Below are 121896 nucleotides of genomic sequence, written 5' to 3'. Positions count from 1 at the left end.
AACGCGATATAAAAATGATGACAAAACATGCAATGATCTTAGGCCTATTTGGGCAGAAGTTCGCGTTATGGGCAATTGTGTACAAAAAATATAAAGGAAAAAAAAAAGTTCAAAGTGGCCACGACTCAATAGAGAAGTGATTGTTGAAATCTTAACCCAATAAACTTGACACAAAAGAAGGTTGAGTTCATTTCCCGCGTTGATTGTTATAAACAGAAAGATTCACAACTGATGCAGTGCAGTCTTTTCTATTAATACAGTTTTGTAATGATCAATGAAACGGAAATGACAGGATTTTTTCTTTTCACCAACGAAACCTCCGGCGAAACCTATACCCCAAATCGACCAACGAAATGTCACTAGAAATAAGTCTTTGTTGGCCTTGCTCGAGGACAGAAATAAAATCGTTGGTGGTATGGAGATGTATCTCGATGATGAGTATACTCAACTTTCGATATTTTTGAATATCTTTTTGAATATCTATTTTGTTAATTTAAGTTTCGTATGAAACATACAACGAAAGCAAAAAGAGATATAAGGCCTATTATTTTTATCCATAATTTTATATAGGCCTATATAAGTATAATTGCTCTCCTATTACTCTGAATGATGAGACCATGCGTGACGATTTTCGTGATATTTTCGGATTATCTAATAAAAGAAAAGACATCCCTCTTCCATAGGCTAATATTAAAAACAATAGTAATCGAAATTGAAGGTGGGTGGGGGGGGGGGCTGGTGGGCACATCGCCACCATATATAGGCCTATGCGTTTGTTTACAACCACAACCCAGCATGGCACGAAACTGCTGCTGTCAAGCTCAAGCCCAAAATGTTCTACGCAAATGAACCCGGAAGTAACCGGTACCGACAAGATCTCGTGAGAGCTAGCTGAAAGAAGTCAAGGCAAACTATGTAATTGTCGTTTTCAATTCCTCGTACAAATTTTCATCATCTATCTGCCTAATTTGTGTGAACTGGATCTTTATACGGATAGTTTGCTAATATAATAGGTAACCAGCATTTTTCTATTTATCTTGGTTGGGAAAAAAGGTCCATAAATTACATTCCAACGTTAGAATCTGGATCACTCTGGAGCTGGAGTTGGAGGAAGTAAATCGCCTCTCTGAACACGGCGCTCGCTCTCGCTGAGCTGTGGGGGGATCACATGTCAACGTTTGTGTAGGTCACGCTGCAGCCAAGTCGGATTTCCAGTGTATGATTTCAACAACAACAAGGACCTTTTTGAAATTTGGGGCTTACTTTTAGAAGTTGGCGTTCACCAGCCACAACACTGTACATGAAATGAGGCTGGAGTTGATGTTGGAATTTACCTTGGAAAATATAATAGGACTTTTTATGGCAGGTTACTGCACTGCTTGTACTTGAGAAGTTGAGTCTTGAGTGCTGTGGTGTGACTAGCCAGGCGGCTTCTTGAGAGTACAAATCATTTAGTACTGACGTAGGCTTACTCTCAATGAAGCCAGGTCTTCCTCCTCATTCACCTACACAGAGGACGCCAAAACCTGAAACTTTCACCCCGAGATTTCTACTTTCCTTTTGAAAGATCTAGCCCTAAATCATGTAGGCCTACATGGAATAAAACTTCATTTCCGACATTTCTATGCTCTCGGTGTTATTTTCGAACAAGAATTCATCAAAAAAATGAAAAATATAATGTGAAAAGATGGAAGAGACTTGCCCGATGTTTACGCCGCCATCTTGTTTCCTATTGTTCTTCGCAAACGTTACAGACGCGTGCATCCTCTTGTAGGTGAATGAGAAGGAAGACCTGGCTTCATTGAGAGTAAGCCTACGTCAGTAAATGATTTTTACTCTCAAGAAGCCACCTGGCTAGGTGTGACTGAGAATTGAGAATGCTGTCTGCTGAAACGAAGACTAACTTGTTAATAGTATTAAAAGGGGCCATCCACTATCGTGATACCTTGATCAGTCCCGATCATTACTAGATCAGCGGAGAACGGGATAGGAATCAGTTGAATTTGGGAGCAGTGTAATTACAATGTTTCAAAAACTTGGTAACGGCGTAGCCTTGAGGACTTTGTGATGATATTTTTTAATATTTTGACATTTTCTTTCATCACGTAGCCTTGAACCCCCTCCCATATGCATAAAAGAGACAGTTGTAATTTGTAAACAAAGATAGAAATCACCTAAATTTCTATTATTTCATTTATCTATACACCTTCATACACCTAATGTGTATGAACGTGCAAAAAATATGTTTAAAAAAAGGTTTAAAATGAGTGTTTTTTACCAGACCGATCTTGTGTAGATCCCTTGATCCATTCTTATACACCGCACATACAATAGGCTTGAGCCTCGAACCGCTTCGTTATGATGTACATACTGTACATGTATGTAGCATCGATATAAAGCAGTGTTACAAAATGCAGTTTAGAAGAACAATTTATAGATGAAATTTTTTTTGCGAGAGTGATCACGAATTTCCTAGAAAGCCTGTGAACACTTTTTGCGAGAGTGATCACGAATTTCCTTGTTGACCATAGTAGATTGCGAGACAAATGAATACCCTCTAGAGATTATTTCAATCCGCAATAATGAACCTATTTAGTATTAGTAGTATGAAAATTATTATTTAACAAATAATAAAATTTGGAACTTGATTATGAATATCATAAATAATGTTCAGTTGTGCACATCAATCCATATTCAGAATATTCTCATTTTAACAAACATATCTGAGTGTTCAGTGTTGTGCTCACTCTTTGGTCAGGGAATGAAACACTATGTAAAATGAGCTCAAATACATACATGTACATGTAACAGTAGTACTTGAATGAAATAGATGTGTTACACAAGCACAATAATATTTTACAAATAGACTGTGAAATTGACTGACATCATACTCTTGAGGTACACACGAAAGGAGGTGAAACTTAATGCTTCGTAAAGATGAAGAAAAGTACTTTAAACATCAGATAGCAAACCTTAACCCTAACAATCCCAGGGGATCTTAATGGCCCCCTCAAAAATTTCTATGATAAATCCATAAACACGACAGGGCCACGCCATATCGTTCAAGACTATTTTTGGGATGTATGCACAGGTGCGAAGCCGGGGGGAGGGGGGCAGTCGCCCCCCCCAAAAAAAATAACGCTAAAAAAAGAAAAGGAAAAGGAGAAAAAGGGAAGAAAGGTATAGCTTTTGTTGTTTCCTTCTTTTTTCTGTCAAAAGAATAACAACCTAAATGAGACATTCTTCTCTCTTCATGCTATAAATTTGCTTCCGTGCTTGACGCAGGAAAAAATATCAGAATTGCCATTCCCTTTTGTGTCCCACACCTGTTTTCTATTCCGTTTTCCCCCTTCCCAGCCGTGTGAATCATATATTCTTGCCAGAAATTATAAGTATACATGGGTGTAAAGAGTATGAAAGGTATTTTTTTTATATTGCATTGATACAACATTTGGGCTCTTCTGTTCAGAGCAGGTAAACATTACCGTCGCTCCCGAGTCCCCAAATGCTTCTTTCTTCCGCTTTTCAGCAAGTATTTTTTGGCAAAGTGTCTGCTCAAAGGGGAGGAAATAAATGTGTGCCGTTCTAGTTGCAATAGTGTGTACGATATTAAACTTTTTCTATATCACTGCACATACATCTCCTGTCTTGTTTTACGTCATTGATATGAAATTTGAATATCACAGAACTTTTTGATAAAAAAAGAGGCGCTTAATATGAGCGAAAAAAATTTTTCTACCAAAATAAAGTCACAGAGGTTTCCGTGCTTTGCGAGCATGGGAAAGGAATGTCTCTCTTCTAGCTCTCTCGCGGGAAGGAATAGGGCCTATTTTCTTTTGTATACCCATTTTCTACTCTGTTTTGTGACTTGAGTTAACAAAATTGAATATGGATAAACTTTTTACACTCAAATCTGATGTGACCAAGATATTCATAATTGTATAATTTCTGTTCTCTATTTTTATAAAACATTTTAAGCTTCCATGCTTCACACGGAAAGTGGAATTATTTCAAATTCTCCAATCTTTTCCTATTTTTGGGGTAGCTCATTTCTTTCGAAAACAATTGTTTTTAATCACAGCAAGTCAATATTTGAGTTTAAAGGGTACTAGAGATGCAAGAGACGCCTTCTTTTGATTTGAACTTGATGAGATATCAAAAACTTTGCGCTCCTCAGAAACCCTGATTCTGGTCAAACAACGTTTTGAAGCATACCTCTTTGTAAGTTTACGATTGGTGTCCTGAAGCGTTTAAATGAGAGTAAGCTTGGACGCAACCTCTTTTTTTACTAATCACGTATGAAAATGCTGATTCTGGCTGAAAAAGTGTAAGCCTAAATAAGCCCAGATAGAGGTCTAGATAATAGATCAGTAGCGCAGTGGCGTGAAGTTATGAGCTATCAATAACACAATTGGTATTGATCATCTGAACCTAGCTCAGTCCAGCAGCCTTTTCATGCACACAACACCAACACTGAACACTGTTTGTTAATAGATAAACCATTGTGTTGTGGATTGATTGCTTGATAATTTGTGGTATCACGTGCATAAACATTTTTCCCCATAGAAAATATTTGAGGGTCATGGTCACAGATCGAGCAATTTCAATTGCTGTGTTCCACAGCTTAGGAACAGGGGAGGGGGAAAACAGGTAGATCAGTAAAAAACGATATGCTGGCAAGACGTGAAATGTGGATCTTGATGATCAATCCATGCTGCCATATGTGGAAGATGCACCCCGTAAAATTGTAACAAAAGAAGACTAAGACAAAAATGCTTTCCCGTCATTTCATTTTGGAGTAATGACTTTTTTTTTGCTTGTCAATTTTCCATTTTTTCTGGGTGCCGAACGTCCTTCAAACAATTTATGAAACACTTATTGCTCTCTCTTCTTTCTTTTCTCTATTTTATCTTTCATTCATCGCCTCCAGACGGCACCATGCCGTACCTTGACATCCAGGGAAGGATATGTGGCTTCATGAACTTTGAGCAGGATGAGGAGAGCGGGCGCTTCTTCCGGAGGTACTTTGTCATTTCGCTGGAAGATGACTGCATACTCTGTTATATGGATAACCCTACGGTAAGCCAAAGTTTGTCTGGTTGGTGGGGGATTTCATAACACAGTAGACTTTTTTATTTTAAAAGGAATTAGTTTGATTTAAAAAAAATGATTGTTCTTCACAAAAGCTGATCCTAAACGTATATGATTTTACTAAGAACAAAGAAACTACAAAATAAACAAAAATATACATTCTGATTTTTTAACACAAGGGTATTGAGAGAGGATGGGGGGGGGGGTTGATATGTTACTACACATACCGCTACACCAAGTAGTGATTGCATTAATGTCTGTTTGTAGTCTTGTGGGGAACTAAATAAAAAATACAGTAATTGCAGGTGTGATAAAGTGCATGGGTATCGGCCCCCATTCTACAGAATGGAGACCATTGAAAGATCACTAGGTGGTTTCAAACCGCCTCGATCATAAGAATCCCGTTAAATTACAAGAACTATTTTGGCTAAAAAATACATATTTATTATTCCTGCATTCACACTGCTCCGAAATATACCCATCGGGATAAGTTCCTGAAGTTATGAGCATGCGCAGTATGGTCTGATAACAGGCAAGGCGGGAGATTCAAAATCACTAGCCCAGCAGCCACCCACGGCGCCCGCGCCCAACGACACGCTAGGCTAAAAGTTCCCGTGAATTGCTTTCACATTGCCAAAATACCTGCGACCTTGGAAAAATCCCTGCGAAAGTTCTCGTAATTTCGCAAAATACCTACTATTGAGCGGGTATTTTCTTTCATTACCAAAATACCTGGTATTTTCTGATCGGGATAAATTTCCCGATCAGAGAATACCTGGAACTTCGAGGCGGTCTGAAACCACCTACTGAAAGACTAAAAGTTGGCAAGGTTTTTCAGCAGTTTCCAGTATTACTGAAATTTGTGACCCATCTCTGGAATGGCTCTGAAAATCTCTGAAGTCTAAACAAAAATTTCAGCGAGATCACATTTGGACCTTGAAGACAGCTGTAAGTTTACTGAGAGATCAAAAGACTAAATTGAGAGATCAATGAAATATATGCTTGTAACCTAATCAAGGCTGATGAATTATAAAGCAAGCGGTATGCTTTTTTGAGGCATCAGACTGAGGCTTTTAGAGCTGCGCCTTTAATACAGATATAGATTATATGGGAAAGCAGGTTCTGTGAAAATTACCGGTAGGATTCAAAGGCTCAATAAAAATTTTAAAGATTCCTATATTTGTTAATAAAACTACTTCTCATGCATGAAATTTTATGGAAATAGTCTTTACAAAATGGCTTTGATAGACCAAGTGATGTGTACATGTAGACCAAATGGGATTAGTCTGTGTACTATTGCAGGTGGACCATCTGAAAAGCAAACCAATTGCTTGCTTACCATGTGAATATAAATTGCATTGTAAGTTCCGAATTCAAAGTTAAAACATAAAGAAAATAGCCCCACAAAAAATTCTTTCCCTTAATTTTGATATTTGGTGATACAATTGACTCCCATATTTTACACTCTCTGAAGTGATCTCATGTAACTGAACATTTAGTAGAATTCCATGGAAATATAGTTACATACCAGTGCAAAATTTACATGAAGGTGAAGGTGATATCAAGACTGTAGAGGTTATATTTCAGTGTTAGCATAATGCCAGTTGGAAGCCTCTTTCAGCATTCTATTTTTGGCACAATGCGTTCATGTCCGTGATTCCTGAATGTTCTTGGTTCTGCTTAGAGCTGCCAAATCCTTATTAAATAGGAAGGTACATTGTCATGCATCCAAAGGAAAAGCTCCCGTAACAACGCTGTTCCAGTGGCCCACACATTTTGAGCTGATCGTTGAAAAGAATAAAGCTAGCATTTATCAAAAATATGAAAAGAAGTTGTGCATTGATATAATTCATCCTGAATGTCATAAAGCAAGATACAAATTTATTTTTGAGAATGTCAAATCTGTCATAGTGGTCACCTGTTTATATATTAAAAAAAACCTTGTCTTTCAGAAGTTTCGGCCACAATAATTGTCTCCCAGTTGTGAGTTCACGCCAATCAGTGATTACATGTAATGAGCCAAATTTTTTTGAGGGGGCCAGATATGGCTTACATGTATTGGCAAACTGTTTTAAAAGTTAAGAGCAAAAATGTTGACACTTTTATTAACAAAAAAGCAATTTTGTGATAGATTTGGAATTTTTTACATAATATTCAGAAAATAGTCTCATATTTCACCCTTCTCTTTTTCCAATAATCTCTCTTTTTTCAGATTTTTATTTTGGGGGGATGGGGGCAAGTATCTCCAGCCCCCACTGATGCTGATGGGGTTTGGCTTTGTGGTATTACATGTAGACTATCTGAGATCTAGACCAACCGCTTGCAGACCAAATGATTATAAGCCATACCTTCAAAATGTTGAAGTGTGGTATGAGTCACCAAGCACAGGATGGGGTGTGGTGTTCTGTTGCTGTTCCTGTAGAGAGCCTTTTACACAGACCTTCAGTAAACTTCAACGTTCTTGTTTTGAAAAGGAAAGAAAGAAGTAACTAACATATTTTACTATCAATGAATAAATGGAAATTTAGAATTTATGTGTAAGATAAAATAAATTTAAAAGAGAATGAATCCCTTGGATGAGGCTTTTGTAAAAAAAAATTATGAGTGGAATGTGATCAATAAAAGTTTGAGAACAATTGGACAAACAATATAAGAAAGTTACGAGCATTTGAACGTCGAGATCACCAGTGCTATGAGGATCCTCAAATTGGCAATGCATCCAACTTTGTGATGTCACACATGAAAAACTATACCCAAAACATTCTCCTTTAATTTTCATTTTGTCGAAGTATACATATGAATATACATATGTATGTTATGGTTATAACAGAGCTTGTGAACTTTTAAACTTTCATCCAAATAAAGTTAGAATTTCGAGAAAGGAACTACATTGTACAAATATACAAAAGAATCTGAGGTAAATTTAACCCTTTTTTTCACCGTAGGCTATTGGGAATAGCTATTGGCTGACCTGTGCATGAGAGAAAAGTGTACATGTAGTTTGTGACTTCCTCATTTTCTAGTCTGAAAACTGAAGCATTTATAAAGTAAAATCCTTCAAATCTGGGGAAATTACAGGAATCCTTATCTTTCAGTTGGAAGATTACCCACTATTTTGTACAAAATATTATGTATATTGTTTGAATTTGAATGTTTTTTGTTTGTTTGTTATTTGCCAAGGTTATGCATCAGTTCATATAGCTTGACTGGATACATGAAAGATACATTGTAATTAACATTTATATAGCGCTTAATACAACAGTTTCTAAGCACATTGGAAAGAAAAAAAGAAGTAGCAAAATACAGTGAGAAAGAACAGGATATGGAATTAAGAGGACTGCTTAATGAGGTAAGATTTGAGGAGTGTTTTGAAAGATTTGACAGTGGATGCATTATGGATGGAGATGGGGAGATTGTTCCAGAGTTTAGGGGCAAGAGTACAAAGACGTACTAAACAGAAAAAATAAATGAGTACACATTTCTACAAAACACATTTATAAATGTAGGCCTAAACAAATTGGAACATTAACTATCATTCAGAAGGCAAAATAATCAAATGAAGAAGAAAATTTATGTATTTGAAGTAAAGAAAGAAGAAGAAGAAAGAGTTAAATGTAAGAGAGAGAGAGAGAAAGAAAAAGAAGAAAGAATGATGATAAAGGAGAGAAAGGTTAAATAGCTATTTCTGAAAAGTACCGTCAAATATTCTAATTATTCATGTAGATCACTTTAAATTGGAAATGGAATTCAAATTCGTGTTAACAGTCATATAATCATCCTACAGTTTAATATGATATCAATATATGAAAGAATCACAATTCAAAAATTGATTTTCCAAATTTCTGTTTTTTTCTATATGTGTTTCGCTATCAGATAGGCCTATGTGACTTTTCTTTGCTTATATTACGTCAAGTAAGTACTGCATTTTATCAAGCAAGAAAATTCTGTTTATTGGGAAAAGTAAGGGGAAAATCAGGACGTGTTTATTTGATGATGTTCACTCATGCCAGCCACGCAACGGTTGGCACATTACAGTTACATGTACGTATTCATGAATGAAGGTTTCCAGGGTTACCCTCAGAATAAAAGTAGGGAAAATGGGGTAAAATGAGGAAAAATCAGGGATTTTTTACCCAGTTGTAACCAGTTAAAGGCCTACATGTATGAAGCTGTAAAATACCGTGGAGTACAGTATTTTCATGAATCTACATACCGCCACTTTGAGCCTCATTTCATTTTCCTACAAATTACTGTATAAAAATGATTTATCTACTATGATTTTTCTAAAGTTCTTTGATTATTTGTTGTGCTTCAAGGTGCCTGGAGAATTTTATTATTACTGGTAATAAGAATAATGGGTCTTTTTAGTGCTCAGCTGCCTCAATTGATATACAAACTGTACATTCCCTCAGCTGAACTATTAGATCTAATTTAAGGGAGAGAGAATAAGAGAAAGAGAGAGATACAGTACAGATAGTGATTTCTCCTCTAACTTCGTCAGTGAATTTACGAACTTGTTCATACCTCGGCTGGTCTCCAAAACATGAAAATATCAAGATAATCACGTTCAAAGTTTGGAGGTTTCTTAGAAGCTCATAACTTCGCACTTTGAAAGAAACCAGGTCAGTTATTTATACCAAAAAGCACAAAATTTTGTCCGCAGTTCGTATTCATTATTTCAATATTTTGAAATGATGCATATTGCATTTCAAAAGCTGATAATTCTTACCAAAACTGAGTTTGAGTCACTTTGTAAAATCATTCTTGCCATGCATGTTTTTTTAGAGGCAGAAATCACATACGTGCCGAATATGTGCAGCATATACATGTAGGGTCTTTGACCTGTGCGCACCATTCCAGAGACTTTATAGTACACAAAGAATGGTTTGAGCCAATTCGTGAAATCAAAGGAGGGGGTTGAGTCAGTTCATAAGAAATTTGAATGCTCTTTTTAAAAAATCTAATGCAGATTTTGATCTGAAATTTGGCAAATTATTCAAGTGAATCACAGGCTTTCAGAATATGCAAAAAAAAAAAATTCAAAAATTTGATCAAAAATTAGGTCTGAGCCGGTTCACTGACGAATTGCGCTATAACTTGTCAAAATTATCTACAATTTAAAGCTGCAAGACCTTTTATAGACACTGCTCCATGACATGATATAACTAACGTCATGGTGTAGTGGTTCAGATTCTCCCTTTCTAATAATCTGAGGGTTGTGTGTTCAAATCCCACTACGGGCCAGCGTCCTTTGACTTCTTCCGCAGTGCGTCAATCCACACTTAACCACTCTCCACCCAGATGGGTGCATGGAAGAATGTGAAAGCCTACATGTATGTAGTAACTAGTATGCCTAGCGATGGAGTCTTGTAAGTTTTGTTCGAATGCTCCCCAGGGAGTGGAGAACAAGCATACAATCCTCTGACTTGGTAATGATAATTACAAAGAAAAGCGCCTCTATTTCAAATGGTGTACATGTACCACTGGTGATTGATTCACATTGTAGAGTTCTCTATCCATAGTATTCCATACATGTACACCTTCAAGCTCCCCCTTCTATCTCAGGCATTCATGCATTGTTCTCTGATGGGATTTTTCCTCTAAATTTAAACTTCAATAACAATGTATCATTTCCTGCTACTATCACCATCGAAGGCCAGAACCTGCATACCTTTGTTTTATCAAATAAATCTGTATTCTATTTTACACAGCGAACTTACAATGTAGGCCTCGTTTTAATGCGACCTCAAGCCAGAATCATGATTGAAATCATGATTTGAATCATGATTCAAAACACAAACATGAATCGCAATACCACAGAATCAGCGTTTAGACGACCTTCATTCTAACGCTGTTTCTCCTCGGATTCTGGCCGATCCAGTGCGCATCACAGTGCGCAGTTTGACTTAGGAAATATATAGGTTTACTTTTTCACGCATGTTTCAGCTCTCAAAAAAATCAATCTTTTGCTTCCAGAATTCAGTTTAATATTGTACCTCATTTTGCGTAATTTTATTTATCTTGTCAGTTCATCGAAAATGGTGTTTGGAAGTGAATTTCAGCATAATCCAATTTAATATTGGCATTGTCAACTCAACAACAACTGAGATCATGTAATTGATCATTCAGATCTACCATCCCTGGATCTACATGTATCTTGTAGTTTATGGCCGCTACTAAAGTACCAAACTACGTACATGTAGAACCCTCTTGCACTCCATCATATATTTTGAGTTAAAAAAAAACTAATTGTCTGTCAATTTGGACAGGAAGACTTCCTTGAGCACCATTTCCCTGCGGTCCAATTAGATTCCCCAAATCTTCAGACGTCTAAATAAGCATTGGTCAATAGCCAAGCTTGTGTAGGCTGACTCTCCGTTGGAATCCTTCTAAATTTAGAAATAACTTTGAAATGCAGTCTAATATGACCACTTCCCAGTGAACTTGCCGAGACCTCCATCTTCGGAGAGTTTGTTCACACTGAAGAAAACGGTTCAGGCTTTATATTCCAAGAAACATGCAGTTAACGGAGCACCAAGTGAATGAATGTGGAAAATCACTATTTTCCATGCTTTGATATTTTTTCATATTTGTATGTTTTATTAAATCATGAAGCAGTTGTGGTCACACTTCTTATTATTGTGTTGAAAAAAAGGAATATATATGTTTAAAAGTTTTGCAAACCAGTTAACTTCTCTTCTGAATGAGTTGAGTATCCAAATGTGGTGCATGGGAGTGTTAGTCTGAAAGCACAGACTCATATCTGACACTTAAAGAGAAATGCCAGTAGTTGCAGTAAACACTGATTTCATGAGAAAGTCTGTAAAACAAAGCTTAATTGTCAGTATATCATTTAGGATCTAGATCTGGTACAGTTACATTAACTGAACTTTGTGAAATCTTGAAATCTACGCTGAAAAATGTTCACACCGAAGATCCCCAACACAAATAAGAGCACGTGGGACAATGTATAATTATTGCTTAGAGCGTCGGGCCCGACGCTCTACCCGAATCCTGTGCTTATTTGCTGATTTCTCAGCAATTACACAATTTCTCCCAGAATCCTTTGGCACCTATTCTTTATTTATACAAACAGACACTTTGGTGGTCATTTCATTGGATTCTGTACGAACTAATTTTGATATCGTTACCAAAACTGGCTTTACTTTTAACCCAATAACGGGTCTAGAGTGAAGACTAGACTCCAAAGACTCTGTGTCAAGTAATAAGACTGGAAGAGCCAGCCACAGTACATAGTGAATCTCATGATAAATGCTCCCTAGATTTAAATAAAAAATTATTAACTTTTCCTTTCACAGAAGATCATAAAGAAAGTTTTCCCAGTTCTGGAATGATCTTCCTTCCATATTTTTTTGCCCATGAGAATTTTCTTTTTCAAAAAGGTACATTTTTAAAAAAGAATTGTGTGCCCTTGACCAATTTCCAAACCATTTACATGAATTCATTGATATGCCTTATTTTTATTTCTAACAAAGGAGAAAATATTTCTTTATATTATTGTCTTTACACCTGTATTATTAAAATCCTTTCAGACTGAAAAATGAATTATAGTTAATAATAATAATGATATAGGATTTGTATAGCGCACATGCTAGGTGCTCAAGGTTCTCCTATATTACCCCGGCCAAGCTAGTCTACTGATTCTGGTGCACACAGCTTTTTGAGGAATTACTCCCTGCGGGTACCCATTTACCTCACCTGGGTCAAGTGCAGCACAGTGTGGATAAATTTCTTTCAGAAGGAAAACACACCATGGCTAGGATTCGAACCCATGTTTGAAAGGCGAGAGTCAGAACCACTAGACCACAATGATTCAAACAGTGAATTTGGATAGTATGAACACAGGGATAAAGAAGAACAGTGTTGGCAAGCGTTGGTTAGTGGACCTAGGAGTAAATTGAAACAGGAAGCAAGGCCAAGAAGCCAGGGATAATTTTATCCTCAGTCAAGGAATCGACTTTGGATATAGTGACAGACAAGCTAGTAGCAACTCTAGAGAAGTATAACCACTTGATCACCTAAAAGGTGTACTTTGTAGATCATGACTGAAGTACAGCATTAGGCGGTGCTGCACCAGCCCGAGTTTGCTCAATCTCGAGATTTTAGCTCGATCGGCCCTCTTCGCGATTAATCTTGAGATTCAAGAAACCCCGTCTCCACCATCGTAAGAAGAGTGATTCCTTCTCGAGCGAGGCATCGATGCATTATGGTCAGATGCCGGGCATAAATAATCCTGAGTTCGTCCGCACCTGCAAATTAGCGGAATAATTTGGAAAATAGCACGCTGTTGTGCAAATAATCGCGATAATTGCGTCTCCATTACAAATAATATCGAGATCGGGATAATTTGCCAGATCAGAAATAGCGCGCTAATTTGAAAAATCAGAATGGTGGAGACGGCCCTAATGTGATGTGATCCATCATACCTTGAACGGGAAACATATATGCTGTCAGAAAACATGAAAACAATCTTTCTGATGTCTTGATGTCTTGAGCTACTTTGTAGTCATGTTTATAGTTGGTTTGTTTACATTGCATACTATATGACTTTGCACTGTAGAGTTAATTTATAATGATTTGATTATTCCAAAACTTTGCAGCATATATGTAATTCTGTAAATACCATCCCACTACTTGGAGAGTTTAGGTTTTTTTCAATGAAGGAATTTCATGTTTTAAAGAATTGTCATATCATTGTGTGCATATTAATTGCAAAAGTGATGTTGCATTTTAGGGGGTAATGAAATGATTGCATTTTTTGTGCTAAAATTACATTTGATATTAGTATGGATGCAATCATGTAAGATGCGCATCTTATTCTGGCATGCAGACATTCAAACATACAGATGAATTCAGACATACAGATGTAGTCTTCGATTATGACTCTGCCTCGCATCTTAATCACCCTGATCATTTCAAATATTCATGATGGACTCATCGCTTCACCAACCCCCGCCTCTTTCTTGTCATCTTGATCTACTATCAATTAAAACGGATACTTGGGAGTTATGTGATCTTGATCTTATCCTGCAAGAATCCAAGACAGGAGTTTCGAGATCTTGGGACTAATCCCCTGCGGTCTAAAACCATCATCACTTTTTTTTCTTTTCCACGCCCACTTACAGAAAAGTCTGTTAAAGGTACATTATAATCTAATTTTAATGCGAGGGGACTTCTTCAACTTTCTTCTTTTTGTGATTTGTGCACCATCTCCTTTTTATGAGCTTGTAACTTATGGTAAATTGCCAATTCTTCTATTGCCAACTCGTCCACAAATCACATGGTCTACCTTCATTTAGTCTAATGACATTCCGTCCATCAACATTTTGTCTAGCAACCATTTGGTCCAATCATCACTTTGTCTATGACCATTTCGTCTTATAACCAGTTGGTCTAATATCCATTTTATTTTCATTCATTCCGCCCAATTAACACTTACTGTAGTTCAATTAGACCAAATGGGATATGGACTAGATAGCTATGGGACCAACTGGTTATTAAACAAAATGGCATTTTGACCATGTGGATAGTAGACGATCTGATGGTAGACCAAATGATAGTATACAAGTTGGTAATTGGACGAAGTGGCACTACACCAATTGAACATAAACCATTACCCCTACTATGTATTCACTTGCAGTCTTTAGCTATCATTACCTTTTCACTCTTTTGCACCTAAGTCTGTGATACATGTAAGTAAATTATGAAGGAATTTCTAAAACCACTACTTTTTTCTTGTTTTGTCCACCCTCAATATTTGTGTACTCCTCTGTTAGACCAGAGACTGTGGTCTAAAACTACCACTTCTTTTTTTTCTTTTCCACCCCTACTTAATAACGATAGTCTGTTAAAGCACCTTTAATGGTAAAAGGTAATCTGAAGATACTTCTAAGAGGTCTGTTACATCTGAAAGTTTCCTACCCGAGACCCGACCGAGTCCACTTGCAACTTTGACTGGATTACTGGTGGATTAGCTTCACGAACGGACCGAGTCCTAAATTTGGTCTGTTAACATCACAGCATTCATTCCTCCCCTATCGGTACGGTTTCGAGCCGTATCTGATTGCTGACACCAAAGGGCACTCTCGATCTAGGCTCTGAATAATTTGCGTGCGCTAATTTAAGTTGTTTACATTTTGTTACACTTGTCGGCTGCTAGCTCGCCATTTGGTTATGATCAAATAGCGTACGTTCGTTGTTATTTCTAGGTATTTAAAACCCTGAAAAGTACAGACCCTCGAATACATAATGAAAAGGATACGTTTAAAATGCTTCCTTCTTTCCACTCAAATCAAAGACTTTATCAATCACAATGCACATGTTGCATGCCCCAAAGCATTCGAAGAATGACGGGGCTGGGGAGGGGATAGCGCGCTATGACGTAATTTGACAGCTGGCGAACGGACTGAGATAGGTTTGAAAGCTCGTGTGCATTTACATCTACGAATCGGTGGACTGGGGCCGGCTCGATACCTACCCAAGACTACCTCCGTATGTGGTCTTGGGTAGGTTCGCTAAAAGGTGGCCCGAGGTAGGTTTGGGAAGTTTACATCTGATTTCTTTCCGACCCGAGGTAGGCCCCGGGCCGGCCCGAGGTAGGGAATGTCTCAGATGTACATGTAACAGGGGTCTAAGTTCTAACTGTTGAGTTTTGTATTCCCCTCCTATTTCTGACTGGAATTTTGTGATCGGAATTTTGTAATCTTGCATTCTTGTGACTATGCAGGGCCGTCGCCAGGGGGGTGCGGAGGGTGCGAACGCACCCCCCTTCAGAACCAAAAAAAAATAAATAAATAAATAAAAAAAAAAAAAAAAAAAAAAAAAAAAAAAAAACAAACAAAACCGGAGGGGGGGTGACATCTAGCAATGGTAAGCCAGTATCCTTCACAGACACCGAAACTGCATTGAGGAACAATAGGCATGTTGACCAGTATGTACTTTCTATATCCATTCTGGCCGGCGGGCTATATAACTGCATGAAATTGAGTTAATACGTTGTTTTTTGTGTTTTTGTTTTTTTTTTTCATAAAAAGCACCCCCCCTAGAAAAAAGCTGGTGACGGCCCTGCTATGGTCTATAAAAAAACCAAAACTATGACCACTAAAAAAAATATTTTCCACACCCAATGTCCGTAAAAATTCTGATATTGATAATCTGTACATATATACTGAGATTGTTCGCAAACTCGCTTTGATAACCAGCTTTGCAGAAATGCGAGTGAATAGGAAAAACAGATTTACCTACTCCCCAATAATGATGTACATGTATGAAATGCTTATTTTGTTCGAAATATAGGCCTACATGTATTTTTATGTTGATACCAGTTTATCTATAAATATTTTACTATATAATTGAATTTAATAAATCACTTGGAGCATTGTAAAATTTGTGTTTGATCCGAAAGAGAACCTTGGATTATCTTTAAACGTTTGTGAGAATGTGTGATAAGATTCTTGTCATTCCTTGAATCCAAGACTGCCTTGAACATTCACTACCCCTGGAGAACATGAGTGATTAGAGTGCGTGGGAAGAGGTACTGTTTCTATTACAGGATGTACTGTGGTGTATAGGGGAGTTACAGGAGGGGGCAGTAGCAATAGAGGCAAGGTGTACCCCCAATCAGGAGGACCCCATCCACCAGAAAAGGTGTACAAGAATGAAAGAAAGTGAAAATGGAAAAGGGGAAGTGAAAATGGAAAAGGGGAACTGAAAGGGAGATTTTCAGGGTTTAAGCCTTTATAAAGGGTCACCCCCCCTGTCTCAGTTAGTAGGCCTTAAATAGGCTATATACTTGTAAGAAAAATAACAAAGTGGCAGAGGGGCCTTGTAAATAATGGAGAGATGTATTAAGGCGACCGCATACCTTACGATTGGTCTGCGACCCGATTTCAGAATAAAATGTACATGTAGTAGCTGCTAATATTGAGACTTGGAATATCTTACTTTGTAATGTTCTAAATCATCATACGAATTACGAATACCTATGTTCAAATCTGTGACTATGCTATCATCCTTCTTAGAATAAAAGCAAATTTAATATCGAGTCGTACTGACGTCATGGCAGTCGAATGATTGGTTACGATTTTAAACTTATTTGGCCTTTACTCCAAAATAAAGGCTTGCAATCTTTCAAAATTTTTATGTTAGTAATCTTTCAATTAATTTTAACCTCAAATATAAAAATGATATGTTCCATTTACATTTTCAGAAAATGAGAAAAATGTGATTTGTTCCAAAATCTGATCGCGAACAGTTGTAAGTTGTGCAGTGGCCTTTAAGAATATTACCTGTAGAGAAATGTCTCAAGAGTACTTGTATCTTTATTGATCACAAAGAACTTATAGGTGTCTGGTTTAGATGAGGGCAGGTGGGGGGGGGAGAGGGGGTGGATTTAGTGGCATATGTGTAGAACCTTTATACATTATACTGAACTGGGATTGTGGCAAGATTAGGGCAACAACATTGCCTGATTGCCTGCATAGAGCTAGAGGCACAGAAGTCCTTACTCTGTGATTGTTGTAAGAACCATCTCAACAGCAGCAGGAGGATGGGCGGGGGGGGGGGGGCACCCAGTATATGATGTGGTAGGTATGTGCCGCAAAGGGGACCCCCATTTTTACAATCAAATTTCCGTTCCAAGGCGTAGCATTTCAATAAAAGAACAAAGAAAGCATTTTCTTCTCGTCATGAAAAAAAAGAAAGAAATCGGTTCCAGAGCTTCGCATATTTTTCGTTACGCTGTTTCGGTTGCATTGATTTGATCAGCTTCAATGAGCTGCAATTTTGGCGAAAAGGGGCCACAGCACAGCGCTCTCTGACCATTGCCTCTGCGCGAGCGCACCTGGCGATCGTGCAGCCGGGCTAGCTGTATGCACGTATGCCCGTTCCATCATTGGGATGCCCACGCACTCACACACAGGCGATCCGTATCTAGTACCCCCGTCTTCACAAACAATCGTTCCAAAGCCTGTTCCAAGGACCCTCCTTTTTAATAATAAGCCTGCTTCAAAGCCCCCGTTTATTTGTCTCGCCTGTGGCACATATCTACCACTTTTTTGGTCGAGTACCCCCCTCCTCTCCCCCCCACCCCCCCTGGGATCTCTTCGTAGGATTTTTCTTGGTGTCCTTTTCAATTGGGATGGCTACATGTATGTTAACAAAAATAAACAGGGTCTATTGCAGATTCATAACACTGGAATGACATTATTGTCTACATGAAATAGCATGTGATCGGTTCCTTTAATTAGAACTGTGACATTTCCTAGTAGGATGCGTAGGTGTATGCCTTTATCTCCGTCAAGAAAATCGAAAATGAAAGTTATAATGGGATGTCTCTTGTGAAAGGCAATTTTTAGATGATTTCACTAAAAGAAGAAAGAAAGGAAAGTGGTAGATGAGTCATAAACTTGTTCAAAATGCAGAATAGAAATGTAATTCTTCATTCCACAGAGTCAGCCATTATACCTCGGTCACATTTGCTCTACGGCGGCCGTATAGCGAGTCGAAAACAGCCGTTTTATTCACTTTTATACAAACCACCTATTATGTAGCTGGTACAAAAAAATGTTAAAATGGCTGTTTTTTGCGACTCGCCGTAGAGCAAATGTGACCAATGTAAAATGTGGTTTTTATAATTTTCCTGCATTGTGTGGCACTGGCATTTGGGTGTATTTTTTTTGAGGGGGTGGTGTAACTGTTCCCAAAACTTCAAAAATACAAGCCTGTTTAAGAAATTGGCTGTTTATCTATTACTTGTATAGTGCAGTTTCTCTCCACCTCTGGTGCCTGGAATATTCACCCCAGCTAAAAATATAACATTTGAGACATTCTTTACATTGGGGAAAATTTGAATGATATTCCAAGCAAGATTAAAATTAGGGCATTTTTTGAGAAAATCCGCGGATGAACACAGGGTCCACCTTGTAATGATGGTGAACCCAAGGTGCGTGTGATAGTCTGTAGTACCGGTACCTGTACAGGTTTGAACCCAGGTAACATACATTGTGTAGGCCCTACTTGTTAGAGTGTGTGCTGTAATAAGTTTAAGAGTAAGCCTGTTTCACTTTCTGGTCAAGTGTAGCTCTTGTTGATGTGAAAAGCATGCCTTCGCTTCATATAGGTCATTAGAGAACAGTGTGAGAATTGGGAATTATCCAGGGTTGCTTACCGGCTTGATTGAGTGGAATTTTAAAGGGCAAGTCCACCCGAACAATGGCTTGATTTCAATAAAAATTGGAAAATTAAATGTGTTTTTGAAAGCTTAAAATTTTATAAAAAATGGGTGTGAAATATTCAATTTTTCAAATTTCACTTCATTTCACAAAACAAACATTCTGGTCAGAAATGCAAATGAAGGAACCAATGTCACCCAAAACACATTTACTAAATTTCTTTTGTATTTTATTATATAAAATATGAATTATTAATACCTATTATAATTTTCTCCCAAGTATGATATGAAATGTTTTTTTATTCCTGCTGAAAATTTGGCATTGCCAAATTAAACCATCAGTGATTTGATGAAGAGTTACCTTATTGTCAAATCAGCAAAAATTGACATTTTGTACAATTCAAACATTAAAATACATATATATTATAATCACCCAATAAATGAATAATTTTATTTTCCCTATTTACAAATACTAAAGAAATGGTGAGTGAATAGAAAAAAATGCCACCCTCACGTTCATATCTCTGTTCTCTTGTGAAAAGCAGGCAAAACTAGAAAAAACACTTTCTCATTTTACATCAGAGTTGGATAAAGTTTAAATTCAGTGTGATGCTTTTAAAAACTTCCTCTCTTTCTACTCGAATCAACTTTTTTCTGGGGTGGACTTGATCTTTAATACAAGGTGAAAATGACATTCCTGAGAGAAGGAGGAGGGGGAGGGGTGAACATTTTCATTTTCATGATTTGTCTTGAGAGATCGTGTCTCCTCAGAATAAAATGAAAATAAGAAATGAATAGATAAAATGAAATAATTAATAAAATGAATAAATAGGTGGGTGGGTGGGTAGGTAGGTAGGTAGGTAGGTAGGTAGGTAGGTGGGTGGGTGGGTGGATGGATGGATGGATGGATGGATAGATAAATAGATAGAAAAATGAATTGAACAAATAAATAATTTGAACTTGGAATGAAAGAAAACAGGAGAATGAAGCAGCTATATGGCAGTGGAAGTTTGAACAAAAATTATCAAACAACCTGTGTATGAAATGGGGCCTTTGTATATCTTAGTGCAAGGGAAAATAGTAACATAAGACTGCAGGAAATGAGAAATAACCAGTTGTTGTATTTTTATACAGAAAATTATCAACATATGTGTTGAATGTCAAGGTGATCAGAGTTCAAATATGTGATAAAGTAGAAGCATGAGGAAAGCGTCAGATTACAATTGTTATATTGTAATGTAGGCCTACATGTATGACGGAATATGAACAAACACCTCAGCTTATCAAACAGTCATGACTTTAATATTGCAAAATTATTTATTAATAAAACCATATGTTCATTTCATACCCTTTTGATATGAAGGAAACAGAAGGCCTTTGAGGTTAAAATGGCTTGGACCGCAACCAAATTATGTAGTAGCACATGACTTATGACCAGATAGAAATCCAATATCCCCCATGATATATCGACTGATCGCACGTTAGAATTGCCTTCCCCCTGTGCTCCTCCTGCAATATGTTTGTGTAATTTATACAGACTTTTTAAAATTCATGTTTGTTCAATTATAATTTAGGACTGATCGAACTTATAGACATGACCGAGGGCTCGAATCTCTGGATACAGGCATAGCACGGTTTTCTTAACCCTTTCCATTTGAGGAAATGGGTCTATGATATGAAGAAAAAATTTGTGAAATAGGTATATTCATTTTTTTCTGATTTTCATATGGCAGATGATGCAGGTCTGTACTTTATTCAATAATTTACACGTAGTAATAATTAAAAAATCAATCTTTTCTCTCTTACAGAATTTACCCGGAGCTGCCAGAAGACCTATATTAGAAATTCAACTTACAAATATATCAAATGTAAGTACATACTGTATATATATTGTAACCAGGAGGGAAAATGACACTGGGGCTCAGGCTGAATTCATTCCTGAGATTCCCAAATGGGCCCTGGAAACTGAAAAAAGAGCTCCTGTTATTCCAATAGGTTCCAGTGTATAAATACAATTTTAACAAATTTGGGCTGGTGAGCTCAAATATAGCCCTTGGAAAAAGAATTATTTCCCTGATTGTAAATAATAATGGAAGTATATGATTATATAAATAAGTAATATGAAACTTTGAATATATTAGGGTATTCTTTTCAAATATTTTATTGTGTATTAATTACATGAAGGCCAATATGACTAGCATTCAGAGAGGTTTACTACAGTTATGCCTCGTGTTCATTTGGTCTATGATAGTTGAAGGTTGCCCGTAGGGTGATTGTATCCTGCTAGTAGGGAGTTTTGCTCCGCGACGCAGGGATGGTTCAAGAAATTAAAAAATGCCTGTTTGGTCCTAGGTTCCAGAACTGTTACAAAATCGCAGATATGTCGTTTGTCCAGAAGACTCCATAGTCAAGGACGAAACTGCTGTTTTGAATGTACCAATTTACAACAAAGACTTCTTGGTTGTCATGAAGGGAATTTTATAATACATTATCTATGTTCTTGAACCCTGTGAAGACTCCCTTCACATGGACTTGAATAAACAAATTTTCAGAATTGAAAGATCATAGCCTTTACATTATAGAGACAAATAAACGATCAGCACATGGTCATTGTTGATCAGTGCAGGGGCATTGGATGGTATCAGTATCAATACTGTACAGCCTCTATTTTGGCTAAATCAGAGCTAACCCACTGACTTCTGCATTAGGTAATCCCAATAAACTTTGTACAATGACCTAGTTTCTGTAGGCAGTGGCTTAAAGTAGAAATATATTGCAAATCCTAAAAATTGAGAATTATATATCAAATTAAAGAAGAAAATAAGAACACGATGGTGTAAATCAATATCATGGAGACCGATGAAACTTGGTTAATTGATAGTTAAAAGTTCTCTCTCTGAATGCTTCAAACATGCAGAATTAGGTCTGCGAAATTTGGGATTTTTGATGATGTGCATGAGTGTACGTGAGAAGTGATTGGCTCTCCCACGTCAAGCTCCACTTGCATGCAAAACCTGTTGCGAGGGTACGTTTTCTCCACACTGTCACTGAATACTTCGATCACGAAATGAAAGAAAACCCAGAAGTTTATCTAGATTTGGATTTTCAAATTGATGATTTTGAAGATGAAGAGAATGATGATGAAGTTTCCAGCTCTAGCTAGTGAACAACAAAGTGACGTGGATGGAGGTAAATAAGGGGAATTACGCCGGTGATGATGAGTCGGACAATTCAACTTGCATGCCGATTCGCTACCAACTCATGCAGCTGCTATACAGTATGCACGCTGCACCGCGGGTCAAATCCATGAAAATGAATTACAGCATGACCACATCCAGACAGAGTCCCAGGACAGAGTCTCTTCCCTCTATCAACAAAATTTACTCTAAAGAAGGAAAATAATGATATAACTGTACTTACAAACAAGTGAATATATCCAAACCTAAAGGCAAATCAACTCAACAAATAGCAGCAGACGATATGCACCGACAATGAACTTCACGTGGCTGGGATAAATTGTCACTCGTTCTGTTAAAAAAATTTCTATCTCATTATTTTGACAAAATTACGAAGCTCTCAGAATTATTTTTCTAAATAAAAATAGAGTAACACGTACTATTTTTTGAATTACATTGAAACATTTTTAAAGCAGAAAATTGAGGTAAATTAAAATTAGATTTAAAAGATCATGCAAAATGCGAATGATCTTTTATTTTCGTTATTTTGAATGACCAATTGATAATCCCCACATCATTACCTTTTCACTGATATGTAATAAGGCCATATTCATCATAATCAATATATGTCTTCTTTAAGAATTATGCCTATTTGCTATGCTATGACCTTGGACTAATTATTGTTTAGCCCAACAATTGTGACTGGAGCAAACATGAACTAAGTATCTGAAGGGGTCCTACTTCACACATTTGTGATTGACTCACTGTTGAAGTGTGCATCCAGGCACATCCTGTGTGAGATGGCATTCTCGAGGATGTACGCAGGTTGACCTGGGGCCCCAAAGCAAAAACCTAAGCGATCAAGGGATTGATTTCTACGATTGATTGCATTGATTATTTTGTGTGATTGGTTGTATAAATACATGTAAGCCCAATGATCAATCACTAAGTTTTATGTTACTGGGCCCTGGTTGGCATATCACCAGTACCTACTCTGAGAGAAACCTAGACTAATCTCAAATGAGGACCAGACAGGTATTGATTAATATTGAAAGCATCGTCATCCATTTTAACCATGCTCTAGATCTACAGTAAAACTTTGTAGTGAAATGTGTGCAAACCTCACATTTAGCACTCCAATAAATACATGTACAACTGTCTTTGAATGATAGTTTTCTTCTCCACTGGAGAAATGAACTTAGCAAACTCATGAAATATACATTGGCAATTCAATTTTCCGATAATATAAGCCCAGAGGTGGACCATGGCCTAAAGTTTAACCAGGTTATGACCCAACGTGTGGACACTAATGTACAAAAGAAAGAACTATTTAATTTCCTTAAAAAAAACTCTTTCCATATCAGGAATCCCAGTATAGGGGAGATCGGGGTTAGTTGGAACGCGGGGTTAGCTGAAACATTGTAATTTTCTTTAAAGGGGAATCCAACCCAAATGAAAAATTGTTTTTATAAGGAAAAGAAAAATCAGACAAGTTGATAGTTGAAAGTTTGAACAATATTTGACAAACAACAAGAAAGTTAAGAATTTTTAAAAGTTGTAAATATTGGTAATCACTATACCCATGGAGACTTCAAATTGGCCTCATATGGGATGTCATAGTGATGTAAGGCAAGGACTACTCTTCCATGTACTCCAATGCATATTATGGCTAAATTATAATTTCAAATCCCAAAAGTTTTATTTCAAATTATATTTTTCTGTCATTAGGACATAAAAAAGGCTACCTGGGTTATATTTAGATTACAGCCCCAGGGTAATGGGTACTTGGGAGAAAACCACAAATCCCTGATAGTAAAGTACATGGCCTATGGGAAAGTTGTCCTTGCCCCTTGTCATAATTTACTTACCTAGTTGCCAATTTGAAATCTACATAGTATTAGTGATCTCAATTTTAAAACAGCAATAACTTTCATGTTGCTTGTCCGATTTCTTTCTAACTTTCACCATTCTGTTTACTTTATTTTTCTCCTTCCCAACACACCATTTTATGGCCAAGGCTGGATTCCCCTTTAACACCTGTAAAATAAATTTATGCAATCCTGGCCTCAATTTATTGCTATTAATAATACAACAGTAAATAGCAATAAATTGAGGGCAGTATTGCATGAATTTATTTTACAGGCGTTAAAGAAAATTACAGTGTTTCAACTTATCCCGTGTTCCAACTATCCCTGATCTCCCCTAAAGATACTATGACTTTTACATACATGTATATCCTGCATTTCCCCATTTTGACTATATGAAATGTAAGAAATGGAAATGAAAAGCAAGCTCTTTGTAGGTTTGTTGGGGAGAAACCAGTGGCTCTGACTTTTTAGCTGATGATTCAGATAAAGCCCACCAGATGGCTCAGGTCTTTCAGATCTTCTTGAGAGGGGCAAATGTATGCAAATGCTGCAGATAACACTGACCCTTGAAAGTCAGAGGTTTTCTATCCACTTTTGTCAACCGCGTAGCCAGGATTTCATTTTGGAGGGGGCGGTAAATGCACGCGAAGCGTGCCAACACTTACAGAGCGCGCGAAGCGCGCTCCCTAGGGGGTGGGTGCAGGGAGGGGGAGTTTCCCCATTCCCGCGCGAAGCGCGAAGCTTTTGGTGTTTCATAAATTAAAATGAAAAGGAGCCGTCTGTCTTGTCTCTAGTGCCTATTTCAGCTCCAATTCAGTTGACTCATTGTAATTTTGAATATTGTTTTCATGAATCTAATTTGTTTTCAAAAAGTGATTGTGAACGCACAAAAAAGGAATACATTGGAGGAAATTAAAATAATAATACCCTCGCGCGAAGCGCGGAAGCTAAAGCGTTTTATCATTTTTTTTGCCATGAAAAGGGTCACGACTAAAGGGTCTTCTCAAAGATATATTGAATACTTCCCTTGGAAAGATCAGATTTGATTACAAACAATTTAGCGACAGTGCATATCTTTAACTTGCAAAATAGAGGAGAAGAAGTGTATATATTCCGGGAGAAAGATATTCAGTCCCGCGCAGAGCAATGAAACTCTGAAATTTCAAAGGGCGGACGTTTCATCAAAATAATGCAGATACGTCTAATACCACCATCGGCTCTAATTAAAATGATTTTCTAAGATTATTGAACTTCTTTATGAGGAAATAATGCGCAAAAAAGTTGAAACTTCTGTGATTTATTGAAATTGAATTTAAAAAAAAAGAGGATTCCTAATTTCTTTGACTTATCATCCTGAAGTGCTTCATTTTGAATAATAAAGAAACTTAAGTGTCATTCAAAATTTCAAACTGAAGGCGCAAAACAGGGCAGGAGATGAATGTGAAGGGAAATGACATGAAGTTTAATAGAATTTGATAAAAAAAATATTGTACTTCTTTATTTAATACGACGCGAATTTTAGGAACCTGTTTGCCCCAGAATTATGGTTGATTGGTAATGAGCTGAAAAGCAGGAGAAGTTGACTTTATGGAGGTTGCGGCAGAAATTGATATAAAATTTTACCCGCCCGGAGCCGACCCGACCAGAAGTTGCACGATCAATTAAAAAAAAAGATAACTTCATATACTTTGGCGTAGCCTTACTCTAATTCCATGCCCTAATGGATACATTTGAACTTTAACCGGTAAGAAACACATATACCTGAGGTGGAAAAACTGGGTTAGAGAAAGGGTGGGGAAACAATTGAGAATTGCAATATTGTCATTTAACCGCGCGCAGCGCGGAAGAAAAATTCATATATAAATTTAAAGCAAGAGTGATGGAGTTTCTCTTTTAAGAAAAAAAAAGAATAAAAAGAAAAAAAACACAAAGCTACCTTTCTTCCCTTTCCTCCCTTCCCTTTTTCTTTTCTCCTCTCTTTTTTCCCTTCTTTTTTTTCTTTTTGGGGACGTTTTGGGGGGGGCGACCGCCCCCACCGCCCCCCCCTGGCTACGCGCTTTACTTTTGTAGGAGTATGTAAAAGTCTGTACTGATACGTGGGCTTCTTTGTCTGCGGGCTCGTCCTAGAGTCCGTGTGTTGGTGACATGGGCTGCCATGTACATTGTACATGTAGTATCTACTTGAAATATTTCTGGTGAACTCTTAGCCTTGTAGACTTTTAATCTAGGCTATCATAAAGATCTTAATAGGGATCATTGCTGAGGCTTATTGAACATGTCTACAGATCTCATTGGATGTCACTCTCCCAACAACCTACTGGCTCTGGGTTGTCTTACCTATTCCGCAGGTGTTACGCATTCTGTATTGTACCAATTGCACCGTCACCCCGATAACAGGTGTCCAACTGAAACCTAGAATAGCCAATAGAGATCAAACACTTGACTGCAGAGTTGTGCGATTCCATAAGCTAAGGTTAAGGATCACCTTGATCCAGTAGTCAATGGGTTATTGGATTAATCAGTAGACCCTTGACAGTGCAGAGAGGAAACTCTGTGCAGGCCTTAGATTTCTAGTTTTTAAGGCAAGGCCACTTTCCTAGAATGCACATTTCTGGAATGGGGACAAAAACCAAAAGAGCAGCGAAACCCCACAACCGCAGCTAGCTAGCGTTAATTAGCCCGATATGAATCTAGCAAGTTGTGCACACGTTTTTTAAATGGCCGCTACATAACTTCTACCATGCTACACCTACGATCTGATAAGTACCTGAGATCCCCTGTTTTTATGTGGTCAGTTTCAGAGCATTGCATTTTAAAGCAATCGTTGATCATAGAGCCATTCCCGAGACCTCTGACTTTGGTGCGGCACATAGGTACCATGTAACAATTCAAGTACCCCCCCCTGCGGTCATTGAGGCCAATCACCAAGGCATCCACAGCCATTTCCTTCAATGACCTTGGATTAATTTCAGTCCTGCGTGTGTGAGTTACGGTTTCAGAACTCCCATGAACCTCCTGGATTGTAGATGTATACCCTGTATGCCACAGTGATCAAGAAGTTACATTAACTTGCTCTGATAATACATTCCCTGGGAAACAGAGAAGCTGATTAGAGCTTTCATCTCAATTATAGAGAGGGGTATATCAGGAGAGGCTTTGAAGAGGATCTTGTTCCCGGTGATGACACCCCTTCGAGACGAGGTGATTCAGAGTTTCTTATCGAAGGATGACTCATAGCCACGAAGTATGTTCCCCTGCTGATGTGGGTCAGGGGGGATACGGGGGTGCCCCAAGAGTGCGCGTGTCTTCCCATCAACAGCTGAACTGTCATTTGCCTTGAGGAAGCAGAAGCAGTAGCCTAACCTTCAACGGAGGGATCTGCTTTCCGTTGCACTTCTTGTCATTCCTTGATGTTCCCTGACGCTATCAACTCTTTGAAGGGGTAGATACATGTAGATACATATTCCTCTCCTTTCTTGTATGTTTGGATTGGAAGCTAAGCACTTGATAAATGAGCTGCGTGAGAGAGTATTTCAGAGATTTAACATACATATAACGTGAGCTTTCAGCATTGCGATTCTTTCTGGAAAGAGTTGGAAACTGCAGGAGAGAACTGGAAACTTGAGGTTTATTCTTGAAACTCATTGGGACATTGTGTTTTTAAACAGAATGTTTGACATTTTCTGAGTGAGAACTTTTTCAAAGTCGTGAAAAGTAGCGGTAAGTTATTTGAGTCTAAGTCCCATTTTAGGGGTAAAATGTTATTTTCAAAAACTTTTCAACTTTGCAGTAACCATGGCGTTATGTCACACTTTCTATTCCCATTTCTCAGGTAGTCGATGAGTTGAGAATTGTAGCATGAAAGAGATTCTACTGGTATTTTTCCTGTGAACCCCATGCAAGAAAAGATTTTAAATTTGCTGTCAAGAAATAAAACAAGATGTAATCAAAACAATTTATCATCTGTCTTTCTTATGCAGGCTCGAATAGCTGAAAAACAAAGGCCTAAAGTGGAATATTGTTTTGGTAAGTAAAATACTTAAGAGGGTAGGGGGTTGTCTGCAAGCACAAACTCATATTTGACACTTCAACCAATAACAGGTAAAGAGTGAGGACTAGACTCCAAAGATTTGGTCTACAGGTGCCTTGGTAGAACCAGCCCTAGGACATGGTGAATCTAGTCTCACTATTTCAGACTCTACATTATACACTCTGCAAATTGCGAAAAACAAGGGTCTGTGCCTACAGACTAGGTAGCTGGGCTCTCATATCAAGTATACATTTAGATCATGGGAGAGTTCTCTCCAAAAACAGTTGCTCAGCTGGTGAAAAATATTACATGATTTTTGATATTTGATAATAATCACTACTCTGTTTGAGATGCACAATATCTTCTTTTTTCTGTTTTTATTATAACAAATTGAAATAAATCACAAAATTTACAAATGATTATTAGGTGATTGCAAATCACATAAACACAAGTTGGTTACACAAAAAATACAAAAATAACAACCATAATGAGTAAAAAAAAACCCTTACACTTATCCTCCCCCACCCCCCAAAAAAGGAATGTGGCAAAGTGATGAATTAATATCAGTGTTATCTAAACAAAGATTTGGTAAATAAAGTAGACAAAACAAAATATACAAGCTATGATTATGAAGTGGTTTCCCAACAACTATTGATAGGATTAAAAAACACAACTGGTTATCCAAGACGACATAATTATGGAGGTTTTTAAACGAACAAATATATCAAGATGGTGAGATGCACATTATCTTTTAGCAAGGATGCAGTTTTTTAATTTTACCATATGAGAATAAGAATTGAGTTTACCCCAACTCCCCTACAATGCTACGTGTATGTAGTGTTCATGTCTTAAATATCTAGTACAAGTTAAAATGCTTTGTAGGCCTACTCCCTCTGCATTTTTTTTCATAAACGGAGCAAATCTGTGTTCACTGCATCTGCAATGCCTTTATCACAATATTATTTATATTCCTTATGAGAGTAAAATAATATGTTTTCATTCTTTTTTATGAAGACAAGTAATATAAAAATGTAAGGATTAAAAAAAAGTATATGTATATTTTTTTGTAATATCAATTCCCAATATTTTTGTTGCATGGCAGATACGTTTTGTGATTTTTTCTTCCATTTTTGGAGGGGATTACGATTTGAAAAATTGCATGCTTTGTCATGTCATAAATTTTGTCTTCAGTTTATGCAATTAGGCATATTTTTTTAATCTATAGAAATGATTACTGTTTGCATTTTTGTTCTTAAATGATTTAGAAAATTGTATACTTTCACTGGACTGGTATTGGGGATTTTCCTACTGTTCCCCTTCAATTCAGAGTGTTTACAAGTCAAATGAAAGAGTTATGTTATTTGTAACCATACATTTAGTTGTTCTTGTGGAACGCATCAAGATTATTGCACCTAATTTACATTGTATGGTGTAACCGACATTCTGGGACTTCCCCTATAGTTCTTTGCATTCTTGTCACCTAATGTTTTGCTAATGGGCCTACCCCTTTCTATTATTTTGCTTTGTCACAAGCACTTTCCTGTTGAAGCTATGCTTAGGCCATGATTCACCCAGAACAGCATGTTTGGGAACACAAATAGAGAATGTCTATCATCGCTTCTAAAAAATAGACAAAGGACTTCTTCAGACTACTATTTATGCAATTTTAAAGCCTTCTGGCAGCTAGGCTAAAGCCACTATAATTATTATGGAGTACTGGAGTGCTTTTTTTAGAGCCCACTTTTATTTTTTATTGCAGGCATTTTAATGACAGTGTCTGTCTTTGGTACAACTGGCCAAGTGTTCTTTTGATGTTGCAGTGTCATCTTTTTTTCACCAATAGGTTTATATGTACAACGAAGATGAGAATAAGAGTCAATGACGTCACAGCTTCACTAGTTCTTTTTTATTTTACTATATTACAAAATATGGAATTATTACATTTTTTCCCAGATTTTATGGTAAGGTCCCTCTTGATTGAATCACAGTAGTGCAACTATGGGAGATCCAATTTTTCAAGATGAATCAGACTTTGTTTCACATAATAAGGAAAAAGATAAATATATGAAATAAATAATCAAGCCTTGACAGCATGCACGCCTCTCTCATTTACAGTTGTGCTGTAATGTACAGGGGTAACTTTTTTGTGAAAATAAGCGAAGCTCTGAAATGTCATATACTTTTATTCTATTGTACATCCATTTTTGGTGAGTTTTTCGATATTTTACGCTTTTATTGCGACCTGAAATCACCATCTCGCAGATCATACTTCCTCAATATTTGCCCAATGCTCATGATAGGGTTATAGGAATCAACATACATTTTGGTAGGCTCTTAGTCTAATGTAAATTTTGTAGATCAAATTACTACCTCAGTTTTTGCCCAGTGCACATACATATACATGTATTGGTCTTGGAATGAAGGATTGCAAAGTACATTTTTCAAATATGTGTTGGTGCTGCCATATTATTAAAGGTCAAGTCCACCTCAGAAAAATGTTGATTTGAATCAACAGAGAAAAATCAGACAAGCACAATGCTGAAAATTTCATCCAAATCGGATGTAAAATAAGAAAGTTATGACATTTCAAAGTTTCGCTTATTTTCAACAAAATAGTCATATGAACGAGCCAGTTACATCCAAATGAGAGAGTCGATGATGTTACTCACTCACTATTTCTTTCGTTTTTTATTGTTTTAATTATACAATATTTCAATTTTTACAAATTTGATGATTAGGACCTCCTTGCCTGAAGCACAAAATGTTAAAATAATGGAATTCCACGTGTTCAGGGAGGAATGAAACTTCATTTCACATGACAATGATGAGAAAATAAAAATACTTCATATAATAAACTACATGTACAAAAGAAATAGTGAGTGATGTCATCAGTTCTCTCATTTGGATGTAACTGGCTCGTTCATATAACTATTTTGTTGAAAATAAGCAAAACTTTAAAATGCCATAACTTTCTTATTTTACATCCGATTTTGATGAAATTTTCAGTGTTATGCTTGTTGAATTTTTCTCTTTTTATTCAAATCAAGTTTTTGTTGGGGTGGACTTGTCCTTTAATGATAGTTGATACATAACAATGATTAAAGGCAAACACCATTCCTCAAATACATGAGGTCATTGGGATTGGGCAGAAATGTTAGTCATCTTCAATTCTAGGTTTATTAACATGGGTTGAAAAATGACATCATATCTATTACAGGCACTATCTGTAATCAGTGTATGTGTGAACTGTAAAGTGAAATTCATTAGCACTAACATTCTGGTAATGAAACTGACAGAATTTCATCACACTCATCCTATGATTCAGCATTACCGTACTCACTTCTTTCAGACCTGACTGGTTTTATTACTTCATAGTCACACTACTTTACATGCAATTTAAAAGTCATTAAAAGTCACACATCGATGTGTATGTCCACACTCTGTTTCTTTTGGCAAGGGTAACATTTCTTTGAGAACTTTGTTAGACTTTAATACCAGATAGCATGTCCATTTAGACAGCCAAGAACTGATTTTGTTTGTTCATAGTTATTTGCCCAATGGCTTAGTTAATCTACACTGTCTGAAAATAATAAAAGTATCATTAAAATATTGGTTGCCTGTTGCAACTCCAGTAGCATGCTGTTAATATAATATTAAAATCTTATGAAAGAGAAGGGTGTTAACTCAAGTTTTCGAGAGTGATTAAAGAAAGGATGATTTGAAAGCAGATGTATATCATGAAATTTCTGTATTAGCATATTTCATGAGAGAACATCACCTTTGCCTCCTGAGGAGCATATTATGAAAAAAAACTGACTCACTGAGTCCTTCATATGATTGGCTCAGAGCAAATTTGTCAGTGATAATCGGTTTTGTGAAACACTCCCCAGGACAAATTGTCCTGGGTCCCCTGATTGCATTACAGAGTATACAGTACAGTATGAAGTTTCACACATTTGCTTTTTGTTCATAATCATAGAGGTAGACATGAGTAGCCCCAAGTCGTATCTGTTGTGTTACATTGACATTTTGTTTTGTTCTTCAGTCGTGACGACAGCGAAGCGAGACTTCTACTTTCAGGCCGACAATCACAGAGACATGGAGGATTGGGTGAATAGAATCAACAATGCCAGTAAAATTACAGTGAGTGATAATTGTGAAACCGACTCCAGGGAAGTGTTTCATCAACTTTTTTTGTCTGTCAAGTCATCAGATCTGACAACTTTCGTTGAATCTGGTCGACTGAGAAGCACAGTTCCTATGGTTACTGTCGGATAAACCAGGATTTGTCAGATAAAGCGTCTGATAATACCTTTGGTGAAATGCTCCCCGGAGTGTTTTATGAAAGGACTTGTTAGACGTTTGTCAGGATTCCATGACATTTGCTCCGGTGACAGTTGCTCCGTTGCAAATTCCCCACATTAATGGAATGGCCAACTTCCACCCTGGATTTAACACTATACCCTATCCTAAACCTAACGTAAAAACCCTATTGCAACCCTACCCCTGTATCGTAGACGAAAAAAAGCCTGGAACATTTGTCACTGGAGCAAATATCGTGTCACCTTTGTCGGAAGCAACTGTTGATGAAACACACACCAGACTGGTCAAAGCTATTACGTTTTATTCAAATGGCAATTTGAATGGCATATTGTTTGTCAGTTTGCAGTCGATTTCATTGGTATGGCTAGAGCATGAAGGAGGTAACACTGGGAGTGGTGGTATGATGGGGGTAAGGAAGGGGATGTAGAAGGGGTAATAAAGAGATATTGGGTATTAAAAAGAGTGAAGGAAGTGATATGATATGATAGCTTTGTTGCAGAGCTCAAGAGTAATGTACATGTAAATGCTCCTTTTTGGATAGGTGTCACTTTAATCCTTGTAAGAAAGCGGAATAATTTTCCTGGTATCGCATTTGCCCGCTCCACATTTTTTTAGAGACTGCTACGCATAAAGTCTTTTGTATAGCATATTTTTACATAGGACTGTAGAGCTTAATTTTCTTTTGACCCAAAATGCTATTCAAATTTGTAAAGCAAAATTATTCCCTGGAAAATCCAATAACTCATAACGAATAGATATAGAATGCCTGTAGTATGCACTCTCAGACCATAAAAGCCACTTGGAGTAGCTGCCTTTTCCACCTATGCACCTACTTGTGGTCAAATCAATCATATGATAAATCACGATTCAACTTAGGCACGTCATCAAAAATCCCTTATGCGTCGCTACCCGTCGCGACGCAAAAACAGGATGTAAATTCAATGCCCCGTCGCCCCTCGTCGCTTCCCGTCGAAGTCCGTCTGCTTTTTATTCAGCCGAGGCAGTTTATTGATTGGTTTCGGGACGCCCTGCGACGGCCCAATTAACGCCTCTAATCCAATACATCGCAACCCGGATATATGTGAGCCTCGATCTCGCTTCAACTGTACTATTTTTTCTGATCGGGAAGACGGCTTGTCGTGCGTGCGCAATACTTCCATTCTGATCGCTTCTGCACGAATCTTTTCTTGATTTATGTATTTCCTTCTCAATTTGTTTTTATATCAACAAGTGCTTTTCCCTTTCCGACTTTGTTGGAAAGTTACGATTATTTTGAAAAACGGTGTTCGACAGCTTTAATTCGATCGAACATCGAATTTTGAAGGCGGAGAAAATTGGGTCAATTTTTTTGCTCCGGCGTCGTCGCGTCGATGCGGCTATGCACGCATGAGCTGCATGCATATGCACTGACGGTATGCGCTGGCCGGGTGAGCGTTGCACAAGCAGATGACAGAGCAAAGTTCTTTTGTATTTTCCATAACAAAATACAAAAAAAGGCCGGGGACCAATGTAGAATTCTTCCCGAATTCTTCTCAAAATATCTCCAACAATTATATTTGCAGATGAAAACATATAAGTTTAAAATGAAACAATACTAAAGACATGAATCACGCAGAGTCGATCCGAAAGATTTTACTCACTCTCACGAAACAACAGGCGTGCTTGTCAGCGCCAGCAAACAAGTACAAACAGCGGAGAGCGCTGTAACTTGCCTGAGATTGTGTAGTTGGATCCAAAATGTGCTCCAAATAAATTGATGGGAATAAATATGTAATCTTCTGTGGATGGTCATTTGGATTGCTATTCAATGTTGATATAAAGATTGTGAGGAAAGATTGTGGATATGAGTTATGACGATGTTCGAGAATTAATCCTGATAATGACAATCCATTTTTTTAAAACAAGAGCATGCGATCGAAATAAATATGAATGTCTCGGATCGAGCCCTAAATTCATCAGTTATAATTACGATTTAATAAGATTTTATGGTCATACTAAGAATATTGACGATGTCATGCAGCAAAGTATGTTATGTTCATATGGAAGAATTAATACTGGCATGTTTTTTTTTTTATTGACGACGTCAGCAGAGTTTGTTATGTTCATATGGCAGAATTATTTTCATTCCATCTCTGGACGTCTCATAGTTCCGAGCTCCGAGAAAAGAAGCAAAATGCGCATGCGTGTTCGATGACGTATGGCATATTTCCATTCAAGAAATCAGAGCCCAAAGTTGGGCACAAACTAGCTTCAAATCGATGGGGGAAAATATCAAAAGCAATTTTCTCTGTTTTGTCATGTGAAATGTTATTATTTGGTGATATTACGATTTTGAAAAGAGTTTTTGCATGGAGACAATGTTCGAGAATCAATCATGACGTGATAATCATATTTTTCAGGTGCACTCAAGTCGATCGTCATATGATGTCCTCCATTGAAAATTGAAACGAAATACAAACGTTTCGCCAGGGTGACCAGATTTCTCAAAATGAAATACGGGACAATCGACAAAGATACGCGTAGAAGGCTACACAGTGTTAGACTTGTGAAAAAATATAAAGAATTGGAAGGGAAGGTGAACGAAAGAATGAAGGAGAGAAAGAAAAGAAATGAATTGAGAGGAAAGAAAAGAAATGAATTGAGAGGAAAGAAAAAATGAAGGGGGATTAAATGAAGGAAAAATAAAAGAAAGTTAGTATAAAAAAAGGTTTCCGTCAAATCATTGTTAAATATTACGATTAAATAATGTTCTATGGTCATGATATTAATATTGTTCTTGAGAGCAAGATTTATTTCACGTTGATCGCGTCAATTTCCCGCCATTTTCTGGTTTGATTAAAGAACAGTACTGCGCATGCACGATCGATGGCGATGCCATTAATATTCATGAATTCATCTGCATGAATTATCTCGGCATGAGCAGACGAGTAAGACTCTAAATATGATCGAAATAAACTTCAAAGTAATGATGAATAGCTATAGGCAGGCATAATTACACAATCGGTTTCATTTTGGGGGGAAACAAATCAAGTATTGAGTAGTAGTCAAGTTGGACATTACTGATATTTTGATGATTGATTGTTGTGAACCAAACGAATCGGCCGAAGTATTTTTTTTCGATCCACCGATTTTGCAAACTCAGGCTTACAAATAATACTTCTTCCGAGATAGTAAGCGTGTGTTCTGCCAGGTATATGAAAGTAATTTGACATCACAAGCAACTCGAACGAACTTTAATAACGGTAATGTCAAAGCGATCGGGCATTAATTTGGGATGGTGATTGCATCTACTGCATTTTAGTTAAAAAGTTTCCAGACTTTGTTTAAAAGTTACGTAAATCGTATTTTACACAGGATAGTAGAGAATTCATTCTGCCAGGCAAAGCAACCTGAACGATTTTTAATAAATGTCCGAACGATCGGACATTAATTTGGGATGATGATTGAGTCTATTCCATTGTAGTATTGTTCCGACATTGTTGGAAAGCTACATAAATCATATTTTATACGGGATAGTAGGGAATTCATTTTGCCAGGTATAGCAACTTGAACGATTTTTAATTAATGTCCGAACGACCGGACATTAATTTGGAATGATTGCGTCTATTCCATTGTAGTATAGTGTAAGTGTTCCGACTTTGTTGGAAAGCTACGTAAATCATATTTTATACAGGATAGTAGAGAATTCATTCTGCCAGGTCTAGCCATTTGAACTATTTTTAATAAATGACTGAACGATCGGGCATTTATTTGGGGGTGATGATTGCGTCTACTCAAATATAGAATAGCTTTCCGACTTTGTTGGAAAGCTATACGTAAATCATATTTTATACATGATAGTATAGAATTAATTCTGCCAGGTCAAGCAATTAGAACCATTTTTAATTAATGACCGAACGATCGGGCATTACTTTGGGATGATCATTGCGTCTACTCCATTAAAGTATAGCTTTCCGGCTTTCAAAAGCTACGTAAATGATATTTTATACGTACAGGATAGTATAGAATTCATTCTGCCAGGTACATACCTTGAACATTGGCGGCGGAGCAGAAGATTATCTTTTGTGTGGGGGGCGGCTATTGTTGCGTCCCCCCAAACACAAAAGATAATCCTCTGCTCCGCCACCTATGACCTTGAACATACCTTGTCAGGTAAATACCTTGTAGTAGTAGATAATTCATTCTGCCAGGTATAAGTAGTTTCATATCGCTATAGCAACCTGAACGATTTTCAAGAAATGTCCGACGATCAGGTATCGATTTGGGGGTGATGATTGCGTCTATACTCCTTTCCGACTTTATTGGAAAGTTACGTAAATCATATCTTATGCGGGATAGTAGAGAATTCATTCTGCCAGGTATACGAAAGTACTTTCATATCGCTATAGCAACTGGAACGATTTTCAATAAATGTCTAATAAATCGGGCATTATTTGGGATGATAATTGAGTCTTCCATTTAGTATAGCTTTCCGACTTTGTTGGAAAGTTAGGTAAAATGTTATGAAATTATATTAAATATACACAGTGGACAGTATGTTGCCATTCATTTTAAGTGTGTTGAGATGTATTTAGGGTGGCGGGTGTTCTCAACCGCCGTCGATCGCGCCGAAATTTGGCACGCACAAGCATCACACATTACCCCTACCAGCCATTGACAATATATATATAATTTTGTTGAATCATTATAAAGGAAACATTACTTGCATAATATATATTAACACCCAATTTCACGTAAGATGTTTATGTCAGTTTTGGAATATAATTTATAGCTTTGGCAAAGAAAAAGGGTATTTTTTTAATTATGCAATTATATGATTTTATAATTTTTTATGTATATTTATTTTATTTCATCTTTGTATTTCAATGTTTTATTAACAATGGAAATTATTACAGACTATTCAGCGGCTAAAATCAACCCTAATTTAATTACGCAGACCAATTAGAATGAGAATTGAACCCATTCTGGTTTTGTACTACATAAGCATGTTCTCAAGTCTTTACCGGGCTGAGAATATATCAATTTAAATAGAGTAAAATTCACAAAGTAAAATGCTGAAAATTTCATCAAAATTGGATAACAAATAACGAAAATAACGAAGTTATTGAATTTTAAAATTTAGAAATATCCTGTGAAAAGAGTTATATGCACATCGTCATTAATATTCATATTCGAGTCTATCAGTGGACGATTTAATTAAGGAGAGGGTGGGTGGTTTGGTAATAAAATACATGTTAGTTCTATATAGATTTTGAACATGTTCGTAATAAAGCCATGCCTTTACGGAGCTTTCCGGCTTCTATTCACGAGAGTATCAATCAAGTTGCGGTGGGGGACAGTAGCGGACCGTGACCCGGAGGAGACAAAGCATTGGGGGGGAGGGGGCACTTCATTGTCTGTGAACAATGCTGTGCCCCCCGTGCTTTGTCTCCTCCGGATCACGGTCCGCCACTGGGTGGGGATAACGGACTATCAAAGAATATCTGTCGTCTTTACGTGATGAATGGAATGGCAATACCAAGGGATCGTGCATAATGTTCATTAAAACATGCCTTTGCGGAGCTTACCGGTTTCTATTCACGGGAGTATTAAAGCGAGTTGGGGTGGGGATTACAGATTATCAAAGAATGTCGTCTTCGTGCGTTTAGATGAAAAGATTGACAATGCCAGGGGATTGATAAACGCAGGGGATGAACAATAGCTTGAGATTTGCTCTTTGCAGGGTCAAGTGACCCATATTTTTAGGCCCAAAGCATTTTTAATATTCAATGTATACTAATATTTATACGTTTCTCTGTATTTAATATTATTGCGTGTTTTACTCAATATAACTCCCATTTTATTGTAACGGAAATACTCATACACTGGTAGACGCGCATTTAGCTGATTTCGAGTCGTTGATAAAGGATCCCGCTCTTAAAAAAAACTATTACTACACAAAATGTCAGCGGGGCAAAATTTGTGTTGACTTTAAATGTGGTTTTAATTGAAACTTTAACATACTTTTCCAAATTGATCTATTTCTGCTCTATACAAATAAGAAAAGGGAAGTTTAACCATATAACGAATTCCCCAACATAATTGTTTTATAATCGAACCCTATTTTCAGCGTGCTTAATTCTTCTCCAAGGGCCTCATTCAAAGAGGATAAATTATATGGGGTATAACAATAAAGACAACTTCTCCTTTATATTATGGAAAGTATTCTTATTTAGTATCCACTTTAATTATCGAAGGAGTACAAAATGAAAATAATCTTGAAAGAAAAAAATAACAATGGAGTAGGTTGAACGGGGAAAGGTTCATTTTTAATTCAAATAAATTCAGTCCTTAGACATGAATATGCACCTGAATTATACAATGTTATACATATTTTCATTGTACTGTCACTTAGAAAACAAAGTAAAATGTGTAAGAAAATCGAATTCAGGGTAGATTCCGATAGTTATAACAAACATTATAATTATCTGATATATTTTTATACCATTTTAGATAATACATATACTTTTTATTAAAATTCAGGTATATATATAGGTAAGCAATGTCGGGGAGTACATATAGCGCCGACAGCGCTAGACATCGGAATATAATCTATGACGAGGTAAGAAATATGATGACCAAGATAAACATAATTTAAATGACCACAGAATGCGCTCCGTGGGTGGTTAGCGACGTCGGGGAGTAAATAGCGTCGACGACGGTAAGTACGCAGACATCCGAATATAATCTATGACCACGGAAAGGATGTCGAGGTAAGAAATATGATGACCAAGATAAAAATAATATAAATGACTACAGAATGAGCTCCGTGGGAGGTTAGCGATGACGGGAAGTAAATAGCGCCGACGACGGTAAGTACTTCGACATCGGAATATAATCTATAACCACGGAAAGGATGTCGAGGTAAGAAATATGATGACCAAGATAAAAATAATATAAATGACTACAGAATGAGCTCCGTGGGAGGTTAGCGATGACGGGAAGTAAATAGCGCCGACGGCGGGAAGTACTTCGACATCGGAAATTAATCTATGACCACGGAAAGGATGTCGAGGTAAGAAATGTGATGACCAAGATAAAAATAATATAAATGACTACAGAATGCGCTCCGTGGGTGGTTAGCGACGTCGGGGAGTAAATAGCGTCGACAACGGTAAGTACGCAGACATCGGAATATAATCTATGACCACGGAAAGGATGTCGAGGTAAGAAATAATGATGACCAAGATAAACATAATTTAAATGACTACAGAATGCGCTCCGTGGGTGGTTAGCGACGTCGGGGAGTAAATAGCGTCGACAACGGTAAGTACGCAGACATCGGAATATAATCTATGACCACGGAAAGGATGTCGAGGTAAGAAATATGATGACCAAGATAAACATAATTTAAATGACCACAGAATGCGCTCCGTGGGTGGTTAGCGACGTCGGGGAGTAAATAGCGCCGACGACGGTAAGTACTTCGACATCGGAATATAATCTATGACCACGGAAAGGATGTCGAGGTAAGAAATATGATGACCAAGATAAAAATAATATAAATGACTACAGAATGAGCTCCGTGGGAGGTTAGCGATGACGGGAAGTAAATAGCGCCGACGACGGTAAGTACTTCGACATCGGAATATAATCTATGACCACGGAAAGGATGTCGAGGTAAGAAATATGATGACCAAGATAAAAATAATATAAATGACTACAGAATGAGCTCCGTGGGAGGTTAGCGATGACGGGAAGTAAATAGCGCCGACGGCGGGAAGTACTTCGACATCGGAAATTAATCTATGACCACGGAAAGGATGTCGAGGTAAGAAATGTGATGACCAAGATAAAAATAATATAAATGACTACAGAATGCGCTCCGTGGGTGGTTAGCGACGTCGGGGAGTAAATAGCGTCGACAACGGTAAGTACGCAGACATCGGAATATAATCTATGACCACGGAAAGGATGTCGAGGTAAGAAATAATGATGACCAAGATAAACATAATTTAAATGACTACAGAATGCGCTCCGTGGGTGGTTAGCGACGTCGGGGAGTAAATAGCGTCGACAACGGTAAGTACGCAGACATCGGAATATAATCTATGACCACGGAAAGGATGTCGAGGTAAGAAATATGATGACCAAGATAAACATAATTTAAATGACCACAGAATGCGCTCCGTGGGTGGTTAGCGACGTCGGGGAGTAAATAGCGTCGACGACGTTAAGTACGCAGACATCCGAATATAATCTATGACCACGGAAAGGATGTCGAGGTAAGAAATATGATGACCAAGATAAACATAATTTAAATGACCAAAGAATGCGCTCCGTGGGTGGTTAGCGACGTCGGGGAGTAAATAGCGTCGACGACGGTAAGTACGCAGACATCCGAATATAATCTATGACCACGGAAAGGATGTCGAGGTAAGAAATATGATGACCAAGATAAAAATAATATAAATGACTACAGAATGCGCTCCGTGGGTGGTTAGCGACGTCGGGGAGTAAATAGCGTCGACGACGGTAAGTACGCAGACATCGGAATATAATCTATGACCACGGAAAGGATGTCGAGGTAAGAAATAATGATGACCAAGATAAACATAATTTAAATGACTACAGAATGCGCTCCGTGGGTGGTTAGCGACGTCGGGGAGTAAATAGCGTCGACAACGGTAAGTACGCAGACATCGGAATATAATCTATGACCACGGAAAGGATGTCGAGGTAAGAAATATGATGACCAAGATAAACATAATTTAAATGACCACAGAATGCGCTCCGTGGGTGGTTAGCGACGTCGGGGAGTAAATAGCGTCGACGACGGTAAGTACGCAGACATCCGAATATAATCTATGACCACGGAAAGGATGTCGAGGTAAGAAATATGATGACCAAGATAAACATAATTTAAATGACCAGAGAATGCACTCCGTGGGTGGTTAGCGACGTCGGGGAGTAAATAGCGTCGACGACGGTAAGTACGCAGACATCCGAATATAATCTATGACCACGGAAAGGATGTCGAGGTAAGAAATATGATGACCAAGATAAAAATAATATAAATGACTACAGAATGAGCTCCGTGGGAGGTTAGCGATGACGGGAAGTAAATAGCGCCGACGGCGGGAAGTACTTCGACATCGGAAAGTAATCTATGACCACGGAAAGGATGTCGAGGTAAGAAATGTGATGACCAAGATAAAAATAATATAAATGACTACAGAATGCGCTCCGTGGGTGGTTAGCGATGACGGGAAATAAATAGCGCCGACGGCGGGAAGTACTTCGACATCGGAATTTAATCTATGACCACGGAAAGGATGTCGAGGTAAGAAATATGATGATCAAGATAAAAATAATATAAATGACTACAGAATGCGCTCCGTGGGTGGTTAGCGATGACGGGAAATAAATGGTGCGGACGGTAGCAAGTACTTAAACATCGGAATATAATCTATGACCACAGAAAGGATGTCGAGGTAAGAAATATGATGACCAAGATAAAAATAATGTGACTACAGAATACCCTCCGTGGGTGATAAGCGATGTCGGGGAGTAAAGAGCGCCGACGGCGGTAAGTACTCAGACATCGGAATATAATCTATGTCGCATTTATATGATGAAATCGTTTATTTCATATAAAAATCGCAATTAATGCAATAAAAAGGCATGCCTGTGCAAAAAATAGATATATGCAATCACGTTCGCTTCACGCAACCCGGATGTTGTTAGCAGTCTTATCGATCCGTCATTGTTATTTGCGACGAAGCGAGACGCTCCAATTAGCGAGTCGGCAAGATAAAAGGATGTAACGGGAAGGGATATCACCCAAAATGAATGGGAAAAGGGGGGTCGTCGGGTTGCGTCGGCTCTCGTCGCTCCCCGTCTGGAATCAGACCCGGATCTTGATATTCCGTCGCGACGAGTAGCGACGCATAAGGGATTTTTGATGACGTGCCTTAAAATGCAGTTTTGTTTCCGTATTAAGATTGGCTTTCCCATGTGTTTTCTACTTTTAATACATCCCATATCTTCCATCCCCACTGCTAGGTACCATCATCAGTAGCACCAGGGGGCACACTTCCTCTCGGGGACAAGAATGGAGGCGACGCGAGGGCGGTCAGTTACAAGACGGAGGTTGTCGGTGGGGTCGTCATCAGGACGCCGGTCCAGGTGAGTGGGTCATGGCATGATGGCGTATGCGACTGCCTCCTTCCCTAACCCAGCTTCTTTGAACCCTAGCTAAAGAGACGTTGGCAGATTTCAATCCTTAGTGTTAATATTGATGTTTTGTAGAGTGTGGTCAGTCTGCCTGACCTAGCTCCAAAACCCAACCTAGCAACAACCCCCCTGCAGGTGTTTTAAATGCTACCAATCATAATATTGATACTGTACCTGTAGTTCACCACCTTGTGCAGTTAGTTCTAACACCAGCCCTGTTCTTAAGTTTGGAGCTGTAGCTGATGTAGACACCAACCCAACACCAGCTGTCAACACAAAGGTGTTAACACCAAACTGGAAATCACCCATTGCTCCATGCTATTAGCCCATTGTTGTTCACTGGGTGTATATGTATATTTCCTGGTGTACATTTTAAGAAATAGTGTTCGTTCAACACCTATTGCCATCGTAAGAGGAGAACAAATGTGTTAAAAAGTACACAATGCATTTTGAACATAACACCAAAGAGTGTTATAATAACAAAGAGAGGTGTTTTTCTGCCATCTTTCATTATTTTTTTAGTTGATATTTCCTTGTTTCTCTGATTTACTCTAATAATTCATGTAGATAATTGTGATTTTCATGATTTTTCGCGATTAAAACAAAATTATAAAAACAAATACAAAACTAAGAGAGGTGTGGTAATATAAAAAGTGGATGGTAAAGTAACATGTTGTTTATTTACATTGGTGTTGAATGATTAGTGTGGTCCATTATGTAAATTTACACCACTGTTTTGCAGTGTTACTAGTCCACCTCAACACCTACAGTCATCTATACCAAGAGGACATCATTACAATGTTTATAATACAGACCTTCATTTTTTGAGGAGCGCGATGGCGCCAACGCTCCTACCATGTTCCTAAAAAAATAAGGAGAATAGAAAATCGCGCTCCTAAAAAAATAATAATAAGAAAAAAATTGCTAAAATTTCACATTTTACATCTTTAGATCCATGAAACGGCCATCTATTTTCCATAATTCCTTGAAATTATTTTCATTTAGTTGAAAACTTTTAGAAAAATGATGAATATTTACCTCTTTCCCGACTCTGATTTGAATTTAAACACGGTAAATATTGTAGTCCCACGTGTAGATTTTCATGGCAGGAGCGCGATATTTTGTAAACGTATTGACCCAGGCCTAGATTCACAACTGATTAATCAATAGATACACAGCTATTGCATATACATGTAAGATGTTAAGAAAAATCTACAATTTATCATACATGTATGTGTATTGAATTGACTTGAGCTTTCCTCAAGGAAAGCGATTCTAAGGAGCTCAATTGAGCTCCTCAAAAAAATAAGGAGAGCGATTTATTGAGCTCCATGAAATTATAAACGTGAAGGACTGATAATACTGACATAAATTATTGACATCAAACCTTTCCTTCAAGTTATTAAAAGTAAATTGCAAAAGAAATAGCAATGGTAAATGAAAGTCACGGTCCTTGCATGTAAAAGCTTATTATCAGTCTAATTCAATCAACTATTAGTATATGATATGACATTGACTTTATTCAGTTGACATCAACATTATATATATATTTATCATAGTATTTTGCATGTCCATTGAACTGTACAGAAGTGAAAGTAATATAAAAATGGAAGATGATTTTTTTCCTGTTCTACTGTTTTTATTCATAATGATGTTGATGAAACTTAAAACCTGGATATAGTTTTAAAAGGAAATAAATATTTTAGGGTTCATTCTTTAAATCAGGTCTGCAGCACACATATCTTGCTATTTGATTAAAAGAGAAACTGAAATTGAATTGTACCTACAATACTCTCTATTAAGAGAGCTCTTCTGTATGTAATCAGTTATTCTTTTTTGTGTTAGTACTTAGAGCAACCAGAAAACAGAATGTGATGATTATAAGGCTGATATGGTTATTTCATAATAAACAATCATTTATATTCACATGGCAGGTTTCATATTCCAGTCACCTCAAAAAGTATAATTTATTTCAACTCCACGTCAGAAAAAAAGTTGTCTGTCCCCTTGCAACACAAATGTGTGATGGCTTACAAATTGGAAAAAAAAACGACAAGAAGAAGAATTCTGATTGGTTAGTCACTAGTGCTTCGAAGAAAATGCCTGTGCAACAATGTCATAGATTGGTCACTGCAATAAAGGGATTGATTGCAAACTTCTGTGTAGCGGGGCTCTGAATTGAAAGGTCATGTCTACATGTAGTTCTGGTTAGTAGTTTTATTTATGAAATATGTGCTAGGTATTGAGAAAGGTTTAAAATGCACATAAGAACTTATCTTTTCTTTGCCTTTATATATATTGAAATCATTTCTACAATGTTGCCAAGAGTCACATCCACAACACAAAGGTATGGGACTATACCACAGTAGTTAGCCCAACTGTATAAACTGTTTCAGCTTTTTCTTATCATAATAGGAATGTATTTCTTACCATATCAGGAATGTGAGCTCATTTGGAGAGTGATTGTTTTCAAAGATATTCATGGGATTGAAAAGAATGTGAAAGTGCAATATTTATTTCATCTTTCTTACAATGTGTACATAAAAATTATATAGATGAAGATTAAGCACATTTTTTGTGGCTCATTACCACATTGAAACTAAAATTATTATTTTCACGATGATCCCCAAGGAGTTTCTTGTTCATGAAGAGTTACTGTAGAACCTCAGGTCCTCTAATTGTCCTTTGCAGTCATTGGCCTATAAAACCGCAACGCATGCGTCATGTGACGTACTTGCTGTTTCCCACCATGCACCTGTATGTATGCGTTTCCTATTGGATCTGTTGGCCTCTTTCTGGGAAGTTGTAATCCTATTGCGGCGATTGTCCTTGCCTTAATTGATTACTGTAAATTTCATTAGGGTTATTGGGTTCATGAAATGTTTGATACTTTGTTTAATGTCTGACCAGTCTTATTCTTTTACAGATCTTTTTTGAAGGATTAGGTAACCTTAGAAGTTTTGTTTTTATACGGTAGTAGATTATTTTTGGTTATAGGAATGATAGTGATCTTATGAAAAAATACACAGCCAGAATAAAAGATTGTCATATAGTCTAATAGCATTAATATCACTTCTTTAAAATGTGCACTTTGAGACTCCAAGCTTTTGACATCCTAAACACATCACCTGCGTGTTGTGTAGTCATTCAACGAAGATGCATTTTTATGTATTTTTTCCTGCCAGTGCATGACATATAGTTTAGAGGCCCCCTCCACCCCACCCCCCCCCCCCTGGTTACAGCAAGAGACCTTTGTTTTTAAATTGAGTTAATGAGTCATATAAAAAAAAATGATGCCACAACATTATGTTAGTAATAATAAGGTGGATCATGCTCGTCCACAAAACCTTGTTAGAATAAGTGTTGCTTTTCATGATCGGCCAATGTACATTTTTTATTACGCATGCCTACAGTAATCAGTATCAAAATTGTCAATATATGGAGAAAAAAATTGTACTCTTTCAGAAGTTTTGTGCTCTTGTGGGAAGGGTCCATATTTCACTATTTTGTAAAAATAGAAAATTTGAGAAATCATTGAGGTTGAAATGTGACAAAGATTTATTTTGGGTACTCTGAGATTAGAGCAAGGTTGGTCCTAAATGAAAGCAATATGGTGTCCACCTTGTAATGATAGTGTCCTCACCCCACACCACCCCCCCAGCACTGCATTTAACGAAATATTGAAATGAAGTTTAAAACTGACTGGGATACTGAGTCTGCTCCAAGAGGCGGGTCTGCCCTGTGAGCTGGGGTAGCATGTGCACATGGTAGGAGTCACATACATGTACATGTAGCTCCAAATATTGTCATGTCTTCAAAGTTCATTATATGAGCCTCCAGGAATACGTTAAGTGAGTCATATGTCCAAAGTCCATCAATATCTTGAGAACATGTCTGTTTCCCTGTTTTGGTTTGCCCTCTACTAGATTGCCACTTGGTCTACCCCTGCTTCGTCTACTTTTCGATGGCTCGCATTCCACATGGTCTAATGACTAATCCTTGTTCATCCATTTGATCTCATTGCTATTCAGCCCCGGGGGGCCACTTCCATTGACGAGTGGATACCATGTGCGACCACGGGGTCTTGAAAAGCACCCTAAACACGTATTTTTTCATTTTCTGAAAATGCACCCCTTAACAAGTATTGGCATGTGAAACCCTACCCTTAACAAGTATTGGAAACAAATACTATTTGCAAGTATTCCCAGAATTGAGCCCCTAAACAAGTACACCAATATATTTTCCATATTCTGAAAATGCACCCCTTAACAAGTGTTAGAAACAAAACGATACTTATATAATACTGGATGGCCTTGAGGTTAATACAAGGAAATATTGGACGAGCTTTGCATAAATATTGGACGAGTCGAAGACGAGTCCAATATTTTGCAAAGCGAGTCCTATATTTCCTTGTATTGACCGAAAAATGGGACATCCAGTATTATGATTATTATTCATACAGAGAATTTTAGCAAATAATTTTTAACTTACCCTCCCGCCCTGAGACTCTGACTCTGCTGTATGATGGGGGGACCTAAAGCTACGCACTTTGCTTTCAAACAATAAAAACTGTCCCAATTTTAATATTTCAACAAATAATTATATTTCACTAATTTGTGGCAAACATTCTAAAGATCATTAACCAAGTAGAAAATATCACAAAACTCACTAATACGAAAATCCCGTCGTGTTTTTCGAACACCTCTTGATTTCGCCGCCCGATGTAGAAGGGGTCCTAAAGCTACGCACTCGATTTATCATGCAAAAAAATAGTATTTCCTGTGCCTCAATTTCTAAAATACATTCAAATTATTATAGGATAAAATGAAATGAAAGCGAATATAACTCCAAACTTCCTAACAGTTGTTGGTTTTCTCTGCATTTAGAGATTTACTGCAGCCTCTGTAGAAAAAATTTAATAGGAATTGTTCATCACTCTGCAGTCACAGTTAAGTTCCACACACAGTGCGCATTTGCCATTGAAAACTGCATGCGCGCGCGATGAGTGGTGCGTACACTTCGGGAATTCCCCTTCTAGTCGTCCAATATTTTCAATATTGTGTCACCTCGGAAAAAAATATTAGGCGAGTTCAACAAACTTTTTAAGTGGGTCGAGTGCACCAACAAAATAACACTTGTATTTGGACTCTAAAATTGTCTGTATGAATAATAATATTAAGTATTTCCTGACATGAACCCCTAAACAAGTACAGTGATAATTTATTGTTATGTCACGGGTCCGTTGGTCGTCGGTTTTACATTTTCACAACATTACTTTGGTTCAGTACGGCCCCACCTTTCACACCTCGCGCAAATCGAACTCTAAACACGATCTAAATTACATGTAGATCGTATTGATTGTAGACCAATCAGATTTAGCCCATGGAGACCTACTGTATGTAGACCAAGTGAATATAAGCTTGCTCTTTTACCATCATCATTTTCTCCCCCCCCCCCCTCCAGAAAAAGCATGAAATGAGACAGTACATGTGTGTCTTCATGAATGCCTTGTATATTTACAATGAAACAAACAATGCACAAGAAACTACAGATCCAAGCAGGAATTTTGGGACCGAAACCCTGCAATCCACGCTCACTTGAGAAATACTTTGCATTCATGAACATGCATGGATTGTATTGTTTAGAGCAGGAAGTACATCTAATTCAGATCATGCTTTATTGTTTCTGAATAAGAACACTTTGGATTATTTTGTCTTGGATGGCTGGCCAGTATGGAGTTATATTCTTTACAGTCAGCTTTAGGCAGAAATGTAAGGCCCATGTAGGTACAGTTAAAAAAAAAACAATTACACACAGCAAAAACTGTGGTGTTAACCGGTGTACATAGAGGACCACACCAGTTATTTTACACCGGTGTTAAATTGGTGTTAATTTTACACCTATAGGTGTTATTACAACACCTTTTGTTGTTACATTTACACTATTTGGTGTTTTTACACTCTTTGGTGGTGTTAATTTTACACCTATAGGTGTTATTACAACACCTTTTGTTGTTACATTTACACTCTTTGGTGTTACGTTTAATCTCTAGGGTGTAATTTTAACACCTCAGGGTGTGGTCCTCTATTAACACCAATTGGTGTCAGTTTTAACACCGCAGTTTTTACAGTGCAGCATTTACCTGTCAATTAAAAAAAAAACAAGCAATGTGTAAATTGTCCCCTCAATGTCAAATTGTGAAATTCTTAAAACCATTACTAAGGAAGTGATTGGAGGCTTGATAAGGAGATGAGATGGATGCTGAGCCATAGCTGCCCCACCCCCCCCCCCCCCAAAAAAAATGCAGAAAAGTAATAAAAAAGGTTGATATATTCCTAGGTCCCCATATGTTTCCAGACAATGAGTGCAATGTATTACTCTCATGAAAAGTGAAGGTAGCTCTTGAATGATCTTGCAGAGCAATCCCTCAAGCATTGGGGGCCAGCCCTCCCCTCCCCCTTCTCCTCCCACCCCGCAATTCTCCCCCATAAAACTGCTAATAGCAAATGACTAATCGGACAGACGTGGGCAAATCAGTCTGTTGCTAGGTGATGCGGTGGGTTCTGTTTAACAAGATTTGGCCATATATCCTGTATTGCACTGATCATGAACAAAGAAATACATCATCTTCAGGTTTTCGATGATTTTAGGGTAATAAAAGTATTTTTGGGGTGAAATCTTACTGAAAGCTGGATTGTTCATGGAGAGATCACACCTCTGATGCCTTGATAATTTTTTGTATTACATAAAAAAATAGTGTAATACAATGATAGAAATGTTTTTATAGCCCCCTTAGCTACAGTATAAGCTTATCCGATATTGATCGTACAATATTTTGTATTGAGTTATTAACATATTGCATGGACAACATGGTATAATCAGCTGTTTTCTGTTCTGAATATGCTGAGCACCCGGTTTAAGGCTAAAGGTCCCTTTTTAAAAGACCTTTGAATGAATCAACTGGGAATTGAAGCCATGACCCTCTCTCTGTTCATGACATAGATGCACTACCACTGGGCCTACATCCATCTTAATGATGTCTTTATAAAGCTATTCTGTAATTTACCCAGAGAGGAATATCATGCCTGATGCTGATATTCATAGGTGCTGAAAAAAGGTTAATACAATATTGTGTTGCAAAAACTATTCACCTGTGTTTGAGCTTAAAACTTTACACTGTCTTGCTGAAAACCTAGCTCGTCAGACTTCGGACTTCGTCAGAAAATCATTTTCTAGCTTGAAATTTTTCTGGCAAGGTTTCGAGCAGCATGATAGGGAACTTGATTCTTTTTTAAAGCGTCTTGAGCTTGTTTTTTGTTTGTTTTAGTTTGCGGTTTTGAAAAGCAATTTGGCAACAGCCATAAGTCATTAAAAACACATGAACTATAACTTTGTTTCATAACTGATTTGTAAGTATTGTGTGGGAGAGAAATGGTCCCTTTTCAATCAAATAATTGATTTTTTCAGAACATTGTCTTTCACTTGTATAGAGGTGTGTGAAAGCATAATTGCTCTTGAAATGTTCTAGGTCCGTAAACATGCTTTACTTTCAATATCATTTTTAATTTCCCCATCTCTTGGTTTCTCCACTCCATAACCATTCTCCCAGCAAACGTTAAGTAGGCCGCAGACAGTTAATGTTCGGCAGACACCGATTCGCTGGAAGTTTCATTTTCCATGGCGATTCTTCTTTGAATTCCGCAAGGTCATCAGCCCGTGTCACATGATGGTGGGAGCCAACGGCCACAAGAACAAGAGCAACGAGAAGCAGAAGGAGAAATCGCAGAATGTAATTTTCAATAGAGAAAAGGGAGAAGTTATCTGTGATTAAGTGTCAGTCATGTGTGTCCTTATACCAATAATTTTTCCCCAAGTAAAACAAAGATGCATTGTAAAATGCATTTTGAAAAAACAGCATACACGCATATATGTGATTTTAATGCTCCTTTCCTCAAAGTATATATCAGGATGTGCAAAATATATTGACAATTGGGAATCCAAAATAGTGTTTAATTTTGGGGGGTGGATATTTGTTAGAGTAGATATCCTGATGTATTTATTGCACAGTACTGTAGAAATTTAAACAAAAATATGAGTAGATTGATGTTCAGATTATTATGTGAACATCCATGATGAGCCAAAAGAAAGTATGAAATGTATGGCAAGCAAAAAGATACATGTTTATCAGTGTATTTCATTTTAGCCATTTTCAAACCAATTTAGCTCGAACAAATGTAAGCAGCATTTAAAATATAGTATATAACATCAATATGTAGTCAGTTTAACACTAGCCAACCAGACAGTTCTGGAGCAACAACTCTCCCACTGCTGAACGATACCTTTAACTTGCAATAGCTCACACAGAGCCTCTCTCCAATTGCAATTACACCTGTGTGGAGAGCGGCAACTCAAGATGCCCTCCCAAATGGCATTAACTAGTACAGCGGTAAGATTCTATTACCAGGATTTTAGAAGGACATACGAACTGGTGAAATACCTTGAAATCTGCCTCTTTCAGGGTAACTTAACAGTATAATTCCCTATGAATTCTTATTTAGATTGGAATATGCTTGAGGCTCAAACCAATTAGGGATGCAAACTGTTAAAATTGCTTTGGAATCAATCTTTGAGGGTAACTTGTAATCCTCTATCACCTCCTGCTTGGAAGATTGTTCAGATAAAAACCATTAGGGAACACAACTTGTTGGAAATTTACTTCTTCGAGAGTAACTTAAAAGTAATTCTCTTTCAACCTTTGCTTGAAAGATGGTTGAGGTTCATAAGGAACACAAACGGGTAAAATACCTTGGAAATGTACTTTTTTGAGACTCTTTACTTTCCTCATACTTGGCAGATGGTTATGAATATTCCTGGTAAAATACAGTGAAATTCGCTGTTTTTTTTAAAAGGTAACTTGTAATTCTCTATCATCTCTTGTTTGAAAGGTGATTGTTAGAGGAAATCACATGACTGGCCTTCACTCATCTCAGATACTCTCTCAATTCCTTGATACGTTCATACTGCATCTTGTGCATCTTGCTATGGCCGCTGCTCCTACCTAACCAAAAAAAATGAGGCTGAACAAAATTATGCTGTTATTATTAATTGGATTGCCTTATTATTTTACCCTCAACTTTATTTCTTTTCTTTATTTCTTCCTTTTTTTTCATTTTGGTATTGTATTTTTGTATTTCTTTCCATTAATTTGATAAAATCTATTTTATGTGGCTAGAATTCAGTAAGCCAAATGATATGGTTTGTATTTTTCCTGATTGAAAGAAAGTTTTTAGCAAATTTTTGAATAAAGTTTAATATCATATACATGTATTTATGTTTACTTTACAAAAAAAATGGTTGAAACAAAAATTTTGACGAATCTCTATACATTTGAGTGTAATCTGAATATTTGGAAGGGGGGGGGGGTAGGCATTATGCCAGCCAGGTGACATAATATTTAGAGTGTTGATGAGAGCCTGTGCCGGCAGACTATCAAGAACTCACCATCTATCTTCATATGAAACTGAAATGTGCACTTGAATCAATCAAAAGTCTACCTTCAAGTAATATCAAAATCATATTTGATTGATCTTCCTTTTTAAAAATTATCCAGTGTCCTCTTAGATTCATAACGTTATCTCACGCCTTACAGTTATGTTTCTACCCTTTCATAATTGTGTTCAGTTTTGATAAGGTCCTTTTGACCATGAAATTAGATATCAAATTGCCCAATCAGTTAGACTCAAGTGATCTATGAAATTTTGTAAATGATCATGTATCATTGGTAACCTCATGGGTGACAGTTGTGTCAAATGCTACTTAATTCTTGAAGGATACAGCTCCTTTCTAACGTTTGCTCTATTACAGCACATTGGAATGTAGCTGCTTCCTAGTATCCTTGTCCCAGCGGAAATTGTTGAGGTCCGTCCAAATGAAAGCCGTTTCCTCTTTATCGATGTCCACTCTGTTGGTCTTGCCAGTTGATCCAGACCATTACGTGCAAAGATTTGTACTGTAGATCCCCACTGCAGAGGACATTGCTGATAGCTGACATTTGAAAGTGATTTGCTTGGATTTTATTTGATATTTCCTTGAAGGAACTACTAGCTGTTTCCATGATTGTGCCACCCTCTTGGATAGTTCTGTTGGGAAGTTCTTGTTCTTGAGGATTCATGAAAGATTTTCAAGGTGCTACCTTCAACTGCTTCCTTGCGGATTTTGTTCGAGTTAGCACATCCTTGGGAGGTTTTAGGATATGTAGGCCGATTCTGTAGATCTCCCTCCAATTGACAGATGCCTTGAAAGTGTATCATACATTAATTAAAGATACTTTTGGAAAGAACATTCATGTGCTGTACTGTGATACATGCACTTCATATCAACTGGTGTATTGGTGAGCTGCATGTTTGAAATGTCATTTGATAAGTGCAGGAATTCCTGTTTAGTGTTAACACAAACCTGAGAGATGTTAGAGTATATATGCTTTTGGGATTGCTCACTGATTTAGCTGATATCAAATTTTAGAAGCTTTGGTCCAGTCAAATCTCACGAAATTGATTTTATCTTACATTAAATTGATTTGACTTGTGGTAAACTATAGTATCATTGTTTTATTGTCTTTAGATGATACAGTAGTTGCAGCTTAAGAGAGTAGTTATTGCATATTAAAATGACTATCAAGGTAGAAAAGAAACATGATCTATGCCATGCAAAACCACCATAAAATCACATGGTATGGCTAATATATTCATTTTCTTTTACACTTGAAAAAAAATCATACAGTATGCTAGCATAATCTGCTTAAAAATAATACAATTTATAGAGGTTTCTGATTTAGAAATGATGCAGAAAAAATTAAATAAGGAAGTGATCTACATATTTTTATTTGCCAATGAAAGTTCAGGGCATTTGTATTGTACTTACTGGTAGTTTCTCTCTGAATTAGAATACTGAACTATCTAACAAAAAAAATCATTTTCAACTCTTCAAATCTCTAAAATAGCCCTCTCCCCCCCCCCCCCCGGCAGGGTATGAAATTAACAAAAAAATCCTTGACTTTTTTGAGTTCACAAGCCCAAATTTGCTACATTGTGTTATTGTTAATATTGGACCCTACAGAGATTTTCAGGGGCTCTGTGGAGCGTTGTGGCCCAGTGGATTAGTCGTCGGACATTGAAACAGAGGGTCGCGTGGGTTTGAATCTCAGCCATGGTGTAATTTCCTTCAGCAAGAAACTGATCCACAATTGCTGCACTCAACCCATGTGAGGTAAATGGGTACCGGTAGGAAGTAATTCCTCAAGAAGCTGTGAACGCCTTGCTTAGCCGGGTAATATACATATAGGAGCGCCTTGAGGCCTTGAGCACCTAACAAGGTGGATGTGCGCACTATAATACCCTATATTATTATTTATTTGGGGGTGTGAATTCGCCCCAGCCCCCTGTAATTTTTTCCATGCCCCCCCCCCCATGCATCAATTAAATTTTTAAGTTTTAAGCAGTCATTGGTGCAATTGCAGCACTGCCTTACAATTACCAGATGGATTTTATACATGTAGCCATATATGTATACAGTACAATGTATTTTATTGCGTGTTATTTGCATTAGACTTTACAACATCATAAATGGCTATTAGAATTAGTCAGCTTGCTGAAGATTGTAAACTTCTAAGAAATGATGAAAGGGTATTTTTGGAGAAAAATGTTCGTATTGCGCACTGTCTTTTGATAGCGTGTGAAAACATTGACAAATGAAATTAAAATGGCTAGTTCTAGAATCCTTCTTCATTTTTACATGAAGTGATTATGCTTTGATACACTGGTTAAAAGAGCTGCTGGCAAGTGAAGCAGTGTACTATACTTCAGACATGTGAAGCTAATTATAAATATGTCCTGTAGCAATAATGTTAGGAAATTTGATAATTGTTTCAGTCTATAAATAGAGCTCTGGACATCACTACATGTATACAGGGTGTAAAAAAAAAGAATTGTCCATGTATTATCATAACTTAATTACAAATATAGTTAATGAATATCACTACCCGTATTAGACATCTGAGCTGGTCATTTACAAAACCGTATTGCCCTATAGATTTTCTAATTATCGGGAAGGGATAGGTATATATTGCTTTTAGCATATCCGGCCCGAAGGGCAAGATGAGCTTATGCCGTGGCGTCCGTCCGCAAAATGCTACTTCTTCGCCATTTCAAGTCCGATTTCAATTCTGTTTGCTTTATATGATAGCACTAGGTGGGGAATTCAAAACTTCTACACAGAATTTTGAAATTCATTAAATATGTTAATTTGTGCCCATTTTCAAAGTTCACAAAAAATGCTTCTTCTTTATTGACCGATTTGGAATTTTTTTCTTCCATCTGGTAGAACTTCATGAGGTTCACCATATTTTTACACAGAATTTTGAAATTTTCAGTGGAAAATTATTAATGCTAATTTATGCCAAAATTTATTCAGAAATCACAGAAAATGCCTCTTTATTTGTCGACTGATTTTGATTTTTTTTCTTCCATCTGGTAGAACTTCATGAGGTTCACAAACTTGTACACAGAATTTTGAAATTTTCAGTAGAAAATAATCTATGCTAATTTATGCGAAATTTATTCATAAATCACAGAAAATGCCTCTTCTTTATTTGTTGACAGTTTTGATTTTTTGTCTCGCCTGCGTAGCGGAGCGAGACATCAAATATGAGTCGAATTTGAATAAGGTCAAAGGTCAATGATCTTTCCATGACTGGCACTGTGCTGTGTTGCACACACAATAACTTTCTATAGCTTCGAGGTGGGATCGCCAAATTCATAAGAGAGGCCCATCTCTTGAAGCTGCAGGTCAAGTTCAAATGTGAGCCGAATTGGAATAAGGTCAATGAACTTTCCATGACTTGCACTGTGCTGTGCTGTACACACAATAACTTCCTATATATTCGAGGTAGGATTGCCAAATTCATACAAGAGCTCCATCTTTTGAAGGTGCAGGTCAAGTTCAAATGTGAGTTGAATTTGATTAAGGTCAAAGGTCAATGAACTTTCCATGACTGGCACTGTGCTGTGTTGTACACATCATAATTTTTTATATCTCCGAGGTAGGATTGCCAAATTCATACAAGAGGTCCATCTCTTGAAGCTGCAGGTCAAGTTCAAATGTGAGCCGAATTTGAATAAGGTCAATGAACTTTCCATGACTGGCACTGTGCTGTGCTGTACACACAATAACTTCCTATATATTCGAGGTAGGATTGCCAAATTCATACAAGATCTCCATCTTTTGAAGGTGCAGGTCAAGTTCAAATGTGAGTTGAATTTGAATAAGGTCAAAGGTCACTGAACTTTCCATGACTGGCACTGTGCTGTGTTGTACACTAGGGTCAGTGATTTTCCGTTTCAAAATATGGCCTTTTCTGTTTCAGAAAATCTCAAATTCCGTTTCAGCATGTCAGAAAACGGAAATTCTGTTTCCCCATAGACTTTGTACACATGGAAAAGTGACGATTCCGTGTACACATTGAATAGCAAAATCACAGCGCCTACACTCGCACTGGTCAAAATTTATATCTGCTACTGTACGAACAACACAATAGAATCCGTTCTAATCGAATCTATGCTAGTGCATTTAATAATTTTTCAAACACATTTAGCATGCATACATCCTCACCTTTCACATTATTAGCATTATTTTACGGTGAAATTAAATTTCATCTATAATTTTTGGATTTATTGGACATCGTTATCATCAGACAACGACTTTCGCCAATCCGCCATCTTGGATTTTAAGACCACGATATCGTGCTGTTACATTTTCAAACGTAGAGGGCAGCAACACACGACCGTGCAGTTGAGCGATATGTGTGCATGTGAAGCTCAACCCGGCCGGGTACGGCACGGGGTATGGTACTATCGAGTGCAGAGCTACCAAGTCTCACGCATTATGCGTGAGACTCACGCATTTTTTACTCTTGTTCATCCTCTCAAATCTTTGTCTCACGCAACTATCACAGCCTATCCCCATATACTTTGTACACAATGTCTGTGATCTCACTCAGATTCACAGAAAATCTCACGCATAGCTCGTCTTTGAACTTGGCATCTCTGCGAGTGTGCTGATGTCGAGAGCAGTCACGATGTGTGAATTGTCATGATTATAGCAAAGTGAGATCGTGTATTCTGGGGTTTTGTGGCCATTTAATATTCTCATTTTGTTGTTATTGTGGATAATTTCTGTTGCTATTCTGTGTATTCTGAGGGAAAATACGTTTTCCGTGATTTTCCATTTGAAATGCCACTTTCCGTTACAAAAGGCCTTTTCTGTGAATTCCGTCCGTTTTCCGCGATCGCGGAAAATCACTGTCCCTAGTACACACAATAACTTTCTATAACTTCGAGGTGGGATCGCCAAACTCGTAACAGAGGTCCATCTCTTGAAGGTGCAGGTCAGGTTCGAATGTGAGTTGAATTTTATTAAGGTCAAAGGTCAATGAACTTTCACACTACTTTGTTCCTCTAATGACATGAACTTTATAATTTTATACTTTTTAACACTAACATTTTACTTTAGAACTCAGTACACTCTATACCTGAACCAGATTTTGTTTTTTACTTGTTTATTCTTTAAAAACTGTTGTTTTTTATTTAATGAGCTATAGTTCGTGGCACCATTTATAATATTCACACAAATTTGCCAATGGTACAATAGAAAAGCTGTCGAAGTTTCTTAAATGTTATAGCTTTAACACCATTCTTAGTGTTATCTGATTTTCTAGGGATAAAGTAGGCCTATACCATTAATGCATATGTAAACTGTCAGAACCACGATTCACCCCCTTAACTGCTGACAGCCTCAGAAGTCACATAGCATAGTTTTGACATGCAGTCTCTTCATGACTGCAATATGTAGGCGAGACAACGCTTGGCGTTTGCCTTGTTTTCTTCCATCTGGTAGAGCTGCATGAGGTTCACTAAACTTGTACACAAAATTTTGAAATTTTGTCTGGAAAATTATTTATGCTTATTTATGCAAAATTTATTCATAAATCACAAAAAATATTTTTTCTTCTTCATTTGTTGATCAATTTCAATTTTGTTTGCTTAATATGATAGCTCGAGGTGGTGATACAAAATTTCAACACAGAATTTTGAAATTCATTTAATATGCTAAAAACTCCCCAAAATTATTTATTTGTTAATTGATTTTGATTATTTTTGTTCCATCTGAGAGCTACATGAGGTTTACCAAGTTTCTACACAGAGTTAAGACATTTTGACTAGAAAGTTATTTATGCTTAATTTATATCAAATTTATTCATAGATCACAAAAAAATCTATGTCATTTCTTCATCAATTTCAATTCTATATCCTCAATTTATGTTACCAATATAATTCACTACAGTGTCAACTGGGCTGAAATTAAAATTGTGTTAAATTTCGTTGCAAAATGCCGGATGAGCTCCACATCATTGATGTGCTAGTTTGTTTTGCTCAGTCTCTATGCGTGTGGAGATGACACAAAATATACCATTGTATTTTTCCTGGTCTCACATCCAGGCATTTGGGGATGCATATAAACAGATATGTTTCATAATGATTCGCGCACCAACAATATACCAAATGATAAAGAATGATGGATCTGGGTGCGTATGAATTCATCATAATGGTAAAGTGCAGAGCCTAGACCCTGATATTAGTAATTTAACATGACACAATAGAATTCTATAAGCAATATCACCATTATCATGATTTGGATGATAATAAAAGTACTGACTGGCTATTCTTTTGGGAACATCAAATATATTGCCCTTAAAGACCCATATTGCCCTCGTCTAAAGACTCGGGCCAATATGATTCTTTTGCTGGCAATATGTTTGATGTTTCCCTCAAGGCCAGTCAATATTATATAAATATACCGTGGGAAATAAAACTTAAGATTCTACTTATATAACATGATATGATTATGATACTTATCTCAAGCAAAAGTGAGTACAAATAATTTGAAACGTGAAAGTAAAAACACCCTGTTATTTCAGATACTTAAAATTTATGGAACAGATTATGGATTGGTATGATTTTCTTATAGAAATTTACATGCTGTCTGCCAAATTCCTTTTTGTATCCTCTCTCCAAAGTTTTTTTTAATTACTCATGTGTGAATAAGGTAGCATATAAGCTTTCTCTTGATATGTCATGCACAAGGTGTATTGATTTTAAAACTAATAATTCTTGGTTTCATTTTTATAGGACACAATGTCTATATAAATTGGATAAAGAAATATTACCCTTCCGTGTATGTACAAAACTAATGTAAGACACTCAGAAAGTATTAAACTAATTTGAAGTGTTTGCGGACAATTGATTTTTCAGAATTAATGATCTTTCAGTTTTCCTCCTCACGTGTAATATCGTCGGCTTCCCGCAAGAAGGGACTTAGTGTAACATACACAATTATTGAATATTGAATTAGTACATTGTAGGCAATCCGATGATGCAAAAACTATTTTGAAATTTCAAGTAAAACTCAGAATATCAGCAAATTAAAAGGGGCGCATTAAAATAAAAATGATCATAAAAATTATCCTAAGTCCCTTCTTGCTGGAAATCGAAATTTGCACCTCTGAAGAACAATTTAATTATGGGGGGCAATTATATTTCATCATAAATCATTTTGTATCCATGTTTCCATTGCTCATTATAGTGTCTAGTTTCTGTAATTGTTTTTTCTTTGGAGCACACCAACCCTGTGAAACTTTTTGCTTGTGTGGAAACAAAGTGATGAAATCATACTTCAAAAAGTATGGGCCAGGGACCTGTTGCATAAAGTAAAATGTCTGACATTTTTTTTGTCAGAGTTTTTTTAATGTTTTAAGTGTCAATGACATAAATTTGTTGCCAGTGTTTGTTAATTTTCCAGACCTTTTTTATGACAAAATTAATTTTTTTTTTCATACACCCCTTTTAAGTGGGAGGAAGAGAGTATCATCAAGAGACATAAATGTGTTCCTCTCATTTTCTTTAACAAAACCAACATGGGTGAACTACCCCTTTAAATTTGGATTTTCATTCTTAATTTTAGATGATTATTACTTTCCTTTCAAACTATTCACATGCATCCGTTCAGTGGGATGAAAAGAGTATCATCAAGAATCATTTGGAATCCTTAGTCAAGGTAAGACAGGTCTTGATGTAAGTTGTGCCTGCATCAGCTCGCAACAGATCCAATATTAGCCTGCACTTTCCCCTGCTTTAGCCTGGGTGCGTGGAGTGAGAACTGGACCTGGGGGTGGTTTCATATAAAGACTTAATGTACGACTATCGACCTTTGCTAGGATGCTAAATCAGATTATCAGTCATTAAGATTCCTATCAGCTACAGTCTCTGTAATTTCAAACTTTTTTATATTGCTGTCATCTCACTGGAAAATTCAGTATTTCATTTAGAAATTTCACTTGGTGTTTGTCATTTAGCACAATAAAGAATTACCAGTCAATCCCAAAGTCATGGTAAGTTTAATACAAGTGAATTTATGAAACAGCCCCCGGATACATCATTTGTAGTCTACCTGGAAATTTGCTCACCCATTGGCATGAAAACTATTATTAAAGCAGAGACCTCCCTACAAGCTCACATGCTTCTAAACCTGCAAAGTCATCTGTGAACTGATATAGTTCATCATCTGATGCTCATTGACCGCTGCCAAACTGACTGACTTGATCAAGATATTTTCTGTAAGGTCGGTCTTGCTAGGTGAGGTAAGCAGCCTGGGTCAATCTACCATGATCAGCATCAGTCTATCTTGATCGATATCTCTCTGGTTAACTACCCAAACGTTTTGAACATGTCCAATATTTAAAGGACAAGTCCACCCCAACAAAAACTTGATTTTAATAAAAAGAGAAATATTCAACAAGCATAACACTGAAAATCTCATCAAAATCGGCTGTAAAATAAGAAAGTTTCGCCTCATTTCACAAAACAGTTATATGCACATCTTGGTCGTCACGCAAATGAGGAACTGATGACATCACTCACTCACTATTTCTTTTGTATTTTATTACATGAAATATGAAATATTTTTATTTTCTCGTCATTGTCATGTGAAATGAAGTTTAATTCCTCCCTGAACACGTGGAATTCCATTATTTTAACATTTTGTGCTTCAGGCAAGGAGGTCCTAATCATTAAATTTGTAAAAATTGAAATATTGTATAATTCAAACAATAAAAAACAAAAGAAATAGTGAGTGACATCATTGACTCTCTCATTTGGATGTAACTGGATTTGTTCATATAACTATTTTGTTAAAAATAAGCGAAACTTTGAAATGTCATAACTTTCTTATTTTACATCCGACTTTGATGAAATTTTCAGCATTGTGCTTGTCTGATTTTTCTCTATTGATTCAATCAACATTTTTCTGAGATGGACTTGACCTTTAAATAGGGAGCCAGACCATTCGTGATTACAAGGATCGAGGTAGATTGACCAAGACCAACCATCTTTTTACAGATTGATCAAGCTGAGCAGGTACCCATTTCATCAAGAGTTACTTTGCCAAATTTGCTAGTATGGTAACTACCCTGGAAATGTTGATATTGGTTGGCTGTTTTTGACTTTGGTAGTTACTGTAAGTGAAAAGTTTACCAGAGTTGTAAATCTTATTGAAATGGCCCCAGTTCAGCAGTAGGAACCTAGCAATAACAAACTGTCTCAGCCACTTTTAAGCCATGACTTAAAGCAAGCATCCTGTTTAGTGTGTTCTTCATCCTGGTCGTCTATTTTCTGCAAAGACGAGACAGTCGGGCATCAGGGAAATCCAATGTGGAATCCCATGGACACAGTCTTGACTGTGAGGTCATTCATTGTCATTAGAATTAGACCTTGGTGCTAACTTGACTACAGTAGGCTTGTCAGGTCTTGGTGGTTTCTGAGACCACAAGCATCCTGATACACTCACATCTCAAGGACCTTTCATGAATCCTTGTAGGACAAAGTGTCCTTAAACCTCACTGCACATTCATGTTGGTTCCATTTGCCTTTGTGTCTGTCAACATTGAAAGGACTTTCATATTAAGGCTGTGAGACTGGCAGTGATAATTTTGTGGAGTTCTTGGATCAGAGATATTCTGATGCACTCCCACACTTCAAGACTGACATAGTTGTCGTCAAGAACCCTTGTATAGTCATTTATCTGTAAATTCACAGTACCTTCATACTTGTCATCAACATTTTTTTACCACAATCTTCCTATTTTTCCTGGGTATTTGTGAATTGTTTGTTGGTGGGAGAAACTTGGTGTGAGAGTATTGCCAAACCCCTGGTCAAAAGCTTTTCTGGATTAAAGAAGAGTGGATATCTTATCTTCTCTTTGCTTGTAATTTATATTGCATTAAAGACTTATGTTTTATATTGCATCAAATTGTTATTTTTTCATCATCAAATCTTGAAAATCTGAAAATAATTGATCTACCCTTATAATTGTATTTGGTGTGAAATTCTTTCCTTTGTTAGGATTTCGAAGGACAACCCTCTTGAAATATTTTCTTGTTCTTTCATGTGGTTTCACATCCAATGCATGTTCCATTGTCCTTTCTTCACATTCTTTTCATTGTGGTTTGGTTTTCAATACTTCATCAATTGGAAGTAAGCCCTACATTAATACAGAGATATTCTACTCATTACATGCTATATTTTCCATTTGTTTCTGTATGATCTGGGGGAGGGGCCATTCAGCTAATCTGAAAACACGTTTTATCATGTAATATTGTAATTCCATGCTTTTCTTTGTATATTTTACTCTTTAAAGGGGTACTCCAGGCTGAAAATAATTTGATTTTGACGGATAAAGAAAAATCAAACAAAAAACAGAAAATTTTATCGAAATTAAAAGATGAAGTTGTGGCATTTTAAAGATTTGAATTATTTCGGTGAAAAAGTGGTGTGTATGTCTTCATGAATATTCAATCAGGAAACTGATGATGTCATATCCCCACATGTTCTTTTGTATTATATTATATGAAACTATGTTTATTCAAATAGTCCCCACCAAGAACTAAAACAGCTGGATCAACAATCGATTTAATGCATTAGATATTCTTTGCTGCAACTTATTTTATCATAAGGGAGACATTTTATTCACACTTGTTTGAAAAAAATGAAATAATTATGATTTCATGTAATAACATAAGAAAAAGGAAGGTGGGGATGTGACATTATCAGCTCACCCAATGAATATTCATAACGATGTGCATATATCTGTTTTTTGTTGTTGTTTTTTTACAAAATATTGCTTCATTTTAGAATTCAATAACTTCACTTAACTATTTGTTATCAGGTTTTGGTGATTTTTTTGCATTTTGCTTGGTGAATTTTACTCTATTTATGTAAATATGAATACTTTCAGCCCAGAGTACCCCTTCAAAGTCTTGCAAAACATGTCCAAATGAGCATTATACAGGGGTTTTTAAATTGCCCCCAAATCCAGATCAATATGGGGAAAAGATCCATATACTGAATAAAAAAACTCCAGAAAGATATTCATTTTCTGATACTTTTTGTTGATTTTCTGAGAAAAAAATAACCTATGTCTAATATGGGAGTTTATAGCACCCTGGATGAACTACATGCATGATCACTACATCTTACATGTGATTTCCTTATTAGAATTTTTTTGTTTCTGGCCAGGCATGTTCATATACACCAAATATAGTTGATGCCCCCCCCCCCCTCCTCGATACTATGTGTTACAGTGGACAAATTTTCTGGCATGTTAAAGATTAAATGAACATTGCAATAATTCTTTAATCTCGGGATGTGCATGTGCTTGTGTTGTTTGCATGGACCATATATTTATAGAACTTTGAATTTCCTGCTTTTAAAGTTCACAATAATTTACTTATCTCAGTTTTAAGAGTAATAGGGTTTTGTTTTATGAGTGTGATTAATTTGAATACATGATGATATGAATTCTTTGCCCACAAAAAATATGAAAAAGGTTTGTAAGATTTTTACACCAGTGGCCATTCTTTAAAATGTGTATTGTTTTATGAAGGGAAGAATATAAACATCATTCATTGACATTTTTCATGTACATTTATCACAAAAATCCTGGTCTATTGCTGTATTTAGTTATGCAAGCCATCTTTGAGCTCAGGGGGGGGGGGTATTCTGAACAGTCTCGTAAGTTTCCACTTAAATATCCTTTTAAGTTACCCATTTAATGGAGCGCTAATGTATCTCCAAATTTATATTCTGAAAACTCTATTAGCGCTCAATTAAGTCCCTTTAGGCCACTCCCCTACTGAGCCGAATTAACCAATCAAATGCGCTCTTACAACGTAACTCTTTCTCCTAGCGCGCAGTGTCTCTTCACTTTGCTGCCTTGCAGCGCAGCGCCCGGCTGCTGCAGGTGCACTGCACCACGATCTTGATACAAAGAATTTTTGCTGAAAAATAATGCTTAAGCATATTTGCATCGGAGATTAGAGGTTCGTTATGTTGTTGAAATTAACTGTTGTCTTTTCCCTTTCTCTCTCATTTATTGTACCTTTGTGCTTTTCTCTTTTTTTTGAACGCGTTCTGATTTTCACAACCCCCTATCCATTGAATCCATTTGTAGCTTTCTTTTTCTTTTTTTTTACAATATTTTATTTGCCTCTGTCTCGGGGACATGATGGGGGGGGGTCTTCTTTAACTTAATTCCTACTTATTCTAAAAACTACATACTTTTCATTTATATGAGAAATCTTCTCCAACAACATTTGAATAAACATATTTTAAAAATCAAACAAGCATAATTTCAAAAAAGCCGAAATTTTATTGAAATTTGATGTACAAACGTTATGACATAGGTTTTTATAGGTGGAGAAAACGATGGCATCACTTCACTATTTTTTTCTTTTGTATTTTATTCTATATTCGTTTAAATACTAAAGGGGTCTATGCTTATTTTTCATTGTCAGAAACAAGGTTTAATTCACTCCTGCACATTGCTGCATCTGCCGTGATTTGGCAATTTCATTATTGTCAAAAAAAAGTGTGCAAAAACAAAATAGTTTATGATGCTAATAATAAAAGAAAATATAGAAAAATAATAATATTTCTGTCTCCCTTTTCCCCCTTTTCTAATTTATTTATTACCAAATATAGTCCCTAGGCCTTATTCCTTGTTTTACTTGTTTCTATACACCACCTTTTCCCCCTTTATTCTATTCCCTTTTTAGCTCTCTCCTTTATTCTCTTCCTTCCTCCTAGTATTAAACCGATTTGATGATATTTATACGAAATGGAAGCAACATTTAGCAAGATATGGTGAGACTTAATGGACATCTTATCACCATTATCTTTCCCCACTGGAAAGTCCGTTAATTGAGCGCTATGAGACTTTTCAGAATACCAAAAGTCTCGTAACTACTCAATTAAGTCTTCGCGCGGTCATAACGCGTAGTATTGCAAGTGCGCGCAACGCAACCCTGCCAAATAAGGAAAGGGGCACTTAAGTGACTTTTCAGAATACCAAAATGCTAATTTAGCGCTAATTGACCGCTAATTGAGCTTTCAGAATACCGCCCCAGGTGTTATATTTTAACCAGTAACATTTTATTCCTCACCCTTTTCTTTTTTATGACACACTACAATAGACCCACCCAGGTCTTCCCTTCCCTTGGCTTTTATAAAGTTTGAAAAGCCACAAATTCTCTTAAATTCTCACAATTCCAGGTACCAAACTGCTCATGACCAAGTGAGCTTTTTCACCCCTTGCCTGCATAAAGAAAGAGACGGAAAATGTATCCCTAGATTTCTTTCTATGGCAACCGCAATCCCTAATGACGCAAATTTCAGTTTCTTCCAACCAAGAGAGATTGTGAGTCACAATCCGAAGGTTTTTCATCCAAAAACTTTGTAAGAACAGGGTTCCCAGTCCAGGGAAATTAGGGAAAAATCAGGGAATTTTGATTGGCCCAAAACTCGAAAGCACAGTCAGTTATACTCCTTTCATAAACCCAATTACTATGAATTAGGCGGCTAATAGCAGCATAATTTGGTCGTAAAATTGGTGGAGGACAAGAGTTATCCGCATTACTCTGATGCTGCTATTATCCGCATAATAGCAGCATCGGGATAAGATTTTGAGTTTATGAACGCATTTCCAAATAATGCGGATAATTGCCGTGGTGTGGTCACAAGGTCACCCTTTTCCAACACAACCGCATCGGAGGGGGTGTGTCCAGTTGTCATGGCGATTATCCGCCTGTTTCAGGACGGGCGCTCGTAAAAATAATGCGGCTTATTTTTGGAGTTTATGAACGCAATTTTTATTGAATTATCCGCATTACTCTTAGGCGGCTAATTGGAGGATAGGTTTATGAAAAGGGTATTAGACTGTTACATGTAAATTTTGTTGCATATCAAAACAACATCCATTGAATGACTACATGTTGTTAGGGTGGTTATGGTGCCTGTGTAATAGTACTGTATAGTTTAACATTATTGTTTTTATACTGAAAATACATGTAATTCACTGAAACAACTTAGAAAACATGCAAAATTGGGAATGGGTTTAAATAATTATCAGGGAATTTTCAAACATCAGGGAAAAATCAGGGATTTTTTTTTTTAAAGCTGGGAACCCTGGAGAAGCAAACAAAATATGTTGGGTGGCCAAGGGAGACATTTGTGAGAGCCCCACTCCACCAATGAGAGTTTGGTTTAAATCATGATTTCTACCCTTGCCTTTATAATACCTCAAGTATGGTATGGTATCAGGAGTACTCATGGGGGCTGCTCAACTTTCGGTAAACTCTGTTCAGGATGTTACCATCGTAGTATATGCGAAAATGATTATTGGATAACTTCAGAATATTTGATGAGTTGCCAAACATTGCATATATTTTTGCTCAGTCGGGTAGTATTCAACTGTGTAATAGATTGTCATTTCATGGTGAAAAATAAATGTTTCTCAAGATAGCTAATTTCTACAATTTGATTCATTTGAATGAATTTACATGTATATTTTAACGCCACAGAAATTAGGTACCTTGTCAAAAGTCTGTCTTTTAGCAGAGGCCCCAATGTAAAGTTACTTTACATCTTTTCATAACGGCTTTTCAGCATTCTCCATTATGTTGTCTAAATGATGCAATGTGCTTAATGCTGAAAGGCATTTTCAGGTTCTCTGCAGAAGAGCTTTTTCTTTTACTTCAGACAAAGTGTCTAAAATTTTATTCTTAGCATCACGGTCAGAATCATTCACATGTAGGGGTGGATCCAGGGGCCGATTGCACGAAAGGGTCTTTGCAAGGACCGTCTTTCGTGTCGCCCATCTTTTATGATGCGCCATGTGAAACGCATTTTAAATAAATCATCTGCAAACATATTTCTTTCGTCCGTAAAAATAAACAAAATATTTGTTTATAAAATGATGTGATATATCATGAAATTGAATAAAATCTGATTTAAAAGCAAGGTAACAAATTATATTTTTCATCATAAATTTCAGAAACACCCCGCTTATAGTGTATCATAAAAGATGGGCGACACGAAAGACGGTCCTTAGAAAGACCCTTTCGTGCAATCGGCCCCGGAATTACATTAAAAATTTCAATCTAGTAGATTTGAAAAACGATCTTTTCTTCAATGTAATTTTGGATTGGTCTACATTGTCCTGTCTTGATGTACAATATATTGATGTCAGATGTAAAGCAATAAAAATGTGTGTGTTTTAAAATGTAATTGGACATATTTCTTAATCTTGATGAAAATAGTACCGAATGTTGCTTCCATTTTCCAGTTCTTTTTTTGTTCATGCATTGTGGTAATGACGGTTGACCATTTTTTTCTCCTCTTTTTATATTTTGCTCTTTTTGTTACCAATCACATGGGCTCCTCTTTGCTTTCTTTTTCTTCATAATTGGCTTGAATCAGATTGAAATATTTTTACTTATTTCTTTCTTGTTTATTTGCTTATATACATGTATTTTATGAATGAAAATCAATGGTTTGTTGATCTTGCCAGTCTGCATGCCCTTCTGAAAATATACATCACAATTTAGGTTGTCACCACTGTCTAAAGGGGGTTTCAGACCACCTCGAAGTTCGGAAGTTCCAGGTATTTTCTGATCTGGAAATTTACCCCGATCAGAAAAAACCAGGTATTTTGGTAATGTGAAAGCAAACTACGCGTAATTTCTCCGAAAGAAAATACCCGCTAAATAGTAGGTACTTGGCGAAATTACGAGAACTTTCACGGGGATTTTTCCAAGGTCGCAGGTATTTTGGCAATGTGAAAGCAATTTACGGGAACTTTTGGCCCAGCGTGATGGGTGGCTACTGAGCTAGTGATTTTGAATCTTGCGCCTCGCTTGCATATCAGACCTTACTGCGCAAGCTCGTAACTTCAGGAACTTATCCCAAAAGGCATGTTTCAGGGCGGTGTGAATGCAAGAATAATTGATGGGTATTTTTAAGCCTAAAAAAAGTTCTCGTAAATTAATGGGGATTCTCATGATCGAGGTGGTTTGAAACACATTTAAGTGGTAGAAATTTTGTCACTGGACACCACAAAAAATTGAAATAACAGATACTTGAATTAAATTTGGAAACAAGCATTCAACATGGACATACTGAAGCTATTGGACATGCTAATTATTCATGCTATTTTCTGGTTTTGCAGTACCAAACACTTATTCATTTAAAATTGAAACTTGGATTGAAAATATAATTTCCTTTGTCAGTGGGGAAAAACGATGTCGGGCAGGTATGGTCTTGCATTGCGTTTCTTTCAAAAATTTTGATTGGTGAAAGCTTTTGACGGGCACCAAACAATGTAGAGACAATCTTGATCACAATTATATTTTCCAATATATTTGTGTCTCATGGATATTATTCGTTTGTATTAAGATGCTATGGGATATATATGTAAATAAAGTTTGAATGAATTAAAGAACATTTGGTTATCAATGATACTTTCTTTTCCTTATAAGCATCTGATGTTTTATTCAAAATCACTATTTCCTCTACAATAATTCATGATTATTATTCCATTGAAAGGAAACTAAATGAGACATATAGAAGACCAACTAATAATTTTTATATGGATGAAGTACTGTGAGAAAAACTAATTTCTAGAAGAAAAGAAGAAAAAGTTGTTCAGTTGTTGACAACTGCATGCACACTGTATCAGCTGATGTATAAGCATAATTAGATGAAGAATTGTATTGGCTAATCATACAATATGGAAAAAGCAAACAATGCGAAATGCATGACTAAATTTCTCAACTTTGACCTTTGACCTAAACAGACAGGACTTAGTGAGAGCGACAGCGACGAGGAGGTCAACCTTTATACGCGGGGTACACCGTCGTCGCCACATTCACCAACGCACGCGGCCGGTACGATGGACAAGGTGACGGCGCGCCTCTTTCCCGGGAGGAACATCATTCAATCTGGTTGGTGCGTGAAGCAAGGCGCAGTGGTAAGTATCCTGCAAGGTTTATATTCTAGTCTAAAAAGCAGCTGGTCTAATTCTCTAAGTTCCTCTTCTCATCTACGTTCTTAAACTAGTTTAGTGGAAGCTGGTTTAACATTATGGGGGTGCTCAAAGCCGTCTTGGAAGCGATATTAAGTGGTCTTCCAAACCAGTTTAGAGAACCCCCTCGCGATGTAGTTTTCACGACCACTTTTCCCTGTTAAACAGGATTAAGCTTATTGAAGGCACAACCGTTATTCTGGAAGAGATCTCTGCATGGAAGTATGAGAGTGTGCATGTTCAGCACGCTACTTAGTACACACTGTGTGTAGAATGCCTGTGCTGCAGTTTCATATTTTGTATGAAACATGTTACTCCACAGAGTGTTCCCATAGCAACAAGACCATTGTACGTAAAGTCGTTCTGGAAACCAGTTCAGGAGATGGTAATGAGGACCCAAGCAAAGCGATTTTCTAAAGTGGTTTCCTGAACTGGTTTAAAGGAAACCAGTTCAAGAAAGTTGATGAGAACGGGGTCATATAGTCTAAAACCACATGATCTAAACCCATTTTTTTTCTCCTGGATCCATAATTTGGTTTAATTGCTGTTACATATATACAGCACTAATTCTCATTTAGTCTAATGCCCTGTTGGCCAATGCAATTTTCTCAGAAAAATGGAGGATTATTAAATTTTTGCACTCATTACATTATCAGACACATCATTTTATACCCGCTTTCTATAAGAGAAACATATTCAGTCACCATGAACCACCAAAAAATTGGAATCTATTGAATTATGGCACTGCTGGTCACATATGGTGTTACACATTCAAATCTTTGGAAATTAATATTGTCTATTGTTTCATCAAACTACACTATTATTTTTGTTTATTTTTATTGAAAAACATTGTTATTCATCTACTTATTTTGAAATACACTAATAGAGTTAACTAGACCTTTAAATATATTCACTGGTACATACATGTACAAACTATTTACAGTAAATAATAGTAGCAAAGTAGGTCACATTACTGGATGGAAATGATTCTTACGTTCCTCACAGAAGTCTTCCATAAATCCTGTCGGATGATTAGATGTGCAAGTCAGGGGCTCAGGAAATTAGAAAATTATGCCCTAACCAAATCTTCAACTATAAAGAAGTTCACACCCCATAATTGATTCAAACATTTATTGCATTAGGAGAGTATGTATAGAGAAGAAGTGACTTGGTGCCTCATTTAATTCAGTTCAGCTGTCTACATCTGCCTCAATGTTAATTCTGGATCATGTTCTTTGCCGGAAACATAATCTTTCTTAAGACTGAACATTCAAAATTTCATAATACTGTCTTTTATTAGTAACTGTATCAAATAGTGTATGAAACGTTGATATACGTATGTATTGTGTGCAAATGTGCTAGGATTTCTGTTCATGCATCTGAACAATATTTTAATAGTTGGAAGCATCATTTAGTCTGATATTCTTGAGTTTAGTCGAGAGTTTAGTTATGGCAGTACTTTCAAAATAGCATGGAAATTGTGTTGATTTCTCATTCAGGAAAAAGAAGAAACTGTATTACCTAAACAGTCAATTTAAGTACTAAAAGCAGACATAAGACACTAGTTTAAGAACTTTTAGAAATTTATGCCTTTGTCTTCTATTAATCAAGAGTAAGCACAGACAAGAAAAAAATTGCCTATAATGTAGCTCAACAGAAAAAAAGGATAAATCAGCAGCTTGCTGGAAATTAACAGCCATCTTTCACCTTTTGGAGGAAAAATAACACTAGGATATAATAATACATTACCGGAAGATGGTATTATCTTGTTAGATGGTGTTACTGACTTCCTACAGTAATTTTTTTTTTTTGGGGGGGGGGAAGGAGCCATACCATAGGTTCAGGAAATTAGCTTTGATAGGGTCCATGTTTGGCCATTTCATGATAAGTTTTAGGCAGTGTGTAGTTAGCTTGTTAGATTTAGATGTGGAGAGTTGTTTGGAATTGTCCAGAAATTTTGTTTACAATGTGTTTAGAATGATTTCATTAATAAGAAAAGTAATACTGATTTTTTTTTCATGAGCAATTTTCTTAATCGTGTTATATATCAATTACAATAATCAAGATAATTCAAAACCACATGCCCTTTGGAGAAAAAAAATGTGTTAAGCAAAGGTTTCAAAGTCTCACATATCTGTACTATCTTTTGACTTAAATCAATCAAACTGAGTTCTAATGCATTTCATTACATTACCTTTAATATAAACAATATTAAAAACAACAAGAAGTAAAAAAAATAATTTTGTTAGTAATATTATTTTTCTCCAATGAAATTTGTCAAATTGGCATTATTGTTAGGGATCCCTGTTTTTCCAACAAAACTGATGATATATTTTTTCAATTAAGTCATGCAATATTTATTATTTGTATTGATCTGTGAGACTGGTTGAAGACATAATAAGCCAAAATGAATAGGCAGGATGTTGAGGGTAATGATTTATGTATTCTCTCAAAATTAGACATAATTTTAGTCAGATTCTGTAATGTTAATGTTGTAGTCACATTTCCCCTATAGGGGCCGTACAGCTGCTGTAAGGGAAATGTGACTGTGCCAATTTCAGAGATGGATATGTTGAGTGCATTGCAGAGGGGAGAGTCCCTTTTTTCAGTCTCACACTTTCAAAACAACCATACACTCGATATTTGATATGTTATTGTGTTATGGTAGAATGAGAACAACATAAAGATTGCCATCCAGTTAATGAATGTGAGAAATATGTAATTGACAGATAACAGCGATCACATCGGATTTATTTTTCTGTCTAGATGCAAGTTCATTCTCAGTTCACCCTTGTTTTGATAACAATGTGTGGCTACACATGATTGGTTCCAAGCAAGTACTCTTTGATTGTAAAATGTTCATTTCATGTTTTGACATCTTTTGAAAAGAGAAGAGAGATATTATACAGTTAATAACATAATTACACATTTACACGGGGGGGGGGGGGTCTTGTTTGCCATACCCACCACTTGAATAGTCATGTATCATTGACTGGTTTATTATACTCATAATAAATTAGATATGTTTATATATAGCACCTTTTCCAGAGGAAAAAAATGCAACTGGGCAATTCCATGAATAAGTCAACCTTTTTGTACATCCGACCCCCATTTTTTTTCAAGTTTTACTTCACTTCATAAACTGACCAACTCATGGTCCTTTGAGAACATTACAGACTGTCAAAAGAACAAGAAATCAGAGACAAAAAATATCATGAAGGTTGCATGTATAGGGGGTCAGACGTACATATTTTATGTAATTGCCCAACTATTACTACCCTTAGCTATATCTCAAACTACCACTTGTAATTCCGCTATTCAAGAAATAGATCATGCCTTGCCTTTTCACCTTTCCTAGCCTGGGTTAAGTGCAGCATGTTGCGGATAACTTTTTTTCTTTTGCAACCTGACAAGAATGCATTGTCAAGACTTGTTAATAATTGGCCCTCATTGCATACTTTTTCATCAACGATTTCATTACCATTTTCATAAAGATTTCCTTCTGCCTATGAAATAACAGAAAACCAATATGATCTTTTGTATAGTGATCTACAAGTGTATTTGTTATTTTTCAGAGACTATATACATCAATCGACAGTTCTCTCGTATTTAATACCCTTTACTTTCGTGTTGTTTATCCACAGAGAAAAAGTTGGAAAAGGAGATATTTCATCTTAGATGATCAAGGCATATCTTATTATAAATCAGATCAGGTTAGTTAACTATCTTTTTTTAATTCAAAAAATTAACTTTTGTTCTCAACACATTGGAAAATTTACCTTGAAATTTTTGCCTATCCACTGCAGCCTTTATCACAAATTTAACCTGGTGGGTGTTTCATATAGCTGTTTTTAAGTTACAAGCGACTTTACGAAGGACTGGTGATCCTTTCTTATGGGTTAATCCACACCAATGAAACTTTGGTGCGCTTAATTTTCCTCAAGAGAGGGTCACCGGTCATTTGTAAAGTCACTCATAACTTTAAACAGTGTTATGAAACACCCATCAGATCCAGCTTTGCTGATGTAATTATGGATGAATGGGTCATAGACATTACGAAGCTTATAAATGTAGCACCATTCTTTGTCGAGAGTCATAGTGTCCGGGTGTAAATATCCTCCTTCACACGCTTTTCACAAGTGCCGTGACTCCCTGTCAGCCGCTACTAGCTTGTAGGTGTCAACATGATGTCCAGCAAAGCTAGACCGGCTCACGTGGTTGATGAAGGCTGCTGTTAAGAGCAAAACAATAAAACAAAGTTCAAGTTTGTTGAGAACACAAAATAAATTTCTCAATATCTTTTACCAACACAGATGGAATGCCAGGGCACCAACTTCATCTTCCTGGTAGGGTCCCCTCCCCCATGTAGTTGGATCATACATTGATCCTGTAAAGAACTATGTATCTTGCTACATGTGCAGAGCTGCCAAGTAGGACTGATTTTCAGTATTTAGTACTGAAAAATGAGAAAAATACCGATGGTTTCATCGGGGCGGGGGGGGGGGGGGGCAAATTTTAATTTGATGGGGGTGTGCCTCACGTGACCTTGAAATGGGGGTCAAAGGAACCGACTTCAAGGGTAAAATATGTGATCTTGTGAACTAAATACATACCGGGCAGTGTGAAAAACGTTCTATAAAACGGGATCGTGGTTCTCTAGGTATGGTGCACGCTGCGCTGTGCATTTACGAGAGGGCACTAACCATGCATGAAGCTGCTAGCACCATTATCAAGGGAATTATGAAGCTGTGCGTGCAGCTATCGGATGTGGTGCTCGTGCTGATCATTTTTGGCAGGGCTGGGGATCTGAGATGTTTCATTATGGGGGTCTTGTGAGCTGGGAAGGGCGGCTTCTGAACGGAACATTTGTCATTTGGAGTATCTATAGAACTGAAAATTAGGTCTGAGAAAGGGGGTCAATAAAGCGGCACGTCCCCATACCGCCAATGTATGTGAGTACGGTACTCCAAGTTTCATGTAAAAAACTGATTTATAGATTTTCAGTTTTATGTGTTGTGCTATGGTATTTCTTTGAAAAAAATGATTTCGTCATCAAAATTCTGATTTTCAGCTTTTAAAATTGTGATATGTTCTTGTTCAGGTTGGCAGCTCTGCCTCTGTTTCACTTTAAGTGCGGAGTTATGCTTTTGGATCTTTTATTTGGGAGAGGATGGAACATTTTAATTGTGATTCCCACTCGACACTCTCATTTGTTTTCTTTTTGTATACAGGAAAAATTACCCATCAGAATGATCCCTCTTAAAGAAATATCATCTTGCAAAGTAGCAGAACACGGGTGAGTATATTTGCCACTCTCGATTCTGCTGTTGCACATTTTGCTTAACGAGCCTCTCTCTCACTTTTTGCCCAATACTCCTGAGACATGACACACACCTTGGTCTGGAGTGAAGATGAGGCAGAAACTTTTTTTTTATGTGTTGGGCCTACCATCTATTTGGCATGTTATGGCAATTAATCAGAAGAAACTTTTGCGGAGTGGACTCCATCAGTTTTGGCCCAATGCAAATGACACCTATAAAGGCACACATTTGTGTTGGACTGAAGAGTGTAAGAAACACATAAATAAGTGTTATCAGATGATACGTTGTCATGGTAATGGCATATTATGGTGTTAACATAAGGCTGTCATGATAGGGCTGATCAAGACTGTTTCGTATTTTTATTTTGTCATTTCAAGGCCCAGCATTCAGCGGGACAACTTATTTGAAATCATCAGTGCAGGAAGGACGTTCTACGTACAGGTAATCATGAGATGCAGAAGGGCCCTGTTGATACTGATCCAAATTTACTCCTGATATTTGTGATAGTTTTCTCACGGGATTTCTTGAGTTCCAGTGGTATTTGGAAAGAGAAAACTACATGAAAAGAAATTTAGCATTCCCAAGGAAGCCTCTATTAAGATTTTTTATTCTTTTTTTATGCCTCTGCTTAGGGTAGGTGGTTGCCAGAGGAATTGTGTTTTTACATTGACAGTCTGTTTGTCCATCCATTCTATTGTCTGTCTTGCAATAACTAAAACCATGCGATGGATCAACTTAGAACTTGGACCAAGTGTGCATGTAGGGGTATAGATGATGTGATCAGATTTGGGGTCATGAGGTCAAAGGTCAGAGAGGTCATTGTATACCTCAAATTATCTTTCTGACCATAATTTCACATTGGACTCTTGTATGAATATGCTGGTGAGGATAATCTGGTGGGTGTTTCATGAAAGTTGTCAGTACTGACTAAATAGTCAGTGCTGACTATTTCAGTGAAATCCTTGGATTTGATTGGCTGAAAGGCATGGCCTCTGACTGTTGCTATGGTAACTGTCGGAGAAAGACAACTTTCATGAAACGGCCCCCAGAGGTCAAATGTCACAGATTTTTTTGTTTAATAATATATCTTGTTCAATTGATAACCAATTAACCCTTTGAACAATTACTCTCTAATTTGGCTCATGTATGCATAAGGGATTTACGATCCGATCAGATGTTGGGGTCACATTGTAAATTGTTAAAGATCACAGAAATCAGCATTTTGAAATTCTGTAAGCTAGGTTTGTACTGGATTCTTAAATCTTGCAATGGCAGAGGCATAGATTCTGTCTGAAATCTGATGAATAGCATAACAATATTTGTGCGCACTTGTATTATTCCAAGTTATTATATAACTGCAATATTATTATTATTTAAAAATGTTATTCTGATCGAGTTGTAGGATCATGGATGGTATTAATCTATTTTTCTTTTGTTTCTCTCCTTCAGGCCTATTCACCGGGCGAGATGGCCTCGTGGGTGGATTCAATTAGCAATGCCATCGGAACCAAGAAGAAAGGCTTAGAACAGAGTGTGAGTGTGAAAAAACCTATTCACATAGCCTCTTTGTATCTCTTTATACCATGCTGCGTCTGATTCAAAACCTTTCGACAATCCTTGGGGGCATTTCACAAAGATTTAAATATGACTTTGACTTGCACTTACATCTAAATGCCTAGTTGTGTGCAGTACATAAGTATATCTGACTACATAAGTCAGATCATGCGAAAAGGACACTACTTTGTGAAACACCTCCATGGAGTTTATAAATGATCAAGTTATTAACAGTTGGATCAATATATGGGACTAACAATAAGAGAAATTTTAATGGATTCAACTTATGTTTTCAACATCCTGGAAAATTTACCTTGATATATTTGGGTATCCATCGCAGCCTTTTTCCGCATTTTGACTCGATCTAACCTTGCTTAGTTATTTAAGAACAATAGATAAGGGGATAGAGCAAATGTCCACATGTCCACGACCCAAATCATTCATCAAGATCAGATCAGGGAGTGTTTCACAAAGATTTAAGTACAACTTAGAGTTACACTTAAATTCTGACGAGTACATGACATGCAACACGCAATCTTATAATGTGAACGTCCTCTTGGCATCTGACAAATGCAGTCATAAATTTTATATCGCAGGCAACTAGGCATTCAAGTGCGACTCTACGTCACACTTAAAATGTAAAACACCCCCGGGTCTTATCACTGATAAGGGCTAAGGTGGATACCAAAAATATTTGAGATGAATTTTTTTCAGTGTGTTGAGAACAAATTTTGATCTGTTAATGTCTTCTCAAATACATGAAATTTCATGATTGTTCTAGGAGAGACTTTGTAGTAACCTCAAACAATTTGCAAGATATTGTATTTTATTGTAAAAACAACAATTAGTTTGTTGAATATTAGGGTGCAAGAGTGCAGAAGCATGTATGCACAGCATATTTTGATTTCCTTATTTCTGCTGCATAATATTTGAAAAAATCACTTATAGAGAGTTCTTGTATAATAATTAGATTATTCAGCTTGCTGAAATTTCCTCTGATGAGGTGAAAAATTTGAAACTGACTGCAAAAATGTGAAAAGCATGTTGACACAGCCTCTTTGTATACACTATGCTGCATGCAATACTATTGGCAATATTGTCGGTGCTTAAAAACACATTTGTTTTATGCACAATATGAGTGAAATGATTTAAATATTGATTAATTTTAACCCTGAAACAATTATAGCATTCAATTTACAAGAGATGTGAATAATTTAGTATTACAATAAAGAATAGAATGAAACATAGACTGAAACCACAATTATATCGACTCCTCAAAGGGTTAGTTGATACAAACCCAGATTATATTGACGTAATTCAATTTCATGACAATTTTCATTTTATCTTGTAAATATGCTATATCCAAGAGCATTAGTAATAATTACTGGCAAGGTATATATTAAATTTTTATATAATCAGGAATTGGGGAAAAATGCTCTGCACATATACTTGCCATTTAGGGCTGTTTATGATATTATGGTATATATATATTTTTGTACAGGCTAGGCCTAGATTGCTGCTTGCCCATACCTATTTAACTGGATGATTTTAATATGTGCAATATCTTATTTCTTTTCTTACCTGTGTATATTTATATTGTTCTTCTTTTTTTTTCTTCATTTTTTGTTGATATCAACTACACATATCACCAGTAACTTTTCTAAATATGTGCTTTTCTTTCATTTAAGATATTTTTTCATGGATGTTTATATTATTCTCAGGTTTTCTATTTGTGCAATGAAACGACTGGATTTTGATAGTAAGGTACTTTGTATTCAAATGAACCGATGAAGATGTGATTTTTTTTATATTCGAGATGAAATTTGATACTGATAACAGGTTCTAAATGCACATTCACAGTGTTGATATGTATGATTTTGCTTGGATATTCATGTGTTACCATGTATATGATTTGAAATCTAACCAAACTACAGAATACCACCATTATCTCACTAAATTTTATAAGAGTTAAGTTTTTGTTGTGTTTGATACAATTTAGTTTAATGGGAATGTTTAAAGTTAAATTCCATCCTTATGTGAGAATTGCATTGATATCAACATAGAGGCAGGATAATTTCATGGGGGGGGACATAATCTGATGGTGACATCATTATATGAAGTTTTTTTTTATAATGAAAATGTTATATGACCCAGATTTCTCTTTTTCATATTCATCTTTCTTCCCTTTTGTTTCTTCCATTTTCGGTTCCTTCCTCCTTTTCCCTCCTTTCTTTCACCTTTTAAACAGTTATGGGTTTTTTTTCACTGAAAAATCATGTGGGGAGGTCCCCCCCCCCTGCCACCGATATGATGCTGCCCCTGCATTAGGGATACACTTAGTCTTTGAGTATTGGTTACATTTAGGATCAGGGTTATAAATAGGATTTGGCATAGGTAAACCTATTTATGATAAAAATAATAATCATTTATACAGTGCTGTCAACTGTGCACTCTTCCGAGGGAATCGGTAACAGCGGCATATTTGTTCATCACCGCATTTTACTCTCTAAAGTAATCAATAAAGATTGTGGGAGTTCTAATCGGTCAATGTACCGATTCAGTTGGGGAAAGCAGTGATATATTGATGGTACCATTCCATTGCCGATTCAAGTTTTCAAATTACTTTATATGAATCAAGGTTAGGATTTTTTAGGAAGGAATTTCGGGTTAGGATTAGATTTAATAGCTAGTTTTGGGGCTAGGTTTTTTGTTAATAAAATACTACACTTCAGCATTAGGTTTATTAAGTACTTTGGTAAATTGGTTCAAGTTGGGATGACGCAAAGGACATCATCTTAATCTTTCCCATGAATGGTGTATTCTGTAGTTATTCCACACAATCAAGCACAAATACACAAGTGTACCAGTACACGAAGAATGCTAACATTTGAATTTATTTTGCTTTTCATTTTGTTTCTTTGTTTTATTCTTGTATAATTGCATGCATGGCCTTTCCTGCATTCATCTTGCCACCTTACGATAGTGATGTGAGCGGAAGGGTTTAGATTCAATGTACAGAGTTTGTAGGTGAGTTCTGCATGGAATGTAACATGAAATGTGATCAGCATGTGATCAGCATGAATCAGCCTAAATTAACATAAATTGGCATCAGTAGTGTACCTAGGATTTTCCACAGGGGGGGGGCAAAATCGTTCGCCGAAAAATAGATTACATGTGTAATCATGGGGGTTTGTATCGATCCACTCAGTGTACTGGCAGATGGTCGGATTCTTAGATTATCAAACGCCATTAAGAGCTCACTTGGTCTACTATTAATTTGCTATAATTGCTGTCTAGTCTACACTAAGCTTGGTCTATTAACCATTGGCCCGTAGTCTCCACTTGGGTTTTGACTAAAATCTGGTCTAAAGTTGTGGTTTAACTATGGAAAGCCAAATGTGACAGGTATCTCAAACACTACAAGTTCGATCATCTGCTCATTTGACACTTGGATCATGTAGGAATAATTACTGAAATAGAAACATAAAAACACAAGAAAAGAGCCAATTAAAGATAGGACACATAATGTAAATGCAATATTGACATTTTTGGCTTCCCATGATTTTAGCAGAGTTGGACAATGACCTAAGTTAACCCAGAGAGCTCCAGACAGTCTTATTTCCATTTTGTCTACCTATTATTTTGCATTTTGTCAAAAATGAAAATTTAGTTCATACACATCATCTAATCAAGCAGACGGTGGTATCAGACTGAGTGGATATTAGACAAAATGATTACAGCTTAAAGTGATTGGTTAACATTGGTTTGACTTTTAAAAAATCTGAGCTAGAAGGTCACACTTGTCACTTGTGTCTGCGATATGTTCCAAAAATGAAGCCAAGAAAAAATTGCGTTCGAAAATAATTATTTAGTGCTTCAAAAATTGAAATATAAAGTGTTCAGAAACACCATCTTAATTTCATCCCATACACTTATGTGTACTATTTAGGTGTCTATAAGACGCTTATTTACAAAATCGGGGTTTGCCTTGTAGTTTTCGCTTTTCATTCGCAATAATGGTTGTTTTCTGGGTTTATCAGTTCTAATACATGCACTTGTATACATGTTTCATCTTGGTTTGAGAATTTCTTAAATCGGCTGCTCACAAAGTTAAACAATACCTTTAACTGGAAAATTGACTAATTGGTAAATGGCCTAAATGGCAGTTAGACCACATGGGGTTAGACCAAATGGAAAGTAGACAATTTTGGCGTAGACCAAGTGGCAATTTACTAACATGGCTGCCTAAAATGAATTTGTTCAGGGACAAATTGCTGAGACGCTTTGCATCTTACAATATCCCAATGGGATTTTTTTTTATCCTTAAACGCTCTGGAATTTTATCAACAAACCTGGGGCCCGTTTCATAAAGAGTTACAACTATTGTAACTTTGCCATTATGGCACTCTGATAGCTCAGCAGCCAATCACATGCAAGGATTCCATGGTAGTTAGAATAATGACAAAGTTTCATTAGTTCTACCTCTTCATTGAAACAGGCCCCCGGATTGTCGTATTCATGGATGATTACTTCTAAAGCCCCTTTCACAAATGGTGGTGCGACTGCTTCCAACCGTTGCGATTCTGTGCAAAATATATTGTGACCAAGTGATCTCAAACGATCGCACGAGCAATTGTGAAAGCCCCTTTACATGATAACATGTTTATATTATTGAGAATTGTATTTGGCTTTCCACATTGATACTCTAGTTGTTCTTGCCATAACTTGATTGTAACTTTTCAAACATGTGGATGAAAGGAAGAAGGTCTCTTGCTTTGGTGACCTTAATGTTGTTATGCTTGACCTTAGGGAAACTGCCAGGATCATCTACTTTTAAGTGCCCTTTAAGATTTTGAAGCAGTTTGTATAGCTATATACCCAGATGACATTAATGTCATTCCCTTATAATAGTAATGCATATTATAGTCCACATGTCCACTCTTCAGAGTACTGACACTGTTGTTATTCCCTTCGAAACGTTCTCATTTTTACATGATGTTAATCATTATTTTGGAGCATTAACACATTTCACATCATAAAAATAAAAATGGCTCCCTCCTTACACTCTGGTACTTTTTTGTGCTTCACTCCTCACAAAATACAATGTTATTATTTCCATTATCTGCAACACTAGAAAAGAATATTCTTTTAAACTACACTTCATTTCAAAGAGAATTTCAAGTAAACCTTTCGATAACATAAAAGAATATATGGGAAAAGATAAATTCTGTCTTGGAAATGTGTATGGTGAGCCCCTGTATCTACTGGATGATACACGCAAAGCATGTGAGAATGAAGCATGCGTAGTAGAAAAATAAAAGCCGCCATTTTCAGAAACCAATTATAACCCTCCTCTTTTTTAAGTCTGGGGGATAAATCTAGTATTTTATAAAGATCTGGCACAAATATCTCCCAATTTTAATGCTGTCTTTTCTCTCTTTTTTTTCAATTCAATTCAATTTGCCTTTCAAAAAAAAATTGGTTTGTTTCTTCAAAACTTACTGACAAGCAAAATAAAAAGAGATAAAATGGTACTTCTCCAAACTAGGGCCAATATAAAACTTTTGTGGCAGTCCACGCTCCCTTTCCCCTACATTTAAGCATGTGTGTAGAGATAATGTGAAATAGGTACAATAAAAGTATATAGGCTGAAGATGTAGTTGTCTGCATTAATAGAAATTGCTTGAAGTAGAATACCTTCTTCCTTTGCCTCTAGGAAAATAAAATCATGTGCTCTTGATGACGTGAAACAAATTTTTTTTTAAAGAGAAGATGAAGAAATTTATGTTTTTGTTTTTTTTAATGTGTAACCAGTGGCGAATCCAGCCGGGTTTGACACTATTAGTTACACTGTGCTTGTTCATGTAATACGGGAAATATATACGTTCAGGATGCAAATTTCATGGTGCTAGAGGCGGAATGGAATATGGAGCCAGAACGTAGGTATTTCCCTATTTTGTGAGAACAAGTGGGGTGTAAGTATTTTCTCTTGTACACTTATGATCTAATGATTTTGTATGTATATTCAGCTTGGTTGACATTACTTTTTGGTGAATATTCAAAAGATTATACCTAATTCCTGCCAATCCTTTTATAGGCATAGGTTTAGGACTGCCTATCATTTATTCTTTAGTTTATAGAGGGGGTCTGTTTAAGAGCTACATACTACAAATTGTCATGGAAAAATGTGTGTTCTTTGTCTAAATGTCTAAGATATATCCATGTTATTGTAGAATAAGGTGAAAATCAAGACAATAAAACCTCAGCATTTTATGAGTAACTTTTGAAAAGAATCATTCCTACACAGTACGTACAGTGCACATTTTGCCATTGAACTTGATGCACAATTAGCAATGTGCATTGCGTTGCTCTAATACCAAGCTTACATACCGCAGAATGCAGCCTCATCTTCAGTGGTTGAAATGAACACTTGGCGTGTGCATACCAATGAAGACAACGTTAAAACAACAATAGCTAAACATTAAAAAATAAATACCATGTCCCATATTGTTAGTGCGCAGTGGTTGGCCCAGCCAAAGTATTGTGACTAATCCGGTTAGATCAGCCACCGTTTAATGTACATAATTTAAAGATTTTTGAGGGATGTGTTTATATGTACTTATATTACATATTTTCATGATTGTGTATTTATGTTTTGGCCTTTGCAGATGTTTGTGAATAGAATGGAAGGAAATACGTACCTATGATGGAGCCATCATTGCCAGTAACTTATCTGAGTCATACCCCATTCAACGTCATCATACATCCATCCATTCCTGATGACGAAACACCACAAAAGATCTTTTCTCCAGAGTTGGAACTATATGGTTGTTTGCATAATGCGGTGCTCCTCATCAAGTTCAGTCCCATTTGTAGGATTTTGAGTTGGGGAGTTCAGTATTGATTTGAGAAGGATCGCCCATCCTGAGTTCTAAGAGGGGATTCCTCCATCCTGATCAAGTGCCTTCGAAGAAGAATCTTCCAAATATCTAGTGTTGGACCAATTAGTCATCCAGTGTAGACCCACATACAGGAATCCAACGTGGGGTGTTCTACTTCTAGATCAAGCATTCCAAACTCTTTTCCAAACTTTAGGAAAAAAAATAGACATTTTGTGTGGTGCTGTCCAACGTTTTTAATTCATTCCCTTCGTAGCCAGGAAGCATGAATTTGTACCTTTTTTTATGTGGCCTCGAACAAAAACTGAATTATGTGTCGCTTAATTCGTTCACTTGAATTTCAATAATAGTAAACATATTAGTATTTCCACTTACATCTTTTATAGATAATTACAAATTTGTAAGTCATTCTCCGAAGCTTTTGTTGAACAGGTGACTGGGTTTTTTTTGTTGGTTTTAAGTCACAAAATGACACGTTAGAACATCATTATTTCATCCTTCTTATTTCTACAATTGCTATGATATGCTGAAGATATCGGTGGCAGGAATAATGGTATCTGAGAAATGATGGGAGATGCATTTTGGAGAATATTCTTTATATGCTTTCATGATTTCTTGAAATAGTTATGTCATTATACATGGAAGTTACTTTACATCAAATGACTTTATAAGAACCTTCCTTTCAACAGGCTAAACTATGAGTTATTTTAAGTGTTTAAATAAATACAATTCAAAATGATTTTAGCATTCCATATTTGAAAAAAAATCTTGCTTTAAATGTTTTTTGCACAATTGAATAAATGGCAATAAATTTTTGAGATTTCAGGAAACTGTTCCACAGGACAGTGAAATATGCCAACATGATTGTATTTCTGTGACACCATTTGTGATCAGACACTCCAAAACCAACAAAAAAGTTGCAAGGATGATTCTCTGTAAATAACCGAAATAGTAATTTGTTATTCAAAGGGTAAAACTTAGCTTATTTTAAAGGACAAGTCCACCCCAACAAAAACTTGATTTGAATAAAAAGAGAAAAATTCAACAAGTGTAACACTGAAAATTTCATCAAAATCGGATGTAAAATAAGAAAGTTATGACATTCTAAAGTTTCACTTCATTTCACAAAACAGTTATATGCACATCTTGTTCGGTATGCGAATCAGAGAACTGATGACATCACTCACTATTTCTTTTGTAGTTTATTATATGAAGTATTTTGATTTTCTCATCATTGTCATGTGAAATGAAGTTTCATTCCTCCCTGAACATGTGGAATTCCATTATTTTAACATTTTGTGCTTCAGGCAAGGAGGTCCTAATCATCAAATTTGTAAAAATTGAAATATTGTATAATGAAAACAATAAAAAACGAAAGAAATAGTAAGTGAGTGACATCATCGACTCTCTCATTTGGATGTAACTGGCTCGTTCATATGACTATTTTCTTTAAAATAAGCAAAACTTTGAAATGTCATAACTTTCTTATTTTACATCCGATTTTGATGAAATTTTCAGCATTGTGCTTGTCTGATTTTTCTCTATTAATTCAAATCAACATTTTTCTGAGGTTGACTTGACCTTTAAGGAGTAAATCTTCTTCATACTGTCAACGTTTGAAGTTGTTGCTTTGAGATGAAAAAAAAAGACAAATTACCAAATTTTCTTTGACACCATTGTTTTCTCGATTGCTTGGATGTTTCACTGAACTTAAGAGAACCCTGGACTTCAAAACTTTTTTCCTTATTCTTTAACTGAGTTTTCTACATTCAATCAAGAACTTGAATGGATTATTGTTTATCAATTTTTTTTACAAGTTATGCATCATTCAAAACATTAGGATGTGCTTTTTCAAATCTTAAAATTCATTTTGGCGACTCATTGTTGGTTTGGGGGCGGTAGGTTCCATATACGGTATACATTCTGATGTGGCCAAATAAAACCTCATACCAATCTCCATGACGTTCCTAAAAGGCCAAATCCACCCCGACTGGAAGTTCATTTAAATAATAAAGAAAATCAAACAAATATATCACTGAAAAGTCATTGAAATTGAATGTGAATTAAAAGTAAATCACATTAGGTTTAAAATATAATGGCAAATTACGTGATCAGTGTGTGATCAAGCCATCTCCTATATTCTCAAAAGCAATAGAATCGGAATTTTTGAAATTCATACACTATAATACAAAATGAACAGCGAGTATGTGACATCATGTGCTTTTTTATTTTTTTTCATTCCACCCTCATTATAACACAATATCACTTTTTTAATGAAAGTATGTACAACTCTAAAATGCCATACTTTTACATCAGTTTTGATGAAATTTCAGTGTTATGACTGTATTATTTTATTTTATGATCAGAGCAACCTGTTGAAGTGGACTTATCCTTTTATTCTGTTATGTTTTTTCATGATAGTCCATGAATATAATGTCAGTATTAATATCCTTGTCTTAGATTCAAGTGTCCTTGAATATAAATGAGAAAAGTTCACTGCAAAATAGATCATAAGTTTGAGAACAGTCATGTTAGCAGTGATGCTGTTCCAAATTTGTGTACATCATAATTTTTTTTCTTATATTTGTATATAGATACAGTTGTATATGAATTCAAATTTGTATAGGGTTTATGTATAGATATTGATTTTTATCGTTTGTTTTGTGGAAATAGATTGATATATTTCATGAGAGTACAGTGGGAGAAAATAGATTATATTTGAGCACAGCTGCACAAGTTTAAACGTTTTATTGCTTCAAATAATTCAACAAGTAGGGAATTACCTCCCTTACCCATTGGTGCCAGAGACATCTATTGCTATTATGTAACTTGAAGAATATTAATGCTGTCCAGACATATACAGTTGTGCTCAAAAGTTAGTGAACCCCAACAAAATATGCACTCCTTCATGCCGAGTGCTGAATATGGACGACAACTCTACAATTTTCGGCGAGTCCGGGGAAACAGACTTTATTGAATGTAATATTTTATCACCATTGAATAACACATGGCAGTTCTTGAACACAGTAAATGCATTCATTTTCTGGTGAGTTCACTATCTTTTTAGCACCACTGTAATATATGTTCTAATCAGCAAACGCTGCATGTCTATCGATACAAGTCATGTGCTTTCAAGCTTCTCATCAATATATATTTTGTCTTTCAGTTTTATTATGTTTGTCTTTCTTTTTTGTTGTTAGAACTAGATTTATAATATAAATCTAGTTTGGCTGGTTCAGTCAGATACAGTTTGGAAGACATTCCTATAATGGATTATTAAGTAGATTCATTTACATAAAGCCTGCAATATTTCTTATTTCCGCATTAGCCTTTTTCCAGCAGGTATTGGCTCGTATTCTTAAATCTGGTTTATTTTGAATAGTGGTCTAAAGTTGAGGTTTAACTATGGATACCCAATCGTAACGAAAATTGTTAACAGTACAGGACCAATTTATGAGACCATCTGTTACTCATGTCAGTCATATTCCCTGTTTGGGAATAATAACTGAATTTCTACTGTTTTCCATTAATTAAAACAGGAAGAAAGAGCACAGTGATCAAAAGGAACAGACTTTGTTTACTAAATTTTGACATGTTTGCCTTCCCATAATTTTAACACAGAGTTAGACCATGGACTACTATATGTGTGTAGGTTAAACAAGCTTTCAGAATATGGGCCATTGTGTTTTTATATTGTTTTCTTGATATTTGAAGACCTCAAATGGTACTCCATCCAACTTTGTTAATATTTACACGGAACTTAACTCTAATGATCTCTATCCCACGGTGACTATTCTTCAATGGAGACTTGTACTTCATGATAGTCTTGATATGCATACCCTTTCATAAAACATTTGGAAATTATTGCAAAATTCAGGTTTTGGGACTTAGTTCCAAATTCATTTTCATTTTATCGCTTAGGGACACCCTCAATGTTTACTACTGTATTTTTTTGCAGAAAGTCACACATTTTAAAGAATTTAAATGCACTTTGCATTGATTTTTCTCACTCTCCTATCTTATTTTATTTCATTCACCTAGCTAGTAAGATTTTTCTTGTATGTTATTGTTAATGTTTTTTGTAAAAGATTTCAAATAACGGCAGCGGGCTGTCCATATGTTGATACTGCTTGTTCATATAACCTTGTTTTATTTGATAAATATATCCATTAATATCAGTCATTAAATGTATACGGTATACTCTAAAAATGATTTAGTCCACTTTAGATGAACTTACATATACAAAGGGCAACTAAAGATTAATGTGTAATTCATCTGTATAGTTTAAATTCATTTGAATAATCTGGTAGTGAATCAAATCTCAGAATAGTCGACTTCATCTCTTTTAAAATCATTATTGGTATTAATGAATCATATCCTGAATGGAATTATTTTTAAGAAATGTAATGAAATGATTGCAGTGTAACAAAGATACATTTGTAGTAAAATTGACCGAAGCCTGCATAATACCAGGGCCCTGTTGTACAAAGAGTTACAATTGATGCAATCAATTGCAACTATGGGCGGCCAGCAACATCAACATCTATTATGCATGCTTGTTCAAAATGTTTTCTAGCTGTAATGTATATTCATGCATTCATAGTTTTCTTAAAAATTCACTGCGCTTCTCTTTGCATAAAAAGGACATTGTGCAAAGTTTTCGTAGAAAAAATTATGGCACTGATGGATTTCCATAGAGTTACGATTGATCGGATCAATTGTAACTCTTTGTACAACAGGGCCCAGATCCACACAACATAAAGCTCAATTATACTAATGTTATTCCTGGTTGATTGCATTGTTAATCACATTCATCATGTAATAAGAATCAATCTCATTAATGAGCTTTGTGTAGTATGGGTCATTGCCAAGAAATATAACTTGAGAGAGTTTTTAGGAGTGCATATGGTGTGCCTTCCTCACAGTTGCAATGGGTTGCTTACATTCCCAAGTCACAAATTGGGTAAATGGAACTTTTCTGACAGGTTTTGTGCATTGGTCTGAGGCCAAAGTCAAGGTCAGCATATTGTACCCATGATTACTCTAAGTGCTCTATTTAAAATGCCACCTTGTAACCATTTCTGGGGGGGGGGGGGATGGTGAGGAATAAGGTTCTTGCTATTTGCATAAAATGATATGCTTCCATTTTTTCATCAGTGTTTTGATAAAACATGAAGACAATGATATCTGTCTTCCATCTGAATATTAAAATGACACAATAATATAGTCTGTTTATCGTGAATGATTTTTGCCATGTAATTAATAAATGAAAAAAAACTCTTTCTCAGAGTTTCAATGATTTCCAATGTCCAAACTGTTATATTTTAATGTTGATCTTTGCACAGATGGCACTCAGCTATTCCATTGCCTTAGTAACGATAAAACTATTTGTTCACTTTACAATAAAGGGTATTTTCATTCTTCATTTTCCAAAAATGCACATTCAAAAGTTAGCAAACTTTTTTATCAGAAATAATCCTGTAGATGTGAATGTAGTCCTAAAAATTCTTCTCTGAATATTAGTCGACATCGTCCCTCTTTCGTGTGTGAATTATTATGTAAAGCTTTTTTAATGTATTTTTAATGAAAATTAGAAACTGCAATTCTATATATTTTGTGGTTATGATTACATCAGTGAAACACACTGCAAATAACTTAAATAACTTTAGCAAAATTTGCTTTGTTGGTATCACTGTCTATCAAGTTTAATATACCAAGCTTTCTGTAATCCACAATCGTTGAAACGCTTTGATTCGCGATAATCACTCTTTCAAAATAGCCGCCTTATTGCCAAAATTTATGTTTTCATAAAAATATATCATGTTATACTTTTGCCCTTTTCACAATTTATTTGACTGGGAAGAATTATATAGATGAATGTGTACAGAGTATGAGGACACTTGTATATTATGAATGTGGATAAATTGCTTCTGCAATGGGTATATAAAATAAAAGAGAAATATATGATATTATTTGCAATACTCTAGTGTGATATGTGTCTTTTCCCCTTCTAATTTTAGAGCCACTTTTCTAGTCTTTAAGTTAAAATTATGATTGCACTTATTAAAATGAGAACATTAAGAGAAAACAAAGTTATTGCAGAAATCTCTTCCTTTTTGGGGGGGGGGGGGTAAAATATAGATAAGAGCATGAACCGTAACCTTGCCTTGGGAGAAATTCCATCTTACGAGACGTCTTGGGACCTTTTAATGAAACAAATAATGACTTCTTCTATTTGCTATAAGCTACTGAAGTCCTTGGCCTTTGGAAGCAGGAGTACTGAAACACCCAACAGATTTCCTAAGGGGGCGGGGGTGCTGCATGTGTTACTCTCCATAGGCAGCAGCACCCCCTGAAAATCTGTCAGGTATGACAACAGAAATGTCACCAAAATTACCTATATTTTATATCAAAACCCTTTTTCTTGCATGTTAAATTTTACTTCAGCACCCCCTCTAAAAACAAACAAATTGTTCCCAGGGCCCCACCAAATTCCTTACTTATGAATATCTCAATGTCGGTGAAAATTACTGACAGAATAGGCCTACATCATGAAATGCCCAACAGATCAGGAGAATGTTTTGTGAATAGTTATGATTGAGCATGGGCGGAAATCCCAGGGGGACGTGTCCCCCCTACTCAAAATAGTAGGGGGACACAATACAAAATGTTCCCCCTTCTATTTGTGGTCTTTTATGATGGTAAGAAATACATCATTCAAAAATCGAAATAAAACGGTTTTTTTTAGACGAGATGACCTTACTTTTGGGATGAAAACCTTTATTTTTTTTTCCTTGTCAAATTTTCCAGCCCTTGTCCCCCTGGCCTTTTGGGAGAGATTTCCGCCCCTGTGATTGAGAGAAGGAGGGAGTGGGTTAGAAGAAGAAAGAGAGAGGGAGGGACTGAGAGACATGGGGATACAGAGATAACGGGAGAGGAAGAATGCATGTGATTTAGCGTGGCTAGAGAACAGAGTCATTTAAACATTAATGAAAACCACAATAATAAATGATCGATGGAGAGAAATGGAGGTTTGTGAGGCAGACGGTGGTTGGAAGAAGAACGAATTAATGGGATTGAGATGATAATTAATTTAATAGGACTTGTTTATGGAAGCAATAAAAAGATAAGGAACAAGATAAAGATAATGATTCTGAAAGACAGAGAAAAGGGAACAAGGAGACACTGGGTGCTGTTAAGGGGAGAATGAATAAGCGGGTGTAGAGGTGTAATTATCGTGACGGGAAAGGGGAGGAAAAGATTGAACTGAACAAGGAAGAAGCCCAATAACAATATCAAAATAGAGCGGGGAAGAGAGAGAAAGAGAATGGGAGAAAATGTAGGAGGCGAAATGAGGAGGAAAGAGAGTGGTAGAGGGAGAGAGCAAGAGAAAAGGGGAGATGGGAGGGGAGGGGGGAGGGGTAGTGGAGATGAAAGGCAGTGAAAGGAGAATGTGTTGTGTGCTTAAGAGGGCTATCTGGATGGATTTAATAATCCGGGAGGGGTTAAGGGAAAATGATATGCTTGAAATGAAGCAGTGGGTGGAGCGATATCAACATCTACCTTAGATAGTTTGTACATGTTGATTTTATTTCTATCCCCGACATCCAATCTTAATCTTCCTACCCCCCCCCCCCACATTCATATATCTGCTCCTCTTTCATGTCTATGTCCCTAGCAAATATACATATATTATACACACATATATATTTCCATTTTATTTATTTCTTTTTGTTGTAATGTGAAATTGGCTACCCCTTTTGGGTTGCATCAGGCTATTTAAATTTGCTGTAGTTTGGTGAACAATGGCTATTGTTCAAAAGTGTATTCAGGTGTGCATTTAAGTATCCCTGGATATACTTGGCTGTGTTGATCTCTTGACCAATCAAGAGTCAGTTGGGGGTAGCAATAATGTACCCTCAATAGGTATAGGAGGCTTTCTTTCCAAGCCATATTCATCTCTCGAAGTTTAATACTCCATACTTTCATGCAGATAATCAACCTGTTAGAAGCATCCGTCTTCAAGCACGCCCTCATTAATTGAAAATCAGAAACTATTGGGGGATATAATTGAAATCATTGGTATCTCCAGTCGAGACGAGTATAGTATTTAGGAAAAGGTGTTCGTTACGCGGATGCACTTCACTAGTCCCGCGATAGGTAAAGGTCATACCGCCCGAGCGTTGTTGGAGCGGTCGTGGAGCGGAGAGAAAAAAAAAATCATCATCACTCGCTACCGTTCACCATTTTAGATTTCGATTTTTTTTTTTTTTTTTTTCGATTTTTGTTGTCGATTTTTTCCCCAATTTTTTGAGCGAACTTCAACCCTCTCTCCCTACCGCTCCACGACCGCTCCACCAACGCTCGTGCGGTGTGGCCAGGACTTAATGAGGCAATAATTCTTAAGGATATGCCTTTATTGTAATACATCTGTCCTTTGGGGAGGGGGTGGTTGACTAATAAATAACGCACGGCGCGTGGACTAGATATCTTTTAAACGTCAACCAACTGGTTCATAACAGAGAAAACTGTAAGGCCTGATAATGTCGCCGGGCTAAGGGGAAAAACAAAACAACAGACCAACAGTATACAAATAGCGAATAGGCATGAGTGCGATGGTGCGAGATTTCGCATGAGGTGAAAGAAAGATGCTCTATTCAACGAGGCGTTAGCCGAGTTGAATAGAGCGTTTCTTTCTTTCACCGAATGCGAAATCTCGCACCATTGCACGAATAAGAATATTCGCTATTTGTGTTGTACAACGCCTCGGAATCTAGCGAAAATATGAAAAAACACAAGAGTTTTTCCCTCCAGTAATCTATGAAAAGGGAGCAAAAATATTGAAAGCAAAAAGCAAAATCCCACAAGCCGGGCCCACAAGCGCACAAGTCATGATCTTGGACAGCATTGCGCATTTAGCCAGCGGGCTGTACGCGCATTGTTACCTTATTCAATGAAATCGCATTGTGACGTCACCTCCTAAAGCCGTGCAATGGTACATTTTGGACGGTACATTTTGGATGTTACGTCTTGTGTGCAATTAACGGTACGAATGTGTGACATTCAGCCTCCCATAAATTTTGATCGCGTACAACAAGCTAAGTAGGCGTTGTACAATACTGATTGCGTTGCAATATGCCATCCTGATGACGTCATCATCAAGTGCTGCCCCCGTAAATATAGTAAATAGGCCTTCAATATCTCAAAGCGTATCATATAATGTTTCTTAGGACTTTGATATCATCAGAATGTAACTTGAAACAAGATTAGTCCCTCTAGGTCTGTTATCAACCTATTTTTTATCTATTCGCTTGCTCTCAATGCATTGTAGTCAATTCCATGAAGATCTCCTACGTAGATTACGGGTATATATTTTTTAAGTAGGACCACTGTAACATCTGATTCTTTGCAAGAATGCTGGTTATCACTCTGTCAAACATTTGCAAACGTGACAATATTTTTTTAATCTGCAAACTTTCCTGTCAAATGTTGATGAATATCAATGTTTCTGTTTCCAGTTAACATTTTGCAAGAAAACAATTAAGGATATTTTACGGAAGCAGTTAACAAAAAGGAGGAACACTGCGCAGTCGCTAACCATCTTTGTTAACTTATATTTCGAGGATTCGTTTTCAGACAGGAGATTCCAAACCTTAATCAAAATGTCAGTGTGTATCTCTTTGTGTCTTCCTTGTTTTACAAGGTCTTTAAATCCTCTCTAATTTATTTTTTTTATCAAAAGTAACAATGGAACGAATTGCAGTTCTCGTATTATCTGTTTAATCAGGCCGAGAATATCATGACATCGGAATAAAGTGAATGGAGTATTATTTTCTCAAGACACTCTCCTTAGATTTTAGAGAGACTTAAACAGAAAGGTTAATAGATTCATCCAGCATGTCTGTTCAGCTGCAAATCTGTATATTTCTCTTCTCTGCATCTCACTCCTACATCGCCAGATTTGTCTGCTTCTGTTTTTTTCATTATTATCTTCTTCATTATCATCTTCTTCCTCCTCCTCTTCTCCTCCTTCTTCTTATTTTTCTTCTTCCTCTTCCTTTACTTCTTCTTCTTCTTATCCTTATTTATCTTCTTCTTCATCATCATTATCTTCTTCTTCATCATCTTCTTCTTCTTCTTCTTCATCATTATTCATCATCATCGTCATCATTATCTTCTACTTTTTCTTCTTACGTCTTTTCCTTCTCCTTCTTATTCTTCCGTCTTTTCTATCTCCTTCTTCTTCCTCTTCTTTTCCTTCTTTTTCTCCTTGTACCTTCACTTTTTCTTCATCTTCTTCTTTTTCTTGATCATCATCTTCTTCTACTTCTTTTTCTTCTTCTTCCTCTTCCCCTCTCCCTCTCTACTCCTTCTTATCCTTCATTATTACCTTTCATGAACATGAAAGAGGGCTAGGTCACGTGACCTCTCTCCAACCACCTGCACTCGTATTTCTTTGCCTACATCAAGGGATTGCCGCGGGAAATTACTCTCCATAGTACAGGGATCATCGGGGAGAGTAGGGGAGTAAAATGGTTCACACGAAAATGCACAATTACTGAGAATATGTATGATCCCATCAAACTCTAGATAAAATATAAAACATAATTTGAGAGAGGGGGAGGGCAAAAAAACATAATTAGAAGCTCATTATGACGCGAACAATCTCTTTCAATTCTCGATATAATTTTCACCTAAATCTGCTATTTTATTTCTACCTTAAGCAATCTGGGTTTTCATGTATTTTTTCTTTATAAAAATATAAATGATAACATATTGATATACATTTTTCTGATTTTATTATGAATCATTTTCCTTCACTAAATCTTACTCATTCATATTTTGTGAGGCATTCATTGGCAGAACAAAGGTTAATATAATTATAATCACGTTAAGTTAAATCATTATTTTTGTGAAATATTGTCGGGGAGGGGTGACCCCTTTAATACATCCCCTCCAAACTATATTTACTCGATATCTAATCTCGAATGTTTCCCAGTCAAACGAAAAACTTTCAGAATACGATAGCATCACCTGCATGTCTGCTCAAAGATGTTGTCAATGTGACACCCTTTTTCTATCTCCCCTCCTTTAAAAGGAACGCAACGTCACTTATCCTCGCCTGGGGAGGAGGCATCCCCCTTCGAATGACAAATAAAAGAAGCGACATCACAACTGTTTTTGTTTTCTTCTTTTTTTGTATCCCTTGGTTTTTTAGAAGTTTTTATCTTTCGAGAGGGGGGGTATGCTCTCATGTAATAATACATGTAATGATATATAGCATTTATGAGGCGCCGATTTATCTAGTTTCCTATTCAATGGCACACTATAATTATATTACCCGTGTTGCAGCTCCATCTCCTAAAGCCCCAGTCACATATAGAGCCCGGACCATCCCGGATCTGATCCGGGGTGGTCCGGGGAGAGATCCGTGTTGGCGCCTTGGGCATCCTTGGAGGTCCGGGGTTGTCCGTGTTGGTCCTTGAACGTCCGGGAGGTCAAGACGGCAGTTTTTGACTGTCAAAAACATCCGGCGTCATCCGTGGACTGCCGTGTTGGCAAAGCCATCCGGGATGGTCCGTGTGGCTGCCGTGTAGGTCCGTGTAGCTGCCGTGTAGGTCCGTGTAGCTGCCGTGTAGGTCCGTGTGGCTGCCTGGAGTATCCTTGGCAGTCCGTGTTCTTTTTTCCCCATCAAAATCATTACAGCGCTATTTACTTTATGAACTTTTCAGTAGTTATTAAACAGTTGACACAAACATGCTTAATTTATTCAAGTGGATGATTAAATGATTCAGGATATTTTCTTACGCTTTGGAGATTGGCCCCAACCTAATATTTGTAAACTTAGTGCATGTATGAATAATTTTTTTTCTCTTTTTTTCCTAATATTTACCCACTACTTTGTCTGTTATTATTATTTCACATTTCATTTAAAAAATATTTTATATGTATATGTTATATGTTATGTACCTGTTACATCGAAATTGTACATTAAGTTTTATACTACTGCCCTGCATCGACAGTAATATGCGTCATAACCTGGGCCTATCTTAATTGTTATTATGTTTTGTATAGACTTTGTAAATTCCTTTCCTTTATTGTGATTTCAATGAAGTGATATCAAATCAAATCGAAATTACATTTGTCGTTCAAGATTTAAAGTACTTAACATTTAACAAGTACTGTTAAAACAGTAAACTGTGTTGTATAAAAAACTGCGTTTTTACTGGTTAAGGAAGTTTTGATATATTTTTAAACACAACATGATAATTTTGCGACAAGGATGAGAAAAAAAATGAACAAATAGATAAATAAATAAATAATTAGATAAATATCAGCTCATTGTTATGAACAGATTTTCATTTGCCGTGCTGGTCAATATAGCTGCCGTGTTGGTCCTTGAGCTGACGTGTTGGTCCTTGTAGCTGACGTGTTGGTCCGTGTTGCTGACGTGTTGGTCCGTGTAGCTGACGTGTTGGTCCGTGTAGCTGACGTGTTGGTCCGTGTAGCTGACGTGTTGGTCCTTGTCGCTGATGTGTTGGTCCGTGTTGCTGACGTGTTGGTCCGTGTAGCTGACGGGTTGGTCCGTGTTGCTGACGTGTTGGTCCGTGTTGACGACGTGCTCTGCCGGCATGGTCCGTGTGAAGCTGCCGTGTTGATGCCGTGTTTACAGTCATCCGGGACAAAACTATCCCGGACCTCCCCGGATCATGCCGGCATTGCCGTGTTGATCCGTGAGGATCCGCGTTTATATGTGACTGGGGCTTAAAGCCCCAGTCACATATAGACACGGATCCTCACGGATCAACACGGCAATACCGGCATGATCCGGGGAGGTCCGGGATAGTTTTGAACCGGATGACTGTAAACACGGCATCAACACGGCAGCTTCACACGGATCTACACGGACCATGCCGGCAGAGCACGTCGTCAACACGGACCAACACGTCAGCAACACGGACCAACCCGTCAGCTACACGGACCAACACGTCAGCAACACGGACCAACACGTCAGCTACAAGGACCAACACGTCAGCTACACGGACCAACACGTCAGCTACACGGACCAACACGTCAGCTACACGGACCAACACGTCAACAACACGGACCAACACGTCAGCTACAAGGACCAACACGTCAGCTACACGGACCAACACGTCAGCTCAAGGACCAACACGGCAGCTATATTGACCAGCACGGCAAATGAAAATCTGTTCACAACAATGAGCTGATATTTATCTAATTATATATTTATTTATCTATTTGTTCATTTTTTCTCATCCTTGTCGCAAAATTATCATGTTGTGTTTAAAAATATATCAAAACTTCCTTAACCAGTAAAAACGCAGTTTTTTTTATACAACACAGTTTACTGTTTTAACAGTAGTTGTTAAATGTTAAGTACTTTAAATCTTGAACGACAAATGTAATTTCGATTTGATTTGGTATCACTTCATTAAAATCACAATAAAGGAAAGAAATTTACAAAGTCTATACAAAACATAATAACAATTAAGATAGGCCCAGGTTATGACGCATATTACTGTCGATGCAGGGCAGTAGTATAAAACTTAATGTACAATTTCGATGTAACAGGTACATAACATATAACATATACATATGATAACAAAGTAGTGGGTAAATATTAGGAAAAAAAAAGAAAAAAATTATTCATACATGCACTAAGTTTACAAATATTAGGTTGGGGCCAATCTCCAAAGCGTAAGAAAATATCCTGAATCATTTAATCATCCACTTGAATAAATTAAGCATGTTTGTGTCAACTGTTTAATAACTACTGAAAAGTTCATAAAGTAAATAGCGCTGTAATGATTTTGATGGGGAAAAAAGAACACGGACTGCCAAGGATACTCCAGGCAGCCACACGGACCTACACGGCAGCTACACGGACCTACACGGCAGCTACACGGACCTACACGGCAGCCACACGGACCTACACGGACCATCCCGGATGGCTTTGCCAACACGGCAGTCCACGGATGACGCCGGATGTTTTTGACAGTCAAAAACTGCCGTGTTGGCCTCCCGGACGTTCAAGGACCAACACGGACCACCCCGGACCTCCAAGGATGCCCAAGGTGCCAACACGGATCTCTCCCCGGACCACCCCGGATCAGATCCGGGGTGGTCCGGGCTCTATATGTGACTGGGGCTTAAAGTCGCTTGGTGCATTCAAGGAATTAATCCTGCCGGGTACCCATTCACCTCACCTGGGCTGAGTACAGAACAATGTGGATAAATTTCTTGCTGAAGGAAAACACATCGTGGCTGAGATTTGAACCCGCGCCCCTCTCATGCAATTTGATTGTGTGTACACGTACCCTCCTACGTAATATCGGAAAGCGAGCGAAGTGAAGAAGAAAATAATCGACATTTCTGACTTGACTTTAACAATGTATTGTTTATTTTTCCACCTCCAAATATGGAAATGATGGCACAAAGCATCTCCCACCGAGAAATAAAAAATAAATTATGATGCAAATTCTATAAATACCTCGAATTAGAGGATAAAAGAAAAAAAACTTTTGCTTCCAAATTCATGTATGTTAAATAAAGACCAATAAAGGCCCCAAAATCTGCTCATTCTGGAAGACGTGTCAATATCAGTCATGTCAGAAATGGTTTCCTTTCAAAGATGAGTATTATTATTGACAAAAGACTCTTTTCATCGAATATAATAGAGTCTATTCATTTTGATAAGAACCTAGTAATTTTTTTGAAAAAGAAATTTTCATGACATAATATATTTTGTATAGACAATTTGTAAGAAGCAATGAATTTACATAACCTAAGATATTTTCTGTAGAAAATCTATAATGAATAAATCAAATAAAAATAGGAAGTATCTTTGGGAATATAAATGTAAGCATGTGCAATGAAGTGAAAGAAGTGAGAAAATGTATTCCTGGGATGTACCCCAACCGAGCTCATATGCCATTTCTCGCCTCAGGGACTCTAATTTGCGAAGTTTGTCTTTCTCTCATTTTCTTCCTTGAGGTGTTAATGTGTCATGTAATTATCTCAGCGAGACTTTTACCACTCAAGTGGACAGCGCAGAGGAGAGAAATTTGTTTAATTTCATTTTGTTCAATATATCTTTCCCCTATAGCTTGTCTGTAAATTTTGCTAGATGATTTCTTTTGTCAAATTACACGTCGATTAACATCAGTTTCTCCACTCCAAATGTTTGCTGTTTCATTTCACTTTATCTCTCTCCTTTTCATGTTTGTATCTTATCATGAATCGCTTTGCTAGGGAAGGGTTTTATGGAACAACATGATCAGGGATTTTTAACTGACTATTGCTATAAGCTACCGAAATCCTTGCATCTGATTGGCGCAGAGCAGATTTGTTAGTGAAAGTCAGTATTGGTTTCCTGAAACACTTCCAATCCATGATATTATTGTATACAACCTTCCCTCTCCTTTCTCTCTTCCTCTCCCTCGCTCTATCATCCCTTTCCATTCAATCTGTTTCTTTTATGACGAAGATCGATGAAGAAAGAAGTGTGAATGTTCCCCAATGTTCCTCATAGGTGATGACGTCATTCCAAGGTCAATTCCATAGAAGAATTGAAATAACGATTTTCTTAGTTGATTGGGTTTGCGGATGAAAATGGCCCCTAGGTGGTATGTATTTTAGGGAGCATCACTTATCCCTAGCCTAATAACTTATCGGTTCGATAGATTGTCTTCCTTTCCCCCCTTTTTCTATTTTCGCACATAGGCCTACATCCTCTTTATCAATCTGATTTATCTATCAAGCTGTAACTACAGTATACAATTAAGTATCTCTGTTTCTATCATTTTATCCATCCATCCATCTATCTATCTATCTATCTATCTACCTATCTAAAAAAAAAATCTGCCATGCGTCTAGTGTAGCTGTATTGATAGACGAAGAAAATAATTCACAGATATATACAGTGTGTATCAAAAAAAAGTTTACACATAAAAAAATCCTGTAAAATTATACCTTTGAAATATCCTGAAGATTTTCCATATTTGAACAGATCCATGTAAGCATATATATATATATATGACGATATAACTGTCGAAAAATATTTTCGCTTGAGTGAGCACCATTTACTTTTGAAAAGTTAGTGAAAATGAATTGCGCAGAACTTTGAAATAGTTATGCGAATAAAAGTAGACTTTGATCATGAGGAACACGTGGAATTTAGCTCGTAAAATTGATTTGAAGATATCTTTTACCTTTATTAACTTGTTTCCTTGCCCAAAACACTTCGAAGAGTGCATTGGGCCCCACCCCACCCCTCCATACACCGGGGCCATCTTGACGATATTTGCTTTACACTGACCTGTGATTTACATGAAATGGCTTAGGCTTGATTTTCATTTTGTTAATCATTTTCAAGCTTGGAAAGAGTGTGGAGAAACAATTTAGTATTAAAGGAAAAATTAAATGTAAACCCACTTTAAATGATAAATAATTAATGAAAGAAATGCTGTAGATGTCTGATACAAGCTTATGTTCAGATTCAGTTGTCCTCAGATCCAGCTGGCACAGAAAGGTTAAAGTTTGTGCTTATACTAAGTGTTGAAATTTCAATTTTAGTGGAAAAATTGTTGCAAAGTGCTTGAATGCAAACTTTGCAAAGTTGTAGTGGAAAGGACAAGTCCACCCCAACAAAAAGTTGATATGAAAACTATTTATTTTGTATTTTATTATATGAAATATGAAATATTATAATTTTCTCCTCCTTGTCAAGTGAAACAAAGTTTATTTTCACCCTGAACATGTGCAATTACCATTATTTTAACAATTTATGGTTAAGTTAAGTTTGTCCTTATTGTCAAATCTGTAAAATTTGAGATATTTTATTTTTCAGACAATTAAAAAACAAAAGAAATAGTTAGTGATGGACATCATCGACTCTCTCATTTTCATATCGCTGAGTAGCTCATTAAACTGTTTTGTGAAAAATAAGCGAAAATAGAAAAATGTCATAACTTTCTTATTTTACATCCGATTTCGATGAAATTTGCAGCGTTGTTTGATTTTTCTCTATCGATTCAAATCAAGTTTTTGTTTGGGGTGGACTTGTCCTTTAACAACAAAAACAACAACTACAAGGGAAGTAACTGATATGGAGGTTAGCTAGTTCAATGTCCTCATAATATTTTATTCTTTATATTACTTGCAAATGAAGTGAAACCATAAAACCTGATGCCAAAGCATGATCGTACGTTAATTTTCTTCCACGACGACAATTTTCTGGGATGGACTTGACCATTAAAGGTGCAAACATTAAAAATAGGGGTTCATGTACTTGTTTGTAAATTATCAGCACTTTTATTAAAGCAAATGCATGTGCTTTTCAAAACACCATAAACGCTATAATTTACATTATTTTTTACAAGCTATAAGTATACGCGGATTCTTCCAACACACAACAAGAAAATAATATGCAGAGGTATAGATGTTGCCTGTTTGAAGATCTGTGCTCAACTCCCTGAGATAGGCAGGGCAATTTTTTTTTATTCACTTCTTCTCTTGGCTTTCTTTCCACAAGGTACTAGATTTCAATACATTTTTAAATAAACTTGAAGATAACAATAAGAAAGTGACACACCATCCTGGATAAGAAGCAATCTTACATAAGGAGTCTTATAACATAAACATTCATAATTCAGTCAACCAGGAGAGAGGAGGGGAGTTATTCATATAGATAAAGAGAGCGTTGTGGCCCAGTGGATTAGTCTTCTGACTTTGAAACAGAGGGTCGTGGATGAATTCGAATCCCAGCCATGGCGTAATTTCCTTCAGCAAGAAATTCATCTACATTGTGCTGCACTCAACCCAGGTGAGGCGAATGGGTACCTGGCAGGATTAATTTCTTGAATGCATGAGCGTTGAAAGGCAGCTCGAGCTAAAGTCGGGGTAATAATGATAATAATAACATCGCGCCTCGGAATAGAATATTTCTAGATAGATGGCGCTATATAAATGCATATATACTATTATTATTACTCATTATAACAGACATAAAGGGATTGGATAACAAAAGGAAAAGGAATGGTCAAGTGAGGGATGTAAGATAATGAGGGATAGATGGGGATAACAAAGGAGATAACAAAGATAAATGGCGATAAAAGGCAAGGGGGCTGATGGAGACTGAAGAAAAGAGGAATGTAAATTAAGGGTTATTTTGGAGTAGAGCAATGTCCTGAAAATGAGAGAGGGGTTAAAGAATTCTTTGAACTCTGGCTTCAAAGCAATGAACGGATTAAAATATGATTATCCCTAATTACTGAACAAATCTGTAATGAACTTGAATAATGTACAAACTAGTTCCCCATAATATATATTCAAACTCGGGGTCACATTCGTCATACTTTGCAGCACCGAAGAGTAAAGTTTTCGAAATTGTAGAGATATTAAACAAAACAAAAAATGGTCCATGGAATAATTCCGGTGTATTAGCTTCATAATATTAAAAATCTGATCTGCTGTTAGAAGACATATCGAGGGAAAAATCAGATACACAGTCTACTGCTGATTAATTAATCACCTGTTTATCCATTGTGACGTCAGCGCGCTGAGTGTAAAACGTGCGCAGATCATGATGCGCACAAACAAAACTGTGGGGGGGGGGTTGACAGGGAAAGGATTAATGTGATACATTTTGTTGAATAGTAAGAAAAGCTTATCACCAAAATTGGACTTTCATTTTGAAAACGCTATTTTTTTGGGAGGGGGGGGGGGGCTCGTTCGGGTCTCTCATTCGATTTTTTTTAAATATAATTTTCCACGTAAGACACGTCGCGCACTCTCAATAAATATTGTTTGGTTCATTACCCCCATAATTTAAGGAGAACGCTTTCCGACATAATTTAATGCCGAGTAGACATAACAGGTAAACACCCTGGATATACGAATAGAGCAGGGGATTATCACTAACATTTCCCTGAACAGAGTGGTTGTTAGCATCCAGTAATCTAAAGCTGAACATATTACAGTATACCGGGAGAGCGGGCATTTTATGAAAGAAAATATCGGGCGTTTTATCCTGGATAGTCGAAAGAAGGAACACAAACCGTCACATCCCGCCGTCATGGCCGTATACCACGGCAGGATGTGACGGTTTGTGTTCCTACTTTCGACTATCCAGGATAAAACGTTAACGTCGTTAAACGTATATTTATTCGATCTGTTCGAACAAAATATATAAACAATAATGAGTCTTTGTTTACATAAATGATTTCATGGTTCACTTTACAGCGTGTTTATAAATAAAATTGTTTTATCACACTGCATCTTGGTTTTACGTGTGATTATTTAACTGTCGTTCTTATACATGAACAATCATTGCCTATTGTCTTTTAAACAATGTAATCATAATGATTATGAAACCGAATTGTTATCGAAATTATGATTATAATTCACGTCTGTTTGCTTAAATAAACAGAGGTAATATCTGTAAAATTCGTGTAGTTTTGAATTACTAACAACTATCTTTGACTTTGTCAATTTGCTTTTAGTTCTGCACACGTTGATTTAAAAATAACTTTGCTTATCTTGCATATACATAATTCAACTTAATCATAACTAGTCAAAGCTTATATGCATTTGTTTCTAATTCTTTTCACAAACAGTAACAATTAGTTACTACATTAAATAATTACTTTGCCAGCTAGCAATTAAAATACGACATGTATTTGCGTTTATAAACGTAAATACAAAAACAATAGCCAAACATATTTCTTAGAATACATCAATGAATTAAATATTAATTTGATTCTGAAATGATTGATTCTAAATCAAAACTTGTTTCGATTTCGTGTTCATGTGTTTCATCTATTTATGCGAATAATATTCTGCTCTATATCAAAATCATAATATCATTATTTTCCTTTTCATTTCACAAATAAGTTCTTAATACAAACATACAATTTTCACTTTGGTGGATCAACGCTTTCAATTAGCATAATTTATAATGAATCTAAACGAAACTGAAAACCAGAAATCAGAAACAGAAACCGGGAACCGGGCCGAAAACCGGGTCAAAAACCTACACGCCCTGCTCTTATTCCTAACCGGGTAAATCGAGACACTATAAATTGAATTTATTTAATTTGACTGACATATATGGAAAATATAAAGGATCTAATGAATTAAAAAACACTTACTCTTTTCCGGCGGGACATAAAACCACGTTTAGATCACGTTAAACAACAGAAAGGTTCCCCCAAACTGCGGAAGCCGATACAGGCGTCTGACTCCTAAACCTTTCAAAAATGGAGTGCCACGTCAACGTACCTATGCACCGAACTCCACTAAGCAGACTTAATTTGCATAACAAAAAACGTGTTTCATTCTCTAAGGTATCCTAAATTCAATGAAGGGAAATAAATTCAAATAATTAAACGTTTCCAATATTGGTATTATATAAATTCAAGCAATCTTTTCGCTGGGCGAAACATATCCGAAGGAGACAGTTTTATCCGTCAGACGCAATAGTAACAGTATAAGGCACTTGAGTTTCTCAGCCAATCAAAATCAAGGAAAGTTGCAACATCATATCAAGCGCTATTGTGAGCTCTTCAAATTTTTTTTTTAAGTTTTAAAGTAGAAAACTTCAAGGAAAAGAAGAAATGAAAAAGGACGACTAAGAAGAGTGGACATCATCCCGAACAACAGTTACTGATGATTAGATGACGTAAAAGACACCCTGCATCTTCCATTTTCATTTTACGCAACTTTTATGATCGAAGCTCTGCTCCGCCAGAGGGGACGCCGGCCGGGGAGTCTGTGATTCATCACATTTTCCTTTTTTTATGAGAACATTCCGTCATGATAATTGAAGAGGGCGATTTATTTTGATCACACTCACAACGAGTGATTGATGTGTGGGTTGGCAGGGTCGAGGAGGAAGATAAGTTTTTGCTATCAATCAATCAAATAGATAACGAACATGATTTTCTTTTATTAAAGTCGTGGTGTTGTAATTATTTAAAGTGTGAACAGACTTTGTTTTTCTAGGAGTGTTGTATTAGCAAAACATGTTATTGATATTCAAATCAAGAAAGAAGAGCAATTGAAAACGAGAGATATGGGATGAGAAAAATGAGATCGAGAGGGTGGAGGGTAGTATAGTCGTTACACTCTAAAAACACTGAGTAAAAATTTACCCAATATTGGCTAGAAAGGGAACATGCATGTTTGCTGGGTACTTTTCTTTACCCCATATTGGGCTATTTCAACGCAACATTGTGTAAAATTTACAAGTACCCTCTTACCCAATATTGGTTAAACCTTGTTTTAGATTGTAAGTATATTATATTATAAGTAAAGGTACCTAGAAAGAGAAAGAGAGTGTGTTTTATTATTGGGTATAGGTGGGGAATCTATAACAAGGAGGAGAAAGGGGACGGACAGACAGAGGTTGGGGGGGGGGTAGGGAGTGAGGTTAAGAGATGGAAAAAAAGAGGTTAAACGAATTAATTCTAGTAAGAGAAAACCTCTCATTATTTTCCAATGAATATAGCGTCTAAAAATATATTCATAATTTTGTTAGTAGTCATGCCTCTCAGCACATCCATACCATTTCTCGGACTACTACCGTGCTTATTCTACTTGATATTTAATTCATTTTTAGAGTAATAACACGAGAAATCCATTAACCCCTCACGACGATAAATCCATACATCTCAGTCTTTGCAACTTCCCTGACACACCGATAACATTTTCCTCATGATATTATCTGCTACCACCCCATAGCACTTTTAAACACCCTAGATAATAATAGTAATGATAAATGAATAAAGAATTTAAAAAATAAACGAATAATACTCACAACTTCCCCTCGATCAATAGTATCAGTTGGACTATATCGATCTATATAGCATATCTCCCCCAAACAGTATACAGCAGCCATTCTCAATTACTTTTTTGGAAGCGCCACATTTCTTGTTGAGAATCTGTAATGCTCCACAATCCATTACGCAATATCAGCGGAGGGGGTCCAGAGGCCCCTGATGGGGGTCGAGGGGGCAGAGCCCCCAGAAGTTTTGGAATATGAGGCCTTTTAAATTGCCCATGCAGAGGTGCTGCAATTAATATCAACTGAAGAAATACAAATGCCAACAAACTACACAATATTAAAGAGAAATTCCAGTAGTTGCAGTAAACACTGATTTCATCAGAAAGTCTGTAAAACAAGGCTTAATTGTCAGTATATCATCGAGGATCTAGATCTGGTACAGTTACTTTAACTGAACTTTGTGAAATCTTGAAATCTACGATGAAAAATGTTCACAACCGAAGATCCCCAACACAGATAAGCGCGCGTGGGACAATGTATAATTATTGCTTAGGGCGTCGGGCCCGACGCCCTACCCGATTCCTGTGCTTATTTGCTGATTTCTCAGCAATTACACAATTTCTTCCAGAATTCTTTGGCACATGCGTTTTATTTATACAAACAGACACTTTGGTGGTCATTTCATTGGATTCTGTACGAACTCATTTTGATATCGTTACCAAAACTAGCATTTACCTTTAATATTAAATGAAAAATGACCAGTGACTTTTTCACAACATACCAATGATACCACTAATTCAGACTGTTCTGCACCAGATCTACTGGAAGAAGCAAGTGGCGTAATGGGTAAAAAAATCAAGAGGGCTAGATATGGCAGCTGACGTAAAAATATTGAACTTTTCAATACAAAAATATATATTTTGACATAATATTAAGATAATTCCACTCTTTCCCTTTCTTTTTCTTTCCCTTTCTCCTTTTTTTTTCTTGGCTGTGAAACACTTGGGGGCCCCCAATCACCGCCCCCATCTGTACCCCAGTGGCTAAAGTTACGTTCCCCGATTTTGCAAGGGCTGAAAATTAGGCGTTACACTGCACTAGCGCCCCAAACTGTCCCTCTTTCTCTACAACACACGTGCAGTATCATTCATTCAGTTCGTCTTTAGCAAGAGTGCATGCAGACAATCACGGCAAGCAATACATCTGAGCATACATATATTTCACTTTTACAACTTCGGATTTTAATCGGCTCCGGAAACAAGGTTTCTGCTTGTTGTGTCCCAAATTCATAATCTACTATGATCAGGATGTTCTTTAAATATCACATTATTTGATGTTTAACTCTTAACCAAAACTTATACTCTGGAAATGCAAAATTTATCGCTGTTGAAATAGAAATCCTACAAACGGGGTTTTCATATCACTTATGTGGCACATAAACTTTGTAAGAATAAATAAAAAGGAGAACACCATCGATCTTCCATAATAGGGGTTATCGAGTGCTAAATTGGACAAAATTAGAGGAAATCAATTAGCAATTAAGTGTCAAGTAAAGCGTTTTTGTTTTCTCTTTGTATTAAAATGATAAACAAATCCTTATTTCCAGGTTACTGGTAGATAAATTTTATTTCCCCAATTTTTCCTTATTTTTACTTTTTTTCATACCAACTCCCACGCGCCACTCCGCAAGGCTCGGTGCGCCACAAGTGGCGCGCGCGCCACCATTTGAGAATCCCTGGTATACAGGGTCTACTCTACATGCAATAGTACCAGTGGTTACCTATAATTCTACTGTTTCTGGAGGAGTAAGGAGTACTCGGCGGTTCAAGTATTTCTTTTTACTAAGATAATGTGACTTTGAGACCCAAGAGAACACTATTGTATTTCGGGGGTGGTTCTGGAAAAAAATCCGGCCTTTTCCTCTATCGAAAATATTTATCCGGCCCTTCTTTCTATGATTTGTCAATCTCAGCCTACATAGCACCATGCCATTTAATTTAGAATATCATTTGAGTAATGCAAAAGAAAAAGGCCCCCTGTGGGAATAGCAAACACAGACTCGTGTCTACGCCTGAAGTCCGGGCACGATTTTCAGCGTGTTCAAACTAACTGGGCAAGTATACCCAGCGAAGCACGGCGGTATTTAACATGAACATCATATACGAACATGGGTGATACTGGATATTTCATGTTTATAAGTGTAAATGACACTTGGAACAATATCTCCTCAAATCCAAATGTGAAGAAATAATCATTGTTAAGATCCATTTGGGTTGGAAGAAACTTCGATAGTTAAAAGTGTAACCTCTCAGTTTCATTGATTTCTACTTTTTTTGCCCATACACTTCAAACATTTTTCAATGATTAAAAACACAGACATCATTGTGTAAATACCCACACATTTACTGTATCTATACTATGGAATGTTTTCTGCCAATCACGGGGGGGGGGACTGGAGTGGCGAAAGATATGGACAAAATCAAATGGTCCTGTGGTATCATAATCCGGCGATTTAGCTTAAAAAGTTCAGTACTTAACACGAGGTTAACTGCAACTGTTAAAGTGACCTTTTATTTCGAAGTTCAAGTTCAAGATTTTAGATATTTTATGAATTTCTGGTTGGATGTCTACATTCAAACTTATTCCATAAAAGTTAATTGACGTTATTATACCAATCTGTAATATATGAAACTGAATATTTAGAAATCACGTATGGATTATATACACCAGTGAAATGACGGAAGGGGTTAAATAGGAGGAAGAGGAGTGCCGGAGTTTTTAAACAGGGTGGAAAATGCCCGTTTGCCCTTTTTTCCCTTTTCAACTTTCGTGTTTTTTTTTTTTTTTTTTTTTTAGAGTAGAAAATAATTTCATATGTTCCTAACAATGTCACCGGATAAGATGTAATGCTCTGGTTCGTCTGGATTAGTGTTTTCCCAACAAGCAGTTGATAACGATTCAAGAGTGGGCACAGTGACTGGAGTCAGAGTGGGACGAAAGAGGGGGGGGGGGGTGCACGTCGTTTGGGTGCGGGCGGTTATAGGGTTAGGGTCTGAAAGAGAATATGACGAACATTAAAAAAGCTACATGAATTGCAGATTATGTAGGAGAGTCTAAGACTGCATATTCCGATGAAAAAAAACACTAGTGATCAAATCCAGACTTGGACGGCAAAACGTAGACATTCTCATCGGTTTGTTAAAGGTCATTCGGATGAGGTGGTCAATTTCGGCGAGTCCTTGACAAGATAGCTCCAATTGCATGATGGGAAGATAAGATAACATGTGACCGTGAGCGAGAATGTTTTCAAAATAATACTCCTTCTCTGGTAAGAATTTGATGACCGACAACCTGTCTGGATGTGGTCTTTATAAGTAGGTTATAGCCAGGTATCTCGAAGATAACCTTGTAAAATATACAGCCAGGACAAAATATAATTCTTTTGGAGTGTAAATGACAGGTCTTCATTACTGATGACTGTGTAGCTTTTAATGATAACAATGATAATGATGTGGATGATGATGATGATGATGATGGTGATGTTGATGATAATGATGATGATGATAATAATAACAATAAGGGTGATAATGACGATGATAACTAATTATTATAAGAAAAAAATATGATAAAAATAATAATAACTATAGTAATATTGATAAAGATAAACAATAATGTTGATTTGATGATGATGATGGATAGATAATTACATTTTAAAAAGGATTTTAAAAAAATAACCGATTGCAAATAGGGATGTGAAAAAGAAACACCTTCGAGTGTAACTTTGGACTTTGAATAGTGCCGGAGTTATTGACGAACACAATGAACACTTCTCATCTTATGAAGATATGAACATTGTATACCATTAATTGCCTAATAAGTTGTCCGTTTTGCTCCCTACGTGTGTGGGTATGTGTGAGGGGGTATTTCTTGTCTGTGTGTTTCTTTGTTTGTCAGGGAATCTATGTGTATGAGGGTGTGGGCCCCCTATACACACATACACCCACATGTTATTTTATGTGGCACACACTCCCACTCCATTTCCCATACGATGCCCCCCCCCCCCCCTCTCTCCCTCTCTCTATTCCATAGAGGCGAAGCAGATGAAATGTCAGTGAACTTTGGCAGATGGCTTGGAAACAGAGGTACAGAGATCATTAATTCTCTTTGCTTCTTTCATCAGGAGGAAACGGTGTCGTATGTACAATTTCATCCCTTGAAAATATTGTTAGAGCCTAAACGTCCTTGAAAGCTAATTTTAGCACGCAGCAATTTTTTCATATATCATTTATGGAAAACCATATAGCATTTTCTCCTCGTATGAAAACGGATAACACTGTCGTACAATCAATCAAATTGGTCATACAGTAGTGTTTTATAATGATGTATGTCAGGGTTCCTTTCCATCTATATTCAGACAAAGTAATGATTGTTATAATAACTTCATGTACTGTATAAGTCAAGATGTCACACTTGGAACTTTTATGAGACATTTGAAAAGTAGAAGTACATTATAGGTAAATACAAGCAGGTAGTACGGACACTATTATTTCTATATCCGATTTCACCCCCCCCCCCCTCTCTCTCTCTCTCTCTTTCTTACTGTGTATGTCTGTCTGTCTCTGTCCCTCTCCTCACTCTCGGCTCCACGTAGCTCTCTACCAGACTGACAGACCCCCTCCCCCTCCTCCTCCCTATTTATGGCGACTGGTCTAGCCCGACTACGCCCCTGGGCATGCTGATAACACAAGACCCATTCAGCGCGACCGGGAGCTATCTGATTCACACTTGTAACCCTTTGAGAGGTCTTCTCAATTTCGGGAAAACCTGCTTTACCGAGCAACTACCAAGCTGAATAAATACAAGTTAGAGTACTGGAATATCCCCTTTAATTCATCAGAACTCAACACAGTCGGGAATATTTCTTTCTCATCTCTACCCATTCAATTCCCCCTTTTTTTCCTTAGATTAACTTGAGGCGAGGGACTAGAAATGCCCTGGTGCAATCATAACAAGTTGAAATGGAAATAGACATCGGCAATGCACTTTATTTTCTTTACATCAAGGATACTCAATAGTAGTTTAATTATTATTGTTACGAATCCGGCAGTAAATAGAGATAACTGTTCAGATTTGCGTTTGAATGCAAAAAAATGTCTCAGTGCTCATAACTTTCCGAAACGTTATGAATATTGCAAATAGGCCAGCCAAAATAAGAAAAGTATTTTTTAGTTTATGAGTGTTTTTTAATCTCCTAAAAGTTATTTCAGATTTTAGGCACCTACTCTGGGTAAGAGCAATATACAAATACATTTTGAAATAGTGGTGGATCAAATGAAAGCTCATTAGGCTTGCTTGGATGGCCCAAAATAACATTCATAAGCGCACATAGTACGTAATACATAATACATAAAACATAATACTTACATAATCACTAAGAGATATCATAATTCAGCTCATTTGGCTCTCAACTCATTCATAATTGTCTAGGAAGTATAAATAGATAATTGTCTTAACCGTCGATGAATCAAGAAAGAGCACAATAAACACAATAAACATTTAACGTAATAAAAAAAAATGTTGACACTTTTGGATTCCCATAATGTTAGCATAAAGTTAGACCATGGTCTTAGTTAAACCTGACTTCTGACTAATACGGACCATAGACACATAGCTGTACGCCAAAATTTTGGAGCAAAAATACTAAAAAAAATGTACATGTACAGTACATAAAATGAAGTGCGACCGTGCTTAATTTATCCATAATTATACCTACAAAATTTCGGATTTCTGTAACACAGTTAATAATTATATTCCTCTGCATGAGTTGAATGCTGTCCATCATAATTATTTCTTTTGGAGTAACATGATATTACTTCATTAGCGTATTCATTTCGTACAAATAAAAACAGGGGCGGATCCAGCTTTCTCAAATAGGGGGGGGGCGAAAATATTTTCATCAACATTTTTCTCGATTGACCGCTGTAATCTGATTTTTTTTTGGGGGGGGGTTCTGGGGGTAGTCCTAATTAAAGACTAAAGTTTTAAGTGTATGTTGTTTTATTGTTATAAACAAGATAAGGTATCTCATGTGATCTTAATATAGAATGCGAGCGAGAAGCGCGAGCTCGAATTCTTTGATATTTTTCTCCTTAGACCTGAAGATTGTAAGGAGATTTTATAATCATGAAAAAAGATAAGTATCCAGCTAAACAATGCGAGCGCGAAGCGCGAGCCGAAATTTTACTATAACAACGTGAAAAGGGACTCAATTAGGACTGTTTTTAGTGATTAATGAAGAGGATGAAAATATCACCAATTAAAACAATAATGAGAGTGTGAAGCGCCAGCTCAATATATTATGATATTCCGACCTGAAAACTGGACAGTCTAAGTGCGTTTTTATTCAAATAAAGAACAAGCTATTAAATGCGAGCGCGAAGCACGAACTTAATTTTTTTGATATACTGACATAATAAAGGAGCATTTTGACAAATTTTGGTAAGAATTTCCAAAGAGGATAGGTAACTCACAAATCAAACAAAATTTTGATACATATAAACAATTTGTGTAAATCAAACAAAATAATGAAAGCTTGATGTGCGAGCTAAAATATTGTGTGAAAATTGATTTCAGAACTGGATATATAAGTGCCATTTAATCCTCTTGAATGGGATTCATTACACAGGCAATGCGAGCGCGAAGCGAGAGCGAAAATTTTGATATAAAATATATTTTCCAATTCTTCCTCTCACCTTTTTCTTGTTTCCTTTCGGGGTCGGGCCCCCGGGAGGCCACTTCCATTCACGAGTGGATACCATGCGCGACCATGGGGTCTCGAAAAGCACCCTAAACACGTAATTTCCATATTCTGAAAATGCACCCCTTAACAAGTATTGGAAACAAAACGATACTCTTGGCAAATATTCCCTAAAATGAACCCATAAACAAGTACAGGAATGTTTTATTGTTACGGGTCTTTCGGTCGTCGGCTTTAACTTATTTGGTTTAGTACGACCCCATCTTCTCCACCTCGCGCAAATCGGACCCTAAACACGTAGTGTTGGGGCAAAAAGGACATCCTTTAAAAAACATTTTAATTTTGTTTTATCATCCCCGCAAAATCGACCCTAAACACGTAACTTTCCTAGCGAAATAGATACCCTTTTTTCATTATTTTTGTGTTTTAGACACCCTTTTCACGTTACGTACGTAACGTGCCCTTTCGTGAAAAAGACATCCTTTTTACATGTTTTTTTTTGGTCGCGCATGGTATCCACTCGTCAATGTAAGTGCCCCCCCCCCCCCCCCCGGGGTCGGGCCGGCCGCTACGAGGCTGTAAATTACACATCATGGGTATGATACTCTTTTTTACTATTCTTTCTGTTTTTCATAGTTTCTATCAAGTTAAAGAGTACACTTTTTTCTGCAGGTTGTCCAAAAATAGGGGGGGGGGGGCCGGGGCCGGCTCGGCCCCCTCCTGGATCCGCGCCTGAAAAATAGCTAAATAAAAGTAAATGAGAAAAACGAATGGTCTAAATAAATGGGATCTATTTTGTAACGACAAATAACATCTCTCCTGATGGTGTGCGCATGCGCCCATCTTCATCTTCAGAGCATAAAGACCGCCAAAAACCGAGTAATTCCTCTCTCATTTCAGCCGATGCCGTTTTTCGAAAGTAGGCTGTGACCGCCATAAAATCGGCGAGTTTGTCCCCTAGCTCCGACTTCTCATTAAATAGATCAGTAACATCCCACTTTATATCCAGATCCAATGCGGTGATAGAAAACCTCTTCCTTTTGGCAATTTCCACCACCTTTTCCGACCTTGGTTTTCCTGAATAGCGATGACTTGCTGGTAGCCATTCCTTTTCACGGTGGGATTGGTCTATCAAATTCCTTTCTGCATGGATGATAAACAAATAAGATTAAACAAGTACCAATTTGATACAACACATTAAACTAAGCTGCAATTTTTGATAGGGGTATATATATCTTACAAGTGTGGTTAGGTGTCAAAAAGTTCATAAAAAGGTTAATTCATTACGTGTTTATTATTTTTGTCGGGTTTTCTTACAATTTCTTCGGCATGCTTCCATCATGCATGTATTTCTCCCTGTTTTGAGAATTTGAGGGTAGCATTCCTCGCTGTTGCCATATTTAATTTCATATCTCACCAGACAAAACAATGAACATGACACCATTGATTTTCAGCATTGACATCAGCCGGGTGAAGGTCGTCTCAAAGTCACCGGTATGGTACAATGAATGTATAGCGCTGATCATGTTGTACTTGCATTTCGCCAGAGGGCTTTCATCGAAGAATTCGGAGAGGGTTCCGATGTACCATTTAGATTCACAATTTGCTTTACTTTCAGAACTCCATTTATCAGCGTTTGTTTCGAACATTTCGAGTAACCCTTCATTCGGTTCCACAGCTACATTTTTAACTGATGTAAAGTGAGATCCAAGTCGCGTAAGAAAATGAAGTTCATTATGACCTGAAATTGAAAATAGATAAAAGCAATTTTTTATCGACAGTTTTCTTTTATTCTACACTGTAAAAAAATGAAGTGCTAATTAATTTGGCACTTACAGTGCTTGTATAGTGACTGTACTACCGGTGCTGATTTTCTAGTTTAAATTTGAACTAGAAAATCAGCACTCGTAGTGCAGTCACTATACAAGCACTGTAAGTGCTAAATTTGCACGTTTTTACGGTGTAATAATCCTGTTCATATTTGTAACAAATTGCTCGTAACATATCACTCTTCGAACTGCCAATCAATGAAAAATGCAAATAATACCCCCCCCCCTCCTGTTAAAAATGATGGACCCGTCCCTGCTTAGCCTGGCAAAAGACGATCGCATATAATCTAGCAAGATACTTTGACCATTCGTTTCCAATTCTGCGTTATAAAGACCTAGTTACACCAGAACCGGATCAACTGCCAATCCTATTTGGGTGGTTTCGGGAGTATTCTTTTCTCCCTCCGCAAATGCGAGAAAATTCAGGAAGGATTTGAGAACATTCGAATGATTCGAATCCACTGAAACCATTCAAAATAGGCCGAATTCGGCTAGAATCGGTCCGAATTTATTCGGGAGAATTCGGTTTTGGTGTAACCCTGGCTTATTAAACATGCATGTTAGACTTGTGCTACATCTAAAGAAATCGCTTTCCCGAATCCTGACCTAGACCTCACTGCAAAAAAACTCCGATGTTGATTTAACACCAGCCCGGAATCTAGTCCACACCAGAGAGGTATTGAAACAACACCAGTTTAGAACCAAGCCGATGCTGTTTTGATACCAACTGGTGTTGTATCAACACATTTCTGGTGTTAGACCAAAACGAAACTGGTGTTGTTTAACACTTCTCTGGTGTGGACATATATAGATTTCGGGCTGGTGTTAAATCAACACCGAAGTTTCGCAGTGTTGTTACGAACGTACCTTCACCCACGCCTACTCCAAGGAGATTGAACTGATCGTCTGCTGGAAAAGAGTCCTTCAGTTTCTTCATCACGGTGTTGTCGAAATAGTTGGACAATAATTGAAGAAGGACATCTTTGTTAGCGATTTTAGAGAAACCATTGAGATAAACGTCTCTATAACGGCCAAGATCAACATCTAGGATCGTAAGACCAGACATCTAGTTAGGAAAATGAACAATCGAACGCCAAGGAAAATAAAAGTAGTGAACAAAGTGAATCCAAGAAGCAGTTTGACTTATCAGATATTAAATCCGGAAATGCATAATATTTGCACTTTTTATCCTCTGGTGAAAAGCGCGATGCAAACCAAATCAGTATTAGTCCCAACTTTCGTCTAATTCCGTTCATTGTTTTTTTTCGGGGGAGGGGTGGGGGCTTGAAAGATTGTGGCAAATTGTCTTTCTATCTGTTAACCTTGATGACAGACCCTAAAACAGTATTGACAAACCGTGATTGCGTAGGAAATAAGGAAGGATACTGATATTTACCTTCAGATAATAGGTCGTCCTTGCCATTAACTAACCTGGAACCATGTGTACTGTAATCAGATTTAGCCGGTTTCCTCCTCCAAAACAAGGGAAGATGGCAGAAGCGAGATAGTCGAGAGACCGAATGAGTAGGAGTAGAGAGAGAGTGGGGGGGGGGGGAGCGCGCGCGCAAGAGAGACGAACTCGAACTTGAAGACAGAGAAAGAGTGAGTGAAGAAATATTAGTTGTTGACGTATATATTGAATGTTATGGCAAAATCTAGTCGAAAATTCGGTTTTGGCAAGAAGTGTCAAATTGTTTGCTTGCTCGCTTCGCCACTCATTTTATTAAAAAAACTTTCGCCCCGTGAGCCAGATCAGGCCTCACAAAATTTTCGGCTTTTTCTATTTTATTTTTGATCATTTAAATATATTTTTCTTTGAAATTACACTCGAAATAATAGCCTACATCTGATTATTTATTCCCTTCAGGCCCAACAATACGGAGAATCAAATCCATAATCTTGGGTGGAATTATGTTAACATTATTTTCAAGAACAGCAATAGATTCTGAAAATTTCAGGAGAGGCAATTAAGGACCATCACATCCCCCAAACGCTACTACATACATGCGCGTATCCTGGGGTGCTTTGGGGGCCCGGGACCCCGGTTAGGCAAAAAAGGGGGCGCCAAAAAGAGAAAAAAGGGGAAAGGGGAGAGAAGAGACGAAAAGAATAATAGGGAAGGGGGCGCCGAATTGATGTTAAACCAAGGGGTGGGGGGGGGGGCGAATTGTCGACCTAGAGGCACCGTATTGAATGAATGAACTGAATGAATGAACTTTATTGATCCTCCTCGAAAAAGTAACATTTAACAAGATACTTGTACAATAATATGCTAACACATATGTCAAAACGTTAAAAAGCAACAAACATCGATAATTAAAGGAAAGTAATATAAAGACGAGGAAGACGAGGAGACCTTTGGAAGCCAGACTTGTTATACGGTCCCTCAGTATTGAAACAATACATTATTTGTTTGTTTAAAGCAAAACTTGATTCTAGCTAAACTGGTGGATAATACTAAAAAAAAAAATACAGGGATACATATGTGGTTAACAACTATTTACAGAAAAATAATGGATATGTTGAAAAAAGTAGGTATAAAAAAATAGATAGATAGACAAAAAGATAGAAAAACAGGGGGGAGCACGAAGTTACAAGATAGAAAATGGCAAGAGATAAGAGATTTGTATCAAAAATACAATTGAAATGACTACTAGTACTTAATGATAGGAGCACATGTACCAGTTGGTCAAGACATTTTACAGAATTGATATTGCTAATCACATAGTTCTGCATGTATTTAAAAGAAAAACAATTATACATCATAAATGTACTTATTCAAAAATAAAAGTTTCAATTTCCTTTTAAAAACAGAAATACTAACAGACCCGGTAATGTTGGAATTCAAAGAATTCCATAACTTTGGCCCTGTACAGATCAGTGTTTTCTGAGTAAACATTGTCCTTGCATGAGGAATAAGCAGTGCAGTAGCATTTCTTGTCGGGTAATTATGAAATTGGTTGTTCCTATGAAATAAATGTGTTAACGGGCCGCTGGGAGAACAGTTTTCGGAACTGAAGTGGCTACCCTGGGTAAATATACCTTTATTATTATTATTATTATTATTATTATTATTATTATTATTATTATTAACGTCAATGGCAAATCACCTCTATGAAAATTATACATGAGCGACCCCAATTGCAGAAGATAAACATCTTCCAACTTCAAAACATGATGTTCATAAAACCAAGGAGAAGTGTGAGCTAGAAATAGTGTTCGACATAGTGGGGCGCCGAATTAAAGTTCGACATAGGGGCGTCGAATTGATCTTCATCCTAGGGGGCGTAGAATTGATGCTCGACCTGGGGTGCCGAATTGATGTTCGACCTAAGGGGTGCCGAATTGATGTTTGATATAGGGGCGCCGAATCAATGTTCAACCGGGGGTCGCCGATTTATGTTTTACCTAGGGGCACCAATGTGATGTTTGTCCTGGGGTTCCAAATTCATGTTCAACCCAGGGGAGGGGGGCGCCAGACTCATATTTGACCTTTGGGGGCCGATTCGATGCTTGTCCTGGGGCGCCAAATTTATGTTTCACATGCATGGGATCGGTCAAACTCATGTTTGCTCGCATCAAAATTAATACTTAGTTAGATGCCCATCCTAGCTGTTCATGATTACCAAAAGTGCTTAGAAAGTACAAATTTAGGTCAGTCAGAAAAAAATCTCACTCTTCGCGCTCACATCAATTGTTTAGTAAAGTGACGATAATGTTCATAGTTGGAGAAAGTGCTTAGAATGTCAAATTTTGGTTCGGAATATCATAAATTTTGTTAACTACTCATCCTGTTCATGATTATTGAAAATGTTTACTCGAATGACTAAATTCAGAATATAAAAAAATGCTCAGCTCACGCTTCGCGCTCGCATTAATTGTTTAGATAAATATTCATCCTGTTCATGGTCACAAAATGTGTTTAGAATGACAAGTTTTTGATCGGAATATAAAAAAATTCAGTTTGCACTACTTGCTTACATCGATTAATATAGATGTTCATGATTATCAGAACGTGCTTAGGCTGCTCAAATTTTAAGGCAGAATATCACAAATTTTCAGCTCACGCTTCGCGCTCACATCGATTGCCAGGTTAGATGACCACCATGTTCATGATTACCGAACATGCTTAGAATGTCTAAACTTTAAGTTAGAATATTTTTTCAGCTCGGGTTTCGCGCTCGCAAAATTAAAATAGCTACCCATTCAGATAAAATGACGATCCTGTTCATGGTTAGATAAAGTGCTTTAGTAGCCCAATTTTGGGTCGGAATATCAACAATCTTGAGCTCGTGCTTCGCGCTCGCATGAAATAATTTGTTATATATACCCATCCTGTTCACATCACATTTTTTTCAGAGAGTGCGTTCGCATCAATTATTCAGAAAGATAACCGTCCTACATGTATGTCGTGTTTTGGGTCGGAAATTCAAAAATTGTCAGCTCGCATTTCGCGCTCACATCAATTAATTAGATCTACGTATATCCATCATGTTCACCATTGCAAAAGTGTTTAGAATGTCCGATAGGGAAACATATGGATGAAAATGTCCACCCCCTCCCCCCCCCCCCCCGTTGGCGGTAACTGGATCCGCCCCGGGTTAAGAAAGTACAGCTCACGCGCACATATAATTTTAGTAGGGCCTGTTACAACCGATGTCGCACCAACGCATAATGTCGCAATCTGCGACATTATGCCAAGAGCGTCCGACGCATAATGTCGCAGTCAACGCATAATGTCGTAGTTTTTCTAACGCATAATGTCACATGTCGCAACGCATAATGTCGCAGCAAATCGTTAACGCATAATGTCACATGTCGCAACGCATAATGTCACAGTGGTATTTTCTTCAGGACTCGAGCTACAGATAAGATATAAAACATGCTTTGACTTAGTATTTTGAGACACGAAAAAGAGAAAGAAATTATTTTGAAATCAGGATTACTCTTTGTATGGATATTTGTCGCTTTATTACCATTTCGTCTACTGCCTTTTCCCCACTATCGCATGGTCTGATATCATTTCGTCTACCATTAGTTAGTCAACTATCAACATAGTCCAATAACCATTTCGTCTAATTACCATCTCGTCTAATAGCCAGTTGGTCTAATAGCCGTTGTGTTTATTATCATTTAGTCTAATTGTATTTTTTTCAGTTGGTCCAATATCCATTTTGTCCAATATCATTACGTCTATTACCTTTTGGTCTAATAGCCAATTGGTCTAATAACCACTTGGTGTACTCTCATTTTCGTCCATGTTCCATTTGGTCTAACTTCAGTTGGTTCGCTATCACTTTGTCTAAATCCATTTCGGCTAACGCTCATTTGGTAACGTTGCCACGGGTCCAATCACCAATAGGTCCAATCATTGGTTCTAGGACAATTACCCCACGGACAATCACTCTTCCGGACAACTAATCCCTGACAAGTTTACCCACCCGAGGACAATTACCCCCTGGACAATTACCCCCTGAGGACAATTACTCCCGGACAACTACCCCCTGTAAAACTAACCCCGAGGACAATTACCCCCTGAGGACAATTACTCCCGGACAACTACCCCCTGTAAAACTACCCCGAGGACGATTACCCCCTGAGGACAATTACCCCCACCCCCGGACAACTACCCCCTAGGGCAATTTCCCCCCGGACAATTACCCCCTGGACAATTACCCCCGGACAATTACCCCCTGAACAACTACCCCCCCCCGATGACAATTACCCCCGGACAACTACCCCCGGACAATTACCCCTTAGGAAAATTAACCCCCCCCCCCGAGGACAATTACCCCCGGATAATTACCCCAGAGGACAATTACCAACGGGAACAATTACCCTGCCCCGGGGACAATAACCCCCTAGACAAAGGGAGTGCACAGAGTTGTGGCCTAAATTGTAAAATTACAAGGCGTTCTTGTGTATATTATCTTTGCATTTTTTTTTTTGCTTACTGTATTAAAACTAAAGCCACATCTTAATCTGGAATGTGCACCAATATTATTGTTTCATAATTCTTAGCTTCTTGTTAGATGAATTGTTTTAAAATAACAGGTTTATAGGTTCTTCTTGGCAATAGTAGTGTTGATGGTTTGCGTTACCGACTTTCAATATTTCTACCTGTGAAGGAGTCTTTTTAATGTTTTATCTATTTTCCTGATTTTTTCCTGAAATTATACCCCAAATGAATCAAGAAAAAATCAGATCAGTTGGAATCAGAGAAATTAGGCATTTGTGATTATTATGTCTAATCGTGTCTTTTCATGAATGTTCAATTGTTCTATGAAAACTTAGTATGTGGGCCAGTTTATACATTTTCTGATGTACATATGCGTAGCTATATAGCGCAAGCCCCCACCCCCATTTTTCATGATGCAGAAGGCATTGCTAAACAAAAAAAAAAGAAAAAAGGCGGAAAAGGAAGAAAAAATGAAAAAGAAGAAAATGAGAGAGAGAGGGAGAGAAAAAAAGGAGAAAGAGCGATATAAGAGAGAAAGTTATTAACATAAGATAAAGTAGGAAATATATTGAAAACCTGTGCCACCGACCCAGACCATTATAATGGTTCACGCCTGGGGGGGGGGGGCACTCCGTATATAATAATGTGCCGCGGAGGGGACCCCCATTTTTACACTCAAATTTCCGTTCCAAGGCATAGCATCTTTGTCTTATTAAGAAAAAGAACAAAGAAAGCCGCTCCAAGGCAAAACATTTTCTTCTTATCGAGAAAAAAAGAAGAAAGAAATCCGCTCCAAAGCTTGTCATATTTTTCGTTACGCCGTACCGGTCGCATTGATCTGCTACAATGAGCTGCAATTTTGGTGAAATGCGGCCGCAGAGCGCTGTCCGACCATCACCTCTGCGCGAGCGCACCCGGCGGACGTGCCACCGGGCTAGCTACATCATGCACGCATGTCCGTTCCACAGGGATGCATCAGCACTGGCACGCTAGCGATCCGTTCCAAGGACCCGTTTTTTGTCTCGCCCGCGGCACACCCCTACCACTTTTTTGGCCGAGTGCCCCCTTCCCCCTGGGGGGTCACGCTTGATTCGATGCCAGAGAGAAGGTGGGGGGGATTTTCCGGGGGTAATTGTTTGGCGGTAACTGTCTGGGGAATCATTGTCCTCGGGGGCATTTGCTGGGGGGGGTAATTGTCTGTGAAATAATTGTCCAGGGGGTGATTGTCTGGGAGTAATTGTCCTCGGGGGTAATTGTCCTCAGGGGGTAATTGTCCGGAGGGGGGTAATTGTCCTCGGAGGCTAAATGTCAAGAGGTGGTTGTCCGGAAGGTGATTTTCTGGGGGGTAATTGTCCTAGAACCGGTGATAGGACCTAATGGAAATTGGACCCATGGCAACGATACCAAATGATTGTTAGCCGAAATGGGTTTAGACAAAGCGATAGCGAACCAACTGAAGTTAGACCAAATGGAACATGGACGAAAATGAGAGTACACCAAGTGGTTATTAGACCAATTGGCTATTAGACCAAAAGGTAATAGACGTAATGATATTGGACAAAATGGATATTGGACCAACTGAAAAAAATACAATTAGACTAAATGATAATAAACACAACGGCTATTAGACCAACTGGCTATTAGACGAGATGGTAAGTAGACGAAATGGTTATAGGACTATGTTGATAGTTGACTAAGTAATGGTAGGCGAAATGATATCAGACCATGCGATAGTGGGGAAAAGGCAGTAGACGAAATGGCAATAAAGCGACAAATATCCATACAAAGAGTAATCCTGATTTCAAAATAATTTCATTCTCTTTTTCGTGTCTCAAAATACTAAGTAAAAGCATGTTTTATATCTTATCTGTAGCTCGAGTCCTGAAGAAAATACCGCTGTGACATTATGCGTTGCGACATGTGACATTATGCGTTAGAAAAACTACGACATTATGCGTTGACTGCGACATTATGCGTCGGACGCTCCTGGCATAATGTCGCAGATTGCGACATTATGCGTTGCTGCGACATTATGCGTTGGGGCGCCAAAATTAGGTCGGGCCCTCCGGGTTGCAAAATCGTGACATAGGCCAACCTCCGTAGACCTCATAGTTCTTGATCATCAACAAGTTGTTATTATCATTCATAATTTCCATACATTCCAGAAGACTTTCTTCTTTAATCAATCATTCCCATCATAAAGCGTAAACGCGAGAAGGAACATCCACTATTATTCAACCTTTGTCATTTGAAACTCTCTCACGACCTCCTGATATTTCGCTTCGATGCTGAGTAAATATCCCCAAGCTGTCTAAATAGAGATTCCTGCAAGATCGAGTGTCGATTTAGTCC

The 121896-nt window shown here is 37.0% G+C and overlaps 2 protein-coding genes across 6 annotated transcripts; one reads left to right on the top strand and one right to left on the bottom strand.

The window, feature by feature from the left end:
- Window positions 1–859: 859 nt before the first annotated feature.
- Window positions 860–83384, top strand: LOC121425498 (pleckstrin homology domain-containing family A member 1-like). 5 transcript variants are annotated; one of them, XM_041621571.1, is made up of 13 exons: window positions 860–1013; window positions 4931–5079; window positions 21091–21150; window positions 28307–28352; window positions 32402–32499; window positions 42724–42846; window positions 69190–69363; window positions 73062–73130; window positions 74649–74713; window positions 75116–75179; window positions 76188–76271; window positions 79276–79319; window positions 82961–83384. In XM_041621571.1, the coding sequence occupies exons 2-12, from the start codon at window positions 4939–4941 to the stop codon at window positions 79276–79278; spliced, it is 927 nt and encodes a 308-aa protein (XP_041477505.1). In that variant the 5' UTR covers window positions 860–1013; window positions 4931–4938; the 3' UTR covers window positions 79279–79319; window positions 82961–83384. The 5 variants fall into 5 exon arrangements, with proteins under 5 accessions (XP_041477505.1, XP_041477504.1, XP_041477503.1 ...); XM_041621570.1 differs by lacking the exon at window positions 79276–79319 and adding an exon at window positions 78014–78051; XM_041621569.1 differs by lacking the exon at window positions 79276–79319 and adding an exon at window positions 78014–78056.
- A 29086-nt stretch (window positions 83385–112470) lies between these two features.
- LOC121425599 (histamine N-methyltransferase-like) lies at window positions 112471–114823 on the bottom strand. Its single transcript, XM_041621713.1, has 3 exons — window positions 114453–114823; window positions 113174–113497; window positions 112471–112899 (listed from the first exon to the last, which is right to left on the bottom strand). The coding sequence occupies exons 1-3, from the start codon at window positions 114649–114651 to the stop codon at window positions 112547–112549; spliced, it is 876 nt and encodes a 291-aa protein (XP_041477647.1). The 5' UTR covers window positions 114652–114823; the 3' UTR covers window positions 112471–112546.
- Window positions 114824–121896: the final 7073 nt, after the last annotated feature.

Source organism: Lytechinus variegatus, chromosome 12, assembly GCF_018143015.1.
Source record: "Lytechinus variegatus isolate NC3 chromosome 12, Lvar_3.0, whole genome shotgun sequence".
In the NCBI taxonomy this organism is placed as follows: Eukaryota; Metazoa; Echinodermata; class Echinoidea; order Temnopleuroida; family Toxopneustidae; genus Lytechinus; species Lytechinus variegatus.
This window is presented reverse-complemented; position numbering and strand designations above follow the sequence as displayed.

Excerpts from the sequence above, each read along its gene's own strand:
- LOC121425498 (XM_041621567.1), top strand. The coding sequence starts at position 4,939 with ATGCCGTACCTTGACATCCAGGGAAGGATATGTGGCTTCATGAACTTT. Across the intron at positions 28,353-32,401 it reads TAAAGTGGAATATTGTTTTG|TCGTGACGACAGCGAAGCGA; the intron begins GTAAGTAAAATA and ends TTTGTTCTTCAG. Across the intron at positions 74,714-75,115 it reads TGCAAAGTAGCAGAACACGG|GCCCAGCATTCAGCGGGACA; the intron begins GTGAGTATATTT and ends TGTCATTTCAAG.
- LOC121425599 (XM_041621713.1), bottom strand. The coding sequence starts at position 114,651 with ATGTCTGGTCTTACGATCCTAGATGTTGATCTTGGCCGTTATAGAGAC. Across the intron at positions 113,498-114,452 it reads TGGAGTAGGCGTGGGTGAAG|GTCATAATGAACTTCATTTT; the intron begins GTACGTTCGTAA and ends TTTCAATTTCAG. Across the intron at positions 112,900-113,173 it reads CATGTTCATTGTTTTGTCTG|AAAGGAATTTGATAGACCAA; the intron begins GTGAGATATGAA and ends TCATCCATGCAG.